The sequence below is a fragment of the Bombyx mandarina genome, chromosome 13 (assembly GCF_030267445.1).
Source record: "Bombyx mandarina strain Sakado chromosome 13, ASM3026744v2".
Taxonomy (NCBI): Eukaryota; Metazoa; Arthropoda; class Insecta; order Lepidoptera; family Bombycidae; genus Bombyx; species Bombyx mandarina.
In genome coordinates this window covers 9,408,296-9,552,474 of record NC_143220.1, presented here as the reverse complement: position 1 = coordinate 9,552,474, position 144,179 = coordinate 9,408,296, and the positions used below count along the sequence as shown (strand labels likewise).

The 144,179-nt window shown below is 40.9% G+C and overlaps 5 protein-coding genes across 13 annotated transcripts; 2 read left to right on the top strand and 3 right to left on the bottom strand.

The window, feature by feature from the left end:
• Positions 1-15,886: 15,886 nt before the first annotated feature.
• On the bottom strand, positions 15,887-22,892 carry LOC114244021 (trypsin-2). Its single transcript, XM_028175702.2, has 5 exons — positions 22,816-22,892; positions 19,505-19,739; positions 18,561-18,810; positions 17,787-17,936; positions 15,887-16,170 (listed from the first exon to the last, which is right to left on the bottom strand). The coding sequence occupies exons 1-5, from the start codon at positions 22,859-22,861 to the stop codon at positions 16,012-16,014; spliced, it is 840 nt and encodes a 279-aa protein (XP_028031503.2). The 5' UTR covers positions 22,862-22,892; the 3' UTR covers positions 15,887-16,011.
• A 2,793-nt stretch (positions 22,893-25,685) lies between these two features.
• LOC114244018 (trypsin-1) lies at positions 25,686-37,127 on the bottom strand. 2 transcript variants are annotated; one of them, XM_028175697.2, is made up of 5 exons: positions 32,674-32,976; positions 32,088-32,295; positions 30,336-30,585; positions 27,000-27,149; positions 25,686-25,942 (listed from the first exon to the last, which is right to left on the bottom strand). In XM_028175697.2, the coding sequence occupies exons 1-5, from the start codon at positions 32,732-32,734 to the stop codon at positions 25,790-25,792; spliced, it is 822 nt and encodes a 273-aa protein (XP_028031498.2). In that variant the 5' UTR covers positions 32,735-32,976; the 3' UTR covers positions 25,686-25,789. The 2 variants fall into 2 exon arrangements, with proteins under 2 accessions (XP_028031498.2, XP_028031499.2); XM_028175698.2 differs by lacking the exon at positions 32,674-32,976 and adding an exon at positions 36,927-37,127 and having other exon boundaries at positions 25,687-25,942.
• Positions 37,128-61,857: 24,730 nt separating this feature from the next.
• Positions 61,858-112,712, top strand: LOC114243997 (sensory neuron membrane protein 2). 8 transcript variants are annotated; one of them, XM_089732197.1, is made up of 12 exons: positions 61,858-61,956; positions 68,273-68,526; positions 83,067-83,224; positions 88,595-88,739; positions 99,345-99,513; positions 104,438-104,530; positions 106,135-106,226; positions 107,284-107,501; positions 108,016-108,141; positions 109,629-109,815; positions 110,205-110,330; positions 112,481-112,712. In XM_089732197.1, exons 2-12 carry the CDS (start codon positions 68,413-68,415, stop codon positions 112,706-112,708), a joined length of 1,656 nt encoding a protein of 551 aa, XP_089588323.1. In that variant the 5' UTR covers positions 61,858-61,956; positions 68,273-68,412; the 3' UTR covers positions 112,709-112,712. The 8 variants fall into 8 exon arrangements, with proteins under 8 accessions (XP_089588323.1, XP_028031474.2, XP_089588327.1 ...); XM_028175673.2 differs by having other exon boundaries at positions 61,860-61,956; positions 104,438-104,461; XM_028175671.2 differs by having other exon boundaries at positions 61,865-61,956; positions 68,290-68,526.
• Positions 112,713-116,586: 3,874 nt separating this feature from the next.
• LOC114244050 (periodic tryptophan protein 2 homolog) lies at positions 116,587-137,630 on the bottom strand. The gene is made up of 17 exons (XM_089732195.1): positions 137,435-137,630; positions 136,911-137,023; positions 135,840-135,934; positions 135,325-135,453; positions 133,955-134,385; positions 133,078-133,261; positions 130,651-130,818; positions 128,647-128,899; positions 127,057-127,204; positions 126,175-126,366; positions 125,543-125,688; positions 124,497-124,644; positions 123,967-124,110; positions 123,149-123,258; positions 122,633-122,781; positions 121,739-121,946; positions 116,587-116,719 (listed from the first exon to the last, which is right to left on the bottom strand). The coding sequence occupies exons 1-17, from the start codon at positions 137,450-137,452 to the stop codon at positions 116,602-116,604; spliced, it is 2,754 nt and encodes a 917-aa protein (XP_089588321.1). The 5' UTR covers positions 137,453-137,630; the 3' UTR covers positions 116,587-116,601.
• Positions 137,631-139,353: 1,723 nt separating this feature from the next.
• VATPc (vacuolar H+ ATP synthase 16 kDa proteolipid subunit) lies at positions 139,354-143,844 on the top strand. The gene is made up of 3 exons (XM_028175687.2): positions 139,354-139,895; positions 141,413-141,602; positions 142,830-143,844. The coding sequence occupies exons 1-3, from the start codon at positions 139,823-139,825 to the stop codon at positions 143,032-143,034; spliced, it is 468 nt and encodes a 155-aa protein (XP_028031488.1). The 5' UTR covers positions 139,354-139,822; the 3' UTR covers positions 143,035-143,844.
• The last annotated feature ends 335 nt before the right edge of the window (positions 143,845-144,179 follow it).

The window sequence follows — 144,179 nt, the reverse complement described above, 5'->3', positions numbered from 1 at the left end:
GTCGTTCACTCAGATTGGTTGCGGCTTTTGAGAGACTTCTACATCTTTCTCTATTTGTGGTGGTACGTGTACACTCAGTAAGGGAACACTTCGTAGATAACTTAACCAAGTCTGTCCACCTTGTGGACATTCTCGCTCACGACTCGGTCGTGCGCGGACGTGCTTTCCGATCCGTGGCCCGCTTGCGAGCTGCGTCTCTGAACTCACAGCTGTGCTCGACAGTGTAGTGACCGTGAATACATCGTGCTTACAATTCGGTAGTGCGGACGTTCCGATCCGTTGGTTGCTTGCGATCTGCGTATCGGAGTCCATTTTTGTGCGCTAAAGTGTTGTAACCGCGAACCCACCCTTTACCAACTGTCTTTTTCAAGACAAAACCAATCGGCACTCACAGGCTAGCGATTTCCTAACCCTTCCCAAAACAACAGTCTTTTTCAAGACTAGACCCCCGCTCGCGATTCTGCCTGCTGTAGCACTATACAGCCCGAGCGGGTTCCTTTCCCTTTCCCCGCCGATTGCCGTTTTCACGGCATAGGCATTCCCCCCCCCCTGCTCCTTGCTGTCCTGCAGCACAGGGGGGTTACAAATCCTATCCGGGGCCTCGCCTTTCGGCGAGTTCAACAAAAGTCCCGGGGCCGCCCCCCCGGGCAAGAAGACCGAAGAATGGAAGAAGATAGTGCTAGGGATATTGTCGGGTTCCTCCGGGATAGGTACCCGTCAATTAGGGCCGAGTACCTAGCTTATAGGGCTTCCCGTGGCAATCCCTCCCCCCCGCGTCCGTCGCCGCGTATTTCAACCGTGCCTCGGAGGCACGCCGCGCGCCCCCCGCCGCCGCGTTAAGTTCGAGCGCTCGTTCCGACGACGCGACTCACGAAGCGCCTAGCGCTACCCCCACCCCCGCGCCCGCGTCGTTTACGTCATCGCGCGCTTCGTTCGTCGCGACCTCGATCGTTTCGAGTTCAGGCTCTGATACCGAATCGGAGATGGATTTCGAATCCGCGTCAAGCCCTCAGCCTGGAACTTCGGATGGGTTCCAAACCGTAACGCGCGGCAAAAAGCGTTCTCGCGCCGTGGAGTCCCGGAGCTCCACGACGAAACAGACTAAATCTGCGACCGCCTCCCGCCCGCAGGTAGTCGTGACACCGGAGTCGGACTCCGCGCGCCGCGTAACCCTACCGCCGCGTCCCAAGCCCGCGCCCGCTCCCAAAGTAGCTGCCCCGCCCCCGCTGATACTTCAAGAGAAGACAGCGTGGAATCGCGTGTCCCAGGCCCTTCAGGCAAATAAAATTAACTACACCCATGCGCGTAACGTCGCGCATGGGATTCAGATCAAGGTCGCAACGCCGGGCGACCATAGGGCCCTCTCAGCATACCTCCGAAAGGAGAACATAGGTTTCCACACCTATGCTCTTCAGGAGGACCGCGAGCTCCGCGTAGTAATACGCGGAGTCCCTAAGGAGCTCGAAATAGACTACATTAAGGAGGACCTGATCGCTCAGTCACTCCCTATAGTTAGTGTGCATCGGATGCACAGTGGGCGGGGCAAGCAGCCCTACAACATGATACTCGTCGCGTTGGAGCCAACCCCGGAGGCCAAAAAGAAAATCTCATGCCTCTCGAAAGTTTGCGGCTTATCCGGGGTCTCCATCGAAGCCCCCCATAAACGTGGCACTCCCGGGCAGTGCTACAGATGCCAGCTATATGGCCACTCGGCGCGTAATTGCCACGCGCGTCCCCGCTGCGTGAAGTGCCTCGGCGATCACGCTACGTTAGATTGCGTTAGAGATAGGGAAACCGCGACCGAACCCCCAAGTTGTGTCCTATGCCTTAAGCAAGGGCAACCCGCGAACTACCGTGGATGTCCTAGGGCTCCGCGCAAGCGTTCAACCCTCCCAGCTCCGCGAACCGTCGGCCCAAAGACTTCGGCACCCTCAGTGCCGAAACCTGCCTTCGTGCCGGCTGCAGTTCCCACGGTTTCAGCGTGGAAAAAGCCGCTGCCGTATACGAAGGCGGGAACGCAAACCGCACCCCCGCCCCCGCTCGCGACACGCCCCGCGCCCCAGCCCCTGCTCGCACCTCGCCCCGCGCCCGCGTTCCGTCCCCCGCAACCCTCTGCCGCCAACGACTTCGCGCTCGTGCGCGACTTCGTCACCGCGGTGAACTTCGACCGTCTACGATCGTTCGCTGACGCTATCCGTAGGTCGGTAACCCCCGAACAGCGGCTCGCGGCCGCCTTCGATCACATGGACGTTTACGAGTCCGTGTCGCGTACGTTATAAAATCTTTACCGGTAATCAATGGCGCAAAAAGGTAGAGAAAAACCGTATTCCCTTACGTTAGCATTCTACAATGCTAACGGACTCGCGCGGCAACGCGATCAAATTTTCGAATTCCTCCGCGACAATCTTATAGATATCTTGTTAGTGCAGGAGACCTGTCTGAAGCCCTCGCGTCGCGACCCGAAAGTCGCGAACTACGTCATGGTTAGGAATGACAGACTCACCGCCTCCAAAGGCGGGACTGCCATTTACTATAGACGGGCCCTGCACGTTGTCCCTCTCGATACTCCCTCGCTCTTACATATCGAGGCGTCAGTGTGCCGTATCTCGCTGACGGGACACCAGCCGATCGTCATCGCATCCGTCTATCTCCCCCCGGACAAGCCCCTCCTGAGCAGTGACATCGAGTCACTGTTCGGCATGGGAGACTCCGTCATCCTGGCAGGCGATTTAAATTGCCACCACACTAGGTGGAACTACCATCGTACAAACGTTAACGGTAGGCGTCTCGACGCGTTTATAGACGACCTCACCTTTGAAATAGTCGGTCCCCCAACTCCAACATGTTATCCGTATAACATCGCGCTCCGTCCGAGCACTATAGACCTGGCATTGCTTAGGAACGTAACTCTGCGCTTGCGTTCCATCGAAACAATGTCAGAGCTCGACTCAGACCACCGACCTGTCGTTATGCAGCTCGGTCGCCCTCACAACCCAGTCACTGTTACGAGGACCATGGTGGATTGGAATAAGCTGAGCACGTGCCTAGCCGACGCCGCTCCGCCAATCCTCCCTTGCGGCCCGGATTCGAATCCATCCCCCGAGGACACCGTCGAATCCATAAACATCATTACCGATCACATCTCTTCCACGATCATTAGATCTTCAAAAGAAGTCGATGTGGAGGACAGCTTCCACCGCATCAGACTGCCCCCCGATCTTAGAAATCTCTTAAGAGTTAGGAACGCGGCAATCCGGGCCTACGATCGTCTTCCCACGCATTCAAACCGGATTCAGATGCGTCGTCTACAACGCGAAGTCCACTCCCGCTTAAGCGACGCGCGTAACGATAATTGGCATAGTTATCTAGAACAACTCGCGCCCTCCCACCAAGCATACTGGCGACTAGCTAGGACTCTCAAATCCGAAACTACCGCTACTATGCCTCCCCTCATACGCCCTTCAGGCCAACCACCGGCATTCGATGACGATGACAAGGCTGAGCTGCTGGCCGATGCACTGCAAGAGCAGTGCACCACCAGCACTCAACACGCGGACCCCGAACACACCGAGTTAGTCGACAGGGAGGTCGAGCGCAGAGCTTCCCTGCCGCCCTCGGACGCGTTACCCCCCATTACCACTGACGAAGTTAGAGACGCGATCCACAACCTCCAACCTAGGAAGGCACCCGGCTCCGACGGCATCCACAACCGCGCGCTAAAACTCTTGCCAGTCCAACTGATAGCAATGTTGGCTACAATTTTAAATGCCGCTATGACGCACTGCATCTTTCCCGCGGTGTGGAAAGAAGCGGACGTTATCGGTATACATAAGCCGGGCAAACCGACAAACGAAACTTCTAGTTACCGACCGATTAGTCTCCTCTCGACGATAGGAAAAATTTACGAACGGCTCCTTAGGAAACGCCTCTGGGATTTTGTTACCGCGAACAAAATTCTCATAGACGAACAGTTCGGATTCCGCTCTAAACACTCGTGCATACAACAAGTGCACCGCCTCACGGAGCACATTCTGATAGGACTAAATAGGCGTAAACAAATCCCGACCGGCGCCCTCTTCTTCGACATCGCGAAGGCGTTCGACAAAGTCTGGCACAACGGTTTAATTTACAAACTGTACAACATGGGAGTGCCAGACAGACTCGTGCTCGTCATACGAGACTTCTTGTCGAACCGTTCTTTTCGATATCGAGTAGAGGGAACTCGTTCTCGTCCCCGTCAACTGACCGCCGGAGTCCCGCAAGGCTCCGCGCTCTCCCCGTTATTATTTAGTTTGTATATCAATGATATACCCCGGTCTCCGGAGACCCATCTAGCGCTCTTCGCCGATGACACGGCTATCTACTACTCGTGTAGGAAGATGTCGCTGCTTCATCGGCGACTCCAGATCGCAGTAGCCACCATGGGACAGTGGTTCCGGAAGTGGCGAATTGACATCAACCCCACGAAAAGCGCAGCGGTGCTCTTCAAAAGGGGTCGCCCTCCGAACATCACTTCGAGCATCCCACTCCGTAGTAGGCGCGCAAACACCTCCGCCGTTAGTCCCATCACTCTCTTTGGCCAGCCCATACCGTGGGTCTCGAAGGTCAAATATCTAGGCGTCACCCTCGACAGAGGGATGACATTCCGTCCCCATATAAAAACGGTACGCGACCGCGCCGCGTTTATTCTAGGACGACTCTATCCAATGCTCTGTAGTCGAAGCAAACTGTCCCTCCGTAATAAGGTAACTCTCTACAAAACTTGTATACGCCCCGTCATGACGTATGCAAGCGTAGTGTTCGCTCACGCAGCCCGCACCCACTTGAAATCCCTTCAGGTCATTCAATCACGATTCTGCAGGATAGCCGTCGGAGCGCCTTGGTTCCTTAGGAATGTGGATCTCCACGATGACCTGGAGCTCGACTCATTTAGTAAGTATCTACAGTCGGCATCGCTGCGCCATTTTGAGAAGGCGGCACGACATGAGAACCCTCTCATCGTAGCCGCTGGAAATTACATACCCGACCCAGTAGACCGAATGGTAAACCGTCGACGTCGCCCAAAGCACGTCATTACGGATCCTCCTGATCCATTAACGGTGCTTTTAGGCACCACAAGCACCGGTCACCGTCCTCGTCGAACCCGTCGCTTGCGACGAAGGGCTCGACGAGCGAACTAACCCATAGACACAGCCCACTGAGTTTCTCGCCGGATCTTCTCAGTGGGTCGCGTTTCCAATCCGGTGGTAGATTCTGCGAAGCACTGCTCTTGCTAGGGTCAGTGTTAGCAACTCTCCGGTTGAGCCCCGCGAGCTCACCTACTAACGTTAGGGTGAAGCTGAAATAGCCTCTCAAGGCTATCAGCATAGGTAGGGAGAAAAAAAAAAAAAACCTTGTGGATGATCGGCCGCGAGAGCGTTGAACGAATATATATGACGGAGGAGAAATGAAATCTCCGTAATATTTTTAAAAAGTGTGACGTCAGCATTGCTGCAGCAACATTCAATTTCTCACAGAGTAATTAGTTGATGATCAGATGATCCGATTATCACATTCAATCATTATTATTTCTAAAATAAGTAGGTAAATAGTCATATTTGCGCCGACATATATTATAATTTAAGCTATGCCTTTTTTGTTAAAATATTTTTATATAGAATAATGATAAACAAATTAAGAAACATTGGAATTTTTTGATTCAATTAAATGAGCCATAACAAAACGTATGTATATGAAAAACGCGTACTGTATCTCCTTAAAAAAACATAAATTGTAAAATTTTATCCTTGGTCGTTTTCCAATGCAACTCCGAGCAGTTGAAGTAATTAAAAAAATACGAGACGTAGTTGAGCTATCAAAAGCTCATTACCATGAAAATGTTTGCGTAATCGGATATTAGAAATAATTTGTATAATCCACGTATGTAATATCGGGGACGCGTTATCTAATACAAAAAATACGCACATAAATCACTTCTGTGCGCAAGTACAATCAGGCATAGAATTTATTAGTCATAATATTGATTTTTGTAATAATAGTTATATAATAGAAAACTCAAAGCTCGTTTTATCGCCGTCATGACCAAGCGACAAAATGAAAAAGCTAGACGGTATTATTAGATTGGATTCGAAACAGTATATTTCCTGTTTTTGTTAAGATCGTATGTACATAATGAAAATTACATTTACGAGAACACAGAATCGTGGGAAACGCTATGTTTACAAACATTTGTTTTACGATACCATTATTGGAGTTTACTCCTTTAGAATCGATTTACATATATAGGCCCGGGGTATGAAAATTATGGGGACCAAAATCGTACTAGCATGTCACACGAAATGCGTTATGCGCCTGATTGGCTCCTGATTGCGTGATGCGTGCGCGCGCCAATCAAAATCGTACTAGCATGTCACACGAAATGCGTTATGCGCCTGATTGGCTCCTGATTGCGTGATGCGTGCGCGCGCCAATCAAAATCGTACTAGCATGTCACACGAAATGCGTTATGCGCCTGATTGGCTCCTGATTGCGTGATGCGTGCGCGCGCCAATCAAAATCGTACTAGCATGTCACACGAAATGCGTTATGCGCCTGATTGGCTCCTGATTGCGTGATGCGTGCGCGCGCCAATCAAAATCGTACTAGCATGTCACACGAAATGCGTTATGCGCCTGATTGGCTCCTGATTGCGTGATGCGTGCGCGCGCCAATCAGGAGCCAACGCGCGGCCGCGTTATCGCAGGTGACGCCGGGCTGCTGCGCCGGCAGTCCGCCACAAAGCCTCGTACTGATCGCGCGTTTCTCTCATTATTGTATTTTCATATATTTGTTAGTCGTTTGTTTTGTGTCTCGTTAATTTGTTAATAATCTGTAGTGTATCGTGTTGTCGTAATATAGAACTATTTCTCGTATTGTTTCGTTTAATTTTTTATATCCAGTAAACTCCGGTCGTGCGTCGGAGCGGACACACACACTTTTTTATTATTATTATTTTTATTACTTGGATGGGTGGACGAGCTCACAGCCCATCTGGTGTTAAGTGGTTACTGGAGCACATAGACATCTACATCTACAACGTAAATGCGCCACCAACCTTGAGATATAAGTTCTAAGGTGTCAAGTATAATTACCCTACAAACCGAAACGCATTAATGCTTCACGGCAGAAATAGGAAGAGTGGTGGTACCTACCCGTGCGGACTCACAAGAGATCCTACCACCAATAATAACAACTATCAACTAACAATAATTAACAACATAACTTATTGAATAGAGGACTTTTTTTGAGATAGAAATAGTGTGGCTGGTCCAGAGAAGGTTTGCTAAGCCTGAGCTACCTGAGCGCCCCCGCTGGAAGCCAAACAGGATTTTTCGGAGAGTTCGACAATTACAGTAATCTCTGGTTTGGATAATGCTACCAGTAGCCTCCAACAGTACTGATTAAACAAAGGCATCCAACCTAAAATATTTTTAAAAACGGTTATTTTAAATCATACGAATTTACGACGCACCAGGGTTATTATTTGCTTTTATCCCATGATTTTCAAGCGAAGTAAATTGTCCCTTCGTAATAAGGTGACACTCTACAAAACTTGCAATCGCCCCCTCATGACGTATGCAAGTGTAGTGTTCGCTCACGCGGCCCGCACTACCTTAAAACCCCTCAAGTCATTCAATCCCGTTTTTACAGGATAGCCGTCGGAGCACCGTGGTTCCTAAGGAATGTAGATGTCTATGATGACCTGGAGCTTGACTCAATCAGTAAGCATATACAGTCGGCATCATTGCGCCAATTTGAGAAGGCCGCATGACAAGAAAAGCCTTTTGTCGTGGCCGCCGGAAATTACCTACCCGATCCTGTGGACCGAATGGTAAACAGTCGACGTAGCCGTAAACACGTAATTGTGGATCCTCCCGATCCATCAAGGGTGCTTTTAGGTACCTCAAGCACCGGCCTCCGTCCTCGGAGCACCCGTCGCTTGTGACAAAAGGCTCGACGAGTAAATTAACCCATAGACATAGCCCATTGAGTTAGATAGGGAAAAAATGACGCTGCTTACCTTGAGACAGGTGTGCTTAGTACGAGTATTTTAACATTCTTGGTAGGATAAAAGCTAACTCAAATTTGTATGGAGTTGGAACGTTTGCCTACATTTGCCGGTAGGGGCACTGTTCCATTTGAATAAAACTTTAGTTAACTTTTACGCTATCGATAACGATCAAATACTCGCACTAAGCACAATGAAGTCAAAGTCCATTGCGTTGTACGCCAGCCAATCGGAGCACGTGATGGCTTCGCAGCAGAAATAAACGAGTTCCATCTGCTTACCTAAAAAGTAAAGGTACTCAAAAACCTTTCTACACAAATGTACTCGCACTACGCTCAATTATATGAAATACTTTTTGTGTTCGAACGAAACAGGAAACTTTATACGTGTGACTGCTTCGAAATCTGTGATCTGAAAAATTAGTAATAACTTCCTTATGTGATTACCGGGGCCTAGACACATAACGTAACGAAACATAAGGGACTTTTTATCATTCGGAAACTATGTGTAATGTCCATAGAAATGTATTTTTTATTTATTTATATAAAAATTGGACGCCTACGATGGGCAGGACATGTGGTTCGAATGAAGAAGACCAGTTTTTTTTTTTTTTTTATTGCTTAGATGGATGGACAAGCTCACAGCCCACCTGGTGTTAAGTGGCTACTGGAGCCCATAGACATCTACAACGTAAATGCGCCACCCGCCTCGAGATATAAGTTCTAAGGTCTCAGTATAGTTACAACGGCTACCCCACCCTTCGAACCGAAACGCATTACTGCTTCACGGCGGAAATAGGCGGGGTGGTGGTACCTACCCGTGCGGACTCACAAGAGGTCCTACCACCAGTGACCAATGCCAAGACAACTGCTCTTTAGCAAACCAGAGGGCCGCAAAAGTCGTGGCAGACCCAAACTCCGAAGGTTAGACGGCGTAGAGCACGACCTCAAAGTTATCGGTGTCAGGAACTGGAAGGAGAAATCCCTAAACAAAGTAGTCTGGAGAGACATACTGGAACAAACTAAGGCTAACCTTATGCTGTAAGGCCTAAGACAATGATAGAAATGTAAAATATATTTTGCAACCTAAACAACCATCGACGTGGTCTCATCATCTTATTATTATTATAAATTAAGCTTTTTTTTTTTTTTTTGGTCAGGAGGAAATCGCCGGACTTCCGCCCTTTTCTGGGGATACTGGGCGGGGTATGTCAGAGTCGAACTGACTAAAACCTCCTGTCGCTCAACAACCAACGTCCAAACCTCGCATGAGACAGAACTCATGACAAGGCAAAGGGGGGAAAGTGAAGCGTTTAGTGCGGAGCACATCTCTCCCATCACCCTCCCCCTCGGGACGCCGGACTGGCGGTCGTCGGCGCCACGACCACCAGCCCTCTCGGTCGGCAGACTGTCCGAAGCCCGCCTAGATGGCGCCGGTTAGAGTGGGTTACCCTACGGAATACCCCGCTGGGCCAGAACCAGCGTGGGTCGAGGATAGCCGGCCTTCCATCACCCGGATGCTCTTGCGTAAAACGCGTGCAGAGCAGCTTGCACGTCGTCTTCTTAGGCCCCCCTCGCCGGTCCCCAGACCGACATGTGAGGGGGACCCGAAACACTTAGAGGGCCAGGGCTTGGGCGAGATCCGCCTCCCTGGCCCCCGCTCGACGGCGGCGGGATTGTGCGTCTCTCACGCGCCCCGCCGCCTCCTTCTGCGAGATGGTGCACTCGCAGAAGTCGAGCATCTCCTTCCACGACTCGTCGTCGCCGAGCATCGATGCCACAACACTCGGCAACGACAAGTCGGTTCCTATTTTTGCGACGAGGACACGGCGCCACCCCTCCCATGCGGGGCAGGCGACGAGCGTATGCTCTGCCGTGTCCAAGTCGCAACCACAATGGTGGCACTCTGCCGTCGGCTCGGCTGTGATCCGGTGCAGGAACTCACCGAAACAACCATGCCCAGTGAGCACCTGCGTGAGCCGGAAAGTGAGGCGTCCTCTGTCACGATTCACCCAATCCACAAGGACCGGGCGAACACAAGGACCGGGCGAATAAATTAAGCTACTATAATCACAACACACAATAAAGAGAAACAATAAAATTTGCCTAGAATTCAGTGCCGACAATTTCAAACTTTGGCAAACACTACCACTGTCTTTTAATTGACGAAGAAAACAATGAACTAATTTGAGAATGAAACTTATAGTTGATTAAGATTGATGAACTATGAAAAAATAATTTCACTAAACTATCAACTGCGCTGTGAAAGTCATTTAAAGTATGCACTCCACCTATCGGGCGGACGATAGTAGTCCTCGTATAATTAATGTTGTTCGATCTGAACCCAGCCCCCTCGTAGCAGTCTAGGGCTCCGGAAACCAGCACGAGGTGCCCGTCGAACACGTGCCAGGATCCGCGGCACCATATTTATTTTCTTAATAGATCAACATTTTCTTAACAGGCTTATCATTCACGGGAACCGATGACCTCGTCGAATCACGCCGCATCACTATTGCCGTTGTAACTATACTGAGACCTTAGAACTTATATCTCGAGGTGGGTGGCGCATTTACGTTGTAGATGTCTATGGGCTCCAGTAACCACTTAACACCAGGTGGGCTGTGAGCTCGTCCACCCATCGAAGCAATAAAAAAAAAAAAACTTAGGAAGGATGGGTAAGGAAAATTATAGCTGGCGAGACCGTAGCGAATCCGACCGCATGTATAAATCATATATCCGTCCGTGAAGCAGAAGAAGTGACAGATGTCAAGTAGCGTAGGCACCGTAATTTTTTTTTTGGCCAGTTAAATTGCGACCTGTGTTGCCGTGGTTAAAACTCAAAAAACCACAAATTGGTTTCTAACAAATGTCTTTTGATTAATAATATCTTAATTTAATGATTTTATCTTTTGTACCTTTTTTTTTTTGTTTTTTTTTTTTTTTTTTTTTTTTTTTTTTTGTATTCAATATGTCATATGTCAATGATATTACGTTTAATTATTATTTTATTAAATGAAATAGCCAATCCACCCAGTAATGAAGGTCATTTTAAAATAAAGATGATTTGCCATTAAAACTACCTAATTATTTAAATAGAAACGTGCAATTTTGAGATAATCATCAGAGTGTGCTTAAATTTTGTGAAGTCATGGTAATAGAGACAAAGTACAATGCGTCGACTGAATACATGTTGAATAAACATGAACATTTTATTATTTTTTATATATTCATTGTACTTATCTATACTAATATTATAAAGAGGAAAGACTTGTTTGTTTGTTTGTATTGAATAGGCTCCGAAACTACGGAACCGACTTAAAAAATTCTTTAACTGTTTGGAAGCTACACTATTCCCGAGTGATATGCGCTATAATTTATTTTTAAAAAATCAGGGATCCTTATTAAAACTCCAATAATGTAACCCAACTATTGATGATAGAATAAAATAATATACTATGATTTTGTAGAACACACTATTATTTACAAAAAGTGTCCCGAAAGCATATGTCTAACTATTGTAGTTTTGCCGCAATAAGTGTTCTTTTATTTAAAAAAATAAAACAACGTCAAATATCGTTGAAATTTCTGTTAAAGACCCGAGTGGAGCCGGAGCGGGCCGCTAGTAATCTACATAGACAAAATGATAGAGATCTCTAAAGATCATCATGCGCGCATCTGTCTAGATATCTCTGTTTACTGAGTTTGACACGAACAACAGCTGCTGATTTCGAGCGACCATTTTGAAAAGAGCACCTTACATCCAAGTCATGGCTTAATCGCTCTTTCGTGACTCTTCTAAACTTGGGATAGCTCAAACTCCGAAGGAGATTTTGACATAATTCGCGAAGCAATTGCTCTTGAGTTGTTAGGTCTCCTTCGGAGGCGCTCGGGAAGCTGTTAGCAAATGACACCCCTCCTGGCTGAGCCTTTACTCGCCCACCTGTCCTGGTGAAACTGGAAAGGCCTCAGGGTCACCAGTAATCCTTCAATAGAAAATAAAAAATTTGACTGTACGAGTTGATAGTCAACGACCGCTTAAACTTTCGATTTTAGTTTAAATCATGATTGATATTACGGGCTTTAGTTTCTCAATTCATATAAATTTCGCTCGTTTTTATTGCCTTCTGAAATTGACGAATACGCCGGGTGTCCTCGGTCAGCCAAGAGAACGAACCCAGACCTGCTCAAAAGATTCTCCGCACCGATCTCTGATATCTTGGTTTAGCAAATGTTAGGTTTTACGTTAAGTTTTAGATGGATTGCTTGTCTACAGCAATATAAAAGGATTTTGTTTGGTCCACGCTAACGTGTTTCGCAATTCTCATTATAGTACGGTTGGACGAAACGCAGATCTAAACGATTAAGAATCTATTCAGATGAATTACGTGCAAAGTAACTAAAAACTCAAGTCACGATGAATATAAGATCAGAAATGAAGGTTCAGAACGAAAACATCCTCTGCGCTGTTGTAATTAATTTAAACTATAGCTCTGTCATCTTCCGGCTGTAACAAATTGAATGTTGTGTTTTCATTAAGTGGTTGTATTTTTATTGACTATTAGATGTCTGTGAATGATTTAATAAAAAACAATAGAAAATTCTAGAAATCCAAATAGATATACTAGTATTATGAGTAATCTCATCAGCTCGCCGATCTTATAATGAAGATATGAATATGAATGATGTCTTGTTTGATGGCACAGTGCGATCGTTAATTGATAGATAGTAATAATAAAGAGAGAGAGAGAGAATTTTTCAAGAATATATGTTTGTTAAGATTGTAACGTTTAAGTCAACTTCCAACTTATTTTTAATGCGTAGATTTTCTCAAAGATCCTAGTCACCGTACAATTTTCTCAGAACGTTTCCTAAATATACACCTCAACTACCAATTTCAATTTACCGGCACGTCCCACATCCGAGTGCTTGACATTGCTGATTGAAATTCATCAATTCTATATTTCTATTTGGCTCACATTTGATTAAAAAACCACAACTGAATGGGTCAGACAACCGCTTTATATTGCGTAGAGGGCGAGCTCGTTTGCAGCTTACGCTTATCAATACGGGATGAAATTTGCACATATTATTATGCGTTAGGAAGTTTTATTTAAAAAAACAAAATGTGTGCAATTCACACGTGGTAGAAGTGAAACCTTCCAAAATTAAAATACAATTATCCTAAACGTCTTAAGTATATGTAAAATTTTGTCATTAGTAAATAATTGTAAGGTAGCGCCCTCTGTGAATTGATATTTTAATTTCACGTATAATCCTAATATAAAATTCACTACAAGAGCTTTCATACACACGTTAGTATTAAAAATCTCACAGATGGCGCTGTATTAAATAGTATGTATATTTTTGTCTCATTCTTTGCTGGCTTCATCCTACACATTTTTGTATTTGTGTCTCTTACCTGTCGTTTTTTCCGTTGCATCCGGTTTGAAATCACAACGATTCTAAAGAAGTTTTCACTTCAAAAACAAACGAACAGACTTTTCCTTTTTATTTCATTTCTTTTCTACGGTACTAAAAAAAATTAGGCAGATTCGAACTCATTTTAACCCCAATGAATTTTCTATGTTATAATGACAAGCTACAGTTTGGTCCTCGTCGAACTCTTCGTCGTCATGGACGAGCTAATTAGCCCATAGACACAGCCATAGAAGCACTGCTCTTACTAGGTTTACTATTAGCAAATTCTCTCAGGTTGAGCCCGTGAGCTTACCTATCCGCCCTGACGGAGCTGAACTAGCTTCTTAGCTACCGAAAAATAGGTAGGGAAAAAAGGTTTGAAGTGAAAAGTTGCCAGTGCTATCGACAGAGCCTCTCAATAGTAGCCAGTGGGTACTAATAGATTAGCATTCGAAAAAGAGAACTAGCTGGTGTCAAACCCGCTGCATCTTGAATGAAAGGCACACGATACTCTCAGCTTTATATTTCCAAACTCTATCTCAGTGGGGATCTGATATTCATAAGTACTTTTCACAATTGGTTTGACAATACCAGATGCGGTTCCACTGTATTTATTGGTCTGATTGCGATGCGTAAATGTTGGTACGTTTTATTTTTTTAGTAACTAATCAAGAAATTCCAAGAAAAATAATTTATCAGTTCCGCTGTTTAAATAAAGTAATAATCATTCTAATGTTAGCTTTCTATTATTATAATTTTCCCTGAATTTGCCAAGGAGCATAGATCAAAGGCTTATTTACATTAAAGAACATTAAATTTCCCTTGGGTCGGTCCTCATTTATTCATATACTGCGTAAATACATTTTCAAGATATTTTTGGATAAATGACATCGTGACATTACGTAGTGTCTGTAGCTTCCTAGCGATTTACCTTTTTTTTTTTTAACGCTGGGGAATCCATTTACGAAGGGTCGAGGGGGGTAACGGACCGGGTTATATCGGACTCCGGCGCCTCCTGAGAGGAAGAAGGGGAGAAGAGAAGGGCCGAGGTCCTTCACCTCCCCCAATTTCTCACAGGAGACTACGCCTTGAAAAAGGCGCGCGAAGCACTTGCCCCGCAGAACGACTACCGACTAAACCCCATCGAGCTCCACCACACCGACTACACGAAACTTACGGTACCGCGGTGCGCGCCGAAAGTCTCGCCTTAGGCGGTACCCGTACTAATGTTAAGACGGGATTTCATCCCCGGGAAAATCCCGTAGAACCTCGTCTCCGGCGACACACCGTGAGCGGCGCACAAGAGCCACATTGCACCGCTTCACCACCGGACCAACAGTCGAGTGCCGGGCGCCCCCGCACCCGGCACTCGATGGTCCTTACGAGGGCTGAGCGGCGGCCTCTCGCACGCGCCGTCCACCCCGCCTTCTACGCTGAGGAGCCGAAGAGGGATCCCATTCCCTTTCGCGCTCCTCAGCCTCACGAAGCGCCATGACCAAGTCACAGAACCCAGCCATGGCCTCCCACGAACTCCGGTCCTCTACCATACGGGCGACGATAGCCCTCAAAGAGAGGTCCTGCCCCAACACCGCGACGAGGTTTCGCCGCGGGTGCTCCCACCGTGGGCACGCTTCTAGCGCGTGCTGAGCGTCATCGTTCGGGTGCCCGCACTGGTGGCAGCCCGGATGTGGCTCCCTTCCGCAGACTCTCCACAGATACCTCCCGAAGCATCCATGCCCCGAAAAGACCTTGGCGAGGCGAAAGGAGAGCTCACCGTGTCGCCGGTCCGACCATCCCTCCAGCACAGGCACCAGTGCCTCGAGCGTGCGCTGACGAGTGGCCGAAGTTCGGCCGAGCTCCTCCAGCAAGCGCTCTCTCCATTTGGCATACGCCAGACCACGCGCAGTACGCCTCCATCGATCGACAACCGACGGGCCGGGTGTCTGTTCCCGAGTCGAGGACTGTGTTCTCTGTCGGTATGTCACGGCCAAGATTTCGGCCTCGAGGTCCCACGGTAAGGATCCAGCGAGGACACAGGCCACATCCTGAGAGATGGTACGGTACCCCCTGATGACCCTCACCGCGAGCGCCCGCTGAGCTCTGAGCAGCAGAGCCGCGTTTCGCGCGGTAAGTGCGGGCGACCACACGGGAGCACCGTACAGGGCCATGCTGCGCACCACCCCCAGGTACAGTCGCCGGATACCGGCACTGCATCCACCGGTGTTGGGAAGAAGACGGGTCAGCGCACCCGCCGTCCCTAGCGATTTACCTGCAAATCATATGTAGTGCTATTTACGTGCATTACGAAACAAGAAACCTGATGAAAACTATGTTTTAACTTAGATTTTTCTAAGCTCCTTAGAATCAGTGTGAATGTTTACTTTTAGTTACAAATAGTAAATTAAAAACGACCTTAGGGAATTTGAAAATTAAAAAAGGACACGAGGCCATTGAGCATGAACTAAATTTATGTTATTATTTAAATAAAATTTCGACATCACATAAAATCACTAGACAAAAGTTAAACTAATTGAAAATCTTAATTAATCACTGCAATAAGTCCGTTGTTTCTTTAATAAAATTCCAATTGGCCGGCGAATACGTGGCAGCAAATACACTTGGTGACAAAGGCTGACCGCATCCTCTTCCGAAGGACACTATCCCCATGACCGTCCCATTCTGTACAGCTGCCCCTCCGGAATCACCCTGGAAATGTTTTTGTTTTGTTTTTAAAGTAGCAGATAAAAGGAACATACGGCATTATAGTGGCAATGGTTTCTTTCTTTTTTCTTTTTTTTTCCTTGTAGGTTTTTTTTTATTGCTTAGATGGATGGACGAGCTCACAGCTCACCTGGTGTTAAATGGTTACTGGAGCCCATAGACATCTACAACGTAAATGCACCACCCACCTCGAGATATAAGTTCTAAGATCTCAATATAGTTACAACGGCTACCCCACCCATCGAACCGAAACGCATTACTGCTTCACGGCGGAAATAGACGATGAGCACACGGCCCACCTGATGGTGAGTGGTTACCGTCGCCCATGGACTTCAGCAATGCCAGGGGCAGAGCCAAGCCGCTGCCTACCTCTTAATACTGTACGATATTAACATTGTTTTAAAAAAATATCTGATATTTGATTTTTGCCAATTAAGACTTCGTGTAAGCTATGCCCCAGAGGCGACGCGTCGTCTGAGCGCCGCCAAACTGATCTAACAATCAACTGTATACAAATCGAATTTGTCTACACTAACAAAACAAAACTCATCAAAGATCACTATAGAATATATATTTAGTATCAATACATAAAATACTTTTTTGGACAAACATGTGGCGTGAGAATGAAGCATATACTTATTAATGGTACGTAAATAATATTATATTTACATTTAATAACCAATTTTTCTAATGAAATACGCACATAACAAATATTCATGATTGACTTCCGCGGAGAAGGAATGGTGTAATAAAAATCAAACCCGCAAAATTATAATTTGTATAATATAATTACAGTTGGTAGGACCTCTTGTGGGTCCGCAAGGGTATGCACCGCCACCCTGCCTATTTCAGCCGTGAAGCAGCAATGCGTTTCGGTTTGAAGAGCGGGGCAGCTTTTGTACTGTTAAAACTGAAACCTTACAACTCATGTCTGAAGGTGGGTGGCGGCATACGTTGTAGATGACCATGGGCTCTGGTAACCACTTAACACCAGGTGGACTGTGAGCTCGTCCACCCATCAACACAATAAAAAAAAGACATGAGGTTTAAGTCTCAATTAAATACTATGACGGCTAGCACACCTGTCAAACCAATTCCTACTTACCCGTGCGGGCCTTTATTACCCTCTACTACCACTAAACGAACGGCCCTCTTTCAAGGTACAAAGTAATTTTCCGTAATAAGCTACTGGAGCAGCATGTGATATCAGCTCTTTATCAGACTTCAAAATCTTTTGACTTTTTTTATTGATTTTTTTTATGCTTAGATGGATTGACGAGCTCACAGCGCACGTGGTGTTAAGTGGTTACTGGAGCCCATAGACATCTACAACGTAAATGCGCCACCCACCTTGAGATATAAGTTCTAAGGTCTCAGTATAGTTACAACGGCTGCCCCACCCTTCAATCCGAAACACATTACTGCTTCACGGCAGAAATAGGCAGGATGGTGGTACCTACCCGCGCGGACTCACAAGAGGTCCTAACACCAGTAACTTCGAAATCTTTAGACTCGGTTGCCTTAAACAAAGTTGTTGCTGTCCAAATCAGAACCGCTGTTGAACTGCTTCAAATAATCAGTTTAGTTTAGCAAAAACTTACTTGGCAAGTTCCTTTTCCACCCAAAAAGAAATTTCCCGCACACCACATGTTATCAGTGAGGTACCAATAATAGCTCAGTTTGCATTTTGAGTGCGACACCACGTCCAGAGTCACATTCATCAATCGGTCTGGTATCGTTGGAGCACCTTGCTGGTAACAAAAGTTATTTCAAAGCAAGGAACCACTTTCAAAGATACAATAAAATTAATAGGTCGATTGTCATTTCGAATACTTCATTGTCTACATCCGAGATACACTGTCTACATCCAAGATACACTGTCTACATCGAACATTACCGAATGCATTTCATCCATGAACATTTTATATTTTACAAACTCATCCATGGCACATTTCGCAATCTTCTTTTATCTTTTTATTCCATCTGTATTTAAATTTAATATTCTCATAATACGCAATTCGTACGTATACGCAACGAGGCCGCACTATTCATTCGTTCGTCGTGGTTTTAATCAAATTTTCCTACCCTATTTCATTTTCACATTTATATTTGTTGATTTAAAACGCTAACGGCAAACCCGTTGGGATAGTACCGTTGAAATCGTAATTATGTACATCAAATAGAAAAATAGAAATAAATGTTTTACTATTTTGATGTATATTTGATGTATAGATCTATTATAATTTAAATAATAGCTTCGGTAATAACCCTTAAGATGATCGGCCATCACGATTGCGCCTTGGCGAGCTACATCCATAAAGGGACTGTAATTGGCTTTATCAACTTAAATATTAAATAGAGAAAATTATATTTACCACTGTCCTCCCCCAACCACTGACTACGATTTCAGAATTCGGCTCCAACTTCGCCCCCAGAGCTGGCAGTGCTACCGGCTGCATTGTCTCTCCAAATTCCATGGGTTTCACTGTTTTCATGACAGCAACGTCTTTGTCGAAAGCAGGGTCATCGTATTCTGGATGACTAGCTACTAAAGCTATTGGTATTATGGTGCCATTTTTCCGGAAGGTGCTACCAGCCCGGAGCACCACTGTTGTAGGGTCGACACTGAAAGTACAACACAACATTTTGGCTTAAGTATTCAGGAAAGTCGTTGTTAGAATTGGTGATTAAGAAGGGAAACTAACTACCAGGATAACTTACCGAATGATTCAGATGAAATTTTTGAAAAATTGAAAGAAAATATTGAAAAATTTGAAATTTAACTAAAAAATGAAAATTAAATAATAGTTTAAAAAATAAAAATAAAAAACGCTTTTATAGAAAATCCAACTAAAAAATAGAATTTTTTTTTTAATAAATTTGAATTAAAAATATTGTAAGAAGAAATGATTTTATTGTAAAAAAAAGCGTGGGGTGCACGGTATCAATAGTAAGATATTAATATTTATGATAATATCCTGAAAACTTATTCAAATTTATTAAAATTTAGTTGGATTTTCTATTAAAGCGTATTTTTTTTGCTTTTTTTTAAACTATTATTTTTCTTATTTCTCATTAACATGAGACCTTTATGCCTATTTTTAGACCTTTATACCCTTTAGAAACTAACTGCTTTCTTCACGCTTTAGCCTTTCACATGTTTAACAGCTCGATAAAGATTACAGAAGCAAATAGACCTAATATTACTTTTAGCAATGACTAGTGGGCCGTCTCGAACAAAGTAAACACATTTTTAACAAGATTTAAAACAAGAGTACTCGTAAATATATTAAAATTTCATATGAATAACGTTACTTACTTTTGAGCGCAATGTGCGGCGGTCATAATCCAATCTTGACTTAAGATTATGCCACCACAAAAATACGAGTTGTTGACAATGAATGACACTTGATAAGGATGGTCCTCAATAGTAGTTTCATGTCCACCCACAATCCTACTATCTACAGAATCTACGAGTAATGATTCGTCTTCATCTAATTCCTCGTTCAAAACAAGTCTGGACAAATCGAAGGTTCCGATCTTGACGGCACTGGCTGTAATTTATAATATTATGGTAATATCAATATGTTCATTGTAATATGAGGTCAATTGACCAATCCAAAACTTTAGTGGAGCGCGTTGACAATCATAATGGTATTTCACTCGGCCTGTAGAGGCCGCGATTTAATACCCATTTTTACCCAAGATTGTCTTGTGGCTAATTTGATTTGATAACGCACTGAAATAAAGTTGTTTTTGGATCGGAGGCGCGAGGAGTTACCAGATCTAGCGTGCTCACTGATTTGGTGAACAAAGAAAAGGCTAGGACTTGCAATGACTTTTGTAAATGAATAAATAATCAGAATATTTTTAACAAGCTATCTTTTTACTGGTGGTAGGACCTCGTGTGAGTCCGCGCGGGTCGGTACCACCGCCCTGCCTATTTCTGCCGTGAAGCAGTAATGCGTTTCTGTTTGAAGGGTGGGGCAGCCGTTCTAACTATACTGAGACCTTAGAACTTATATCTCAAGGTGGGTGGCCCATTTACGTCGAAGATGTCTATGGACTCCAGTAACCACTTAACACCAAGTGGGCTTTCAGCTCGTCCACTCATCTAAGCAAAAAAAACAACATAATAAACATCTGACTGATATTTATGCGATTTTCTTCTAACTACCACGTTGCTAAGATTACATACACACACATGAGCGCCCACTCACATTACACACATGTGATAGCTCTTTAAGAAATACTTCATGTTTTTTTTTTTTATTGCCTTTGTAGGCAGACGAGCATACGGCCCACCTGATGGTAAGTGGTCACCGTCGCTCATGGACGTCAGCAATGCCAGGGGCAGAGCCAAGCCGCTGCCTACCATAATTTTTAATTTATGTCGTCACTTTACTATCGGGATTATCTTTCGACTATACCTAGTATTTGGAATTTAGCGCGGTAATATACAAAACAGCTCTTAACTGTAGTATTTTCTTTGATTGCCATAATTAAAACTAAGTAGTTAAAACGTTAACAGTAAAAGTTTATTGTTTCATTTCGCGTTTATTATTGTCATTACTGTCAGAACTGACGTCTGACTCGGTAGTACAGTAGTCAGCGGACCTGACAGGACCCGAGGGACGTGGGTTCGATTCCCATATCGGGCAAACCGGTTTTTTTGCTCATTGTTTAGGTGCTCATTATCTATGTATATATTTAAACACATATAAATATGTTTATCAGTCTCTGTTACACAGAAAAAACCTAAATTGGGGCCCCATGCGTGTTTTGTTCCTAGTTAGTTATTTAGTAATTAGGTATTATTTAATATTTTATATCCGAATTTTCTAATACTTTATCTTAGTCACGCTGTCGCTTTATTTGTACAATAGCTCTTAACTAATACAATTATAGTGTTCCAATTTTAAGGTACTAATTTGTGGCTAAAGAGATATTTTTCAAGCAAATTTTTTTATCAGTGGATCGACTGTCGATATACTGCGGTTAGAAATTTATTTACATGAAAATATATCAATTGAAAATATCTTTGACGCCGTTCAAGTTTTTTTTTTTATTGCCCTAGCAAGCAGACGAGCATACGGCCCACCTGATGGTAAGTGGCTACCGTCGCTCATGGACGTCAGCAATGCCAGGGGCAGAGCCAAGCCGCTACCTACCTTACAAGTTTCTCCTATTCTTTGATATCTACCGCAATATATACATCAAAATTTCATTTGCACTACTGCACATTGTTTTTTTCTTTTTTTATTGCTTAGATGGGTGGACGAGCTCACAGCCCACCTGGTGTTAAGTGGTTACTGGAGCCCATAGACATCTACAACGTAAATGCGCCACACATCTTGAGATATAAGTTCTAAGGTCGCACGTATAGTTACAACTAGGCTTGTTCTTGCTCGGACACTGAACGGAGCGATCCGTACTAGGACAATTTGTCAGATGTCCTAATTCAGTCTTTTAGTACATTTAGTACAGTTTAGTACACTGAACGAATAAGAATCATATTTTTATTTTCGTCATACTTCGCAGGCTTAGAACTGTCATTCTATTCAATATTTTAGTACATTTAGTACAGTTTAGTACACTGAACGAATAGTGAATTATATTTTGATTTTCCTTCATAGTTCATACTTTGCAGGTTTAGGACTGTCATTCTAATCTATACCCGTTTATTTTTTTCATTAAGTTATTTAGACATTAAAATATCTGTGATTTTTTTTTCTTAATGCATTATATAAGATATCGAAATTTTATAGATATTTGTCGGGTTATTTTAGAATCAGAATGGCGTATTTAAAAATCAAAATAATTACAATCATTTAATTTTCAGATAGATCATGCTTTTTTTATTTTTATTTTTTATATTTATATAAAATTTTGTAATATGATAGTTTTTAAGACTTATTTTTTTTAAATCTAATAATCGTTTCTGTTCTATAAATAGTTTTTTTTTTTTTTAAATGTTTGTTTGTACTAAAATATTACGTAGGTAGTGTACTAGATTAATGTTTAACATTTTAGTTCATTTCATTCCGGTGTCAAATTTACTGATGAAAATATACTCTAAACTAATGTAAATAAAGTTAATTATGATTTAATTTTACTAGCTTGGAAATCGAGTCCTAAAAACATATTTGAAAAAAAATTGTTAAAAAATAAAGACAATTTCGCAAAATGTTTATACAAAATTAAAAATTAACATAATCAGTAAATATATAAACATAAAGTTCAGAATTGCTTGATGAATCAGAATTATCAGAGATCAAATTTGGCAAATGAATATTATCATGCGTCTCACTCTTTCATGCACCGATACCATACCATATCGTTGCCGCTCATTCGGTCAAAATCAGTCGCGCTCGCGTTCCGTGTTTCACGTACGACAGAGTACTAAATGAACGATGTCTTAAAAAGGAAAAGGAATAGTTCGTTCCGTTCAGTGTCGGGAATTAATTCCTTTTAGTACATGTACTACACAAGCCTAGTTACAACGGCTGCCCCACCCTTCAAACCGAAACGCATTACTGCTTCACGGCAGACATAGGCAGGGCGGTGGTATATACCCGTGCGGACTCACAATTGCTATGCCTATTTTAAAAAAATATGTATAAAACTTACCACTAGTCATAACTAGTAACACTATGATAATATTCAATGTAATCATGTTTCTTAGCGCGTTTGACAGAGACGTAACGTTTCACAGGCCTATATATTGACAATTGTCATTGAATTTTAGCACCCATATAACGTTGGCATGCTCATTTGCAGAATAACTAGAGATAAGAAGAAATTATGTAAATTATTGCCATTCGTTCTTGTCACCGATGTGATTACAAGTCTCCTTTATTCCTCAATGTCATACCGCAAAGGATACATTTCTGCAAACGCCGCTAAAGTCTCCTGTGACCAATTATCCTTTAGGTATTGCATAGAAGCTTATGGATTTTTATTATATACGTGATTACTGACGGCAGCAGGGCTGGTGAGACCACTTTCTTTAGTTCTGCCACATTAGTTAGTGGAACAACGTTAAAGATGTCTATGGGCTCCCGTAACCACTTAACACCAGGTGGGCTGTGAGCTCGTAAAACCATTTATGCAATAAATAAAAAATACAACTTAATCGGGACTCGGACCTCATGTCGCAAAATGGCTATTAATGTTTTGGAGTTTATGGGCTCCGAAAACCAGTTAACACCAAGTGGACTGTTAATTCTGTTATGTTGAGTTTGTCGGCCAACCTATGAAGATCTCTATATTCTCATCAAGTGCTGCGCCTATTCTACGGCAGAACGTTCCACGAAGAATGGGTTTTCATAGTAAAAATTACAGCTGCAAAATTAGCATCTACATCTGTGTTTGATTAGTATCAATAGAATATGCTTTAATTTGAGTCTGCGTGTGTAAGAACAACCAATTATAATAATAGTATTATAATACTGTTTTTTAATAATAGTATAATTTTTTTCAAATATGTTTTTAGGACTCGATTTCCAAGCTAGTAAAATTAAATCATAATTAACTTTATTTACATTAGTTTAGAGTATATTATAATAGTATTATAATACTATTATTCTGTACAATCAAAAATATTAGAATGTTCCTCTGTTAAGCCATTCATAATTAAAACAGAAAATTGTTTTTACGATATCACGAAAACGATAGCTGGTAACTCGATTGCCCTTTTAACGAATAATTAAAAAAAAAGCACATATGTCTTTTTAAATCATTTCAAAGAAAATAACGGGCACTTTTAACAAATGTTAACAGCTTTTTATCAAAGCTCAACTTTTCTAGACAGCAATAAAGCAGCCTAATTACAAATAAAATTTCACATTAAATTATGTTTGCACTTTAGCTAATGTATCGTGTACTTTAACACGGATTTATATAAATTATTTTCAAGTTTAGAAATATGTTTAATAGTTTCAAAATTCGTTTCATTCAAACACAAGCTCTGTTGAAGACTAAAACTAAATTTATAAACCGAAATATATGACATAGTAACTTTGAAACACATGTGTATTCATTAATACAAAGTTGATTGTCTCTCTAGGTATTTTTTTTTTTTTTATTGCTTAGATGGATGGACGAGCTCACAGCCCACCTGGTGTTAAGTGGTTACTGGAGCCCATAGACATCTACAACGTAAATTCGCCACCCACCTCGAGATATAAGTTCTAAGGTCTCAGTATAGTTACAACGGCTACCCCACCCTTCGAACCGAAACGCATTACTGCTTCACGGCGGAAATAGGCGGGGTGGTGGTACCTACCCGTGTGGACTCCCAAGAGGTGTCCTACCACCAGAGAAATATAGCACCTTATAATATAGCACCTGGGTGCTAAGCGGTTACCGGAGCCCATAGACATCTATCACGTAAATGACGCCACCCACCTTGAGATATAAGTTCTAAGGTCTCAGTAGACAACGGCTGCCCCACCCTTCAAACTGAAACGAATAACTGCCTTGCAGCTGAAATAGGCAGGATGGTGGTACCTACCCGTGCCAACTCACAAGAAGTTCTACCACCAGTAAGACCTATTTCAAATGAATCGCAAAGAATTTTCCATGAAAATTTAAAATCGCCAGTTTTTCTTTTTTCGTTTTCTTCCAGACCTTTGCCCCCTGCATGGTTCACCTTTTCTTTCTTTAGGCTATTCAGAGCATTGCAGCTAAGATACAGAATTTCCCACTACTCTCTCCCATTTTTCCTCCCTGTTCGCTGGTCTAAGAGGCTATTCCAGCTGTGCCCGGACAGGTTAGTGAGCTCACGGGCTCAACCTGAGCTTGCTGCAGCTTGCAGCTGAGCAGCCTGAATTTGTTAGCACTAGCCCTAGCAAGAGCAATGCTTCGTAAAACTTACCACCAGTCATGACGAAACGTATGCATGTTTTGCCTCTCTCCTAAGGATATCTTTTATCTATCATACAGCCTTCGGTATAAACCGCAGCCGTTATACACTTAACATTGCGACTTCCACCTCAGGTATTAAGGTAGCCGCATTCACATCGTGATATAAGCGGTCTCCGGGAATCACTTAACACCAGATGGGCCGTTAGCTGATTGGAATGAAATCATCGTTCATGGAATTAAAAATGTAAAAAAGTATATTAATTTCCCGCAACTATAATACAAGAAAAAAATTATAGCTTGGTGCTATTTGAATGTGGTTCGTCTACTTTACGAACTTTTAAAAAAAAAAAAAACTTTGAATAAAATATATTGACATTTTGTAAATTAGGCTTTGAATAAAATATACTACATCATTAAAAATAATTTTAATAATAAACACGTTCAATTCGATGTACTTAACGATACAACTCTTACATTGCGTATTTTGTATATCCTACTCTAATATTATTGAAACCCCTGCACAAACAAAAAAATACTACGACAAAAAAAACCTATTTATAGCTCAAAGGCTGAGTGAATCGTCAGCAAAACAAACAAAAAAACATTGGATTTATTTTAAACAAAGGTTTAAGGTTAAAGATATGACGGCTTTCCGTCAATTAAACTAAGATATCTAAAATACTAGAAACACTACATTAAAGAACAGTGTGCAAAAATTTTATAAATTTAACCACTATTAAAGATCTGTGTGTTCTTTAATGAAGTTCCTGATGGGAGGTGCGGCAATATTGGCGAACACACTTGGAGCGAAAGACTGGCCACAACCACGTCCAAAAGACACGATGCCAACTGCCATACCGTCTTGAATTGCTGATCCTCCAGAATCGCCCTGGAAAGAGATGACAAGGATTTTGTGATAAACTCTTCTAACGAAGTAAGGTCTTGACATACTAGACTTTCCATCTAAGACTCAAAGGCAAACTAATCGTTATTACGACACTCAAGGAGTACAGTCAAGTCAAGAAAGAAGTACGTCAAATCAAGTCAGTCAACATTGCTGAGAAATCTCTTAATCTATACTAATATATAAATCTACAGTAGTTTTTACGGATGTTCCGTTATAACTACTGAACCATGCATCCGATTGACTTGAAACTTGGTATCCATGTATAAAACTTAATGGATAGGCTAATATTCAAATGAGTGTTGGACTCCCTAATAATAATGACAATAAATAATAATGTTAATTTTAAATTCCCAGCGAAGCGGGCGAGTACGGCTAGTATAATACTATATTAACATTTTGTAAAGAAATTTCACAGTGCTCAATAAAGAAAATGAAAGTGAGATCAATCGGTGATATTGATGATATTTAGGAGCAGCCGTGACCGCTTACAATGAAGACACGTCTGCGTATGAAGCTAATGAAAGAAGGCAGGTTTATTTTGAATACTATAGTGCGTTGAGAAAAGGTGGTACGTGTAAAAAACAATACAATAAATAATTGGATGTGTGTGACGGTGCAACATGTTTTCTCCTTCCATACTCTTCTATCATATACCATTTCTTCGCTCACTCCCCTCTTACCCATATCGTCTTTCACGCAATTCATCCATTTCTTCTTAAGTCTACCTCTTCCTCTATATCCTTCCACATTCATAGTTAACATTCTCTTACCAACCTCATTTTCATTTCGTCTCATCACATGTCCATACCATCCCAAACGCGCACTTCTCAGCTTCTGTGTCACAGGTGCCACTTTCAGACTTCCTCTAACATATTAATTCCGTATTCTATCCATTCTCGTTACTCCACACATCCATCGCCACATTCGCATCTCTGCTGCATGCAATCGCAAAATCTAATATAATTAATTATTTACGAAAATTCTAAACTAAAATGAATAAGAAAAGAAATAAAGAAGAAATGAAGAAGAGTAAACGGACCTGGCAAGTTCCCTGACCACCCAAGAAGAAGTTCCCGCCGCACCACATGTTCCTCGTGAGGACTGAAAAGTACGACAGGAAACACTCCGGATACGACACGACTGGTATACGCACGTCCATCAGTCTTTCGGGAATCGAAGCGGCTCCTTGCTGGAATGCAACAAAAACATTTTTAAACTACATGTAGATAACGAAAAAAACAAAAAAAGACGTGTGGCACTCGGAGACTGCCACGGTAAAGCTATTGCATAGCATTTTTTATCATATCAACTTATGCAATTATAAAGCTTTCAATAAATCTGCTACATTGTGATTATTCCATTTTGACCGCGCACTCACTAGAGGGCGCTACATGGGATAGAGACACGCCTTTGGATGCTAGTTCTAACTCTCATTCGCCCAGAATCAACGGTTTAGCTAGTTTATTTTTAATGCCACTCAAATCACTGAATGAGTAGTAGGAGTAGTAATAAAATTCTTCGACTAAGCGATAGAAAATGGCACGCCCAACGCATTGTAATGTGATAGAATTTTCTATTTTACAATTCTGTTTGTCGCCGATAGATGGCGCTTGACGCAAAAGCTGAATCGCGCTATTTTACCCACGAAATTATATCACATATTTTGATAGTACATAAATCGGAGTTTAGACTTCTTATTTTAAACACTACACAAGCGCAACATGTGAATGTATTGAACGCGAGCTACATACTACTACATAGTACGTGTAGTGAGGGGTGGAAGGTTTTTTTCGTTACGGAATTTCACGATTCCGCTCTCAAGCCGCGCTCAAGATCCGCGATACAATCTATGCATAAGCTTTAAAAAAACCGAAACAGAAACCTATAGGTACGTCGTCAAATCAGCTTTTAGTATTGATTTGTTAACCAAATATTATCATTAGTAGTCAAGAGTATGTAAAGTAGAAAACATTTGCCTATCCTATCGTTTGAATGCTGAGGAAGACTAGAAATTTACATACCTACTGCTGTTTAACTATAAAGCCTACATGAATACAAATTCGCAATTTAAATATCCTAAATATCTTATTCAATGACAGGCAAGCGCGAAGAGCTTAGTACAATCTGTGTCTACATATTTAAAGCAATAAGTAGAGCTAGTTAAAGTATATAATAGTACAGGTATTCTTCAGTGAAAATATCACATCACCGAATCTGCGCTAAATCGAATTGGGGCCACTAAAATACAATTTATTGGCAATTCAATATCATCAATTGTTTTAAAATGTAGGATTGTTGTGAGCGTTTTCGAATACTCATGTCGCAGAATTACGTACACGCGTTATGGAGTATTGTGTTAATCGTAGTTATAATATATAAAAATATAATGATATTTTATTATCCATATATAAAATTATGAACGCAAAAGTTGATTTGTTAAGTTTTCACGTCTAAGCTGTGCAACGGATTATCATGAATTTTTGAGGGCGGGGTATGTGGGTTATGTGTGTGTTGAACCTCACTAAAAACTCCTGCCGCTCACAACCGGCGCCCTACCCCGGACCGGGCCGGAACCTAGTCGGGGCTATTGAAACGGCGAGACAGGGTTTACGCAGAGCATATTACATCCATCCCGCCGTCCCTCAGACGCCAGACCGGCGGCTGCCAGCGACACGACCGCCGGTTCCCTCGGTTGACGGGCCAAAAGCCCTCGTTGGTTGGAGGCCCGGTGGCACCTCGTCGTAGGCTCAGCTCCTATCCAGTGCAAGTACTTCCCGAAGCATCCGTGCCCAGTCAGCACATGCACCAAATGGAAGATGAGGCCACGATTCACCCAATCATCAAAGACCGGGTAAACCGCCTCGACAGTCCGTAGACCCCACGTGGGGTTGGCCAACGGGCTCGACCACAATTCGAGCACGGACCGCCGAGAATGGGCCTTCCGCGCCCGCAACTCACTATTAGGGAGACGCGCCACTCCCAAAGCGAAGTAGATGATCGTCTTGGAAAACAACTAAGCCTCTGACATAAATAAATTGTAATATCATGACGGGAACAGAAAAAAGGGAATTGTAGTAACTCGGAAAAAAATTGTGCATTAAGAAGTCCTATCATTAAAATGTGCAAAGGTAAAATACGGTTTACCCATGATGCTCAGAACACGTATGCATTAAGACCTAATGGAATTACATACAACACTACTCAAAAGCAATGTCCTAAAATAAACCCTGCTCTGAGTCAAAATTAATAGACAAAATCAAACTAAACGCGAACAAAGCCGCATGCCAAAGCTGGTATTATTAGATTTATTATATACTAGGCGGCTCGTAAATTCTAGCTTTTACGACTTCATATACAGTCAACCACTTTTAATGTTAGATAATAATCGGAGAACAACTAAGATACTTATAGGTCGAAGTTTTTATATTTTATAACACTTGATATCTGTACGAACTTATAATCCACTTGATAATAAGTGGTTACAGGAGCCTACATACATCCTACAAACATACTCACAACGTGAGTATCACTACCCACTTTAAGACACGACGTCCAAGTATTTAATGTATTGTACCTAGTCAGGTCATAAATTCTGTCACATGTTTAATGTAAAATAATTGAAACAAGTTTATTCATTATGTAACCATTCATCCATCAACCAGTCATCTACACTAGAGTCTTCATTGTATCGTTTGATGGTACAATAAACGAATCTTTTGGTTATATTCAAATTTTTCAGTATGTTAAAAATTTGAATTGGCGCGTAACCGCAACGATGCAACGCAATAACTGCAAAACGGTCTTCTTTAAGCGTCCACTCCATATTTAAAAATGAGTAAAATTCTAAAAGTATACATTTTTATTTTCATGAACAATTCGAAATTCGAATTCAATAAACTTTTTTGTGGCCAGCATTCTAAAAGAAAAGTTTTTACTGTGTGACAATACTTATGACCTGACTAGTTATAAAGGGCTACCGACCGTTTTTTTTATTGCTTAGATGTGTGGACAAGCTCACAGCTCACCTGGTGTTAAGTGGTTACTGGAGCCCATAGACATCTACAACGGTTCGCAGGTACTGTTCGGTTTCTACAAACACAAGCCTATACATGTATATAGGTTTAAAAGGAGATTCCGTACCCGGTTTGTGACTTATGGTAGCCAGCGGCTTGGCTCTGCCCCTGGCATTACTGACATCCATGAGCGACGGTAACCACTTACCACCAGGTGGGCCGCATGATCGTCTGCCTACACAATCAATAAAAAAACCACTCATAACTTTAAAGACAATAAATAAAATTTGGCATACTGGAATGTAATTGAAACTTTCGCGGCATCAAAATAACTTTCCACTGGTAAACAGGGTTGAAATTACCTCAGTACGTCCCCAGCCGCTGACCGATACCTCCGTTCCACCTCTCATTGCTCTATCCATTGAAGGTAGTCCTATAGGTTGCATTGTGTCACTAAATTGTATAGGTTCTTTGGTCTTCATAACAGCGACATCCTTGTCGAACGCAGGGTTGTCATACTCTGGATGCGCTATCACTTTTTCAATGGGAATGATAGTACCATTCTTCCGCCATGAACTTCCACCTCTTAAGACCACTGTCGAGGGGTCGACGCTGAAAAATATGAACATACAGAAGTTTAATAATTGTTAAGCTATTGCATAGCTTTTATCGCGGACTTTGAGCGCGGCGACCGAATCAAGAAATTCCGTAACGAAAATTAAACCTAACACCCCCACTGCGCCTGCCATGTAGCTCGCGTTCAACGCATTCACACGTTGCGCTTGTCTAGTGTTTGTGCATAAGCGGGTGGCGTGACGTTGCACTGCATGCGCATCATGAAGAGTCTGTCCATCTCTCTCTCGCGCGGTCTAGCTTATGAGTGTGAAGGGGACACTTAATGTTTTGCTTTTGTTAATGTTTATAAATATAGCGTAGTCTTATTTTATTATTCTTTTAATATTAAATTATTATTGTCTAATTATAATTGCATAAGTTGATAAAAAATCCTATCAAATAGCTTTACCGCGGCAGTCCCCGAGTGCCATTAGTTTTTTTTTTTGTATACAGAGAAGAAGACAGAGCGAAGTGGAGGAGTAAAGTAAGGAAAGCTGACCCCACCACCGTGTGGGTTAGATAATAACATAATTAATAGTTGGAAAGAGAGAGAGTTTTTGCTTGTAAAGATCAACATGTCCCATTACGATTCAGACATGGATAGTTAATGAACTGAACATGAAACACATTCTAAGACAGACATACCCACGCTTTTTTAAGTTTTTATTTAAGACTAGTTTGCAACCTTATATTCTAAGCCGTAAAGTAAGAAATAAAATATAAAATGTAGCTTCCACTGATCTGCAAAAATAAATCTGATCTAATCTGTTATAACTTAATGTAAAGTGATTTTTTTTTGCCCTTATAGGCAGACTAGCATACGGCCCACCTGATGGTGAGTGGTTACCGTCGCCCATGGACTTCAGCAATGCCAGGGTCAGAGCCAAGCCGCTGCCTATCAATTGAGTTATACTTTCTAATCCTGCGCTGAATTTAAATGTGTATAAATTATTATAATGTAATTAATATAGCCCCGATTTAATTAATATAACACCCTTATAGGACGGTACTCTTATAACGCATTTTCATATTACGCGATTTCAGGCCCCCGTATAGCGCGGATATTCTTCCACATACCGCAGGGTATTCACACGTTGTATTATTTCTGTACTGTGAAATTTATGATTTTTACAGTTCATAATTAATTTCGAGTACCTTTGCACATTGTGTCAGTTGTGTTGTTATAAAATTAAATTAAATTAATTTATTAAATTTGTGTTCCTAGTTTTTTATGTGAAAAAACATTGGTTATCTTGTATTACATTTGTACTAACGCGCTATATGGGGTCACACAAGCGCGTTATGCGACAATACTCTTACAACGCGTTTCGTATAACGCGAAACCAATCTACCGCGTTATATAGGGGATTACTGTATATAGTGTATACACGTCCTAGGATGCTTTAGATTTAATATTAGAGGTAGATAGTGCAGCAATTCCAGGACCTTTTTTTTCTAAGTAGAACTACTGCCGGTTTTGTTAAGAATAAGGATCTTACTTCTGAGAGCAATGGGCTGCAGTCAATATCCAGTTCTCGCTGATGATCGAGCCGCCGCAAAAATACGTATTGTTCACCACAAACGATACTTGATGGGGGTAATCATGGATGAAGGCCTCCTGTCCCCCCACGATTCTATCATCGTTTACCATGGGCTCCTTGAGGAACTCTTCCAAAGTTGGGAAATTGGAGAAATCTAGACCGTACGCTGCAAGAATTAACGTTTTATTTAATTAAAATAATTTAAGGTACCGAGGAAAATATTGCTTTAACTTCGAGTGAACATGTAATGCTACTATTTAGTAATAGTATTGTAACTAGTAATAATAAAATCAAACAAAACCCAATACTAATCATACACGGTTAGTAATACAATTAATTATCGAATACTACTAATCATACAGTTTTAAAAAAACAATTTCCTTAATGGTTTTTTTAGAAAAGAACTACAGATTTTTTTTTAAAAAAATTTTCAAACAAATCTGAACTTAACAGCTTCGAAACATTATTTATAGCACTTCCAACTGAAATTCTCTTTATCTTGCAAATTCTATCTAAAACAGTATCTAAAAAATACCAAACTCACCAAGTTGTGAATATAGTAGAGTTAATCCAAAGAAAGTCACGAAATGCTCAGAAGACTCCATTTTAATTGACACCACCGAAACTCAATACGCATCAATAGAGAAACTCACACATATATACTTAGAGCTATCGGATATATTCTAAACACCCACATGCGGCTAATTGAAATGCTTTGTTATAAACGATACAGAACTAACTGGCGCTGGTGGGAATATTCTGGTATACTACTCGCAAGCAAAGATTTATTTGAAAATAAAAATACTTAATATTTTTTTAGAATAAGACTTCTTTCTATGTTAAGCTCTGGATCATGCGCAGTGCACAACTGAGTGAATCCTTTTGGAAGCGAAACATGTATTCAGTCGAATCCTGAGTCGATTGATTTGCAACGTTTTAATTTTAATTTTGGTACCCTGATTTTTATGTCGATCAAGAAAATATACAATAGACTTGAACTTACCATAGGTCTCTGACAATGATTTTAATTTGTATTTATTGAACACGATAAATTGTCAGAATACTCTGAGCTGCACCAGTAAAGATATTTTAAGAAGGACCTAAAATACAACGTCCTCCATTACATTAACGATTCCTTGTATTCTAAAACACGAATAAGACCTTTCATCTCAAAGAGTCCCTAATATTCATTTTATGATAGGTATTAAGTCTAATATACACTTAACAATAGGTAGACTATAAACTCGTCTATTCATCTTACACAAAACACTAGTGAAATAAATCCCATAATAAACTCGCTTGTTTTCCTCAAAGACATTCGTAACAAGTCAATCACGACTTTCTCTTCACTACTGATGAATCACGCCAAACTGATTGATATGTGTGACGTTGAGCGTTTTCTGTTTGTAACTTAGCTTTACTTGAATAATAATCAAAATAGAATCCATGTGATGGTGGCACACCTACAACATTTCTTTGCGATTATCGGGGACTATTATGAATTTATTTTTATTTTTAATTGCTTACATGGGTGTACGAGCTCACAGCCCACCTCGTGTAAGTGGTTACTGGAGCCCATAGACATCTACAACGTAAATGCACCACCCACCTTGAGATATAAGTTCTAGGGTCTCAAGCATTACAACAGCTGCCCCACCCTTCAAACCAAAACGCATTACTGCTTCACGGCAGAAATAGACAGGGTGGTGATACCTACCCGCGCGGACCTACCACCGCAAATTTTTTTTAATCTTGAACCATGAAGTTGTACTCTCAATCATTGAAGTACTGACGACAGTTCTACCGTTCAAATCGGAAAACGGAGATTTTTTTGTACTCGAAGTAGGCATGATTTCACAATACAAGCAACCACCAGGAAATAACCAAGGTCCAAGTCCGCCTATTTCTGTCCTGAAGCAGTAATGCGTTTCGGTTTGAAGGGTGGGGCAGCCGTTGTAACTATACTGAGACCTTAGAACTTATATCTCAAGGTGGGTGGTGCATTTACGTTGTAGATGTCTATGGGCTCCAGTAACCACTTACACGAGGTGGGCTGTGAGCTCGTCCACCCATCTAAGCAATAAAAAAAAATGGTTTTCCCTCGGCATTCTTGAACACGAGGTGAACTTAACCAAATTTTACTAATTCGATGCGGTTAAAGTGTATTCCTCGTCCAAGGGACAAAAGGGATATAAGGATATCGTCACATTCTAAGTCTTATTGTCAGGTGACGCAATTTACTTTGAAGTGACCTCGTTTTTTATCTCTATCCACTTTTAACTCTAACCCTGCCTAAAGATCTGTTGGCTTATGTATCCTTCATTTTAATACATCTATATATATAAAAATGAAACCCGTTTTCCGTTGTCACGACATAACATGAAAACGGCTTGACCGATTTGGCTAATTTTGGTCTTGAATTATTTGTGGAAGTCCAGAGAAGGTTTAAAGGGTATAAAAATATGAAAATTCTCGGAATTAAATAAAAATAACAATTTTGTTTTCCCTTTGACGTGTCCCCCGTCGGACGGATTCCTTTTGTTTGTTTTAAGTTTATTCTATATAAAAGTTTAGGTCTTTTATTTATCGATTGAGGCACTACGAAGTCTGCCGGGTCAGCTAGTTTAATAAATAAATGAATACTGATACAAAGTACATGGCAATTCAAACGAAGTAAAACAATGCAAATAACTAAGTTTCTAATATATGCCTCTCAATTCGAAGTACAGGCTGATTTGTAAATTTATTTTCACGTTAGCGAATTGGTTTTTTGTATATCTGTCTGCATTATTTATTTATTTATTCGATCCAAGATCTTTACATTTTCTTTGGATCCATTTTATTTATTCGATTTTTACGGGTCTTTAATAATGGATATTGTTTTTTGAGATGGAGAACATTTTAAGGGCTTAACTAATTTTGCTACGAAAAACAGGCTAATGCTTTATTTTAAAATACAATTTAGAAAACTGTTATGTTACGTCGAGTAACGTAAAAATATAAACACTTAAAGGGGACGTAAGGGACGAAAAAATTATAGCTCTCATTGTGCGCAGACCCTGCCCTACCCAACCTACGACAAATCATTTCCAACCAATGTTTTAAACATGCCGACATACCACCACGTCTACTTTTTGTCTACACGCCAACTTTTACTTATGTACTTAGTGGTCCCCTGGTAGTCGAAATTCGACTATAATTAATTGAAATTATAAGTTTTAGAAATTATAAGTAATTATGATTCCAGGTATTGTCAAAGACTACTACTTACTATATTTCTGTAATTAAGATTTCGCCAAGACAAACATTTCGGCTTTAGACAAACATTGTTAATCTATTTTCAATTTGAGCACAGAAAAAGAAAAAAATGACAATAAACAAATAGTATGCATGCGTGTGTATGTCAAATACATGGTAGTGTGTGTAACGTTTTTATTAAATGATTTAATGTATTTTTTATGCATAATTTGAAAAATTATTAACATTCTGCGCTCCTTCTCTATATTCGCTATAAGTGTGGGAAGTTTCACACACTTAACTGCCTCCGTCCGCGCAATTTTCGTAAAAAGGGGTACAAAGTTTTTGCTTTACGTATTTATATATAGATAATAAAATTTTAAAATAGTTTTATTTATAAAAAAAATTGCGAACATAACCAAATCCAGTAGAACATTTTGAAAAAATTATAATTTGCGTAATTACTGGCTGTAGGACCTCTTGTGAGTCCGCGCGGGGAGGTACCACCACCCCCTCCTGGCTGAGCCTTTGCTCGCCCACCTGTCCTGGTGAAACTGGAAAGGCCTCCGGGCCACCAGTAAATATTCTATCATAAAAAAAAAAAAAAAAAAACCACCACCCTGCCTATTTCTTCCGTAAAGCAGTAATGCGTTTCGGTTTGAAGGGTGGGGCAGCCGTTGTAACTATACTGAGACCTTAGAACTTATATCTCAAGGTGGGTGGCGCATTTACGTTGTAGATGTCTATGGGCTCCAGTAACCACTTAACACCAGGTGGGCTGTGAGCTCGTCCATCCCACAAAGCGATAAAGGCAAGACTCCCGAAATACTGGAAAGAAGCAATCCGACTATTCCAGTGCTCAAATTCAGCTAGCGTGTACCAATTTTCCAAGTACCAATTTCTTCTTCATTACGAAACAGCGAACACGAATCACAGCTCTAACTGCGAAGGCATAGCAACGTATTTTAAGATAAAACCCGCAATATTTATGAATTTTCGTACTTACCAGTAAATTTTCAGGCATATTTTAAGCCCTGCAAAGCTATGTACCACCACCGTTCATTTTTGACACGCAGCAGTTATGCGTTTTAAGGGTCCACGCAGCCGTTACGTAATACAATTGAAACTTCATCCTCATGGCTCAAGGGAGTGATAGCATTCAATAGATGAATATTATTCGCTAACACAAATCTAACCAGCCCAAACTAGAGTGTTTACTTAGGGGTTCCGTTACTCATAATTCAGTTTCATCATAGGACGTGGATAGACATGCATAGATAGATAAGACAGCCTAATTGTCGTTAAGTAGTTAGCGGAGCTTTTAGACGCCGCGACGACAATGTTTGTCCATCTAGAAATAAGTGGTTAAAGTTTATTATATTTGATGGCGGCTGTATCTCTCTTCAAACTGGAAGGCGTACCGCTTCGTGGCAGAAAGTTGGTGACACCCACTGGTGTATGCTCTCTCTCGCAGCGAGAGATTTACCCCAACCCTCACCATAAAGACGGGTCATATGTTGCCTGAATCCAGTAATATGACGAAATTTGTGAGAGGCCTACCCGCGCTACATCTTAGTACGCGTGCACCCCTCGACAACCACAGCTGCCTTCTGTTCTACGAGAAATGTACCCTGCTCACTGCCACTTCAATCTCCCAACGTATGCCTGTTATCTTGATCCTCATGCGAATCTTCTCATTCTTAATTTGATCTCGCAAAAAAACTGTGTACATAGTCCTCTCCATTACTCTTTTCATGCTCAAAATACCAAATACCACTAGTTCGCTCACATGGTACACGGTGGGATTTTGCAATTATTAATTTTAACTGTTTCACCTTCGAAGTTAAGCCAGTGTCTTCAAAACCTGTTTTACATAATTAAATATAATGATTATAATTTGTTTCAAAAAAATAAAACATTTTTCTCACGGAATACGGAAACATCTAGATTTGTATGAGCATTTAAAATATGTTAATCAACCACAAAAAAATTGGAACTACCTCTCAATACGTAATAATATAAAATTTTCATAGTCAAATTTATCACTATCATCAAATCATTTCATAATAAAAAAATCAACATTTATTTATTCTTGATATTATTATTTCCAGTAACGCGGTATCATACATGTGTGCACAGCTTCTCGGCTTTTTTTTTTTTGCTTAGATGGGTGGACGATCTCACAGCCCACTTGGTGTCAAGTGGTTATGGGAGCCCATAGACATCTACAACGTAAACGCGCCAACCACCTTGAGATATAAGTTCTAAGGTCTCAGTATAGTTAGACGGCTGCCCCACTCTTCAAACCGAAACGCATTACTATTTCACGGCAAAAATAGGCGGGGTGGTGGGAACGAAGTCGTCGCGGCCTAACGGATAAGACGTCCGATGCATTCGTGTTGAGCGATGCGCCGGTGTTCGAATCTCAGGCGGGTACCAATTTTTCTAATGAAATACGTACTCAACAAATGTTCACGATTTACTTCCACGGTGAAGGAATAACATCGTGTAATAAAAATGAAACTCGCAAAATTATAATTTGCGTAATTACTGGTGGTAGGACCTCTTGTGAGTCCGCGCGGTCGGGTACCACCACCCTGCCTATTTCTGCCGTGAAGCAGTAATGCGTTTTGGTTTGAAGGGTGGGGCAGCCGTTGTAACTATACTTGAGACCTTAGAACTTATATCTCAAGGTGGGTGACGCATTTACGTCGTAAATGTCTATGGGCTCCAGTAACCACTTAACACCAGGTGGGCTGTGAGCTCGTCCACTCATCTACCCGTGCGCACTCGCAAGAGGTCCTACCACAAGTAATTACGCAAATTATAATTTTCATTCTGTTGCAATTTTTTTGTGGCCACAACAACAGATGATTGTGTAAATTGTAAAAAAATTCAAATAGGATGCCAAATTATTCTGAATCTACTGAAATCTGAATACTATTAAGACCGACAGAGACTAAATCGAATTTCGAACGAGCGTTTCGATTTATTTTACAATTTCAGAAACAAATTGAAACAACAATGAATACCTAAATACTGTAACATTATCATAATTAATTGTCACACGAAAGAAAAGATAATGTTTTTATGTTGATTATGTTTATTTATTAAAACCGAAAAGTATTTTTAATATTACAAAGCATTATGTTAATAAGATCGTGCATTCAGTAAAATTACTAGACTTTTGATCCTTTCCAAAAATAACTTTCTCTCATATCTCTAACACGGCTTTGGAAGCGGCTTCGCGTTAAAATTTGGAAATATATTTCTTCTGTGCGTATGTTTGTCACTGAAGTCCTCCCTATAAAGAAATCCGATTGCAAAACTCGAGAGATGATTACAAATACATTTTCGAATAATTACGATGTACTAATGTTCTTTGCACAGCACGCAATGTAACACAATTTAAAATCACTTAAGTTAACTTTGCGTTACATTGCGGATCTAAATAATATATGTCGGCGCAAATATGACTATTTACCTACCTATTATAAAAATAATAATGATTCAATGTGATAATCGGATAATCTGGTCATCAACTAATCACTCTGTGTTTGTTAAGATGAGAAATTGATCTAAAAACAGTCCTGTCAAAACTTGTAAACACGCTGACGTGTACCAAGCCCTATAAATACGGCCGTGCTGTCTGGCGCTAAACATTCTCGCTCACGACTCGGTCGTGCGCGGACGTGCTTTCCGATCCGTGGCCCGCTTGCGAGCTGCGTCTCTGAACTCACAGTTGTGCTCGACAGTGTAGTGACCGTGAATACATCGTGCGTACAATTCAGTAGTGCGGACGTGCCGATCCGTTGGTCGCTTGCGATCTGCGTATCGAGGTCCATTTTTGTGCGCTAAAGTTTTGTAACCGCGAACCCACCCTTACCAACTGCCTTTTTCAAGGCAAAACCAATCGCTACGTTCAGCTTCCTGTGGCACTCACAGGCTAGCGATTTCCTAACCCTTCCCAAAAACAACAGTCTTTTTCAAGACTAGACCCCCGCTCGCGATTCTGCCTGCTGTAGCACTATACAGCCCGAGCGGGTTCCTTTCCTTTTCCCCGCCGATTGCCGTTTTCACGGCATAGGCATTCCCCCCCCCCTGCTCCTTGCTGTCCTGCAGCACAGGGGGGTTACAAATCCTATCCGGGCCTCGCCTTTCGGCGAGTTCAACAAAAGTCCCGGGGCCGCCCCCCCCGGGCAAGAAGCAAGAAGAAACATGGAAGAAAGTGCAAGTGTTTGTGACAGTGATCTTGTCGGGTTCCTCCGGGATAGGTACCCGACAATTAGGGCCGAATATTTAGCATTTAGGGCCTCTCGTGGCAATCCCTCCCCCCCCCGCGTCCGTCGCCGCGTTTCTCAACCGTGCCTCGGAGGCACGCCGCGCGCCCCCCGCCGCCGCGTCAAGTTCGAGCGCACGTTCCCACGATGCGGCTCACGTAGCGCCTAACGCTACCCCCACCCCCGCGCCCGCGTCGATTACGTCATCGCTCGTATCGTCCGTCGCGACCTCCGTAGTCTCAAGTTCAGGCTCCGATACGGAATCGGAGATGGACTTTGAATCCGCGTCCAGCCCTCAGCCCGGAACCTCGGATGGTTTCCAAACAGTAACACGTGGAAAGAAGCGTACTCGCGCCGTGGAGTCCCGGAACTCCACGACAAAACAGACGAAATCCGCGTCCGCCTCTCGACCGAAAGTAGTAGTTACACCGGAGTCGGACTCCGCGCGCCGCGTAACCCCACCGCCGCGTCCCAAGCCCGCGCCCGCTCCCAAAGTAGCTGCCCCGCCCCCGCTGATACTTCAAGAGAAGACAGCGTGGAATCGCGTGTCCCAGGCCCTTCAGGCAAACAAAATTAACTACACCCATGCGCGTAACGTCGCGCATGGGATTCAGATCAAGGTCGCAACGCCGGGCGACCATAGGGCCCTCTCAGCATACCTCCGAAAGGAGAACATAGGTTTCCACACCTATGCTCTTCAGGAGGACCGCGAGCTCCGCGTAGTAATACGCGGAGTCCCTAAGGAGCTAGAAATAGACTACATTAAGGAGGATCTGACCGCTCAGGCCCTCCCGATAGTTAGTGTGCACCGGATGCACAGCGGGCGGGGCAAACAGCCCTATAATATGATACTCGTGGCGTTAGAACCCACCCCGGAGGCCAAAAAGAAGATCGCATGTCTCACGACAATTTGCGGCCTATCCGGGATCTCGATCGAAGCCCCCCACAAGCGTGGCACTCCCGGGCAGTGCTACAGGTGCCAACTCTATGGCCACTCGGCGCGTAATTGCCACGCGCGCCCCCGCTGCGTGAAATGCCTCGGCGATCACGCTACGTTAGATTGCGTTAGAGATAGGGAAACCGCGACCGAACCTCCCAGCTGTGTCCTATGCCTTAAGCAAGGGCACCCCGCGAACTACCGTGGATGTCCTAGGGCTCCGCGCAAGCGTTCAACCCTCCCAGCTCCGCGAACCGTCGGCCCAAAGACTTCGGCACCCTCAGTGCCGAAACCTGCCTTCGTGCCGGCTGCAGTTCCCACGGTTTCAGCGTGGAAAAAGCCGCTGCCGTATACGAAGGCGGGAACGCAAACCGCACCCCCGCCCCCGCTCGCGACACGCCCCGCGCCCCAGCCCCTGCTCGCACCTCGCCCCGCGCCCGCGTTCCGCCCCCCGCAACCCTCTGCCGTCAACGACTTCGCGCTCGTGCGCGACTTCGTCACCGCTGTTAACTTCGACCGTCTGCGATCGTTCGCAGACGCGATACGTAGGTCGGTAACCCCCGAACAGAGACTCGCGGCCGCGTTCGATCACATGGACGTATACGAGTCCGTGTCCCGCACTTTATAAAAATCTTTACCGGTAATCAATGGCGCAAAAAGGTAGAGAAAAACCGTATTCCCTTACGTTAGCATTCTACAATGCTAACGGACTCGCGCGGCAACGCGATCAAATTTTCGAATTCCTCCGCGATAATCTTGTAGATATTCTACTAGTGCAGGAAACCTGTCTGAAGCCCTCGCGTCGCGACCCGAAAGTCGCGAATTACGTCATGGTTAGGAATGACAGACTCACCGCCTCCAAAGGCGGGACTGCCATTTACTATAGGCGGGCCCTGCACGTTGTCCCTCTCGATACTCCCTCGCTCTCACATATCGAGGCGTCAGTGTGCCGTATCTCGCTGACGGGACACCAGCCGATCGTCATCGCATCCGTTTATCTCCCCCCGGACAAGCCCCTTCTGAGCAGTGACATCGAGTCACTGTTCGGCATGGGAGACTCCGTCATCCTGGCAGGCGATTTAAATTGCCACCACACTAGGTGGAACTGCCATCGTACTAACGTTAACGGTAGGCGTCTCGAAGCGTTTATAGACGACCTCACCTTTGAAATAGTCGGTCCCCCAACTCCAACATGTTATCCGTATAACATCGCGCTCCGTCCGAGCACTATAGACCTGGCATTGCTTAGGAACGTAACTCTGCGCTTGCGTTCCATCGAAGCAATGTCAGAGCTCGACTCAGACCACCGACCTGTCGTTATGCAGCTCGGTCGCCCCCACAACCCAGTCACTGTTACGAGGACCATGGTGGATTGGAATAAGCTGGGCACGTGCCTAGCCGACACCGCTCCGCCAATCCTCCCTTACGGCCCGGATTCGAATCTATCCCCCGAGGACACCGTCGAATCCATAAACATCATTACCGATCACATATCTTCCGCGATTATTAGATCTTCTAAAGAAGTCGATGTGGAGGACAGCTTCCACCGCATCAGACTGTCCCCCGATCTTAGGAATCTCTTAAGAGTTAGGAACGCGGCAATCCGGGCCTACGATCGTCTTCCCACGCATTCAAACCGGATTCGGATGCGTCGTCTACAACGCGAAGTCCACTCCCGCTTAAGCGACGCGCGTAACGATAATTGGCATAGTTATTTAGAACAACTCGCGCCCTCCCACCAAGCATACTGGCGACTAGCTAGGACTCTCAAATCCGAAACTACCGCTACTATGCCTCCCCTCGTACGCCCTTCAGGCCAACCACCGGCATTCGATGACGATGACAAGGCTGAGCTGCTGGCCGATGCACTGCAAGAGCAGTGCACCACCAGCACTCAACACGCGGACCCCGAACACACCGAGTTAGTCGACAGGGAGGTCGAGCGCAGAGCTTCCCTGCCGCCCTCGGACGCGTTACCCCCCATTACCACTGACGAAGTTAGAGACGCGATCCACAACCTACAACCTAGGAAGGCACCCGGCTCCGACGGCATCCACAACCGCGCGCTAAAATTTTTGCCAGTCCAACTGATAGCAATGTTGGCTACAATTTTAAATGCCGCTATGACGCACTGCATCTTTCCCGCGGTGTGGAAAGAAGCGGACGTTATCGGTATACATAAGCCGGGCAAACCGACAAACGAAACTTCTAGTTACCGTCCGATTAGTCTCCTCTCGACGATAGGAAAAATTTACGAACGGCTCCTTAGGAAACGCCTCTGGGATTTTGTTACCGCGAACAAAATTCTCATTGACGAACAGTTCGGATTCCGCTCAAAACACTCGTGCGTACAACAAGTGCACCGCCTCACGGAGCACATTCTGATAGGACTAAATAGGCGTAAACAAATCCCGACCGGCGCCCTCTTCTTCGACATCGCGAAGGCGTTCGACAAAGTCTGGCACAACGGTTTAATTTATAAACTGTACAACATGGGAGTGCCAGACAGACTCGTGCTCATCATACGAGACTTCTTGTCGAACCGTTCGTTTCGATATCGAGTAGAGGGAACTCGTTCTCGTCCCCGTCAACTGACCGCCGGAGTCCCGCAAGGCTCCGCGCTCTCCCCGTTATTATTTAGTTTGTATATCAATGATATACCCTGGTCTCCGGAGACCCATCTAGCGCTCTTCGCCGATGACACGGCTATCTACTACTCGTGTAGGAAGATGTCGCTGCTTCATCGGCGACTCCAGATCGCAGTAGCCACCCTGGGACAGTGGTTCCGGAAGTGGCGAATAGACATCAACCCCACGAAAAGCGCAGCGGTGCTCTTCAAAAGGGGTCGCCCTCCGAACATCACTTCGAGCATCCCACTCCGTAGTAGGCGCGCAAACACCTCCGCCGTTAGTCCCATCACTCTCTTTGGCCAGCCCATTCCGTGGGTCTCGAAGGTCAAATATCTAGGCGTCACCCTCGACAGAGGGATGACATTCCGTCCCCATATAAAAACGGTACGCGACCGCGCCGCGTTTATTCTAGGACGACTCTATCCAATGCTTTGTAGTCGAAGCAAACTGTCCCTCCGTAATAAGGTAACTCTCTACAAAACTTGTATACGCCCCGTCATGACGTATGCAAGCGTAGTGTTCGCTCACGCAGCCCGCACCAACTTGAAATCCCTTCAGGTTATTCAATCACGATTCTGCAGGATAGCCGTCGGAGCGCCTTGGTTCCTTAGGAATGTGGATCTCCACGACGACCTGGAGCTCGACTCCCTTAGTAAGTATCTACAGTCGGCATCGCTGCGCCATTTTGAGAAGGCGGCACGACATGAGAACCCTCTCATCGTAGCCGCTGGAAATTACATACCCGACCCAGTAGACCGAATGGTAAACCGTCGACGTCGCCCAAAGCACGTCATTACGGATCCTCCTGATCCATTAACGGTGCTTTTAGGCACCACAAGCACCGGTCACCGTCCTCGTCGAACCCGTCGCTTGCGACGAAGGGTTCGACGAGTGAACTAACCCATAGACACAGCCCACTGAGTTTCTCGCCGGATCTTCTCAGTGGGTCGCGTTTCCGATCCGGTGGTAGATTCTGCGAAGCACTGCTCTTGCTAGGGTCAGTGTTAGCAACTCTCCGGTTGAGCCCCGCGAGCTCACCTACTAACGTTAGGGCGAAGCTGAAATAGCCTCTCAAGGCTATCAGCATAGGTAGGGAAAAAAAAAAAAAAAAAAAAAAGGCGCTAATTCATTCTCGCTCACGACTCGGTCGTGCGCGGACGTGCTTTCCGATCCGTGGCCCGCTTGCGAGCTGCGTCTCTGAACTCACAGTTGTGCTCGACAGTGTAGTGACCGTGAATACATCGTGCGTACAATTCGGTAGTGCGGACGTGCCGATCCGTTGGTCGCTTGCGATTTGCGTCTCGGAGTCCATTTTTGTGCGCTAAAGTTTTGTAACCGCGAACCCACCCTTACCAACTGCCTTTTTCAAGGCAAAACCAATCGCTACGTTCAGGCTTCCTGTGGCACTCACAGGCTAGCGATTTCCTAACCCTTCCCAAAACAACAGTCTTTTTCAAGACTAGACCCCCGCTCGCGATTCTGCCTGCTGTAGCACTATACAGCCCGAGCGGGTTCCTTTCCTTTTCCCCGCCGATTGCCGTTTTCACGGCATAGGCATTCCCCCCCCCTGCTCCTTGCTGTCCTGCAGCACAGGGGGGTTACAAATCCTATCCGGGGCCTCGCCTTTCGGCGAGTTCAACAAAAGTCCCGGGGCCGCCCCCCCCGGGCAAGAAGACCGAAAAATGGAAGAAGATTGTGCTAGTGATATTGTCGGGTTCCTCCGGGATAGGTACCCGTCAATTAGGGCCGAGTACCTAGAGTTTAGGGCCGCCCGTGGCAATCCCTCCCCCCCCGCGTCCGTCGCCGCGTACTTCAAACGTGCCTCGGAGGCACGCCGCGCGCCCCCCGCCGCCGCGTCAAGTTCGAGCGCACGTTCCGACGTAGCGACTCACGAAGCGCCTAACGCTACCCCCACCCCCGCGCCCGCGTCGACTACGTCATCGCGCGTTTCGTCCGTCGCGACCTCGATCGTTTCGAGTTCAGGCTCCGATACCGAATCGGAGATGGATTTCGAATCCGCGTCAAGCCCTCAGCCTGGAACTTCGGATGGGTTCCAAACCGTAACGCGCGGTAAAAAGCGTACTCGCGCCGTGGAGTCCCGGAGCTCCACGACGAAGCAGACTAAATCCGCGACCGCCTCCCGCCCGCAGGTAGTCGTGACACCGGAGTCGGACTCCGCTCGCCGTGTAACCCCACCGCAGCGTCCCAAACCCGCGCCCGCTCCTAAAGTAGCTGCCCCGCCCCCGCTGATTCTCCAGGAAAAAACTGCGTGGAACCGCGTTTCCCAGGCCCTTCAGGCAAATAAAATTAATTATACCCATGCGCGTAACGTCGCGCATGGGATTCAGATAAAGGTCGCAACGCCGGGCGACCATAGGGCCCTCTCTTCATACCTCCGAAAGGAGAACATAGGTTTTCACACCTATGCTCTTCAGGAGGACCGCGAGCTCCGCGTAGTAATACGCGGAGTCCCAAAAGAGCTAGATATCGAGTACATTAAGGAGGATCTGACCGCTCAGTCCCTCCCGCTAGTTAGTGTGCACCGGATGCACAGTGGGCGGGGCAAACAGCCCTACAACATGATTCTAGTAGCGCTAGAACCCACCCCGGAGGCCAAAAAGAAGATCGCATGTCTCACGACAATTTGCGGCCTATCCGGGATCTCAATTGAAGCCCCCCATAGACGTGGCACTCCCGGGCAGTGCTACAGATGCCAGCTTTACGGCCACTCGGCTCGTAATTGCCACGCGCGCCCCCGCTGCGTAAAGTGCCTCGGCGACCACGCCACACTAGATTGCTCGCGTGTTAGGGAAACCGCGACCGAACCTCCAAGCTGTGTCCTATGCCTTAAGCAAGGGCACCCCGCGAACTACCGTGGATGTCCTAGGGCTCCGCGAAAACGTCCGACCCACCCAGCCCCCCGAACCGTCGGCCCAAAGACTTCGGCGCCTTCAGTGCCGAAACCCGCCTTCGTGCCGGCTGCAGTTCCCACGGTGTCGGCGTGGAAAAAACCGCTGCCGTATACGAAGGCGGGAACGGAAACCGCACCCCCGCCCCCGCTCGTGACACGCCCCGCGCCCCAGCCCCTGCTCGCACCTCGCCCCGCGCCCGCGTTCCGTCCCCCGCAACCCTCTGCCGTCAACGACTTCGCGCTCGTGCGTGACTTCGTCACCGCAGTCAACTTCGACCGTCTGCGATCGTTCGCAGACGCGATACGTAGGTCGGTAACCCCCGAACAGCGGCTCGCGGCCGCTTTCGATCACATGGACGTCTACGAGTCCGTGTCGCGTACGTTATAAAATCTTTACCGATAATCAATGGCGCAAAAAGGTAGAGAAAAACCGTATTCCCTTACGTTAGCATTCTATAATGCTAACGGACTCGCGCGGCAACGCGATCAAATTTTTGAATTCCTCCGCGATAATCTTGTAGATATTCTATTAGTGCAGGAAACCTGTCTGAAGCCCTCGCGTCGCGACCCGAAAGTCGCGAACTACGTCATGGTTAGGAATGACAGACTCACCGCCTCCAAAGGCGGGACTGCCATTTACTATAGACGGGCCCTGCACGTTGTCCCTCTCGATACTCCCTCGCTCTTACATATCGAGGCGTCAGTGTGCCGTATCTCGCTGACGGGACACCAGCCGATCGTCATCGCATCCGTTTATCTCCCCCCGGACAAGCCCCTTCTGAGCAGTGACATCGAGTCACTGTTCGGCATGGGAGACTCTGTCATCCTGGCAGGCGATCTAAATTGCCACCACACTAGGTGGAACTGCCATCGTACAAACGTCAACGGTAGGCGTCTCGACGCGTTTATAGACGACCTCACCTTTGAAATAGTCGGTCCCCCAACTCCAACATGTTATCCGTATAACATCGCGCTCCGTCCGAGCACTATAGACCTGGCATTGCTTAGGAACGTAACTCTGCGCTTGCGTTCCATCGAAGCAATGTCAGAGCTCGACTCAGACCACCGACCTGTCGTTATGCAGCTCGGTCGCCCTCACAACCCAGTCACTGTTACGAGGACCATGGTGGATTGGAATAAGCTGGGCACGTGCCTAGCCGACGCCGCTCCGCCAATCCTCCCTTGCGGCCCGGATTCGAATCCATCCCCCGAGGACACCGTCGAATCCATAAACATCATTACCGATCACATCTCTTCCGCGATCATTAGATCTTCAAAAGAAGTCGATGTGGAGGACAGCTTCCACCGCATCAGACTGTCCCCCGATCTTAGGAATCTCTTAAGAGTTAGGAACGCGGCAATCCGGGCCTACGATCATCTTCCCACGCATTCAAACCGGATTCGGATGCGTCGTCTACAACGCGAAGTCCACTCCCGCTTAAGCGACGCGCGTAACGATAATTGGCATAGTTATCTAGAACAACTCGCGCCCTCCCACCAAGCATACTGGCGACTAGCTAGGACTCTCAAATCCGAAACTACCGCTACTATGCCTCCCCTCATACGCCCTTCAGGCCAACCACCGGCATTCGATGACGATGACAAGGCTGAGCTGCTGGCCGATGCACTGCAAGAGCAGTGCACCACCAGCACTCAACACGCGGACCCCGAACACACGAAGTTAGTCGACAGGGAGGTCGAGCGCAGAGCTTCCCTGCCGCCCTCGGACGCGTTACCCCCCATTACCACTGACGAAGTTAGAGACGCGATCCACAACCTCCAACCTAGGAAGGCACCCGGCTCCGACGGCATCCACAACCGCGCGCTAAAATTTTTGCCAGTCCAACTGATAGCAATGTTGGCTACAATTTTAAATGCCGCTATGACGCACTGCATCTTTCCCGCGGTGTGGAAAGAAGCGGACGTTATCGGTATACATAAGCCGGGCAAACCGACAAACGAAACTTCTAGTTACCGTCCGATTAGTCTCCTCTCGACGATAGGAAAAATTTACGAACGGCTCCTTAGGAAACGCCTCTGGGATTTTGTTACCGCGAACAAAATTCTCATTGACGAACAGTTCGGATTCCGCTCTAAACACTCGTGCGTACAACAAGTGCACCGCCTCACGGAGCACATTCTGATAGGACTAAATAGGCGTAAACAAATCCCGACCGGCGCCCTCTTCTTCGACATCGCGAAGGCGTTCGACAAAGTCTGGCACAACGGTTTAATTTATAAACTGTACAACATGGGAGTGCCAGACAGACTCGTGCTCATCATACGAGACTTCTTGTCGAACCGTTCGTTTCGATATCGAGTAGAGGGAACTCGTTCTCGTCCCCGTCAACTGACCGCCGGAGTCCCGCAAGGCTCCGCGCTCTCCCCGTTATTATTTAGTTTGTATATCAATGATATACCCCGGTCTCCGGAGACCCATCTAGCGCTCTTCGCCGATGACACGGCTATCTACTACTCGTGTAGGAAGATGTCGCTGCTTCATCGGCGACTCCAGATCGCAGTAGCCACCATGGGACAGTGGTTCCGGAAGTGGCGAATAGACATCAACCCCACGAAAAGCGCAGCGGTGCTCTTCAAAAGGGGTCGCCCTCCGAACATCACTTCGAGCATCCCACTCCGTAGTAGGCGCGCAAACACCTCCGCCGTTAGTCCCATCACTCTCTTTGGCCAGCCCATTCCGTGGGTCTCGAAGTTCAAATATCTAGGCGTCACCCTCGACAGAGGGATGACATTCCGTCCCCATATAAAAACGGTACGCGACCGCGCCGCGTTTATTCTAGGACGACTCTATCCAATGCTTTGTAGTCGAAGCAAACTCTCCCTCCGCAATAAGGTAACTCTCTACAAAACTTGTATACGCCCCGTCATGACGTATGCAAGCGTAGTGTTCGCTCACGCAGCCCGCACCAACTTGAAATCCCTTCAGGTTATTCAATCACGATTCTGCAGGATAGCCGTCGGAGCGCCTTGGTTCCTTAGGAATGTGGATCTCCACGACGACCTGGAGCTCGACTCTTTTAGTAAGTATCTACAGTCGGCATCGCTGCGCCATTTTGAGAAGGCGGCACGACATGAGAATCTCATCGTAGCCGCTGGAAATTACATACCCGACCCAGTAGACCGAATGGGAAACCGTCGACGTCGCCCAAAGCACGTCATTACGGATCCTCCTGATCCATTAACGGTGCTTTTAGGCACCACAAGCACCGGTCACCGTCCTCGTCGAACCCGTCGCTTGCGACGAAGGGCTCGACGAGCGAACTAACCCATAGACACAGCCCACTGAGTTTCTCGCCGGATCTTCTCAGTGGGTCGCGTTTCCGATCCGGTGGTAGATTCTGCGAAGCACTGCTCTTGCTAGGGTCAGTGTTAGCAACTCTCCGGTTGAGCCCCGCGAGCTCACCTACTAACGTTAGGGTGAAGCTGAAATAGCCTCTCAAGGCTATCAGCATAGGTAGGGAAAAAAAAAAAAAAAAAAAAAAGGCGCTAATTCATTCGTGTCCGAGCCGTAGTACAGTACTGATCTCTCTGAACGTTGTCACGCTTCTCGTGAAATATACGCAGTTATTGTGAAGTTCTGGTGAAGTTTTGTTTCGGAAGCCCAAACATGAGTCATCGTCAATAAAGCAATGCTGACGTCACACTTTTTAAAATCCTTCCATCTGTATCTCCCTCGACATCAGAAGTGAAGGATCAGGACTCTACTCTCACTGGCGTGACGTGTTTGAATATGTTCGAAGTACAGCGGAAAAACATGATGCAGATGAGAATACCAGTAACGGTATCTGAGATCACGGGTTAGAAATTCTTCGGGAACAGACAGATTCCGATCCATGTGCTTGGTGCACTACGGTTGATATGTACCTCGATGAACGTCTACTGGATGGTGCACGGCTCATTGTAGTCTTCAGTGGGGCCCTGAAAGGCGGTGCCTTATCATGATTGTCGCGGATTTCATACGTAAGTGTCACATGGAGGCATTTGCGACTTATTTCTCGCTCGTTATGCAAAATTCTTGCTGCGACGCTTATCAATTTAAGCAATGGTAAGCCACAAAAGCGTGAATGCAGCATACGCAAGTCGTGTAATAGCGTCTGCTACCTCGATGGAAGATCTGAGCCACGAAGAAACTTTATCACATGGCATTTACTAGCGGAAATACGACACGTAACAAGCTGTTGCAAGAAATTAAGGCAAGTGCAAGTCTCAAGTGGAAGTTCGATCGCAATAATGGATCTGTCATGATGGCAAGCAAGCAAGCAAGTTTTCGTGGGGAAGAAAATTGACACGTTTGAAGTCGTCGTGACCTGTAAGATGAGGCGTCCGGTGCGTTCATGTCTGACGATGCGGCGGTGTTCGGATCCCGCAGGCGGATGCCAGCTTTTCCGGTGAAGTGTGTGCTTGTGCGTGCTTGACAAGTGTTCGTGGTTGACTTCCGCAGTGTGGGAGTAACATCGTGTAGTAGATGTGGAACCCGCAAAATTATAATTTGCGTGGTGGCTGGTGGTAAGATGTCTTGTGAGTCTGCACAGGTAGCCGGAGGTGAGACTTCCGCGGTCGCAGCCCACCCAGTCTGCGAGAACCGGGCAGATCGCCTCGACGGTACGGAGGCCGGCCGACGGGTCCACCAAACGACGAGACCACGCCTCCAGCACGGACTGCCGAGTCTGGAGCCCCCGCGTTCCGGCTGCACTTGCGCTAGGGCGCGCCGCCTCGTAGGAGACTGTGAGGTATCCTTGAATGACTTTGACCGCGATCGCGCGCTGCCGCCGTCGCAGCGCGGCGACGTTCTAGTGGGTAAGGACGTGGCACCAGACGGGTGATCCGTATAGTGCCATCGACCGCACGGGTACCGTCACCCTGCCTATTTCTGCCGTGAAGCAGTGGTGTATTTCGGTTTGAATGGTGGGGCAGCGGTTGTAGCTATGCTGAGACCTTGGAACTTGTATCTCGGGGTGGATGACGCGTTTGCGTTGTGGATATATGTGGGTCCAATAACTACATAGCACCAGGTGAGCTATGAGCTCGTTCATAGTCCACCCATCTAAGCAAAAACATTGCCACGAGTTGCCGCCGAGGCAAATTGATGGCGCGATGTCATCGACGGCCGCGAGCAACGCAGCAGCAGAGCGACGTGCCGGTAGCTGCGTAACATCGGGTGTTTTGGTAAATGAGAAAAATCTGGTGAGTCGTTTTACTTTTATTTGGAATCTGGTGCCGAATGTTCTCTTGTCGAGAAATCTATTAGTAGTAGTTTCATAATTCAGGAATTTTATGCGATGGTTCTCATAAAGGGTCTGTTGTTTTGACCAAAACTGTACGGAACAAATCCTTTGCGATGATTTATTGCTTAACCATTTTAATGTCATGTACTACCCGATAGTTGTTTTAATCGGTTCAGTGAAATTGAGCATTCAGCGAAATAAGCACTTAAATCTAGTGTGTCCTTATTCGAAGCCCACACTTGCGTTATTGCTGACCAAGCTCGCAATTAGCTCATGGAATTGTTCTTGACAAGAAGTGCTAGAAGCACATATTTTTTAAATTGTTCTATCCAACGTATAAAAAGGGTGAGCCCTCTTGAGCTTTTAATAATTCGCGTGCCATACCCCCAAAAGCTTTTTACTTTAAATGATACTGAAAACAAGATTGACCTTGACGAGACCAGAGAGCAACCGGTTCCCCTCGTACTAATGGACAGGTAGAGCGCGTTATGAGTGTCCTAAAAGCAATGTTAACAGCGGTAGACTAGCGATACCAGATCGTGGCAAGATGTTGTAGGTGAGGTTCAGCTAGCTATTAATTGCACGATGAGTCGTGTAACGAAAGCATCGCCACTCGAGCTTTTAATCGGTAAGGTTGCAAGACCGTCGTTGATGTGTAGCGATTTAGACTGAAATTGATATTGACGAAATTCGCGAGATAGCGTATGAGAACAAAAGATTATGATAAGGCGCGATTTGATAAAACAAAGGCGAAAATTTAAAATTTTCCGGTAAGCGTACGTACAAATATGCACACGATAGGTTGAGGAGGATATCAGTAGGTCATGTACCAGTCGAAGTTGATTTTGACAATGATCCTATTGAAGATGAGTGAGCCTAAGTTGTGCTGGAAACTCTAGTAAGACTCTATCGGCCGTATTGTGTTCGACCGTACTAGTAGCTATTACGTAGTCGTAGCCCGGTAGAAATCGATGTCTCTTGAGGCAACTCAAGTAGTCCGTGGGTGCGCGGTGCACGTTTGGCTCTGACGGAGGTCGGGGTCTGTAAATACCATCGTGTGTAGTCAGCGGGTGATGCACACGGGCGATTCACGCTGTGGATGCGCATCATGAGGGCAATTGCGATTGCTGGTCGGCGGGAGAGCCGTGGCGATAGAGGCTTATGTGAAGTTTCGATAATTTAATTATGCTTAATTAAATGGTTGAATGAATAAACTACGGTGGTACAAGGCTCTGATCATCCTCTGCTCTTTAATTTGCTCTAGTAGTTTATTGTGATCAATTATTTCTGTATACTTGAAAATTTTCTAAGCTTTTACTATGTGTGTGTGCTTAATTCATCAAAATCAATCCCTAAATACGATTTTGTTGAAACTAGTGATTTAGAAGATGTAGGATCAAATGACCACGATACAACTGACATGTAGATGTAGGATCAAAAGACCACGATACAACTAACTGATTAAAGTAAGGATTTTTGTTGTCCTATTTTGTGTGATTAGTAAAGAACAGTATTCGGTGTCATTTATAAAACTGGTAATTGAACACATCACCTAAATCGAGCGATGTGTTTTATGTTGAAGTTGGGTGCCGGATGGAGGTCCCACTTATTTGCGTCGCTCGATGGAGGTGTCAAGGTTATCGTCACTTGATATAGGTGGCATGAGTTACTCTCACTAGATGGAGTTGATTGTAACGACAGTTTGTGATTGATACTGAATATTACTTAGTTTTGTAATGACTCGGGTTTCTAATGCTTATTGAGCATTAATGAAATTTTTCAGTTGTATAGTGTGTCGCTAATAATTGGGTAATTAAATTATCTACTCACACAGGTTAAAGATCTTGTTGAAAGCTAACGTTATGGTTTGTAATGAAAGAATCCCAATCCTCAATCGTGAATGAATCAGGATTGGCCGAGACGAAACCTGTTTGATATTACAGAAGGTTATTTTCCTAGCAGGAGCGTCACACAGGGACGTGTGACATGTCAGAATGGCCGTGTCGTGATTAACGACTTTTAGTAATATTAAGACGTTGTTTTGACTATTATTTTAAATGATGAAATGCTGTTTTGATAAATATCACAAAATGTAGGGTAGACTCCGTAACGCCACAGTATAAAATGGCGGTACGTCAGAGTCGTGGCGTTCCGTGTCAGACAGTCATCCAGTCCGTATCAGACGGTCCGTCCGTCAGAGTCAATGAGTCTCTGGCAGTCAGTCAGTCTGTTGGTATGTGGCACGAAACTATCGGTTTACCCTGTCATTGTGAAAGTTGTGTGTGTTGAGTTTCAATAATTATTATTCAAAAAGTTTCATTGACTAAACTGAGTTCAATCGAACACGAGTGATAACGGAAACTACCGCTTAACCATCCCCGCCGCGCGCCGATTTATATTTCTTACTGCTATCCTGATAGTTACTTAAAATGTTTACCAATTTATGAGAAAGTCAGTATCAACATCAGCAGTAAGATCCAGCCGTTGGCCTTTGTCTTTGTTGACGGGTCGACCATCATTAAAAGTAAGCCTGTACATTACCCCTATCCTATTTTCCTTCCTTGAACCAATTTCAGAGCCCCTGTGGACCACGGTCATAATACATAAGGCCTAGGCCACAGCATCGTCCTACCTACATCCTTTAGAGCCCCTGTGGACCACGGCGTACGAGACCGCTCAGCACCACAGCATCATTCCCATGTGAGCTCTTCATTACGCTATTTATTTTCAGAGCCTCTGTGGACCACGGTCATAAATATAAGGCCCAGGCCACAGCATCGACCTTCCCAATCCTTTAGAGCCCCTGTGGACCACGGCGTACGAGACCGCTCAGCACCACAGCATCATTCCCATGTGAGCTCTTCATTACGCTATTTATTTTCAGAGCCTCTGTGGACCACGGTCATAAATATAAGGCCCAGGCCACAGCATCGACCTTCCCAATCCTTTAGAGCCCCTGTGGACCACGGCGTACGAGACCGCTCAGCACCACAGCATCAAACCCTCATAAGCCTAAACAAAAGGCAAGAAAAAAAAAAAAAAAACATTACTTTTCAGAGCCTCTGGCGACCACGGTCAAAATGATTGACTATGACTGACTAACTTTGACCGACTTAGGCCTAGGCCCCAGCATCGTCCTAGTTCCCACTTCCATTAGAGCCCCTGTGGACCACGGCGTTCGAGACCGCTCAGCGCCACAGCATCAATCCTATCTACGAGAAATCAAATCGTGCAATTATGCGTGGAGCATTTGTATCGATATATCACGAGTACATAAATCGTGCGAGTAAGCGTGGAGCATTACAAGCACTTCAATATCATCGCTCACCTTCCATGTACAGCATTCCTATACTTATAACAATTTTGTATAAAGCTTCTCAATCTTTATTCTGTACTACATAAGTACCACAGTGTACGCCCACTACTTAATTACCACAGTGTACGCCAAAACAACATCCTTATCCGGACACCTTAAATAAATCTACGAGAACCTCCGAGAAACCTACGATCAAATCGCATTAATAGTCTCAAACCTACATAGTTACAAGTAACGCAAGTAGTATAACAGATGCGCTACTCAGAGAAACTTTTTATTCCTGCAGGTCAATGAGAATCAAAGAAAAACCTACGAGAATCAACGAGGCTGGTGCAGAGCGCGCACCGCCTGTCAGTATGGCCGTGTCGGCGCAAATATGACTATTTACCTACCTATTATAAAAATAATAATGATTCAATGTGATAATCGGATAATCTGGTCATCAACTAATCACTCTGTGTTTGTTAAGATGAGAAATTGATCTAAAAACAGTCCTGTCAAAACTTGTAAACACGCTGACGTGTACCAAGCCCTATAAATACGGCCGTGCTGTCTGGCGCTAATTCCACTTCGATAAAGGTCACCACTTCGATAAAGCGGCACGACACGAGAACCCTCTCATCGTGGCCGCCGGTAACTACATTCCCGATCCTGCGGACAGAATGGAAAGCAGTCGACGTCGCCCAAAACACGTCATCTCGGATCCTCCCGATCCACTAACGGTGCTTTTAGGTACTTCAAGCACCGGTCACCGTTCTCGTCGAACCCGTCGCTTGCGACGAAGGGCTCGACGAGTAAATTAACTCTCAGACACAGCCCACTGAGTTTCTCGCCGGATCTTCTCAGTGGGTCGCGTTTCCGATCCGGTGGTAGATTCTGCGAAGCACGGCTCTTGCTAGGGTTCGTGTTAGCAACATCGTCAGGTTTGAGCCCCGTGAGCTCACCTACTAAAGTTAGGGTTACGCTGACATAGCCTCTCAAGGCTATCAGCTTAGGTAGGAAAAAAAAAAAAAAAAAAAGGCGCTAATTCATTCGTGTCCGAGCCGTAGTACAGTACTGATCTCTCTGAACGTTGTCACGCTTCTCGTGAAATATACGCAGTTATTGTGAAGTTCTGGTGAAGTTTTGTTTCGGAAGCCCAAACATGAGTCATCGTCAATAAAGCAATAACCGTTACACTTTTTAAAATCCTTCCATCTGTATCTCCCTCGACATATATTTATGCTCAAAAATGTGAGCTAATTTTCAGGTTAGACTTATAGTTTATCCACGTTATGGCTTCGATGATTTCGTGAAACCCTGCATAAATAACGTCAGGAACAGCAGCACAGTTAAGCCACCTGACACGTGTCAGGGACGTATAAGTCGATTGCTGTGAAATTTTCAGGTCAATTCCTTCCTATCTTATGTGTTCCCGTTAATAAATATTAACTAGCCGTACTCGCCCGCTTCACTGGGAATTAAAAAATTAACTTTATTATTTATTGTCATTATTATTAGGGAGTCCGAAACTCATATAAATATTAGCCTATCCATTAAGTAAGTAGGTTCAGTAGTTATAACGGAACATCCGTAAAAACCACTGTAGATTTATATATTACTATAGATGAGTCGTCTATTATCAAAGGTGGCAATCTGTGCATTTGGACAAAAATTTTTTATTGATATGTCAATACAAATTGATTTGAATATAATCGTCTCCTTCAAAGAATACGGTTCAAAACCTGCATTAAATAAAGGTTAATAGTTAACCTGTTATTTATCTAAGATGTCGTTCCGAAGAGTTTTGTGACTGCCAATGGAATACAAAGTCAATAATTCGTTTTTCTGATTTACCAATCATTGTCCAAAAGTCAGATTGCCGGCTTTGATAATAGTCGACTCAGATATGGTTTCAATTTTCAAACATTTAATTACAATCATTAAGCTCATACACGTTCTAGTATTATTAATGTTACAGGTACTACTGAACTTATGACCAAATTTATGACCAATCAATAAATTTCATACAATAAAATAAACAAAATACGTACAATTGACAAATTTGATGTTATTTTTGTCTAAGAAACAGGACTAGCGAAACTTTGTTTGTAAGGAAAATGTTGAATTTCTTTCCACGGTATTTATACTAATACCAGAATACCGGATAGCAGATGGTGTTCAAGATCACAGAAAATAAACATTCGCCAGGCGATAACTGAAGACAGATGAACCTCAACGATAACTATTTATAATTTCTTTTAATAAATTCTGCCTTTTTAAAACTTAAGGCAGTGATGTGTTCAATTTGAAGGGTGTAACTGAAATAATCGAGCACAAAGTAGACTTTGATCTCATGTTTCAAATTGTGTGGGGACATTCACGTTGTGATATCTATGAGTTCCGGTAACTTTTAATATTTATTTGTATGTATTTATCTTTCACATGTGTATATGTGTAAGTCTAAATTTTTATGTAAGTTTATTAAGATATAGCACCGTCCATGCTAGTTTGCTTATTCCTTTCCCTGCAAGGTTGCCTGGAAGAGATCGCTTTCAGCGATAAGGCCGCCAATTTATGTCACCGTCTATTATTTGTGTTATGTGCTTACTCTGCACATGTTGTGTCAAATAAAGAGTTATATTATTATTATTACTACTTAATTACTACTTAATGGTTGTGCGGGGCAGTCGTGAAGTCCGCACCATTTCGCGCTCTATTCTCAAGGGATATTCCATTTTGAGCCGTAGTCCGACATAGCTCTGTCCGATTCCCCATTGGCCGATCACCGTATAATGGATATCTTACTTTAAAAAAAAAGCTACCCTGCTATATAGTTCGTGTTTTCCACTTGAAGAGTAGGGACGTTAACATTGCGCCATTTGTATAGGCTTCGGTAATCACGTAACATTAAAAAAACCATGAGTTCCAAAGCTTCATCTAAGTCAATAAATAAAAAATAACTGACAATCGTCCGTGGAACTAGCTTAAAAAAAACCTACACTTTTTTAGCTTCATTCTATTTCAAATTAGAAGCACATTCTAAAAGCCGAACTCCGCAATCAATTAATTTTCGATTCTCCGTTTCAGAGAGTTCTTTCTCGTCAAAATTAGATTTCGTAAGAGGCTCTCTTTACAGCCCGAGATTAGGTCAGAGACAGACTTAATCAATAAATAAATATTAGGTTACTAAATCAAACAATAAAGGGTGTATAAAAGATAATTAAAAAAGGAGACTTCAAATTTTGATTTTTTTGTTAATTTATACAGTTTATAGTGTTCTCCAACTGTGGAAATTGTTTTTAGTGAACAGATTGTTTAGATGTGGGATTATCGAAGCCACCTTCAGAAAGATACAAGTAATCATCATTTCTATGCATCACAGTCATCTCCCATTTTAAGGTCTAATTTCGATTATTCATCAATTAATTAGGTGCCCTCAAATCAGAGATATCTTCTCGCCCAGCGTACTGCGATCACCAACCGACATTCTGGTTGTGAAGGTATTGTAAGCCCGCGGATATATTCCATCAATTACCATTCTATTCTGTAACTTCGACAACTCGACGTCTTCAAGCCTTATATTTTAAAGTTAAAGAACATAATTAGGTAAGAGTACCACTAATTCAATGAAAAAAATTTATGTAACTGATAAATAAGCTACTGGTGGTAGGATATCCTGTAAGTCCACCGTCAGCTCATCATCATCATCATTCTCCTACCCTTCTCCCAGTCACCTGGGTTCGGCGCAACATATTATCTCCTTCAATACTCCTCTATGATATAACATTTCTTCACTTACTCCCTTCTTACACATAATAATATCGTCTTTCACGCAATCCATTCATTTCTTCTTAGGTCTACCTCTTCCTCTTTAACCTTCCACATTCACGGTTAACACTCTCTTACCAACCTCATTTTCATTTCGTCTCATCACATGTCCATACCATCCCAAACGCGCACTTCTCAACTTTTCTGTCACAGGTCCCACTTTCAGACTTCCTCTAACATATTCATTCCGTATTCTATCCATTCTCGTTACTCCACACATCCATCGCAACATTCACATCTCGGCTGCATGCAATCGCATTTCATCCGTCATTTTAGTGGTCCAACAAGAGAGAGAGAGAGAGAGAGTATTCTTTATTGTACACCAAAAAACAAATAAACAGTGCGATACATTAAACACAAAAAAGTACAATTGGCGGTCAACAAGCTGATCCATACACGACGGCAGGCCTTATTAAGGTCTTATATATCTTCCCTTTTAGGGGATGAGAAATGTTTAAGTACGCGTGGTGCCAGCTCGTCCAACCATATAAGCTGTTATAAATAATAAATAAAAAACCACCTTTCTTTTTGTATCGACTCACTCCTGCCTCATTGCATTTGGAGCTTCAGTCCGTGTAGTGAAGTTTTCCCTAAGGCCGGTCTTTTGCCTGGTGCAAGAGTGCAAGACGTCTCGTTCTTCTCTTGTACTAAAATAAACATACACCTAACACATAAGGCATTAAGCAGTAATGTGTTGATTAAAGTTTGAAGGGTAGCGCAGCAGCTGTTCTGTTAAAAAAAATGAAACTTAGAACTCGCGTCTGAACATGGGTGGTTGTATTTACGTTGATGGTGGGCTCCAGTGACCATTTCAGACCTACCTATCAGTTCTACCACCAGTATTAAATAGTTCGATCACTTCGATCACGACACTTGTTATGATATTATCGTTGCCGCCGCTGACTACTCCCCGATTCCTGCTAACGGTGGAGCCAGTTACCGTAGACGCCCTGGACACTTATTTACGGATCCAACAGTTCCGTTAGCTTTACCTTTAGACGCCTTCAGCTCTAACACTAGGAGCAGGCTTATGGACCCCGGAGGTGCAACCTAACTCGTTCATCAACCCGAGAAAATCCTCGCCGGATCTTCCTAGGGGGTCGCGACTCTGATCCATTAGTAGATTCATTCGCGAAGCAGCTGCCCTCGAGATGTTAGGTCTTCTCAGGAGACACTCGGGCAGCCGTTACCATATCCCATCACTCTTGGATGAGTCTTTGCTTTTCCCCTGTCTTGGAACTAGAAAGATTCCAGGCCACCACTAATCCTTCCTCTAAAAAAAGGTTGTTCTAATGACTTAAAATGAAATACAATACATTACTCTTTGCATACACCATTAAAATTAAACAAAACGATATTAAATCGATCAAGATAATGAAAATTGTAACGTATCAAATAATTTATGATGTCATCTAAATATGGATATGTATATATTTTTTAATTTTCCTAAACATACGTTTGAGTGGGGGAGATTATCCGTTCAAATACATAGATAAACTCGAATCGTTATTTTAAATCGTTTTTATAAACGTGAGCCAAGTGGGCGTATTTAGAACGTTTTCTTTTGGAAAATGCGATTTAAATTAGACACAAAAACCTTATCTACTCTATGGCGTCGTGCACCTTTTGCAGATGACGTGTCAACGAACTTCACCTTGGAACGTGAGGTTATGGTCTCAATTGCATTTCATGACGGCTGTCTCACGCTGCGAACCGGGATGCATGATTAGTGATAATTAACTAGTGGTAACTACCTGAGTGAATATGAAATATGCTTTACCAACAATAAAATAGACGATACTAACAAAGAGTGTCTGGCTGTTAATCAGACGATACAGGAATGCGAATGAGACCCTCTAGATTTCTAGACTTTCGCTACTGATTTCATATCATCTTAAATATTTTGTTTTATTTATTTTTTTATTGTTAAGACGGATGGACGTGCTCACGGCCCACCTGGTATTAAGTGGTTACCGGAGTCCATAGACATCTACAACGTAAATACCGTCAACCACTTTGAGACATGAGTTCTAAGGTCTCAAATCAAACCAAAACGAATTACTGCTTCACGGCAGGAACAGGCGGGCTGGTGGTACCTTTTTTCTATTGCTTAGGTGGGTGGACGAGCTCACAGCCCACCTGGTGTTAAGTGGTTACTGGAGCCCATGGACATCTACAACGTAAATGCGCCACCCACCTTGAGATATAAGTTCTAAGATCTCAGTATAGTTACAACGGCTGCTCCACCCTTCAAACCGAAACGCATTACTGCTTCACGGCAGAAACAGGCGGGCTGGTAGTACCTACCCGTGCTTGACTCAAAAGAGGTCCTGCCAACAGTAAGTAAGATACATACATGTATCTTTTTGCCTATATACCAATCGCCTAACACCAATCTTAAGGACTGCTGATGAGCAATTGCAAGTCCGCACGAGTGGCTACAACTCTAGATGCTTCTTTCTCGAAAATATTTTTTTAAGGCCGAAACATATATTTTATAACTCAAGGTTGTTTTTTTTTTACACGTCGTAATCGTCTCGCTATTGTAGTAAAATTTACTCTGGTTTTAGTTAAAGGCATCAAAAAAGTAGTAGATACTTCAAAAACCATTTAAAGCGCCTGAAAGATATGAGATCGAGATATTTAGACGCGCGGTGTATTCGCGTCGAGGGATTTGTTCGCGATAGCACCGGTGTAAAAAACCTGCAAACAGGTCCAAATTTCTTTTTCTATTATCAAGTTCGCATCTAATGCATACGAAATCGCAATGAACGAGAAATTTCATCCAACACAAAATAAAACTTACGATATTTTTCGACAAATTTCGGCTACAACTCGTGAGACTGTTTTTTTTTTCATATAAAAATATGTTAAACTGTTTTCACACCCTTTCATCATACACACGTTTTACCTCACACATGTTACCATCCGGCTTTGGAATGAGCTCCCCTCTACTATGATACCCGAGTGCGATGAAATTTCATTCCGACTTGCAACCTAACTTACCTTCCTAACCTTCTTAGTGGCTCAGGATTCCCATCCGGTAGTAGATTCATTCGCGAAGCAGTAGCTCTTGAGCTGTTAGGTCTCCCTCGGAGGCAGCTGTTAGCAAATCCCACCCCTCCTGGCTGAGCGTTTGCTCGCCCACCTGTCCTGGTGAAACTGGAAGGGTCTCCAGGCCGACAGGCAGCAGTTTGGCTCTGCCACGTCCATGATCGACGGTAACCACTCACCATCGGATGGGCCTTATGCTCGTCTATCTACAAGGGCAATAAATAATAAAAACCTGAATATGCCTCTGTAGTGTAATCACCATATGTGCAATTATGTGTGACAATAGCGTGACGGCAAAACTATGCTCAGTTTGGTATCGCAAGCCTTTTAGTGCGGTTACTTACCGATATTTCTGAAGCGGTTATTCAGTAAAATCCTTTGAAGTGTTCGCTTGAGTGAGAATATAGTACGACCATATACATACATGTAGTATCACCTACGAATCATACTTAATACAATAAACAAACACTGTCATATATAGTTACTTTATGTTTGCCTATATCGTATAAAGGATCATCTAGAGCAGTCTTTCTCAAAGTGGGCGATAACGCCCCCTTGGGGGCGTTTGAAACCTAGAGGGGGGCGTTAAGGGGCCCAGGAAAAAACGGGGGGCGTTGATGTGGGTTAGGGGGGCGCTGTAAAATTTGTAATTTCATTTACATTAAAACTCACCTACTACACAATAACGAATAATTAGTTTATATTTCTACCCAGTATGGTTATAAAAACTTAAAATAGTTAACATAGATTTCGTAGGATAGCCCACACACCGTACGCAATCAAGTTGTAGCAAGTTTCTGCGGAACATGATCGATGATAGTTAAAAAATTAGAGCAATTTTACCTTAATTACATTGCACCAGAAATTACTTTAAACATTAGAAAAAAAACTACCATGCAGAGTTTTAAAATATTACACATACGTAAACTAACACAAATTGAGGTTTTCTTTACTTTCTTCCAGGTTTAGGTTATTCGTAGTTTAATAAGTTATTATTGTTAGTTCGTTTTTAATTATCTTATGATGAGAATCTTATATTAATGAGAAAGATATTCAACAAAAATAGTTTTATTCTAATAAATTAGCATAGTAATAGTACAGTGAACTTGCAATTTATTTTGGTAATTCTGAATTTAAACAAACATATTGATGAGAAGAATTCACTTTTACTTTGCAAATTTGTAAATACACGCTCTGTAGCAATGTACGGGCATATAATAATATGAAGAAACAATAATAGCATCTACAAATACATATGTACTACGTGGTACTACTACATTTTCTAAAATTAATATTTATTAATTAAATTAATGAAATTGTGGTTTTAAAGTTTTAGGGGTGTATAAAAAATGGGGGGCGCTGAAAAATAATTGATTTTCAAAGGGGGCGGTAAAAGAAATAAGTTTGATAATCACTGATCTAGAGCATAGATTCCGGTATCTTTAAGCTTCTATTACGATAAAGTTTTTGGAAGTCTAAACCGATAAAGGCCTAGCTGCAATCGAAATTCCAAGATTGTCTGTCAAATTCTACATCATGCGATTTGTTTTTCCTTTGAAATTGTACTTAAAAAACAGTCGTGCCAACAACATAAAAATCGTTACTCGGTAGAATCAGTTAGGTACCTATCTGTCATGGTGTTCCGAACATTATCATGTTTGATTCGACTGCTTTAAAATCATTTAAAACATAATATTAAATGTATCCTTCCAAGTATCTGTACGAACCAGTACGTAACCAAACAGTATTTAAAAGTGTTCAATATCACTCCGAAAATATCGTTGTGATACTTTAAACAGTAGACACACTTGATCAAACATTCAACACGTTAAACAAATTATATAAATATTTTAATTTCTAAGCGTCTAGCTTAATCGGCAACTAATATTATAAAGAGGAAAGATTTGTTTGTTTGTTTGGATTGAATAGGCTCCGAAACTACTGAACCGATTTGAAAGATTCTTTCATTGTTTGGAAGCTACACTATTCCTGAATGACATAGGCTATATTCTTTTTTGAAAAAATTAGGGATCCTTACTAAAACTCCAATAACGTAACACAAGGTGTAAAAAAATTACATAAAATATTCTTGGTACCGCGTGCCCTGCGAAAACAATTGATGATAGAATCAAATAATATACTTCGACTTTGTAGAACACATTATTATTTACAAAAGTGTCCCGACAGCATATGTCTAAACTATTATAGTTATGCCACACTAAGGGTTCTTTTATTTTAAAAAATAAAACAACGTCAAACATCGTTGAAATTTTTGTTAAAGACCCGAGCGGAGCCGGAGCGGGCTGCTAGTCGGCAATAAAATAAGGCACGCATACTTTTAGTTTTGTTTTAATATAACGAAAATTTTCACCTTAATCCAAAACTGAGGCAGTCAGCCACCGTAGTTTTAACAGAAGGCAACAATTTATTCCAATTCGAAGAGCTAAACACTCATTTTCCAATGCACTTGACTTCGACCTCACGTATCGTTGTGGATTTTTCGAATTTTTAAGGGCTCTTATTTACTTAACACGAGATTGCGGTCGTGAATAGTGCAGGAGTGAGCAACCTTTTTAATCAATGGGCCAATTTAAGTTTTTTTTTGACGGGCCCCACTCTTACTAATAATAATTTACGAAACTTTATTTATAACTAGCTTTTGCCCGCGACTTCGTCCGCGTGGAATAATTACCTTGGCACAACGCTAAACTTTACCCGCCTCTTCATTTACGTAGACAGTGAAAATATTGTTGAATAATAGAATTTTAAGGAGCTATTTACGATACCAAAATCACGTTTTTTAACCGACTTAACAAGAGAGGAGAGGATCAGTAGTTCCTCAGATTAGCGCGTTCAAACAAACAAACTCTTCAGCTTTATAATATTAGTATAGATAAATATTAGAATGAAAAAGTATAAAACTAAAAAAAGTTAAGATTTCATATACAAATTTTAATGGGAGATAAAAATAAACGAGAAAGGAACAGAAACGAGAAAATCGATAAAATAAATTAAATTTTAGAAATACTTGGCGGGCCGCGTGTTGCTCATCTTTGATCTAGTGCAATAAAAACAAAATAGACTCCTTACATATTTATTAAAATACTAGCGACCCGCCCTCGCTTCGCTTCGGAAACATTAAAACACACATGAAACCAAAAAAAAAAATAAAGAAAAATAAAAAAAAGTAGCCTATGTTCATCAGGGACAATGTCGGCTTCTAATGGAAAAAGAATTTTTCAAATCGGTCCAGTAGTTTCGGAGCCTATTCGAAACAAACAAACAAACAAATCTTTCCTCTTTATAATATTAGTATAGACTAAAACCATCGTGATTGAAACATACTACATATTTATGTTTTTTTTTATTACTAAGATGGGTGGACGAGTCCACAGATAACCTGGTGTTAAGTGGAGCCCATAGACATCTACAAAGTACCACCCACCTTGATATATAAGTTCTAAGGTCTCATACATAGGTCTCATACAGATTTAACAGATTTACTTCTACAATACAAATCCCACGTTCGTTTATAGCATTGGCCAGTGCAAGGCATTAATTACATTACAATTTCCTCAACTTATCGACCTTGTGATCGGCTTTTTTGTTCAAAGCCACATTATATTCATAATTGAAATCGCAAGCTATGAAATAAATTCGCACGTCCGCTTCTAAACAATGAGAAATCATTAAAAGTTTTCTTGAAGAGAATTTTGTTTCATAACACCAATAATTAATGGTGAAAACGAAATTAAATACGTATTATGAATAAAACAGCGGACAGATTTTAATGATGTAAAATACATTACATTTTTAGAATCAATTATTTCTTTTGGCTATGGTTAAGATTGAACCGGTGTGTTTGTTTTAAATAAGCGATAATCTCAAAAGCAAACAATCAATGGTACAAATAAATTTGAATTTTAAAACAAAATCGAGTCGAAAGTCCATGTTGAATTTGAAAAATTAAAAAAATAATCATATTAAATTGATCAATTGGGTGATTTGAAATTTACTGTGACATTAGTTTCGTCAGCGCCAAAACTGAATAAGACACTTATTATCCTAAGCTCAGGGGTGAGCGACCTTGTTAATCAATGGACCAATTTAAATATAAATTTTTTTTGGCGGACCACTCATAGATTATCTCTAATTAATAATTTACGAAACTTTATTTATAATAAATATTAGAAAAAAAAATGAAACTAAAAAAAAAGGAAATATTTCATATACAAATTTCAATGCAAGATCAAAACAAACAAGAAAAGAACAGAAAAACGAATTGATGGGAGAAAGTCGATAAAATAAATTGAATTTTATAAATGATTGGTGGGCCCTCGTGTGTTGCTCATCCTTGGATCATTTAGGGCCTAAACAATTTAATGGAGTTATGCGATAGTGACCGAGTCCAAATTATGTAGAGAGACCGCCACGATATAAGATCAATGAGTTGTCAAAAAAATCAAACCCACAATTTTTTTATTTGCATAAATTAAGCCCATATCGATATCTGTCCTGCCCTCCCCTACAAATCGGTTCGCCTAACCGCTTCTCAACGTGTTCTAGTGAATGTATCATACATTCATCCTCTTTCAACATTTTAGACTGACGCAGTTAATGGATGGGATCACTGCATGCTCAGCTTAATAAGGCAATGAAACTATTAAGCTGAGCATGCAGTGCTCCCATCCACTAACTTGCATAGTTACTGGTGGTAGGACCTCTTGTGAGTCCGCACGGGTAGGTACCACCACCCTGCCTATTTCTGCCATGAAGCAGTAATGCGTTTCGGTTTGAAGGGTGGGGTAGCCGTTGTAACTATACTGAGACCTTAGAACTTAAATCTCAAGGTGGGTGGCGCATTTACGTTGTAGATGTTTATGGGCTCCAGTAACCACTTAACACCAGGTGGGCTGTGAGCTCGACCATCCATTTAAGGAATAAAAAAAATGTAAGAGGTAGTAAAAGAAGTTCGTTAGAAAAATAAACTAAGATAATCAGTATTAATTATTTGATGGTCCAGTAGTTAGGGCTGACTGACGCGCCGAAGGAGGTTCGAATCCCAAATCGGGCAAAAATTTGTGTGATGATCAGGTTTGTTTGCCCTTTGTCTGAGTGTTTATCTATACTAATATTATAAAGAGGAAAGATTTTTTTGTTTGTTTGTATTGAATAGGCTCCGAAACTACTGAACCGATTTGAAAAATTCTTTCATTGTTTGGAAGCTACACTATTCCCGAGTGACGTAGGCTATAATCTTTTTTGAAAAAAATTAGGGATCCTTACTAAAACTCCAATAATGTAACCCAATAAGCCGCAATAAGTGTTCTTTTATTTTAAAAAATAAATCAACGTCAAATATCATTGAAATTTTTGTTAAACACCCGAGTGGAGTCGGAGCGGGCCGCTTGTTATCTATATATTCATTTAAAAAACGTATTTAAGTATGTATGTATGTCAGTCTCTGGTGTCTATAACACAGGGAACCCTAAATTAGGGCCGAATGGCCTGCGTGATTTGTTCCCGTGTGTTTATGTATTACTAGCTGACCCGGCAAACATTGTTTTTCCATATATAAGATTTCTAGGGAATTTCTAGTGTAGAAAAAAAAACTAACTTATTGTAAGTGTGTAAGGATGTGGTAAATGAGTGAAAGAGGTATGTAGTGCTGTGAACGATGAGGGAATATATAATAAAAATAACAAAACCTCATTCAACCACACAATACCTCATTATAACAAAAAAAATGTCCAAATAAAAAAATATATGTTAGGGATGGACAACCCTAATCACTTAGGGGGATGAAAAATAGATAGTAGCCGATTCTCAGGCTTACTGAATATGCATAAAAAATTTCATGAGAATTGGTCAAGCGGTTTCGGAGGAGTATGGGAACGAACATTGTGACACGAGAATTTTATATATTAGATTATTATGAACTAGTTAGTGGTCCCGCGGTAGTCGAAATTCGACTAAAATGAATTGAAATTATAAGTTTGAACATTACTATGGTTCTATTGTCAAAGACTATTAAACTTTTATAATCACAGAGTTCGCCAAGACTACACTATAGGCAAATAATATTAAAGATAAACAATATTATCCTATTCTCAATTTGACCACAGACTTTAAGCAATAACAAAAGTTTGACCGCAAAAATCCGTGTTTTTTTATTGATTTAATGTATTATAAATGCATAATTAAAAAAAATATTAGCATTCTGCACTCTTTCTCCATATTCTCTATAAGAGTAGGAAATATCATACTCCTCCGTCCGCGCAATTTTCGTAAAAAGGGGTACAAAGTTTTTGCTTCACGTATTAATATATAGATTATTTATTGACTACTAACATAAGAGTAATTCTATTTGTACTCTTGTATCATTATTTTCATATCTATTTTTTATATCTCAGTTAAATCCAAGATATTATGTGGTACCGGTTAAGACAGTCACAAAAACATTTAGATGTCGTATTACTACTATTAAAAGGAAAAAAAACATCGGGCTTAAAGGATCAACAGGTTTTTGTCAACCAACTCTATTGTGTTACTAAAAACATATGAGAAAAGCTGTTGCGAGCGTATAACAAATAATTAATCGCCAACACGCGATCAGCTATGGCGGTTCTGTGTGTCTTGACATAGCCTTGCCATTATTACTGTTAAATAATTTGTTCATTTTAATTAATTCATAGTTGATTTAAATTATTATTTTTTCCAAGAATTTAATTTTCCGTAGTTTCATTATTGTGTTAGTGGCTGTGTTGTTTTTTTTTTCAATAAATATAACCGTTTAGTTTCCAAGTAATATTTTTTCATTGAAGTCGAATTTGTGTTGTGCTAACAATAAAAGCAGAAAACAATGCTGGCTAAATATACAAAGACAATATTTTCGGTCTCCGTTGCATTTCTCGTCGTGTCCATCGTTTTGGCTACATGGGGCTTCCCGAAAATCATCAGAAAACAGATCCAGAAGGTAAGCCTTTCAAATTTAAAATCACACTTCTTTAGATAGTTAGACAGCCTTATATTCGCTGGAACATCGGAATGTTCTGGTCGACTGGCGCTTCGTTTGCTAGGATACTTTTATCTTAGCCACAGCTCTTATACTATTGAAATGTATTACATGTTTTTAATATACGTTGTAAGTTACGGCTTACTTCGCATACACATTTTGTACTAAATTCAAGCAAGAAGACTGCACGAAATCTCGCTATTGTCGGCTATTTCTGATCGTTCATCCTCTACTAACATTGGCATCAGCAAAATTAGATAAATATTATTAAGAGATGATAATTTATAAAAACAGACGTTTGTTAGGGATAATAATCATTGGTACGGCCGAACACACGCTTACACATTGCCCCGCATGGCTGGGGCAACGCCGGGTCCTCGTCTCGCCAATAGGTTCTGACTTGTCGCTGCTGACGGCTGTGGGTACGATGCTCAGCAGCAACTATGAGTCCTGGAAGGCAATGCTCGACTTCTGCAAATCCACCATCTCGCAGAAGGAGGTGGCGAGCGAGAGAGGCGGAGCTCGTCTCTCTCCGCACCTATCCGTAACAGTCTCCTTCGGAGGCGCTCGGGCAGTTGTTAGCAAATCCCACCCCTCCTGGCTGAGCCTTTGCTCGCCCACCTGTCCTGGTGAAGCTGGAAAGGCCTTCGAGCCATCAGTAATCTTTCAATCATAAAAAAAACCTATTCATCGCACTACCTTCGCTCTAGCGTCTGTGTAAGAACAACCGATTGGCGGTGTACCGCGTTCCGACCTGGTAGGCTGGTTCTAGTCCAGCAGGGTTCAGAACACCAGCGGCACCACCCGAGGCAGCCTGTCAGACTGCCGTACTGAGAAGACCGACGTAGAGTCTTCGACTATCGTCTCGACGACCCGTCGGTCGGGCGTCCTAGGGGTGGCTCCGCGAGTCTGGTTGTACCGTGGGAACCCCATTACTCTGACCGCGTTCTGACCCCGGCCGGAGGTCGGACGTCAGGGGAGTCATTTTGTGACCTAAAACATCCTTGGGCCCGCGGTCTGCTCCGAACATCCGCAGACCGTCAAATCCCACATACCCCGCGCGCTCCCTAGGCCCGGACACTTCGTAAGAGGTTCAGACCCCATGTCTGTAATAATAATAACAAACATTTATCCCAACCATAAATTACAAAACAATTAATCAAAAGAACAGAAAACATAACTATTCTGTATTCTCTGTATTCAAAAGATACACTTTTACGTATTCACATAATAGCTAACAAATAAAGACCGAAAAAATATAAATTCACATAATTTACTGCAGTTTTGCCAACGTATATACTATGTAGTATACGTGTTGTCTATATCTGAATAGTGCGTACACTATTTCGTACGTCATGATAATCGCCTTATCATTGCCGCCGCTGACTACTCCCCGAATCCTGATCACGCAGGAGCCAGTAACCGTCGACGCCCTAGACACGTCCTTACGGATCCATCAGATCCAATCACCTTTGCATTAGACGCCTTCAGCTCTAACACTAGGAGCAGGCTTAGGGGCCTCGGTAACCGTACTCGTCCAACTCGACAAAGAGTTCGCCGTGCAACCTAACCCATGAATCAGCTCGCTGAGTTTCTCGCCGGATCTTCTCAGCGGGTCGCGATTCCGATCCGGTAGTAGATTCATTCGCGAAGCAGCTACTCTTGAGCTGTCAGGTCTCCTTCGGAGGCGCTCGGGTAGCTGTTAGCAAATCCCACCCCTCCTGGCTGAGACTTTGCTCGCCCACCTGTCTTGGTGAAACTGGAAAGGCCTCAGGGCCACCAGTAATCCTTCAATCACAAAAAAAAAAAAAACTATTTCGTATTGATGTCCTCGGGTTAGAGAGAGATGGCAATAGGAACGAGACAAAGGAACGAGCATAATTAAAACTACTTTTACGGTTAATGACAATAAAAACGAAGAGACTAAATCGTAAAAGTCGCTTTAATTATATGTATACGATTCGCGAAAACCGAAGATAAGAAAAGAAAAAAACCTTTGTTTTTTAGTACAATTCATATCGTAATATTACGGACTTATAGTTCGCTTGCGGACTAACAAAAATAATAAATACCCTCTTAGGTAAATAAATATAAGATAGAATTCGTAAGTAATGCTTATAAATAATATTTATTAAGATTATATCTGAGTAAAAAAAAGCCTACTTGTGTATTTGTATAATATTCTTTGTTTATTGTCTTTTCTTTTCTATACGTACCTATTTGTAATTTAATTTTCACTTAAATGTGTATCTGAATGTATGGATTATTATTATCTGATAAATACATGAATTATTATTATATTATGATTACTTTCAATCAATACAATGCATTTAAGTCTATTCCATAACGGATTTACTTATTCGATATTTTATTTCAAATTTTATAAATAGCTTTGGTTCATTTCAAGTTAAAACTTTAAGTAGAAAATTAAGAAATAAATATCTCTTTTTTACTACATTCTATGTACTCATATACTCAGATTGTGAAATTCAAGAGGACCACGCTATATTGGAGCTACAAACCTTTTTCGTTTCACTTAAAACTCTTTATGAAAAACTTTTTGTCCGATAACTCAAAGATATATATTTTAACATTATACAAAATAACGTGTGTTGTATGTATGAAAATATCCCATTTAGTAAAAATATAGTATATAGTAAAAAAGACTAAAACACAGGAATTGTGAAATCTTTTTGACGAGGTATATTTTGTTCTAATGTACTATAATTTGTGGATCACCCGATTGTTAATACTAAAAGAGTTTTGAAGAGTTAGTTAAAAAGTGGTTGAAATATCAAGCCTAAAATATCGTTTTTAGTTTTGCGCTGTTTTCTGGTGGTAGGACGACCTGTGAATTCGCATCCTTTTCCGCAGCCTTTTCCTGCCGTGAAGCAGTAATACGTTTCGGGTTGAAGTGTAGGGCAGCCGTTGTAACTGAGACTTTAGAACTCATATCTTAAGGTTCATGACGGCATTTACGTTATCGGTGTCTATGGGCTCCAGTGCCTCCGGTAACCACTTAACACCAAGTAAGCCACGGGCTCGTCCACCCATATAAGGAAAAAATTAAAAAAGATTTGAAGATTAGAAGAATCATTATAAACACTATTATTAAAAAAAATCATACCACGATTAATTTTAATGAGTTCTCTATAGTTTGACGCTGTTCCGAGCGCCATGATCACGGGTAGACACAAAAAAATCTCTAGCATGTATACCATAAAAAATATTATATTAATTTAATTAAGACTTCTCACTTCTGCGCGTTTGTAAAGAACATAATGTAGCCTTTCCGATCCTACGGACCAAATGGTAAACAGTCGACGTCGCCCAAAACATGTCCTTTCGGATCCTCCTGATCCACTAATGCTGCTTTTAGATACCCCAAGCACTGGTCATCGTTCTCGTCGAACCCATCGCTTGCGACGAAGGGCTCGACGAGTAAATTAACCCGCAGACATCTTCTCCCGGATCTTCTCAGTGGGTTGCGTTTCCGATCCGGTGGTAAATTCTCCGATGAATGCTCTTGCTAGGTTTAGTGTTAGCAACGTCGTCAGGTTGAGCCCCGTGAGCTCACCTACTTGTTAGGGCTACGCTGAAATAACCTCTCAAGGCCATCAGCTTAGGCAGAAAAAAAATGCAGCCCATGTTCCCTTGACGCGTAAGTACATTAGCAGCCCATCTACAAAAATGAAACAAGCTGTATTAACACGTTAACAGCGTTATTTGGCTTAAAAAGCCCCACACGTTACTATTCCCTGATGCCGCAGTGAAAACCTGTCTTCGCTCAATGTGTAAAGCCACAGTGTCCACATTTCTATAGGTATGGGTATATTCGAAAACGGTTTTTTTCGAGCCCTATCAGCTCTTATACCGCAAACAAGTCCAATCTTGCCTTGGAAAGACCTTATACGCACTGGCTAAAAATCCCTCGCATAGTCTCACAGTCAACGACAACAACAACTCGACAAGTAGTTGATAGGGAACTATTTATTTCAGGGAAAACATGACGTGCCTAGCACGCGAATATACTACTATGAGAAAACCTGTTTCTCGACATTTTAGGCAATTAAAATGAACGGTGAATTCGAGGAACTTGTTTTAAACCAGTTTCAAATTTACATATCTATTCCTATTAAATTGATAATTCTATAAAACAATTCTAAAATGACAACAATGACTAGTGAATATATTTTATTAAGAACTAGCTGACCCGGCAGACTTTGTACTGCCTCAATCGATAAATTTAATAAAAGACTGACGGGGGACACATCAAAGGAAAAACAAAATTGTTATTTTTATTTAATTCCGAGCATTTTCATATTTATCTAACTTTGGGTGTACCTCAGGGTTCCATTTTGGGTCCTTTTTTATTTCTAATATATATAAACGATTTACCTAGTTTTATTGAGTCCCGACACGAGGTCGTATTATTCGCAGATGATACATCTTTATTATTTAAAATTAAACGACAATTACAAGTCCATAACGAAGTGAATGATGCGATTTCGTGTGTGGTTCATTGGTTCCGTATCAATAACCTAATATTATTGATTAGTAAGAAAACTAAATGTATTAAATTTATTTTAAAATGTATTAAACCATCTTTAAATGTGAGACAAGTGGATAGTGATGTAATTGTTTCTGAGGAATCATTGGAGCTTGTTGAGTCAACCGTATTTCTTGGTATAACAGTGGACTCCAAACTGCAGTGGGGACCTCATATTCATAAATTGGCGAGTAAGCTCAGCTCTGCAGCATACGCAGTAAAAAAAATTGGAATGTTAACAAACGCGGACACGGCTCGTTTAGTTTACTTTAGTTACTTCCACAGTGTCATGTCCTATGGCATTTTGCTATGGGGCAATGCGGCCGATGTAGAAATGATATTTATTCTGCAGAAAAGAGCTATACGTGCTATTTATAACATGCATTCAAGGGAATCCCTGAGGGAGAAATTTAAAGAAATTAAAGTTCTCACTATGCCATCCTAGTACATTTTTGAAAATTTGATGTATGTTCGTAAACATATTGAGGAGTTTCCTAAACAGTCGGACATACCTAATAGAAATACTAGGAACAAACACAAGCTTGTTGTGCCGATGAGTAAGTTACATAAGATACGAAATTCATTCGGGTGTTTGTCTGTGCGCCTGTACAACAAAATCCCACAAGATGTTCAGAACCTACATATACATAGGTTTAAGAAAACTATTAAAGAACATCTGTGCAATAAAGCTTACTATAAAATCAATAATTATCTAGAAGATTGCACAAAGTGGGAATGAGTTGCTCGCTCCAGGCATTTCAATATTGTAGTAATTGTTACGTTATAATGCACATTGTAAAAATTCATATTTTAAAAAAAATCTAATATTAAAAAATAAATAAATAATAATTTCATATGTAAAAAAAAAGACATGCCCGCTGAGTTTCTTGCCAATTCTTCTCAGGACGGAGGCTAGTTCTTGTGAATTGGCGGTAGTTCTTTTGACGTTCAACAAGTATGTACTTTCATTTATGTTGAATAAAATTTTTTTGATTTGATTTGATTTGATTTTAAACCTTTTCTGGACTTCCACAAATAATTCAAGACCAAGATTAGCCAAATCGATTCAGCCGTTCTCGAGTTTTAGCGAGACTAACGAACAGCAATTCATTCTCATATATAGAGATAAAAATAATAAAAATGAATTAATCAATTCTAATTATAAACACGTTTACTATAAGTATCCTATGCCTTACATAACAGTGAAGTCTCTTTTCAATAGTTTTTTTACAGGCAAGTCTAAAGTCTAATATCGTGTAGAAAAAAAATCCGTGTGTTCAAGTGGGCCGTGAGCTCGTACACAAATCGTAGCAATAAAAAATTAATAAAAACTAAATATATTTTCTATTTCGAACAAATAATACAATAAATAATATACACGTTGATGTTATTTATAAAATATGCGGTTGGAGCATACGTAAAAGCAGAATACGCAATAATAAAACTATATCAATGCAGTACACCACGAACTAGTAACTAACCGAATTATACTAACAAACTGCTCACGAGTACTCACGGTCGACGACCTGACTGTTGATAGTAAAGTGGCGTTTAAGACCAGACCTTTCCAGTAATCAATTAAAAACAAAACTCTATATAGTGATAATATGTTTTAGACATGGTTATAAAACCGTGGAAAAACCAACGCTACAAAACGCTCATGTACAACTGTACAAACTCGACACATAAGAACAAGGTCGTTGAATACAAGTCGCCGACTGAGTACGGCTTATGGATTTTTAGCTTCATTTATTTCAATTCCATTGTTAGTTTTACCAAGCCCAAGTGCCTATTCATCAGAAAACAAATAAGGTCTTGTAGCACGAACTGATTTAAAGTAATCATATTGTGTCGAGGAAGAGCACGCGAAAGTTTATTGAGTACTAGATTTAATAATAAATAAATATTTACTAACAATCACACCACGTTAACTGGTCCCGTCCTAAGTTCGTAAAGAACTTTTGTTACAGGTACCAGATAACGGAAATAAATGTAAGATTACTGGTGGTAGGACCTCCTGTGAGTCCGCGCGGGTAGGTACCACCACGCTGCCTATTTCTGCCGTGAAGCAGTAATGCGTTTCGGATTGAAAGGTGGGGCAGCCGTTGTACTTGAGATCTTAGAACTTATATCTCAAGATGGGTAGCGCATTTACGTTGTAGATGTCTATGGGCTCCAGTAACCACTTAACACCTGGTGTTGCTTAACAACAGGTGGGCTGTGAGCTCGTCCACCCATATAAGCAATAAAAAAAGATTTTCATTATACACATACATATATTTAATATACATCCATAACCGTGGAAAAGATATTTTATATTTATCATACAAATATCTTCCCTTGGCGGGATTCGAACCCGCGACCCCCTTGTGTAGTGACCATATCACTTACCACTACACCAGACGGCCGTTTAATGAACAAACTTGTTGTTTTCCTTGCTACTTATTGGCTAGTAGTCTAAGAGGCCATTCCAGCTACGCGCGGACGGGCAGGTTAGCTCACGGGCTCAACATAAGAGAATTTACTAGCTTCGCAGAGTCTACCACCGGATTAGCATCGCGACCCACTAAGAAAATCCTGCGAGAAACTCAATGGGTTGAAAGAACACCATGAATTGATGTAGCCCGCAAGATTAATTTTCATAATTATTGGCGATGAAACTTTTTGTACATTGCCCCTTTGTAGTTCATTTAAGCTGCGATAGTACCTATATATTCTATTTCGATTAACCATTATTACAAAGGAGTAAAAATACATTTTGATTGAATGCAAACAATAAAGTAATTTAATAAGCCCGGTGGTGATTGGATAAATATTTGGAGGAACGAATATTACTAATTTTAATTTTAATAATTAACTAGCTTTTGCCCACGACTTCGTCTGCGTGAAATAGTTCACAAATAATGCTTTATTTTAGAACAAATTTGGTTAGCATAAAAAGCCTTATAGTGAGCCAACCTTGACATATAGACATATGCTGTTGCGGACTTTTTTTTAGATCTTTTAAAGGGGAACGATTCTGTCACACATTATTTTAGCAAAACTTTAACCGTTTCTGCAGCGCATGCAGCGGAAGCTCTCAAAAGGGAAAAATAACCGCGATTTTGAAACATTATTTATTGGTTTTTGTTTTGGTTTTAGCGTGATTTTATATAGCCTATAATAGCCTTACTCGATAAATGGGCTATCTAAAACTGAAAGAATTACTCAAATCAGACCAGTAGTTCCTGAGATTAGCGCGTTGAAATAAACAAACTCTTCAGCTTTATAATATTAATTAAATAGTATAGATTATCGAAATTTAAATTTAATTCGTATTCTTCTTCGCAGTGTAAAAGAATGCGAATTTTGTTTTGTTGTCTTGTCTCTAAATGCTGCGAAACGATTTCATGTAATACGATTTTAAATGTCGATACACAATCGAAGCTTGACATTCACTAGTCAATGTTGGCAGTTGCATTTTTTTAATTGTCTGCTCTATTAACTATTGCCAGATAAGTCGTTCTTTTTTGGGGCAGGGCGCCGTTCAATCAAAAAAATATCGGGAATGGATAATTGGTTTATGATTCCAAACTCATTTTTTTGTAGTTCTTAGATTGTTACAGCTCTTACTGGTGGTAGGACCTCTTATGAGTCCGCACGGGTAGGTACTACCACCCTGCCTATTTCTGCCGTGAAGCAATAATGCGTTTCGGTTTGAAGGGTAGGGCACCCGTTCTAACTATACTGAGACCTCAGAACTTATATCTCAAGGTGGGTTGCGTATTTACGTTGTAGATGTCTATGGACTCCAGTAACCACTTAACACCAGGTGGGCTGTGAGCACGACCACCCAACTAAGCAATTAAAAAAAAAAAAAAAACATTTTTATTTATTTTTGCGTGGCGTGTTGCAGCTTCACAGTGGCGCTTTCCAGTTGAATCGAAACGAAAAAACCGCGCCGAATTCAATCAAATATCACAGTCATGTTAACTGTTTTCTTTCACTGTTGCGGTGTTGTGCTCTTGAAATAAGAGCCTGAAAGTAAAACGATAAAAAAGAATATTATTTGAACATTAAGCGGCATTTAAGAGAACAAAATCGCAAAAAGTCCAGAAAAAGTGTGGAAATAAAATTCTTGAATTTTGCACCACGATAATGCGCTTCCGCACAATGCCATCGTTGCAAACGAATTTTTGACCAAATACTCACAAAATACCAGATGTGGCTTTAACAGACTTCTTTCTGTTTCCTAAACACAAATTAACAATTCGTGACATACGTTTTCATTCAATAGAAGACATAAAAGAGAATTCGCGACGAGAACTGAACCCAATTCCGGAAAAGGCGCTTAAAATGTTTTGATGATTGGATTATTCATTAGCGTGGGTGTTTCGTTTCTGAAGCAGCCATACTTTAAAGGTTATAAAATAAATTTTGATGAATTACCAATATTTTGTGTACGATTCATTTCCTCCCAGTACTGTAATGACAGAGTACAATATGAAGTTTCTGCGCATAGGGGCACGTGGGGTACGTGGGTCTAGATTATCCCCAGGTAATGGGGCCGGAAAAGGTGCCCACGGATGAAAATGTCGGATAAGCCGTGATCGTACCCATCTAAGCCCATAAAAATCATCACTCACATAGTGAGTGATACAACATAAAGACAAAGTTGGTAGCATATGGAACTATTTCTCAGAGTACTCGCCATGCTCTCACCATTTGTTATACTGGTGCGAGTAACGCCATCTGTCATGAAATAGCACAAACGGATATCAACACAAATGGTATTATCCGGAACGTTCGAGACGCGTAACGCCATCTATAATCAAATAGCGAAAACAGATATAGAAACGACCACTTCTATCGGAAGTGTTCTTAAAGTAAAAGCATTGTATCTCTACAACTCTCTGTCTTAAAAGGCTAACAGGTTCTCTGTCTAAAAAGGGCTGATCTCTCACCCCTGCCTTTTTAGACAAAGAACACCCGGGCAGAGGAGGTTGTTCCCAGGGCCCGATCCACGCCCCCATAAGGGGACGAGAGGACCCGACAGTATGAAAGCAGTTCGTAAACAGTTCTACTCTCGGCTTACTCACTTAATTTTATTAAGATCTCCTGAAAACTCTTTACAAACGTTAAGAAACATTAAATCACATCTAAGTTAATTAACAAGTAATAAAACTACAATTGTTCTTGAGGAAAGACTTTGTCATTAGTGCGAAGGTTCTTTAGTTACGCGATTGCATAAATAATAACTTATTACTCGAATTAATAAGCACTTCATGTAAATAGACGTTACGAGGATTCTAAAAACCTCATTGTAGAATCGTGTTTCATTGTTTCTAAATATGTAAGCAGTGACGTGATTCAATATTTATATCCCGTGGCTCCTTCCATGGATTCTTGTTTCTTGCCCTAGATGAGCAGACAAGCTCACAGGCCATCTGGGGTAGCAGAAGACTGTTCAGATCACGTCGGGGTCACCAGGTTCAGTTTGGAGGTTTAACGACGGAGGGATGATCTTCCACCGAGCGGGTTATATTTCTCGGTAGACCGACGGTCCGAATGCTGTTGTTCGGAACTAGAATATATGCAAGGTTATCGAAAATGTCGTAAGCGCGATTCAGGCATCTGTCAAATATCTTATGCTGTATAGTTATAATGGCTACCCACCACAATCACCATAGGTATCATAATTTTTTTGAGAGAAAGGATTATTGGTGGCCCTGAGACCTTTCCAGTTTCACCAGGACAGGTGGGTGCACACAGGCTCGACCAACAGGGATGGGATTTGTTTTGTCAATAGCCACCCGAGCACCTCCGGAGAAAACATAACAACTCAAAGGCAGCTGCTTCGCCAATGAATCTACTACCGGATCTGAATCGCAACTTTTTGGGAAGGTCCGGCGAAGAAATGGGTGATGTGTGGTTAGGTTCGACGAGTACGGTAACCAGGGTCCCTAAGTCTACTCCTAGGGCTACAGCTGAAGGCGTCTAAGGTTAATGAATCTGATGGATCCGTAAGGACGTGTCTAGAGTAACTGGCTCCGGGGTGAGCAGGAGTCTGGAGGGTAATCAGCGGCGGAAACGATAAGACGATTGATAATCACCAGATATCATAATTTGATTTGTATTCAACCACCCTGTGGTGGCCTACTTGATGTTCAGTGGTGATTATCGCGCCTGGGTTATTAAAGCCAGAGACAGCCAAACCAATTCCTACTGCTCAGGACTGTTTTGAAAACATATTTCAAGGAGATTTTCAGCGCTTCCAAAACTTTGAGAGACACTGAACGTACATTTACTTATTTCAACCGCAGCTTCGTCCGCATGGAATACACATTCACATAATATTTGCCTAGCGATAAATATGTAAGTGAATTGAAATATTTATTTTTAACAAAGCACCGTCATAATTCGCCAATTTTAACCAAAATATTTCCAATTCTGAGCACAAATTTCGTCGACCTATAAGTTAGTAAAATCAGTAACAAATTGATTGAGTGACTTAGAGCAAATAAGCTAATAGTTTAAGCTAATAAGATTAAAATTTCAATACTTAGGACTAGCGTTCGCTCGATAATCAAAATTCAACCGTAACCACTCAAGTTCTTTCTTCTTCGTCGCTTTCTTCATTGCTGAAGGTCGTGTCCCTGAAACTCGACCGTTGCCTGTCTCGTGAGCTGTTTCCATCTCGTCCGGTCCTCAGCTGCTCGAATGGCGGTTGCGACTGGCAACCCAGTTAGAGCGGTTACTTGATCACACCAACGGCTAGGTAATCAAGTTCAAGATTGAATTTTATATTTCTACCAACCCCCAATGTCATGACCCAGACAACAATAATCGGTCGCTACTTGTCAAGAAATATAAACCGTTTATAAGAAAGCCCGCTCGCTCGAATTTGAGTGTTTACACTCCCTTAAGCAAAATCCCTTGGGACTACAACAAAGTCCACGGCAGTGTGGTCTTCATCAATGTTCGCTGGAAGCTACTCTATTGCGATAAATTAATTGCAAGTCATGAAATAGATGTATTTTTGATACACTTTTATTAGCTTCAGACGTACGGATGCAAGTTTGTAACGGAATCTTTGAACATGATTTTGACCCCCTTCAAACGTCGGATTAACTCGAAATTATATGGTATTAATTGTATACTTATTAAGGACCGATGACAATACAATATTTAAAAAAAAATGAATATAATAATAATAAAAATAATTGAAATTCAACTAAAAAATGAAAAAAAAAAATTGTTTAAAAAAACTAATAAAATACGCTTTTATAGAAAATCCAACTAAAAAATAGAAAATAAATTTTAATAAATTTGAATTCTAAATAGTGTAAGAAAAAATGATTTTATTGTAAAAAAGCGTGGGGTGCTTTTCAGGATATTATCAAAATAACCCTTCTACTCATATCTGTTCATAAAATATTTATAACTACTGATAACATGCACCCCACGCTTTTTTTATTGTTGTTTTAATATTAAATTATTATTTTCGATTTATAATTATAAGTTGATAAAAAATGCTATGCAATAGCTTTACCGCGGCAGTCTCCGAGTGCCACACGCCTTTTTTTTTTTAAGGAAGTATAACTTGGCCTTGATGCCTTTCCAGTTTCACCAGGACAGATGGACGAGCAAGGGCTCAGCCAGGAGGGGTGGGATTTGCTAACAGCTTCGCGAATGCATCCAAACGAAACCTAAAAACTCAAAAGTTCTTCGCGAATGAGTCCACTACCGGATCGGAATCGCAACCCGCTGAGAAGATCCGGCGAGAAAGTCAGCGGGTTGATATTTAAGTTAGGAGTGTGGCACGATAAAAGAAACCTTCTATGGCGTGGCGAGAACAACTACCAAGTTTTATCACAATCGGATAATGGTTTAGAAATGCACGAGACAAACAAATATTTATTTTAAGTATATACAGGATTAGATACTAAACGATTATGGCCTCTTTGTTATAACGGCAAAGAAGATTACATTATCTGTTATTATATTCTTCTAATCATAGGGCAAAACTGTATTAACAATTTTTTTATTGTTAACAATAAAACACGTTCATAAAATTTTAAAAATCGGTAAACACACAGAGGAGTCAATGGTACTGTACCGTTTTTTCTTCGCCTATTTAAATATTGAAACTCTTCACCAACAGGTTGATGCCATAAAGGTCTGTTACGTATATTTGAATATGCTGATCCTCATTCCAAAATGTAACGCAGTCTTATCAGCTTAAAACACGCAGTCCCACACATTATCTCCTAGAATATGAGTGGTCTTTATTATTCTTAACGAATATTAATGACGTCCTTAGGGAAATGTATGCGAGAGACGTTTGGAGTTCGTTAAGTGTTTTACTCCTTTTTGAATGTGCCGGACGAAGGGAAACATTAGTTGGATTTAGACTTCAATTTTCCTGTTCGAAAACTTTGGGAATACTACACGGTAGGGGTCCATTAGGCAAACCTTTCGACAGTTCATTTTTTATGTCGTCCCCAACTTGTTATACTCGCGATTTTGTATGCGAAAACACGTATCGTTCACATGACTGCCCTTTAGATATTTTTTGGGAATAGTCCACGACTTACTTTTCCACCTATACAATCGTTGAAGGGTGAAATTCTGATGAATAAATAATAAAATATTAATAAATAAAACAAAAAGGAACCAGTTTTATTTTTTCTGGTTTGAGTTATTTAAATAAAATCGTCTGTTTCATCAGTGTACATTTATATAGTATACAAAAGCGTGAACGTGCTTGACCGTACCTAGTTTTATATAGTATATAAATAAAGTGCCTCCATATGCCATTAAAAATAGTTTATGAGTATAGGCAAAACGTATCTATATATTATATATATCTTTTTTTTTTATTTGCTTCGGATTTTGCATCCACATTACATTCATTAATAGTAAAATTTCATATAGAAAGAAAAACAATAACTACAATTTGGAAACAAAAAAAATAATAATAACAATAATAAAACAAAAAATAATTTTAATCTATTTTTGTTTATTTGTTTGTATTGAATAGGCTCCGAAACTACTGAACCGATTTGAAAAATTCTTTCACTGTTTGGAAGCTACACTATTCCCGAGTGACATAAGCTATAATATTTTTTGCAAAAAATGAGGGATCCTTACTAAAACTCCAAAAATGTAACTCAAGGTGTAAAAAAATTACCTAAAATATTATTTACTGCGTGCGCTACGAAAACTATTGATGATAGAATAAAATAATGTACTACGACTTTGTAGAACACATTAATATAAGTATTTACAAAAAGTGTCGCGACAGCATATTTCTAACTATTGTGGTTATGTCGCAATAAGTGTTCCTTTATTTAAAAAAATAAAACAACGTCGTTGAAATATTTGTTAAAGATCCGAGCGGAGCCGGAGCGCGCCGCTGTATATAATATAAGTGTAAAATAATTGTTTTACCTTAGATGTATCATGCAGAAATTCATCTAGTGACGCTTGTTATATAATATAGAAAATAATCAATTAAAAATTTACATTCAACCATCGACTGATTATGTACTCTGTATAACGTAGAATAACGTAGAATGAATTAGAGAAGGAAAAAAATAGAGAAGGTAGGAAATAGGCAATTTCTCTAACATAACTGAAAGTGAAAAAGAAGATAAATAGAAGATGTTGTAAACGGTTCCCCAAGCCCTAGGTCTATTGAGCCTTGAACATTCAAGGACGTGTGAGTGAAATGCTATTCGTATAAGATGTTTTCTAATTGACAATAATTCCGGATTGATATACACTTTTTTTTTTCACTTTAAAATTTCCATCTCTCAAAAGAAAATTCTTATTTAGGGCAATACCCAAATACGTGCCGGAGATAGAACGAACCTACCACTATTGTTATTAGCGTAGTCTCTTATAGACTTAGATTAGATTACTTAATCATGATGCAGCAGTGATAAATCATTTACGATTTTCCTTTCAGAATGTTCAGATATCAAACACATCGAAGATGTACGATAAATGGGTGAAGCTCCCGATGCCTTTGGACTTCAAAATCTACGTTTTCAATGTGACCAACCGCGACGCTATTAATCAAGGAGAAAAACCGAATCTAAAGGAAATAGGACCTTATGTGTACAAGTAAGAATTAATTTTTTTTGTATCGTTTATATGAATGTGATTTTATTTACAAGGAACTATGTAGAATTACCTCATTATATTTTATGGGTTTTTGGAACGAAGTTCCTTATGTGACGATGCGGACGGGTACTCTAACCGGGAAAAAACGTCCGTAACGTAAGATTTTTTCTATGTAGTTTGTTATCAACAGATGTCGCTGCTCGTAAATTCAACAATTCCTGAATCGCGGTCATGAGATCTTACACAATTGATAGACGTTCTCGTATTTCTCTTGCTAAATAATATTTACCTGGCGCAAGGGACACCGTGATCGTACAGGTGATTCCCCCAGAGCGAGGTTGCTCCATTGTACTGCGGAGTGGTTGACCTTTGCGATTATTTTTATTTTTAGCAATAAAGAAAACATGATAAAATATGTATACCCGAATAATTATTTTCTTTACACCTCGAATAGAACTTAAAATTATTATTTTTATAATAACGTTTTTTTTTTATTATTCTAAATGGGCGAACTATCTATGAGTTTCAAGTGATACTGGATACCTTTTTTATGATTGATGCATTACTGGTGGCCCGGAGGCCTTACCAGTTTCACCAGGACAGGTGGGCGAATAAAGGAGAGTTGGGATTTGCTAACAGCTGCCCGGAGTGCGAGTGAAAAATGCTAGGAATTCCCTGGACAGCTCGTCGCACCAACGTGTCGATCCTCCAAGAACTCCAGATAAAGACGAGGCTTTCCACCATCTGCCTTCGTAGAGTTCTGGATTACTTTGGCCACATTGCAAGAAAGGATAACGGCTGCTTTGAAGAAGCTAATGGTGACTGGCAAAGTGGATGGAAGAAGAACACGAGGTGGAGGCCCGACACGTTGGACTGACCAAAGCGCACAACCCTCAACACCACACTTCACGTTATACATATATAGTACAGATTAGCAAAACACAAGCTTAAGAAGTAACGCACTTACTCGAATATCTTGTATGAAGTTCAATGTTCGACAAAAGGGTAATTGGTTCTTAGAGAACTACTAACGCTTCAGGCATCATTACACTTCCGACTTCATAATGAAACAAGTTAGCCAACCAACAAATATGCTGACAGTTAGCGGTAACGTGTGGTAGATGTGTAATTTACAAAGGCACGCATCACATTACTATGTCACTGGTAATCGGAGTTAAATAATATGTTGTGTAAAAAATCATTGTTAAAAACTACATGCTATACGAATTGCAAAGATAATGATTACATGTTTGTACTTCGCAATAGAGTTGTAATCGGCTTGGCTAAGGGCTTAGGTTTAACCAATATTAAAATGAATATTTCCGTGGATTACTGGACTGCTTTCCGATGTATCTATACTAATATTATAAAGAGGATAGATTTGTTTGTTTGTTTGTATTGAATAGGCTCCGAAACTACTGAACCGATTTGAAAAATTCTTTCACCGTTTGGAAGCTTCCCGAGTGTAATAGGCTATATTCTTTTTTTTAAATTAGGGATCCTTACTACGAGGGCGGCACTGAAAATTTCGGGAATTAACGAAGTGACACAACATTACTATTTAAAAAGGTATTTATTGCTTTCCGAAGTATTCTCCGCGAAATTTGACACATTTTTCCATACGATGGAACCCATCATTGAAGCAACCATTCCATTCGGAAGTTGGGGTCTCCAAAATGGCCGTTTTGTAGGCGTCCACAGCTTCTTCAGGTGATGAAAATCTCTGTCCACGCAATTTATTCTTTATTTTAGGGAAAGTATAGAAATCATTAGGGCTTAGGTCAGGGCTGTACGGCGGATGGTCTAATAATTCTATGTTTTCTTGCTCTAAAAACTCTTTTGTTCTGTGCGCGGTGTGAGAACTCGCATTGTCGTGATGGAGGATGATGCGGCGGTTGCAGTTCTCTTTACGGAGTTCAGAAACGATCTGGGGCAAACAAATGCTAGCATACCATTCTGCATTAACCGTTCTTTGTCCCTCAAGAGGAATAGTCGTAACATGGCCGGTTTTGGAGACAAACGTGGCCACCATTTTTTTTGCAACACTCCGTGAACGAACAATTTTTGTTGGCTTTAACTCATTTTCGAACACCCAAACTCGTGACTGGTTTTTTGTTTCGGGTTCGTACGCGTATATCCAGGATTCGTCGCGATACAATGTTGTATACAGCATTTGAGGATCCTGCGTGGAATCTTTCGAGAGTTCTGACGCACCAAGTAACGCGAGCCGCTTTTTGCTCTTCACAGAGCGAATGCGGTATCCATCGGGAAAACAACTTTTTTACACCTAATTGTTCATGCAAGATTATTTGTATTTGACTCATACCAATGTCTAAAGTTGCCTGAATTTCGCGGTATGTCACATGTCGATCTTCCTCAATCAGCTTACGCACAGCATCAACGTTTTCTTGGGTGACTGCAGTTTTTGGACGACCTTGACGGGGATCATCACTGAGCTTGACACGTCCACGTTGAAACTCAGCAAACCAGCGATAAATTGCGGTTTTGGATGGGGCTTCATCACCAAATGCAGTAATCATCCGGTCAACACACTGTTTTTGTGTTAAACCACTTCGAAAGTCATAATAAATCATCGCTCTTGAATTTTCTCGAGTCAATTCCATTTTCTCAACGACTAAACAAGTTTGACAAAACCTCGTGACAAGACCGAGAATCTTTTTTTAAATAAATAAATGGTATTCGATTTTTAAAACCAAGGAGTTTTCAATTAAAAATATTTTAATATGACAGGAACAGTGGAAATATTCCATTCCCGATACTTTTAGTGCAGCCTAGTAAAACTCCAATAATGTAACGCAATGTAACGCAAAATTACCTAAAATATTCTTTACATCGCGTGCCCTGCGAAAACTATTGATGATAGAATAAAATAATGTACTACGACTTTGTAGAACACATTACTATTTACAAAAAGTGTCGCTACAGTATCTGTCTAACTATTATAGTTATGCCGCAATAAGTGTTATTTTATATAAAAAAAACAACGCCAAATATCGTTGAAATTTTTGTTAAAGACCCGAGCGGAGCCGGAGCGTACCGCTTGTATTCAATATATTCAATATAATGAAAGTGTCTATAAGTAGATTAAGGGTTGTTATTGTAATCTTCGGAGGCACACCACAGCCTTACTGCGCGGTCGAGGTCTCAAAAGCTGCTGTCCTACCCTTCAATGCATTACAGCTTCGCTACAGAAATATAAGATAATGAAAGTATTTTATGGGTGATCAAATAATTTCAGAACGTTCCGGTAGTATGTATACACGATTTAAGTTATTTGAATGCGTATAAGACATACATACAATTATCTATATCATTACAATTGAAGACATGAGTGGATAAAAGGGATATGATACAATTTGTTAATTTTGAGGAAACGGGAACAAACTTTTGTTACTTGTACTTTTTCTTCGTACATAACTCCTTCATCACATGCTATTTCTAAAAATAGGCTTTAAGTCCGAAGTTTTAAGATCTAATATAGTTTATAGGCACATAACACCTTTATTCAATGTAAAAACTCAAAAATCTTAAAAATGGTACTTAACCCCTTCATCCACTTATGTCTTCAATTATCTATATATCTGAGCTGAACCATCAGTTTAATCATCCAGTTAAGATTTAATTAGTCATTCCATGCGTTTAGAAGTTCAGTGACACTTACGAATTACGAACATTTGGGTCGGTTTCAATTTTGCGACCAAAAAAGTAACGATTTCATGAATTTAAACTTTCTCTGATTTTCCATTTTTTTGTATTTAGGCATGTTCTGAATAAAAAGTGCTTCGTCACAATCAAGTCAATCACTCATTTATTGATAATATTTTATAGTATTCATTTCTATTTTTCATTTTACACATTTGATGACGCCAACACGGATGACAATGTAAATAGGAACTTTTTTTAAAAGCTTAGAAATCGTACTTCTTTTATTTTTAACTAGTGGACCCGGCGAACTTTGTTCCGCCACACGGTTTGTTTCAAACACATCAACCGGTCAACTTCAAAATTCTACTATAATAAACCATAGACTACATTACGTTTAGCTGTCAGTTGCGTTTTGTTATTCCATATCAGTTGCGTTTTGTTATACCACGTTTTATGTTACGTCCCATGGGAACGTGATAAAAATCGTATCCTATGTCCTTCTCCTGGTTCTTAGCTACCTCTTCACCAATTTTCAGCCAAATCAGTTCAGCCGTTCTTGAGTTATAAATAGTGTAACTAACACGACTTTCTTTTATATATATAGATAATGTTCTAATATCCAATTAGTTTTCCTTCATTATTGTATTATATACTGATTAATTAAAATTGCCGAATTTCAACACGCATTACTGGAAAAATAGCAAACATGTTAGAATTTGAATTTCTAACCAGTGATACGAATGAGATTTGGGGTAATTTTTAATGTATAGCTCCTAATTTAACAGTGTTAACGAATATGTAGTTATATGACCACGTGCCTGTTGTCATGACAACAAATTTACTGTACTTATAATTACGGTAACATTAAGATTACGAGAGTTAAATCAAATAACTCGCTTTTGGCCCGAAATTTGAAAATGACCCAATCACGAATATAAAGATAAATCGATGGACGTCGTATTTAACTCCCACATTTAATATCTCGACGAAGCAAAATAATAAATGCAACCGTTCCTTCAATACATTTATGAGATGTCTACTAAAAAGGAACCTCTTTTGAGAGAGATCGGAGGCCATAAAGTTGCGACAATAGATGGCAACTTGATGTCTACAAATATTTTACGGCCGCGCTTGTATTTTATTGATTCTTCCGCTGAAGTAATAAAATAACGTATCTCCGGTACTCTTTATTTTCACAGAAAGGAAAGATTGATAATAGGGAACTACAAATAAGGAATATTTTTTTCTACGGTTTTCTTTTCGAGCCTTATATTATTATGTACTTTTTTTTTATTGCTTAGTTGGATGGACGAGCTCACAGCTCACCTGATGTTAAGTGGTTACTGGAGCCCATAGACATCTAAAACGTAAATGCCGCCACCCACCTTGAGATATAAGTTCTAAGGTCTTCACAGCGGAAATAGGCGGGGTGGTGGTACCTACCCGTGCGGACTCCCAAGAGGTCCTACCACCAGGGTTATAAATCTTTCTATAAAAAAAAAACCTTATGGAATATTTTTTCTACGGTTTTTTTTTCGAACCATATATTATTATGTACTTCACTAAAATAACTGTTACGATTTAATCTCGTGTTTTTTATATGTCATTCCATTACTTTCGACGCTTCGAAAACATTACAGCAAGTAAGCCATAAATGTAATGTAATGTAATTTCACATAATAATGTGACAATTTTATTTTTCAGACAGTACAGGGAGAAAATTATATTGGGTTACGGCGATAACGATACTATTAAATATAATCTAAAGAAAACATTCGTGTTCGATCCTGTAGCTTCGGGCGACCTGAGGGAAGACGACGAACTCACTGTCATCAATTTCTCTTACATGGTATGTGTTTTTTTTGCGTTTATTGATAATGAATTACTTAGTTATCGAAAGGGTACCAGCGCCCTGCCCATGTTTGCCGCAAGGCAATCAATCATACGTTCGGATTTGAAGAGTGGGAATATCATTTTACTGTTACGCACTAGGGTTAGGTATAAATAAAAGTTCCACCAAAAGAACACTCACAGTACACTTTAACCATTCCGATAGAGGCACTCGTCACGTGCGGACGTGCTCATCGACCACTCGATCGCCCGGTCTTTGTTCGCCCGGCTTTTGTTAGCCCGGCCATTGTTCGCGCGGCCTGTGTTCGTGGTACATCTGCCGACTAAGTGCTCTTTCTGGAAGTTTTTATTTGTTTTGTTTCCTTTTGTTGTTTCTGTGTTCGTGGTACATCTGCCGACAAACTGTTTTCCTGGAAGTGTTTAATTGGTCTGTTTCTTTTTGTTATTTCCGTTTTGTTGTGTTTTTTCTTTGTCCTGTAGTAATCGTGCCGCATCGCCACCTGTGTTCAATAGAACCGCTCAGGTCCGAGAAGTTGGGGCCTCGCCGCAAGGCGAGTGTTTTCAAGACCCGGGGCCGCCCCACCTGGGCACTCAGCGATCATGGACGCTGTATTCGCGGAATTCCTCCGACTTCGCCACCCACAGCTCGCCTCAGAGTTTCTGGCCTTCAAGGCCGATCACACCGCGAGCCCTCTCGTGGACTCCGCCGAGCTCGCTGCTCCTGCGTCGCCTGTACCTGCGTGCAAAGCTTCTGCATCGAGTACCGCAGCCTCCGTCGTGCCTGCCGTTCCCGCGTCGCCTATACTGGCGAGTAAAACTGCTGCGTCGTCCGCCGTGGCCACCGTTCCAGCAGCGCGATCATCCGCAGCCTCCGTCGTGCCCTCCAAAACACCTGCTCGTAGGTCACCTGCGCCCGCCTCCTCGTCCTCCGACTCTGACTCGGAGATGGAGGTCGACCTCGCTCCCGCCTCATCGACGGATGGATTCAAACTGGTACAAAAGGATAAGAAGCGTGCCGCGGAGTCTCGAGCTCCCGCGGCCGCTAAAATTAGCAAAGCCGCGAACGCGTCGCGCCCCCGCCCTCAGACTCCCGTTGCGCCTCCAGCCCGTGCCACTCCGTCGCCGCGTCCGGTGGCACAAAATAAAACCCAGACCCCTCCCCCGGTAATCCTCCAAGAGAAGGCAGCTTGGGATCGAGTTTCCCTGGCCCTTAAGGCCAAAAATATCAACTTCACGAATGCCCGTAACCTCGCGAACGGCATTCAAATTAAGGTTCGAACACCCGACGACCATAGGGCCCTCTCTTCTTACCTCCGTAAGGAGCGTATAAGTTTCCACACGTATACGCTCCAGGAGGAGCGCGAACTCCGTGCCGTCATACGTGGCATCCCTAAGAGTTGGATGCCGAACTAGTCAAGGCCGACCTTCTCGAACAAGGCCTACCGGTTAACTCCGTACACCGCATGCACACAGGTCGCGGAAGGGAGCCATATAACATGGTTCTCGTCGCCCTCCAGCCTACCCCCGAGCGTAAGCAAATATTCAACATCCGAACGGTCTGTAGCCTTTCCGGAATCGCCGTCGAAACCCCACACAAGAAAGGCACACCTAGCCAGTGCCATAACTGCCAATTATACGGGCATTCTTCCCGTAACTGTCACGCGCGCCCCCGATGCGTCAAGTGTTTAGGAGACCACGCCACGGCCCTCTGCACTCGCGATCAAAAAACCGCGACGGAACCGCCTAGCTGCGTCCTGTGTCGTACACAGGGTCACCCCGCAAATTACCGCGGATGCCCCCGAGCCCCGAAAATAAATCGCCGCGTCGCCCGCCAAAACCGCCTCCGAGCTTCCGGCCCAGACATCAAAGCCTCGGCACCCTCTGTGTCGCAGGCTAAGCCAGCGTTCGTTCCGGCGCCGGTGCCCAGTGTCTCGGCTTGGGCGAAACCGCTGCCGTACACGAACACGGTTACAACTCCCTCCTCCGCGATTCGTCCCACCCCCGCAACTCGTCCCTCTCCCGTGACTTGCCCTCCGACCGCGTCCGACAATCTCGCTTTAGCGATCGACTTCTTTCAGTCGATCAACTTTGAGCGCGTTAACGCTTTGGGCGACGCCATTCGCGCTGCCTCCACTGCACAACACTTTATCGCCGTTGTGCAAGAATACGCTGACGTATACGAGTCATTAAATACGTACGTCCTCCCCTCACTCCGCCGGTAATCAATGGCGTATATAAGTAGAATAAAGCCCCTATCCGTAACGATAGGATTTTTTAACGGTCTCGCAAATCAACGTGATCAGGTTTCTGACTTTTTGCGTGACCATCAAATTGATATCTTTTTAGTGCAGGAGACCCTACTTAAGCCCGCGCGCCGTGACCCTAAAATCGCGAACTATAACATGGTCAGGAACGACAGGCTCTCTGCTCGTGGTGGTGGTACCGTCATTTACTATAGAAGAGCCCTGCATTGCGTCCCGCTCGATCCTCCCGCGCTCGCTAATATCGAAGCATCAGTGTGCCGAATCTCACTGACGGGACACGCGCCGATCTTATCGCGTCCGTTTATCTTCCACCGGATAAGATCGTTCTAAGCAGTGATATCGAGGCGCTGCTCGGCATGGGGAGCTCTGTCATTCTGGCGGGCGACCTAAATTGTAAACACATCAGGTGGAACTCACACACCACAACCCCGAATGGCAGGCGGCTTGACGCGTTAGTCGATGATCTCGCCTTCGATATCGTCGCTCCGCTAACACCGACTCACTACCCGCTAAATATCGCGCATCGCCCGGATATACTCGACATAGCGTTATTAAAAAACGTAACTCTGAGCTTACACTCGATCGAAGTAGTTTCAGAGTTAGATTCAGACCACCGTCCCGTCGTTATGAAGCTCGGTCGCGCTCCCGACTCCGGTCCCGTCACGAGGACTGTGGTGGATTGGCACACGCTGGGCATCAGCCTGGCTGAATCTGATCCACCATCCCTCCCGCTTAACCCGGACTCTACCCCGTCTCCTCAGGATACCGCTGAAGCCATAGACATCTTAACGTCACACATCACCTCAACATTAGATAGATCATCGAAACAAGTTGTAGCGGAGGACTTCCTTCACCGCTTCAAATTGTCCGATGATATTAGGGAACTCCTTAGAGCTAAGAACGCCTCGATACGCGCCTACGACAGGTATCCTACCGCGGAAAATCGTATTCGAATGCGTGCCCTACAACGCGACGTAAAGTCTCGCATCGCCGAAGTCCGAGATGCCAGATGGTCTGATTTCTTAGAAGGACTCGCGCCCTCCCAAAGGTCTTACTACCGCTTAGCTCGTACTCTCAAATCGGATACGGTAGTAACTATGCCCCCCCTCGTAGGCCCCTCAGGCCGACTCGCGGCGTTTGATGATGACGAAAAAGCAGAGCTGCTGGCCGATACATTGCAAACCCAGTGCACGCCCAGCACTCAATCCGTGGACCCTGTTCATGTAGAATTAGTAGACAGTGAGGTAGAACGCAGAGTCTCCTTGCCACCCTCGGATGCGTTACCACCCGTCACCCCGATGGAAGTTAAAGACTTGATCAAAGACCTACGTCCTCGCAAGGCTCCCGGTTCCGACGGTATATCCAACCGCGTTATTAAACTTCTACCCGTCCAACTCATCGTGATGTTGTATCTTTCCCGCGGTGTGGAAAGAAGCGGACGTTATCGGCATACATAAACCCGGTAAACCAAAAAATCATCCGACGAGCTACCGCCCGATTAGCCTCCTCATGTCTCTAGGCAAACTGTATGAGCGTCTGCTCTACAAACGCCTCAGAGACTTCGTCTCATCCAAGGGCATTCTCATCGATGAACAATTCGGATTCCGTACAAATCACTCATGCGTTCAACAGGTGCACCGCCTCACGGAGCATATTCTTGTGGGGCTTAATCGACCAAAACCGTTATACACGGGAGCTCTCTTCTTCGACGTCGCAAAAGCGTTCGACAAAGTCTGGCACAATGGTTTGATTTTCAAACTATTCAACATGGGCGTGCCGGATAGTCTCGTGCTCATCATACGGGACTTCTTGTCGAACCGCTCTTTTCGATATCGAGTCGAGGGAACCCGCTCCTCCCCACGACCTCTCACAGCTGGAGTCCCGCAAGGCTCTGTCCTCTCACCCCTCCTATTTAGCTTATTCGTTAACGATATTCCCCGGTCGCCGCCGACCCATTTAGCTTTATTCGCCGACGACACGACTGTTTACTATTCCAGTAGAAACAAGTCCCTAATCGCGAAGAAGCTTCAGAGCGCAGCCCTAGCCCTAGGACAGTGGTTCCGAAAATGGCGCATAGACATCAACCCAGCGAAAAGTACTGCGGTGCTATTTCAGAGGGGAAGCTCCACACGGATTTCCTCCCGTATTAGGAGGAGGAATCTCACACCCCCGATTACTCTCTTTAGTCAATCCATACCCTGGGCCAGGAAGGTCAAGTACCTGGGCGTTACCCTGGATGCATCGATGACATTCCGCCCGCATATAAAATCAGTCCGTGACCGTGCCGCGTTTATTCTCGGTAGACTCTACCCCATGATCTGTAAGCGGAGTAAAATGTTCCTTCGGAACAAGGTGACACTTTACAAAACTTGCATAAGGCCCGTCATGACTTACGCGAGTGTGGTGTTCGCTCACGCGGCCCGCACACACATAGACACCCTCCAATCCCTACAATCCCGCTTTTGCAGGTTAGCTGTCGGGGCTCCGTGGTTCGTGAGGAACGTTGACCTACACGACGACCTGGGCCTCGAATCAATTCGGAAATACATGAAGTCAGCGTCGGAACGATACTTCGATAAGGCTATGCGTCATGATAATCGCCTTATCGTAGCCGCCGCTGACTACTCCCCGAATCCTGATCATGCAGGAGCCAGTCACCGTCGACACCCTAGACACGTCCTTACGGATCCATCAGATCCAATAACCTTTGCACTAGACGCCTTCAGCTCTAGGAGCAGGCTTAGGGACCTCGGTAACCGTACTCGTCGAACTCGACAAAGAGTTCGCCGTGCAACCTAACCCATGAATCAGCTCGCTGAGTTTCTCGCTGGATCTTCTCAGCGGGTCGCGATTCCGATCCGGTAGTAGATTCATTCGCGAAGCAGCTACTCTTGAGTTGTTAGGTCTCCTTCGGAGGCGCTCGGGCAGCTGTTAGCAAATCCCACCCCTCCTGGCTGAGTCTTTGCTCGCCCACCTGTCCTGGTGAAACTGGAAAGGCCTCCGGGCCACCAGTAATCCTTCAATCTTAAAAAAAAAAAAAAAAGTACACTTTAAAAATTTTAATTCATCTCTTCCACTTCGCTTCAGTTGATTCGTTCACTGTTTCGCTTCGATTGGTTCCGATTACTAACTGACTTCGTGCCATCTCTGCAGCTCTTTTATAGTTGATACGACATCCCTAGATTTATCGAGAACATTCCTCACAAGTCGAGTATTTTCGATATGCATTTCCGCTATTTGACAATAGATGGCGTAACACTTCTCGAACGTTCTAGATTTTACTATTCCCTTTGATATTCGTTTCGGCTATTCGGCAGTAGACGGCATTACTCTTACCGGCGTTACATTACAAGACAATAGAGCTTCTGACCTCTCAAGGCGTCTCAAGGTTGGCTTCAAACATGTTTGTATTGTCTGCGGACTCCAGTAACCACTTAACACAGGCAGGCTATGAGTTCGTCTAACCAAGTAATGCTACCTCACGGACTGCATACTTAAAATGAGATAAAGCAATTGATTTTTGTTTTTGATTTTGACGATTGATTGAAATTTGATTTTTTTGCCACGTATCATCCGGCTATGGAATGAGCTCCCCTCTACGGTGTTTCCCGAGCGCTATGACATGTCCTTCTTCAAACGAGGCTTGTGGAGAGTATTAAGCGGTAGGCAGCGGCTTGGCTCTGCCCCTGGCATTGCTGAAGTCCGTGGGCGACGGTAACCACTCACCATCAGGTGGGCCGTATACTCGTGTGCATACAAGGGCAATAAAAAAAATTAAAAATATATATATATTTATGTTCCCCTTTCGCAGGGCCCTAAGAGAATAAACATCCCTTTACTCATATAACAGTCTTACAAATAATCTCTGTTTAATCGCCAGTTTTTTTTTTCAATTATTAAAGTAATCTGAAAATGTTTTATCGTTATTATTTTCTTAATATTATCTATACACGCGAGCGCTCCCGGCTTCAAACACCTAAAAAATTAGACTTCAATTTACGTTGGTGGCACTTACTAACGAAATATTATGGTTTCTTGTTATATCGTCGACTCCCGCCATCATAACGAGAAATACCGGTTATGTCCGATGAGGCTTATCATAGTTTGAAAAAAAAAAATATGCTTAACACCATTAAGTTTTTGCGTAACTCTTAAACGAGCGGACGGACAAAAAACTAACTCACGCTTCTCACTGGTGGTAGAACGTCTTGTGAGTCCGCGCGGGTAGGTACCACCACCCTGCCTATTTCTGCCGTAAAACAGTAATGCGTTTCGGTTTGAAGGGTGGGGCAGGCGTTGTAACTATACTTGAGACCTTCGAACTTATATCTCAAGGTGGATGGCGCATTTATGTTGTAGATGTCTATGGGCTCCAGTAACCACTTAACACCATGTGGGCTGTGAGCTCGTCCATCCGTCTAAGCAATAAAAAAAAACCGGTGTCAGACACTTTACCTTAAAGTTATTAGAACAAATATACTCATAAGTATTTAAATTTATTTTTCTTGCGCCCTTTATTCACTAACAAAGAAATTTGATTAGATTAACAGTTGATTTTACTTTTGATACACCTTTTCGGTAGCTCGTAAATAACATTAAATTCACCTATAAATCATCGTATTGTCGTCGACACAGCTGTTCACTGTCAAACTCAAAATATGTTAGCTCACCATCGATTCCGAGTCCTCAGAAAAACCGGCCAAACAAATTCTATTCTAACCTTGTTTCTCTCATGTATCTCTTTTAAATTCTTACTCTGTAAAACTTTACAATAGCATCACCCGCATTGTGTAATATCTCACGCTTAAGTTTTGTATGATCCTGTTGATGATTTCTTCACAAAAGTCGTCGTGGCCTAAAGGATAAGACTCCCAGGGTCTTTGAATCGAACAATCCGACTCGGCCGGTTTTCAAATACTTAGATAAATTATCAGCCGCCTTAGGTTGCCTGTCAAAATCATTTATGCAATCTTATTGGATAATATTTCTCCGTTTCTCCGCTCCACTGCCTCGCTCCGCTCCGGTGGACAGGCAGCCTAAGGCGGCAGATAATTTTTCAAAGAAAATACGTACTTAGAGCACTTTGAATAACAAAATGTTTTAAGCAATATTCGTAAATTGAGCAAGGTTGAGACTATTGGCAGTTGATACTACCATTCTGTCTGTTTCTACCGCGAAGCAGTCGTGCGTGATGATCTCTGAAGAGCGATACAGACCTTACGCAATACAGTTGAAATCTTCACGTCACTACTCGAGATTTTACTGGTGGTAGGACCTCTTGTGAGTCCGTGCGGGTGGGTACCACCACCCTGCCTATTTCTACCGTGAAGCAGTAATGCGTTTCGGTTTGAAGGGCGGGGCAGCCGTTGTAACTATACTTGAGACCTTAGAACTTATATCTCAAGGTGGGTGGCGCATTTACGTTGTGGATGTCTATTGGCTCCAGTAACCACTTAACACCAGGTGGGCTGTGAGCTCGTCCAGCCAACTAAGCAATAAAAAAAAAAGATTGCGGACGACATCCAAGTTGTTACCGCACCTTAACCCACTAGGTGGGGTCGGCACAGCTAATTATTCTCTTCCATTCTCTTCTATCATCTCAACGCTCACTCCTCTCTCTCTCATATCGTCATTCACGCACTCCATCCATGTCTTCTTCGGCCGACTTCTTCCCCCTCTACCTTGCACTACCACCATACAAGCTGTAAAAAAACTGTTACATAATTTATGCAATCGAGCCACGGGGAATTCCCGGGCTCATTCAGGATATCAATTTATTATTAAAATTTAACACGAAAAAATGAACAAAACAAACAATTTCAGTGTTTTACTTCACTCATACATTATCTAAAAACATTACGTTCAGAGAAACATGAAAGATTTCTGGCTACAGACTTCGTTTAATAATATTATTTATTTTGTTAGGACTGCGTACATATAGCTCTTCCGTGTGTTTCAGAGATCAGCAAATGTGTTATAATAGAGTAGGTACGCGCTAGATAATTGCTTGTTCGAACATCAAAAAACGATTACCGAGCTATAATTATTTTAATAAATCAAAGATGTGGGTTTTTTGCGAAGAATTTTCGTAAAACAAACAATAACGTTTCTGAGTTTTCAAATTTAAATCAATTAACGACTCATAAAATGAAACATGCAAAATCAATACCATTAAGATTTAATCGATTAAAATCAATTAAAATGATTGATTTAATCTATTATTGAATAAATAGATGACTTGCCAATGGTGTGGTCGACTCCGGGAACTTTTTTTTTCCTTTTTTTTTATTGCCTTTGTGGGCAGACGAGCACAGGGCCCTCTCGATGATAAGCGGTCACAGGTCGCTCATGGACGTCAGCAATGTCAGGGGCAGTGCCAAGCCGCTGCCTACATTAAAACTTACATTTAAACCTGGTGGACCATGAGTTGGACCGTACCCTTCTATGAAAGTTGATACAAACAATTAGCAATTTTATTCTTCTAGTTTATTTTTTGCTTTGGCCTACTTAGTGTTAAATGGTCAGAGCCCATAAGCATCCAATGTGAATTACTCCGGTCATCGTTCTCGTCGACTTCAACCCGTCGCTTGCGACGAAGGGCTCGACGAGTAAATTAACCCACAGACACAGCCCACTGAGTTTTTCGCCGAATCTTCTCAATGGGTCCCATTTCCGATCCGGTAGTAGGTTCTGCGGAGTACTGCTAGGGTTAGTGTCAGCAACGTCGTCAGGATTGAGCCCCGTGAGCGCCTACTTGTTAGCGTTGCACTGAAGGCCTCTCAAGGTCATCAGCTTAGGTAGGAAAAAAAAAGTGAATTACAGCACTTGACTTGAAACATGTATTAGAAGTTTATTATATAATATTATTACCATTTATACTATATAGTACACCGTGCTTATAGCCGCCATTGCGATGTATCCAACACCACCGTCATAAAAAACTACTTTTTCAGTTTTAATCTTGGCTAAATCATTTTCATTATATTCTTTATGACGTCGTCTCAACGTCTCAGCCATGTTTTTCCCAATTAAGCGGTATTAAAAAATAAGATAATCCAATAAATAAATTATCGTGATGTAAAAATTAAATCACTTTTTGTTCACCGTTATAAAAACCATGGAAGAACAATAAATAATATAATGACTAATGTAATAATGAATTTCGTAACACCATAAACATTAGTAATGCTTATATTCTGACAGCTCATAATAAATATTAAATTCTCGCGCTAAAACTTCGAACGTAATCGATTTTAATTGCGCTAAAAAAAATTCTTAAAAAAACAAAACAAAAACTCAAGCATCGTTTTAGAAGATATTTATTGGCAATTCACTATAAGAATATGGAGAAATAATCACATGCTGTTGATTTTATAAAAATGTATTGGATTTTATAATTTCAGTGACCTTGAGCCAACCTCGAACTAATGCCAACACAAAGACAACATACAAAACATTTAACGCGTTGGTTATTGTAATATTAAAAATATATTTTGTTTTATTCAAGAAAAATGTTCTTCTATTCCTAGCAGTTACCTTATTGACAAGGCTATTCTAGGTTAGGTTACGAACCTAACATAATCGCGTGCGGCTCTGCTTCGATATCGCCTGAGCATCATGGAAACAAAATCAATTATATAATGAAGAATTAAAACCCTTTATGATCGAGATAATAAAGATAATAAAGGTACAGGCAACTTTTTACTGGTGGTAGGACCTCCTGTGAGTCCGCACGGGTAAGTACTACCGCCCTGCCTATTTCTGCCGTGAAGCAGAAATGCGTTTCGGTTTGAAGGGTGGGGCAGCCGTTGTAACTATACGGAGACCTTAGAACTTATATCTCAAGGTGGGTGGCGCAATTACGTTGTAGATGTCTATGGGCTCCAGTAGCCACTTAACGAATAGTCTATCTATATATATATATATATATATATATATATATATAATAAATGAATTGCTGTTCGTTAGTCTCGCTAAAACTCGAGAACGGCGGGACCGATTTGGTTAATTTTGGTCTTGAATTATTTGTAGAAGTCCACAGAAGGTTTAAAAGGTAGATAAATATGAAAATGCTCAGAATAAAATATAAATAAAAATTTTGTTTTCCCTTTGATGTGTCCCCTGTCGGACGGATTCCTTTTGTTTCTTTAAGTTTATTTTATACAAAAGTTTAGGTATTTTATTTATCGATTGAGGCACTGCGAAGTCTACCAGGTCAGCTAATAATAAATATATTTCACAATGATAATAACTAAGAACGGGAATCCAACTACACTGCAAAATCGAGCCACGAGGCAAACAAACAGCCGGTAAATATTGAAGGATGCATTGTTTTTCAGGCTGCGATTATATCAGTCCAAGAAATGATGCCAGCTGCTGTCGGAATGATCAACAGAGCATTAGAACAATTTTTCACCAACCTCACCGACCCGTTCCAGACCGTCAAAGTGAAAGATCTCTTCTTCGATGGCTTATTTCTGAACTGCGAAGGAGATAATACAGCTTTAGGTACGTACATATTTGATTTTTGAATGGAATTCTGTCTATGGCGATATTGGTAGTTAAATAAGACAATAGAGAGCTCTTCCAAGACTCTGCTGAACACAATACGTTCTGTTTTATTTAATGATAGTTAGCAAAATAAACGATGAGCTAACCATTTTAATTTTTTACTAATATGCTATCATCACCACGACTAATTGAGATAATGTTCTAAATGTTGCTTAAAATGGGGAAGGAAAGTAGAAGTTTTACTCTAATTATAGTTTAAACGGTAGGCAGCGGCTTGGCTCTGCCCCTGGCATTGCTGAAGTCCATGGGCGACGGTAACCACTCACCATCAGGTGGGCCGTATGTCGTATGTGCATGCAAGGGCAATAAAAAATAAATAAATAAAACTTGCATCAGAAAATTATGTCAGTATATAAAATTCCGATAAAGTTGTTAGCGACATCAGCGAGTAAATTCCTGGTAAGAATGACCTTGCGTTGGACAAAGAGTTCTCACGCTGTAGGACTGCATTTTCTGGACATTATGGGAATGCTTTCCGATAGTTAATAGTGCGGTGATAAAAATATCAATAATGAGATCATTAAGATCTTTATAGCACTAAATTCAGTAAGATCGCTTAAAATCCCGTACGCTCAGGGATTCCAATCTATCAGTAAGATCCGGACTATCCACACTACGAAGTCAAACGGAATAATATATCTAAGTAAAATCTCTAGGTATCTACTCCAAACTAAGGATTTTCAAGCGAGCAGCTGTCTTTGCTCGGTAGACCGAAATTCCGAATAGTACTATTAATTAAGAATTTGCATGCTATATGCAAAATTTCTAGTGAACAGTCGATGGCTCAATTCTGATGATTCGTACCTATTACTTCTATTTTGATAATTTAAAAATACACGAGTAGTAAATCGGTAATAATATTTTACCTTTCATGTATTTCCCGTACTAACGCCCCTCGAATTATCAATCACAGATTCTTAATATACCCTAATAGTTTCCACATAGTCGTTAAAAAGCGTTGGATTACGTGAAAGACGATATGTATAAGAGGGGAGTGATCGAAGAAATGGTTTGTGATAGAGGAGTATGGAAGGAGAAAACATGTGGTGCCGACCCCAGGTGACTGGGAGAAGGGCAGGAGAATGATGATGATGATAGTCGTTGAAAGAGCGATGCCGCTCACCGCAACACTGCTCTTGCTAAGGCAACAAGCTTTTCAAGTTAGCAAAGTCTCTCAGACTGAACGCCGTGAGCTCTCCCACCAGACAGGGTGAAGCCAGGATAACGTCGAGGCTACTGGCGATTAGGAACGTAGTTAAGTAAAAAGACGCCACTTTAATCACCTCTGCATGGAGAGACGTTGTTTGGCTCAGTCAAATATTGACACTTATTGTTTTTTGCAAGTTTTCTGATTCTAAATCTGTTACTTGAAACAAAGGTTTTCGCATAAGCCGGTTTCATTTTATACCATTTCTTCTGCTAAGTAAGTCACGATTTCGGTCTTACCTTTGGCCAGTGTGACGTTCTTGGAAATTACTTGCTTGCTTTGTATTATCAGGCGAGCGTTTTGAATTTCAAATGTTTACAGTATTTTTTTAAACGAGACACCATTTACAACGTTTTCTTAATGGTGCATGCGGCCTCAATAAATTCATAATTATATTTAATGATAGTTATTTTAGACCATTAAACTAAATTTGTTAAGCACATACGTTTTGGATAGAATTAAAAAGTCATCTGAAATATGAAATGAATAAAATTCAAGAAATGTTACATTTAGTTGAAGCGGTAAAGTAAATGGAAGAAGGTTCGTCTCTCAGTCGAGGAAATTGCTTGTACGAATAACACAAATATTTACCTTAACACACTTATATAGGATTGTGTACTTTCAAGGAATTAGAAATTAATTCGCGAGAACGGATATGAGGCACATTATATTCCGAAATTCTATAATTTCCATTAAAGCTTTCGAATATGGCTTTCAATTTAACTAGTATTTCAGAAAACCCGAAATTATTCCCTGGTCCAGTTGAGTTCATTGGTATGTGACATCGTTCTCGTCGAATCCGTCGCTTACGACGAAGGGCTCGACGAGTAAATTAACCCTCAGACACAGCCCACTGAGTTTCTCGCCGGATCTTCTCATTGGGTCGCGTTTCCGATCGGGTGGTAGATTCTGCGAAGCACGGCTCTTGCTAAGGTTCGTGTTAGCAACGTCGTCAGGTTCGAGCCCCGTGAGCTCACCTACTAGTTAAGGTTACGCTGATATAGCCTCTCAAGGCTCTCAGCTTAGGTAGGAAAAAAAAATGATATGTGAAATCTCGAATCAGAAAACGCACTGTCACGCTTACTATAGCAGACATATCCGGTGCCCGGGTCGAGTCGTTGACCACGATAATAAGTATCCCATCTGCTTTCTGTAATACGGAATATAAACCGTCTTAGAATTAAATTTCATCCCATTCCGATCAGCCATTTTCTAGTAGGTAATTTTATTACTAATCTATATATTAATACGTGAAGTAAAAATTTTGTATCCCTTTTTACGAAAATTGCGCGGACGGAGGAGTATGAAATTTTCCACACTTATAGAGAACGTAGAGGAGGAGTGCAGAATATTAATATTTTTTTTTTATTATGCATACAAAAAAAACATTAAATAAAAAATAAAAATAAAACATTACACACACTACCATGTATTTAACATACACAACATGCATACTATTCGTTTATTGTCAAATTTTTCTTATTGTTTATAGTCTTGGTCACGTTGAGAATAGATTAAATATTGTTGGTCTTTATTTGTCTAAAGTGTAGCCTTGGCGAAATCTGTGATTATAAAAGTATAATAATTAACTTTGACAATATAATCATAATAGTGTACAAACTTATAATTTCAATTAATTATTGTCTAATTTCGGCTATGTACCGGCGGACTACTAGTATTTTTAAGTGCGGTCACATGAGACGATCCGTCCTTTAGTAATTACCGCATTACCATTATACATAATAATATATTCACGGTTTCTTTATTCGCGACATATTTACGAAACTTATAATATATCAAGGGAATAAAAAGAGCTTTTACTAAATTTGCCTAATTGAGTGTGACACGTGCACGAACCTTGTGAGACGAAATGAATAGGTATTCAATTCCCTGAAATTATCTTCAGCATTTCTTAATTAGGCTTATTGAAGCGTCATTTTATATGATCGTATCGATATTATAAGATACTCAATTGACTCAATATATCACACAAACGGAACTAAAATAAATTGTTAACTGTTCCATAATAATATTCCTGATCACCGAAAACTACGCATACAGATGTCAAAGAATTTTTTTTACAATAAATCCCTTATTTATATACTTCCCTTCATTTGAATCTCATCGAGCTGTTTTTAATATAACAGTCAGTCACAAAAAAATCCCTACATAAAATAAATAGCAATGTCAATAGGATAACTTTCGTCAGTTTCATCCTATGTTCATTATTGAAAATTGTTCCGCCCCTTATTCGCTTTATTGAATTTTTTTTAATTCTTAACAGTACCCAGAGGTGCGAGCACGAATGACTATCGAAAAAGAATTCGTATTTTTTTTTTCCTACTTAAGCTGATGGTCTAGAGCCTAGAGAGACCATATCAGCGTAACCTTAACTAGTAGGTGAGCTCACGGGGCTCAAACCTGACGATGTTGCTAATACGTACCCTAGCAAGAGCCGTGCTTCGCAGAATCTACCACCGGATCGGAAGCACGACCCACTGGGAAAATCCAGCGAGAAACTCAGTGGTTTGTGTCTATGGGTTAATTTACTCGCCGAGCCCTTCGTCGCAAGCGACGGGTTCGACGAGAACGATGACCGGTGCTTAGGGAACCTAAAAGGAATTCGTATCGCTATCGAGAAAGAATATATAGGATTTAAACAATTCCCCTACCGTCCGTAAAAATAATTAATTTCAGCGGCACGAATAAACTTACTTACTTTCGTTTCGTTACTGGTGGTAGGACCTCTTGTGAGTCCGCGCGGTTGGGTACCACCACCCTGCCTAATTCAGTGAAGCAGTAATGCGTTTCGGTTTGAAGGGTGGGGCAGCCGTTGTAACTATACTTGAGACCTTCGAACTTATATCTCAAGGTGGGTGGCGCATTTACGTTGTGCATATCTATGGGCTCCAGTAACCACTTAACACCAGGTGGGCTGTGAGCTCATCGTCACGTTTTCGAAACTCGAAACCTTACTCATAATCAAGAGCACGAAAATTAGTTTGACATACGGTAACGTAAATCTAGAAGGCTGGCTATCGAGTTCCACCATCTAATGTAATGATCCGTTTTCGTATCGAGGACTCGATACGTTTACATTACGAATTCGATAGATATTCGTGCTTGACGTACAGGAAATGGTGCGTACAAAAGGAATTTTGTCTTCTCGTCGAATGCAGAATATTTTTATTGATAAAAACAATAAATATAATACATAATCGTATACCTTTAAACGAGAAATTCTTGTATATAATATATAATCTGAATCTCGGAAACGGCTCCAACGGTTTTCATAAAATTTAGTATACAGAGGATTTCGGGGGCGATAAATCAATCTAGCTACTATTTATTTTCAGAAAATGTTGTTTTATTCGTGTTTTCAATAATCAACACTTCCCGACATCTATTGGCGAATAATAATACAATTTTTCTTAATTGAGGGCAACTAACCGCTTTAAAGACACAACAAGATGGCGTTATCAAAAAAAAAACGAACAAAGCTCGGTCATCATCTAGTAACGATAAACTAAGAAACAGCATTTCAAGCTTCCAACTCGCTGGTACTGGTGGGATGCGTGTAAATATGCTTCCATAGAGGCTTTATTCCCTTTCTTGTTAATTGGCATAAAACTTTAGATTCTTCTATACTTTCAGATGTACCAGAGCTGTTTCTTATGGGTATGACTTTGCCTTTTCAGTTTGTCACGAAAAACGTACGCAAATACAACCGGAGTGTGCCATTGAAATGTTGAGTGTTTTTTAACATTATCCATGTTATTACCACAAGGCATCGCTTATTAAATTGGCGTCCCAAACGCTCCAAGAATGCGATCGTCAATATTAACCTATCATGAACGAATCAAAGCAAGTTTATCTTGTGAATTTGCTTCATAGCCCGGACCGCGTCGAAAATGTCGCAAATTGAATTTTCATGGCTCCCTCCATTTCTACGATTTTGAAACTTCGACTAACTAATTAACAATTAAATGAAATGAAATGCTTTAGTATCGATATTCATAGTTTTATATTTAACTACACACATTAAACAATATTTTCTTTTTGTATCTAACAATATATACATACATATGTATATATAATATATTGTCCAGTTTGAATTTTGATTTTCTTCTTCAACCCGTATCCACCCAATGCTGAGTGTAGGTCTCCTTGAATGCACACCATTCTCTTCGATCTCTTGCCTTTGTCATCCAATCCCTACTAACTAATTTGACCAGGTCATTGGTCCACCTCGTTGGCTGTCTGCCCACGTTACGACGTCTAGTACGAGGTCTCCACTCCAGTACTTTGGTGCCCCACCGATTGTCAGTGCGACGGCATATGTAGCCGGCCCACTTCCACTTTTTCCGAGCAATCACTTTGGCTATGTCAGTCAAACCAGTTCTTCTGCGGATTTCGGTATTGCGCATTTTATCCCGTAGAGAAACGCTTAACATAGCCCGTTCCATGGCTCTTTGCGTGACCTGCATTTTGGTCATAATTTGCTTTGTGAGCGTCCATGTCTCGGCCCCATACACTATCACAAGAAGAACACATTGCTCGAATATCCGACGCTTCAATTTCATAGGTATATTCCCCTTTAGTATGTCAGCCAGCTTACTGAAAGCAGCCCATCCTAGATGTGTGCAGCGCTTTATCCCTCGTTCCTGGCTGGTTCTATCGAGACTGATGTTCTGTCCTAGGTAAACATACTCCTCCACCCTCTCTATTTTTTGGCGTCTAACTCGAATGTTTTTTTTATTTATTGCTTAGATGGATGGACGAGCTCACAGCCCACCTGGTGTTAAGTGGTTACTGGAGCCCAAAGACATCTACAACGTAAATGCGCCACCCATCTTGAGATATAAGTTCTAAGGTCTCAGGTATAGTTACACCACATATAGTATCACTACAGCACATCATTTTGGTTTTGGAGATGTTCATTTTAAGGCCAATACGAATTTTGATTCGGGTCTGTCAAATCCGAGTTTAGGACGGAATCGAGTGGACCCTACATTAGGTAAAAAAAATATAACTGTACTTGCGCTTTGGATCATCAATTCGCATAACCATAATATTACGAAGAAAAAACATCGTTCATATAATCTCGATGAACATTTGAAGTAGTCAAAATTATTATTTATGTTTGTAATCAGGAGATTTGAACTATATAAAAAGTTATCGTAAAAAGATTAACGCTTTTAATATGAGATGCAAATCATTTATTATATTTTATAGTGACTAAGCCACACACACATACCTTAATGGGCGTTTTTAAGTGTTTGTTATTATTATTATATTTAATACAACTTATGTAAAATTAACGTTATCAATAAATAATTATTTCATTCCAGGGTTAATCTGCGGCAAGATTCGTTCGGAAAAGCCTCCAACGATGAGAATATCGAAAAGCGCCAATGGATTTTATTTCTCCATGTTCTCTCATGTAAGACTTGAATCATTCAGTTTCTAATGTTTCCTAATTCCTATAATAACAAAACTAGATGATGACCGAACTTTGCTCGTTTTTTTTTTTTTTTTGATAACGCCATCTTGTTGTGTCTTTAAAGCGGTTAGTTGCCCTCAATTAAGAAAAATAGTATTATTATTCGCCAATAGATGTCGGGAAGAGTTGATTATTGAAAACACGAATAAAACATCATTTTCTGAAAATAAATCATAGCTAGATCGATTTATTGCCCCCGAAATCCCCTGTATACTAAATTTTATAAAAACCGCTGGAGCCGTTTCCGAGATTCAGATTGTATATATATATACAAGAATTGCTTGTTCAAAGGTATAAGATAACATATGATTTTAATTAATGCAAATATACAATTGAAGGTCTTGTGGTAATTAATGGTCGCCGGAGCACACAGTAGCGATGTATGCCATCACTGCATCAGTACCGCTATCCCGATTCCGATCCGGTAGTAGATTCCTTCGCGAAGCAATTGCTCTTGAGTTGTTAGGTCTCCTTCGGCAGTTGTTAGCTAATCCCACCCCTCCTGACTGAAGCATTGCTCGCCCACCTGTCCTGGTGAAACTGTAAAGGCCTCCGGGCCACCAGTAATCTTCCACTCATCAAAAAAATAAAACAAAAAAAATAAAAAACCGCTATCTACTCTGATATGAGATATTAACTTGAACACTCCCCTATGCTTATACGAGTATAAATTGGAAATGACAGGATTGTGGTACTGGTGGTAGGACGTCTTGTAAGTCCGCACGGGTAGGTACCACCATCCTGCCTATTTCTGCCGTGAAGCAGTAATGCGTTTCGGTTTGAAGGAGCAGCCGTTGTAACTATACTGAGACCTTAGAACTCATATCTCAAAGTGGGTGGCAGCATTTACGTTGTAGGTGTCTATGGGCTCCGGTAACCACCTTAACACCAGGTGGGCCGTGAGCTGGTCCACCCATCTAAGCAATAAAAAAATTGTGCAAGCTTACAACATGCTCTGACACTACCATAATGCATTGATCTTTTTTTGAAATTACAGATGAACCGTACAGTCTCTGGGCCATACGAGATGGTTCGTGGTACTGAGAATCTATCGGACTTAGGGCATGTTATTTCATACCAAGGAAAGCGGATAATGTCAGCGTGGGACGACCAATACTGCGGTCAGCTGAATGGTACAGACTCGACTATTTTCCCGCCACTCGAAGATGGGAACATTCCGGAGAAACTTTATACGTTTGAACCGGACATATGCAGGTAATTGGCGTTGCTACTGGTTTTGCGTTTTTACTGGTGGTAAGACGTATTGTGAGTTCGCACGGGTAGGTACCACCGCCCCGCCTATTGCCGTGATGCAGTAATGCGTTTCGGTTTGAAGGGCGGGGCAGCCGTTGTAATTATACTGAGACCTTAGAACTTATGTCTCAAGGTGGGTGGCGCATTTACGTTGTAGATGTCTATGGGCTCCAGTAACCACTTAACACCAGGTGGGCTGTGAGTACGTCCACCCATCTAAGAAAAAAAAAATAAGAAAATTCGTTCATTTTGTCATAATTATGATTTCTATTTGTTTTATCGAACCTTAAAATCTTATTGTACCTGATCAGGTGATCAACGAAATTTCTGTAACTACCCTAATACGTGTAGTTACAATAAAACAAAAATGACCCAAAACTACAAAATCAACAAACTACAATATGTATTTAACATAAACTAAGATTCAAATAAAATTTCAGATAAGTTCTCAAGAATCCAATAACCGTTCTTACAGATCGCTGTTCGCAAGTCTTGTAGGGAAAGATACCCTTTTCAACATCAGCACTTATTATTACGAAATATCTGACATGACTCTGGGTTCGAAGAGCGCTAATCCTGACAACAAATGTTTCTGTAAAAGGTACGTGAATTATTTTTCGAGGATGGAGCATTTTCGTGACTGTTATTGCTGGCGGTTCGTCGCCCAAAACCCAATCACCTGTGTACACGAGCGGGTCCGAACGGCATTGGGCATTAAATATTTAAGATAGATTTAAGATTTTAATATTTAAGATTAAAGATATTTCCTATACTAATATTATAAAGAGGAAAGATTTGTTTGTTCGTTTGTATTGAATATGCTCCGAAATTACTGAACCGATTTGAAAAATTATTTTACTGTTTGGAAGCTACACTATTCCCGAGTGACATACATAATCTTTTTTGAAAAAAAATAGGATCCTTACTAAAACTCCAATTATGTAACCCAAGGTGTAAAAAAAATACCTAAAATATTCTTTACATTGCGTGCCCTGCGAAAACTATTGATGATAGAATAAAATAATATACTACGACTTTGTAGAACACATTATTATCGACAAAAAGTGTCCCGACGACAGCATATTATTATGTTTAACTATTGTAGTTATGCCGCAATAAGTGTTATTTTATTTTAAAAAATAAAACAACGTCTAATATCGTTGAAATCTTTGTTAAAAACCCGAGCGAAGCCGGAGCGGGCCGCTACTATTAAATAAGTTGACTTACTCATTGATCATCTAAATACTAAGTTAGCCTGAACTAGGCTTAAGTGAATCGGCCTTAGTTTGCTTAAGGTATCCAAGTTGAGCAAAATCAACGTATTTCCCGATGAAGTTACTATGTCTTCGATCAACTATAATTCGAGCCCTTGGGCCTTCTGTGTGCTTAGTGCAAGTTTTTTTAACGTAAAAGTTAACTCAAGTTTGTATGGTGTAGGAACAGCGCCCCTAGAGGCAATCGTTCCAACTCCATACAAATTTGAGGTTTTTTTTTTACTTATATGGGTGGACGAGCTCACAGCCCACCTGGTGTTAAGTGGTTACTGGAGCCCATAGACATCTACCGCGTTTATGCGCCACCCACCTTGAGATATAAGTTTTAATGTCTCAGTATAGTTACAACGGCTGTCCCACCCTTCAAACCGAAACGCATTACTGCTTCACGGTAGAAGTAGGCAGGGTGGTGGTACCTACCCGCGCGGACTCACAAGAGGTCCTACCACCAGTAATAACTTTTACGTTAACTTTTACGCTATCAAGAACGTTAAAAAACTCTCACTAAGCACACTGGTATCAGTGTTAATTGCGTGAAAGCTGCATATCGACGCTTGAAAGGCAAACGTGACTAAGCGACAATGCGTGAACTTTACAGTAGACTAATTTAAAGTTGAAATACCTGAAAAAAATTATATTTTAACAAATCTAACTATAGGATTGAAATAATTTCAATAGACCTAGAAATATATTTTTTTTGCGCATCGAATATGGTTATTGCCTATCATTTATGTATAAAGCAGTTATTGTCGTTTAGTCACGTTTGCCTTTCAAGCGTCGATATACACCTGCGTATGTCATGAATGTTTTTCAGAAACTGGAGCGTGAAGCACGACGGATGTCTCCTCATGGGCGTGCTGAACTTAGCGCCTTGCCAAGGAGCTCCTGCCATTGCTTCCTTACCGCATTTCTACTTGGGCTCTGACGAACTAGCTGACTTTTTCGGTGACGGAATTAAGCCTGACAAAGAGAAGCATAACACTTATGTTCACCTAGATCCAGTAGGTTCTTTGAAACTTCTAGAATTTTCTCTATCTCCGAGAACAATTTCATCATGATCTCGTTTCTCGAAGGTTTTTCGTCCTGCACGATACTCATGTCAACGATATTACAACCAGCACATTTTTATTAGGCATGTCCAAAAGCAGTTCTATAGTTTTAGCATACTATGTACCAATTACCTTTTTTCAAAGTAGTTCGTGTCTAGAAGTACTGTCGTTTAGTGCGGTAGGGCCCTAATAGATCCTTGGACCCGCTGTCAGCTCCCAACATCTGCAGATCAAGACCCAAATACCCCGCGCGAGGGGGTTCGGCCACAGCTCGAACAAAAAAAAAATTAATACAGAATTGTCCGTGTGCTTAAAGAATTAATATCTTGTATTATCAACAGATAACTGGAGTAGTAATAAAAGGTGTGAAACGTCTTCAGTTCAACATAGAACTTCGCAATGTACCATCGGTGCCACAGCTCAAAGAAGTACCCTCAGGGCTGTTTCCTTTGCTCTGGATTGAAGAGGTATGACCATCTTCCTAAAGTACGGAACTACTTATATTTTACGAGGCCAAGGGATTCAGTTTGACACAAAAATAATACCAGTATTTTTAAGCCTCAAAGCACTCTGGATGAATGAATGCTCTTGATGGTGTTAGGGCGTTTTGTTAGCCCGCACCAGGAAGGTACCACAATTCTGCCTATTTCTGCTGAGAAGCGATTCGATATAAAGGTTGGGGTATAAAACTGAGACTTAAAATTCGCGTCTCAAGAAGGGAGGCCGCATTTAAGTTGTGGACGTCTATGGGCTCATATAACCATTTACATCCTGTGAGTCGAGTGCTCGTCCATCCATTTAAACGTAATATTGCTACTATGATAATCGACTCTTTTCTAAACATGAACAAAAAAGTAGAATAAACAATAATGTAAATTTTCCTTGGGTCTTTGAAGGTCTACTGTACGTAACACAGATGAACAGGCGCACTCGCCATTTGGTATTTAGTGGTTGCAGAAGGCAGTAGACAAAATGAATGACACAACCCACCTTGAGACTTGAGGAGTCTGATCCAATTCTATAGAAAATCGCAAATTACAATTTTTATGGATTCAATTTTCATTACAAGATGTTATTCCTTCCTCGTGGAAGTTATTCGTGAAGATTATAGTTATCGTGACGTATATTATTAGAAACGTACGTTATTAGTTATTATTATTATATTATTATACTATTATATTAGTAGTAGCCCCGATAATCTACAAATTAAAGAGCGGACGGTTAGCGTGGCATGGACATGTGATGCGTAGAGAGAAGATGCATGTGACTAGGAGATGTATTACGGAAATGGTAGTGCAAGGTAGAGGGGGAAGAGGTCGACCGAAGAAGACATGGATGGAGTGTGTGAATGACGATATGAGAGAGAGAGGAATGAGTGTTGATATGACGGCTGATAGAGGAAAATGGAAGAGAAAAATTAGCTGTGCCGACCCCACCTAGTGGGATTAGGTTGAGAAAAATAAGAAGATATTATTTGAAACGAACATTGACATCACTTAATACGAGTACACCGGGAATATAGTTCTTTAGATCATGCCCACTTTAAGCTTTAACAGTGGCTTCCTTGCCTCAACGTGCAGTTTGCAAACGGAGCTGTTTTAAGTATAATTAAAACGTTACGTTTATTAAAATTTTCTCCTGTGTAACGCATAGGGAAGATACACGTAGACGAGAAGTAAAAGGATCTTTAACAAAACACTGACACAGTCTTTTTTTTTCCTACCTGAGCTGATGGCCTTGAGAGGCTATTTCAGCGGAACCTTAACTAGTAGGTGAGCCCACGGGGCTCAAACCTGACGACGTTACTAACACGAACCCTAGCAAGAGTCGTGCTTCACAGAATCTACCACGGATCGGAAACGCGACCCACTGAGAAGATCCGGCGAGAAACTCAGTGGGCTGTGTCTGAGGGTGACGCCGTCGTATTCTAATCAGACATATTAATTACTATTAAGGCTAGACTAACGAAGCGAATGATTTTACTCTGCCTTCTAAGTTACTATGAACTTAAAAGGGCCGGCATCTCTATAAATAACTCCGCTAGATTTATTCATTGACGCAGGTCCGACGAGTAAATGATTTACCAACGACCCGATGTTAGGTACGCGATTAACGAAATTGACTCTAAGATTTGAATTCGAAGGCTCTTTCGCATTCAAATAGCTGTTACATCATTCAACCGAATCCGAAATCTACTACAACTGATCCGGCATAACTATTCAGTATCCTTCCGAATTGGATCTCATTTGTTTTTATTCGTTTTAACTGAGAGGCAACAGTTTAAATACGCTAGCCGTGTCACTATTAATGGTCGACGAGTAAATTAACTCATAGACACAGCTCACTGAGTTTCTCGCCGGATCTTCTCAGTGGGTCGCGTTTCCTATCCGGTGGTACATTCTGCGAAGCACTGCTCTTGCTAAGGCCAGTGTTATTAAGACCTCCAGTTTGAGCCCCGAGAGCCTACACGCTAGGGTAACGCTGATGTAGCTTCTCAAGTCTATCAGCATAGGTAGGATAAAAAATAATAATATTAATGGTTAATAAGCTGCCAAACGTGAGCATTTGTGAGCTCCGAAGCGTTAGGTGCCCGTACAATTTGCTATTCTATTTACAGGGAGCGGAAATACCAGAGTGGTTACGCAAAGAAATAATGGACTCCCACACGATGCTGTGGTACGTGGATGCTGCTCGTTGGCTCGTGCTGGCTGTGGCTGTGGTGGCGGTACTGGTGTCGGCTGCGCTCGTGGCAAGATCAGCAGCTCTCCTACCGTGGCCTCGCAACAGCAACTCAGTCAGTTTTATATTAGGAAACGGTGTTAATACAAGTAAAGTACATTCGTAGATTATACGTTGTTTTATTCATTTAGGATATGATAAAGGAAATAAATATTTGAAACGCCTTATTGATTATGATCAGCACAAAAAAAAACATGCTACAAAGAAAAAATATGTGTGGTGTCGTGGGACATAGGATAGGAACGAAGTTCCTTATTATAAAAATATTAATTTTATGTTCTATTCAAGGTATAAAGAAAATAAAACTGGAGGTTTCGCAACAACCCACGGTCATTTGGTAACGTGCGAACTTATTGTGGTACACTTCATTCACGGTTGTTTGCATAAGAGTTTGTATATTGCGAAAACGAACACTCTGAGATCGTGGTCAATGAATGATAAAAAAATATGTTATTTTTTGTACGTTATTACAAAGTAAGTAAAGTCGTACACTGTGTGCATTACTAATTTGTACGTTAATACAAAGCTAAGTCGTTCACTGTGTGCATTACCAATAAAAATCTTACGTTACGGACGTTTTTCCCGGTGAGGGTACCCCTCCGCATCGTCCCATAAGGAACTTCGTTCCAAAAATACATGTACGTAGGTATTATACATATTTAGGGCATTTTCGGGACAAAGAGTATTTATATTTAGTTTTAGTAAATCATCATCATCATTATCCTGCCCTTCTCCCAGTTACCTGGGGTCGGCGCAACATGTTTTCTCCTTCCATACTCTTCTATCATATACCATTCCTTCGCTCACTCCCCTCTTACCCATATCGTCTTTCACGCAATCCATCCATTTCTTCTTAGGTCTACCTCTTCCTCTATATCCTTCCACATTCATAGTTAACATTTTCTTACCAACCTTTAGTAAATATTCTCTCTTTATTTTAAGGAGCTTGCTAAATACAGTTTTGGTCTCTGTAACATCTTTAAGCTCGTGTATATAGTTACGTATAATACATAAATAATACTAAGATTAACTAAATTAAAAATAAGATTAGTAAAAGATAAGGTTTTGGATTGATTCAGTGGAAAGAGTGCAGTGGAAAGAGTTGGAGGAGGCCTTTGTCGAAAGGCACACCGAGACGAGATACATTTTGTAGTAGAAGTGTAGATTTTACTGATATATTTTGTTTTCATATATTATATTGTTTTTTTATTTTTTTAATCCACTTGATTATTTTTAGCTTAAAATGTAAAATTTTAGGGAAATAAAGACATTATCATTATTATTATTATATCTATGTCGTCTAATCACCAGTCCATAGCAAGTGAGTCATTGGGCATCTATTTGTCTTTACCACTGAAAAGAAAACTCATATTATTCACCTGTTAAAATCATGGATCGCGTTGTTGAAGGCCAATAACAGACTATCTTTGATGTCTTGTCATTTTTATCAACGTTAGACATTCTTATCTCGGTTCAAAGATTTGATTAGACTTCCATGTAATCTGTGCTATCGTTTTTATAGTCAAAAATATCAACAATATTGGTACACCGTATTACAGGTTTAGAATAATAAAATTTTACTAGGTGAATAATCATTTGAAATATGTAGTAAAAACATGTAGTATTGAAATAACATATTATGTAGATTGCTAGCTATGACGTTTATTATTTTGATTTTATTATTTCGTATATTCCCAAAGACGAAACATTTCAGTACCTTTTTCTTTTCTGTTTGTTTATTAGCTATTAACGGGCGAGTGCTGACGATAAAAGTATTGGGAACCAACTTATTGTCCAATCTTTACAAGATCCTCGTGAAGGTTATGGGGCGACGTGTGGGACAAAGTCACGCATTTCGCTACCAGTACTCCAGCGCAGCGCGGGACAGCAGTTCTGCGCAACTGCCACTATACGGACCTACAGTTCCACTTAATTCTAGGACAGCCAGTTAGCGGTGTATCGTGATTCCGACTTAGCGAGCAGGTTTTGGTCCAGTGGGGTCCCCCGGAATACCAACGACACTATTTGGGGCAGTCTAACGCCTGGGCTGGGAGTCTAGTTATAGTTTTGTCTGAGGTAGCCCGCCGCTATCTTGCCCAGGTTCCACCTCAGGTAGGAATCGAGCATTGGGCGAGTGTGCTAGGGAGCTATGCAGTGGGTTTTTTACTTTTTTTTAATTGAATTTTTGGTTTTTCAGAAAGCCACTGGTGGTAGGACCTCTTGTGAGTCGGCGCGGGTGGGTACCATCACCACATGTAAAATGAAAATCGAAAGTGGTTACTGGAGCCCATAAACATCTGTCATAGGCGCACAAATTAGACCGCTTCTTAAGCCTTTGACCTCCAGTAATAATTCACTGGGCTACCCTATTAAGCCATTAATCCATCCAATCATTTATCTTCAATTCAAACCTGCAAGTTCACTTCTACTTGATGTTATCACTAGATAACATCATATTCTCTGGATAACATAAAGTAATTGACGTAACACTGAAGACAGGTCTCTCTCAATAAATCACCAATGAGATTAAATTGCGCGTGATAAGAACTCGGTAAAAATAGACGAAAGATCAATCAATCAGCTGATTTTGACTGAATCTAAGAGGTCTAAGTAAATTGGTAACACGCCTCAACACGGTCCTGCGGCATAGTGTGGTAGACCTCTGCTTCTTACACGGTACTTCATAAATTTAGAAAAATATTAATAGATAATTATCAATCTAAGAAAGGGCACAAAAAAGGTTAACTTTGTGGAAACTTCCATAAATGTATTCATTATGCATAACAAATTCGGTCATTTTTTTTCAACAAAACAAAAATATTGGAATTGCAAAATAAATGAAGAGCTTTGTTTGTTCATACTTAAAGATCGCGAAGAAGCTGGAAACTCGGCTGAACACCCCGGACTAGGGTGTTGGCCGAATTGGTCATTGAATTACCATAAAAACTAAAAAAAAACTGTTCAATTATTGGCCTTTCAAGGAAGGCTTCTACAATAGACTACTATCAACTTCGATAGGTAGCGTCAGTCAAGTCATCAGTCAAGCCTTATTAATGGTTTTTTATAATAATAATAACAAGAAAGAAAGAAAGAAATCATTTATTCGCCAAGCATAATGAAAATGAGTTATTACATAAGTTAAAAGCAGCGTGTCTGCTTTATCATTATTTGATATGCAAAATTTTGTGCAGTGCAAGATATTATAATATTATCTAATTTACCATTCATTCATCCAAAATTCAACTAATAATTAAAAATTCCATTTATTTTCAATGTCGTCCCTAAGAAAATCATTTATGTGATAATAATTTCCACTATTAAGATTATCTTTTAGTTTTTTCTTAAAATGAAAATCGTCGAAAAACAAACCTTAATTCCAAACATAAATTAGGTACAAATAATAAAACAAACCAATTTAATTACTGGTGGTAGGACCTCTTGTGAGTCCGTACGGGTAGGTACCACCACCCTGCTTATTTCTGCCGTGAAGCAGTAATGCGTTTCGGTTTGATGGGTGGGGCAGCCGTTGTAACGATACTGAGACCTTAGAACTCATATCTCAAGGTGGACAGCGGCATTTACGTTGTAGATGTCTATGGGCTTCAGTAACCACTTTAACTCCAGGTGAGCTGAGCTCGTCCACCCTATAAGCAATAAAAAAAAATTAGGAAAAATAACGAGGCTTGGAAAGGGTTACCGATTCAGCAATGCCTAATAGTAATGAAACTTTTATCACCTTTTATTCTATACTAGCGACCCGCCCTCGCTTCGGAAACTGTAATTTATTATAGATTTCTCCACTATTTAATGAATGTTATTATACATATAAACGTTCCTCTTCAATCACTCTATCTATTAAAAGAACCGCATCAAAATCCGTTGTGTAGTTTTAAAGATTTAAGCATACATAAGGATATAGGGACAGAGAAAGCGACTTTGTTTTATACTATGTAGTGATGGGAAAAGTAAGATAAACAATAATCATGACAATAACAGATTTTATTCAGAATCAGAAGACGTTGGCCCGTCAGTGTCCATGGGCTCCACTTCTTCTCGTTTTAAGACCACATCTCCGACGGTCTTTATGCACCTTATCGTATATTTGTTGAAATCACATCTGAAACAAGTTTGATAACATAAATAATTAAATGTCTCACTGAAAACATTCGATTATCTTTACGCAATCGATGACAATCGGTTTTTGTGGAAGGTTTTTTGTTTTGTGGAGTCGGCACGCGTAGGTACCGCCACCCTATCTATTTCTGTCGTGAACCAGTAATGCGTTTCGGTTTGAAGGGTGGGGCAGCCGTTGTAACTATACGGAGACCTTAGGACTCATATCTCAAGGTGGCTGGCGGCATTTACGTTGTAGATGTGGGGTCCGGAAATGATATTATTACCAAATTTAACGAAATCGTCGTGCCTTAAAAGATAAGACCCCCGCTGCATTCGTATCGAACGATGCGATTGTGCCGGTGTTCAAATCTCGCAGGCGGGTACCTTATAATCTAATAAAAAACTTACTGAAGAAATGTCCACGAATGACCTCTAAGATGAAGGAATAACGTATAATGTTTGCGTAATTACCATACTAATTGAGACACGCACCTCAATTCGTTGGATGGCGATATTGGTCTTTTTATACTATAGGCTCCGGTAACCTCTTATCACTAGATCGGCCGTGAGCTCGTTTACCCGTCTAGACAACAACAAGAAAAAAATTGAAAATAATCTTTAGTTAAAAAAAAGTAAGAAGATTAATAAAAAAAAAAACTTTGAGAACCTCTGACAGGGGACATCACGGCCGGAGCGTGACGAAATGTGATAACGTCTCCGAAGGCCATCAGTCACTTATTTGTATGAACCATTTACACGCACGATAATACGATACGGCATATCACAAGTTTTGTGCAAACGACTTTTTATCGCGTCATCGGTGTCGTTATGTCGTAACGGCTTTTGCCTTGACGATATATTTTATGTATAGCGCTATTGAGGCGCTGTACGAAACAATTAAAACACTGTATACGGCACACGACGTTTTCGACGATTACATCTACTTCGACAAAGCGGCGCGACACGAAAACCCTCTTATCTTGACAGCCGCTAATTACTTTAAATAGACCGCGACGGAGCAACACAAAGCCACCGTCGCCCTAAACATGTCTTTGTCTGATCCCCCGGATTGACTCTCGGTGCTTTTAAGATTTCATTCATCGTAACTGACGAACCAACCCATAGACACAGCCCACTGAGTTTCTCGCCGGATCTTCTCAGTGGGTCGCGATTCCGATCCAGTGGTAGATTCTGCGAAGCACTGCTCTTACTAGGGCTAGTGTTGGCAAATTCTCTCAGGTTGAGCCCGTGAGCTCACCTACCCACCCGAACGAGCTGGAATAGCCTCTTACGCTACCAGCAAATAGGTAGAAAAAAAAATCGTTGACAAAAAACGTCACCTATGGAAAAAAATAGTACAAACGACATGACGTCTCGTGTGCAGCGCGTATCGTGTCGGTCGTTATAAAACGCTTCTAATTTTTATGTCAAGTTTTTAAATTTCATTTTAGAAACACATAACGTAGTATCTAATGTATATGCAAAGAAAAACATTGAAAATGCGTTTTATTTATTTATTTATAAAGCAATGAAATTGTATAAAAGGGTGCGTGTACTTATGTACGCGCGTAAGAAGTTATACTTTATTTTTATTAAATTTATTCCAATTTTTTATTTAAATTTTAATCAATTTGAAAAAAAATCGATTAAACAACATCCTCAAACACGCATATCGGACATCCCTTTTCTTGACATCGTATAAATTAGGTAATTCTCGGTACGGTTCGGAAAGTTCACCTGCGGCTATATTCAGACTCGCCAAGTTATGTCGGTCGTATTGTAATGAGCGATTTAGTGGGCAACTTCATTTCTGTTAATTTTGTGTCACGGTGCGCACGCATCCTAAAATTTCACTCTCACCAATTTTTCATAACGCGCCTAAAGAAGTATAACTTCAAAAAGCCAGGAAATCAATAGACCAAAACAAAATGAAACAGCCCATCGATTACACTAACAATGTAACCGTGAGCAAACTAATGTGAAAAACACTTGACCTTACAATACACAGTATCATCGGTAAAAGAGTAGTTCAGTGTGCTTAATGCGAGTTTTTTAACGTTCTCGATAGCGTAAAAGTCAACTCAAATTTGTATGCAGTTGGAACCAACACATCGGTATTCAAAGCAAAGCAACTCCTCAAAAACTCATTTTGAACCCCTGTTCAAGAAGGACACGTCCTTCATATGAATACCCTATAAAATATACAATGGGAATTCGAACGACATAGTAAAAATTACCGCTGGCATTAAGTACATGAAACTCTTTTTTTTTTTCATATTCTATTTATATTCGTCACTCGATGCACATATCCGATTCTTTCTTTCCACACAAAATGTATATGCAATAACAACGACCTTGATCGTGTAACCGACTTGTGATTCTGTTAGCAGATACACTGTGTACGTCACGTGACACGCGTACTGATGGCACACGTGACAACCCTGATTAGCGAGATCACGTCAAATCTATCATAATTTTAAAAATACGATAATGGAACGTTCACGAATTAGATTAATGTTCTAAGCGACGGCTGATATTTCCGAAACGGTGGAATATTGTAAAAAAAAAAAGAAGATCTGACATCTTATTTCTAGGTATCTATATATTAATACGTTAAGGAAAAACTTTGTATCCCTTTTTACGAAAATTGCGCGGACGGAGCTGTATGAAATTTCCCACACTTGGAGGGAAGGAGTGTTTAATGCTAATTTTTTTTTTAAATTACGCATAAAAATTCATTAAATCAATACAAAAAACATGACATACTACCATGTATTATATTATCACACACATATATTTTATACTTTTTCGTTTATTGTTAAAGTCTGTGGTCAAATTGAGAATAGATTAATATTGTTTGTCTTTAACATTATTTGTCTATATAGTGTAGCCTTGACGAAATCTGTGATCAGAAGTATAATAGTAGTATTTGACAACAGAAGCATAACAATATTCAAACTTATAATTTCAAATAATTATGGTCGGATTTCGACTATTGCAAGACCACTAGTATTATAAAAAAGGAACCTTGACTTTAATCGTTGATAATTTGTTGTTCTATATCTGACTTGTTGTTGCTTGACATTGTATTAACATTTCTTCTTTTCTTCTTTTCGATATGACATGACATTTTTATTAATATTTCAACAAATAGTACTATTTTTTATTATTATTATTATTATTGTATTCCATTTTCGAGCCGATGAATTGCCAATGCTATGTACGCCATTATTGTCACATGCATCAAGCCATAAATTAAATAGTTTAAGTTTCTTTTCAATGTTAGATGTTTGTGATGTGGCAGTACTTTTTTAAATAAATAAATAAATTATAAATGATTCAAACAGTTATTGTAATATAAGCGTGCTCTCAATGTTCGAATGCTGTGGAAGCAGCTGAAGATTAGTTAAGTCGAGAAGTTTGTACGTGGATAGGAAGACGAGTTCACGATCAACATAGTGGGAACAGGTACCTTAGCCGATGGACATTGCACGTGTATACCTCGGGCCGTGTGTTCGATACATCGCGGCAGAAATAGGCACGACTGTGGCTTTTACCCGGGCGGACCCGCAGCGCTTACTACCAGCAGTAAAAGTTTCGGCGTATAACATACTACTGTCTACTAACACGCTACAAGGGAGCATATCTACTGGTGTGCACGCGAACACATCGTGTCCGGCAAACAATGCTCCCTGAACGTGAGGATCCTCCCTCCCTCGAGTCCAGCTCGCAAGGGCCCGTGGACAGCCCTACACGAACGCCAACATCAATACTGAGGTCGAATCTCCTATGGTCCAGTACACATGACGGTGATACTGATAGTCAAGATGGTGCGGTATATATCGGGGTAAACAGTAGATAGGAGGGAATCGGGACGCTTTCCAATTCCAACACAAATTTTCAGCGGTTTTCCTTAGGGTAAAACCAATAAAATTGATATTAAAATGGTTCCGGAGGTTTAAATTTTCATATACGATGTATTATATTATATATTAGACATAGTTAATTGAAAAATATACACGAAAACTTAAAAAAGCTAACTTGACCTGATTCACTTTGGCTTTTGGGGTGAATCGGGTCACGTACGGAGACTATATAGTTTTTCGATAGGGCTGGCACTGTTTAGTCGTCAGATAGGTACTTACCTTTAGGTAATTAACTTTTCAATATCATTAATCAGTTACAAAACTATTATGACTAAATTAAACTATTTAATATTCTTAAACGCTAAATAAAAGTACTTTTCAAATTTAACAAATTTAAATCTCACAAAAGCATTGTGAATACCCGCATTTATGGACTCCGGCGCCTCCAGATTAAAGGGAGAAGAGTAAGGCCGGGGCCTCCTCTTCTTCCAATTCCTGCCGAGAGACTACGCCTTGAGAAAGGCGCGCGAGGCACTGCACAGAGTCAGCCACGCAAGAGCTACCCCGCACAACCGACTACCGACTAAGCCCCATCGAGCCCCACCACTCCGACTCCACGAAATCAAAAAAACTCCACAAAAAAATGCCTATTCTACCCCTAGTCCCTATTCAATTTGAAATCGTCGCAGCCTAAAGGATAAGACGTCCGGTGCATTCGTATGTAGCGATGCACCGGTGTTCGAATCCCGCAGGCGGATACCAATTTTTTCTAATGAAATACGTACTTAACAAATGTTCACAATTGACTTCCACGGTGAAGGAATAACATTGTGTAATAAAAATCAAACCCGCAAAATTATAATTTGCGTAATCACTGGTGGTAGAACCTCTTGTGAGTCCGCGCGGGTAGGTACCACCACCCCACCTATTTCTGCCGTGAAGCAGTAATGCGTTTCGGTTTGAAGGGTGGGCCAGCCGTTGTAACAATACTTGAGACCTTAGAACTTATATCTCAAGGTGGGTGGCGCTTTTACATTGTAGATGTCTATGGGCTCCAGTAACCACTTAACATCAGGTGGGCTGTGAGCTCGACCATCCATCTAAGCAATAAAAAAAAATTAAAAAAGAAATTCACCCCAATCTACGGTACTTACATTTTACTCAACTGCGAGTATTTGACGGTCAGCACTTTCTCTATAGCGAGCAGCGCGCTCGGCGGGAACTTGTGTCTCCCCGTCGACACGAGCGCCGTGGTCCAGTGCAGCAGCTGCTCCACGTGCCTGCTGTCCTCGAGGAGGCGCGCGATCGTGCTCAGCAGCCGGTCGCCGTAGTCTTCGTCTAGACTCGATACCGTTAGGGATACTGCGGACAAGAGATTGCGTGTTCGTATCGTTCTCACGGCAACAAACAACTAACGCCATCTAGTAGGCAAACTAGGAAACTATCGGACGAGCGTGCGGGCGCGGGGCGGGACGGAGGGCGGCGCAGGGGACCGGGGGGACGAGGGGACGGGCAACCTATACAAAACACGTTATGATTCGAAGCGAACAGAAATCGAGGACTACAGTACGCTATAGTGGTATGAAGCTAGTACTGGTGAGTACGAAAAGTGGAATCGTTCTAAATTAAAATAAGCTACAATCTAAATATATCGTTCATTTTATGTTATCAGATTCGAGTACCATTACATGCATGAAACATGGCAAATACATAAATAAATGAGTAATAAAGTTAAATTACATTGCGTCCCTAAAAACTATTTTAGAGGCATCAATTTTGTATGTAATAGATAAAAATTTGACTTTAAACTCGATTTGGGTAATTCGAAGCTAAAAATATTATTTGTACAAAAGTTTTTAAAATTTTAAATCATTTTTCGTGACGTCATCAGACACGTCATACGTGGTGCGCTCTCTGCCTAACACGATATTGTAAACACCAACATTTCCCTTAACTCCGAATCCAATCTTCATATTATTCCCGCTTTATACTTCCGTTTGTTTGAGCCAATGAAAACATTTCTAAGCTCGTAAATTTCTCGCACTCACTGTCTTTAGTGGGCACGGATTCAAGGCACTCCTGTATGAGCGCTTGCTCCGCCAGCTGTAGGGCGCCGGTGAGGGCGGAGCCCCAGGCGCCGTCTCGGAGGGACTGCCTCACCGCGGCCGGCGTCGACGTCACCTCCAGTCGATACGGCCTGGGAACAACGGGCTTGTGATGACCATGGACAACCGAGGGCTGCTCCGACCGGCAGCAACCACGCACTTTAATCATATCGAGAGTCGAAAGGCTTTTTTTATTGCTTTTGATGGGTGGACGAGCTCACAGCCTACCTGGTGTTGAGCGGTTACTGGAGCCCATAGACATCAATAACTTAAATGCGCCACCTACCTTGGGATATAAGTTCTAAGGTCTCAAGTATAGTAACAGTTAGATTTTCAAGTTAATCTAACGTCTCACATTCGACGAGAATTACATTCGAAGATTGAAAGCGTGTTAAAAAAGAAGAGAAACAAAAGTGCATTGGCAAATAAGATCTTGTTAGATTTTTTTTATGGGTATACCTGAAAGTACCGTCGAGGCCAGCGTTCTGGCTGTACAGCATCAGGCCCTCCGTGGCGGCCACCGCGAAGCTCTCCCCGGTCGGCGAGAACCGGACGCAGTACACGCGGACCTGGAACCGGACCAAATGAAACCCAACTACCCCTCACTTTACTCCCACCAACTAACTACTTAACCTAAACGAGATACTATCGGTGGTAGATCGTCTTGTGAGTCCGCGCGGGTAGGTACCACCGCCCTGCCTATTTCTGTCGTGAACCAGTAACGCCTTTCGGTTTGAATGGCGGGGCAGCCGTTGTAATTATAGTGTATAGAACTTATATCTCATAGTGAGTGGCAACATTTACGTTGTAGATGTCTATGGACTCCAGTAACCACTTAACACCACTTGGGCTGTGAGCTAGTCCACCGATCTAAGCAATAAAAAAAGATCCCATGGAACCGACGATACAATGGAGAATACTTCAATACTCTCTGTTTTGTGCATTTGAACATTCTGTATCCGCATTTTCCCGTCACGCCCCCACCGGGACAGAACTCATGGTACATGCGCATCAGCTACATACAGATCAGAACTGACTGTACATTGTCCCCGTACGTAACCCGATTTACACCAAAAGCCAAAATGAATCAGGTCAAGTTAGTTTTTTTAAGTTTTTGTGTATATTTTTCAATGAACTACGTCTAATAATTGCATCTTATATGAAAATTTTAGCTTCCGGAACCGTTTTAATCAATTTTATTGGTAATACCCTAAGAAAAACCGCTGAAAATTTGTGTTGGAATTGGAAAAAGTCCGGAACCCGTCAATATACTGTACCTCAGGTTTGACGTTCCTATCGGCCATGTCCCCGGTCTTGACGCCCGGCAATCGGATGTTGACGTTTCCTCCTTCCAGATCCTCCCTTTCTTCCAGTAGCGCCATGTTCCCGAACTCCGTGAGGTTGCGGCGATTCACAAAATCCTGGATGCGACAAAACACTATTCATATTAAATAACGAAAACGTAAAATATTAAGTCATCTCTGCATTTTTTTCTACCGATGCTCATAACCTTGAGAGGCTATTTCAGCTGCACCCTAATATGTAGGGGAGCTCACAGAGCTCAAACCTGACGATGTTGCTAGCACTGGCCCTAGCAAGAGCCGTGCGTCGCAGAATCTACCACCGGATCGGAAACGCGACCCACTGAGAAGATCCGGCGAGTAAGCTCAGTGGGCTATGTCTGTGGGTCAATTTACTACGAACTACTAAGAACAATGACCGGTTCACTCCTCGACGTATAATAGTAATTTAGTTTTCTTTCGCCCTATAAAAAGTAGCGTCAGTAGCAAAGTAATAGGTAACTCACATTAACAGCATCCAAAGATCTATTTTCCGTAACGACAAACTTCTTGATGAGTACGGAATCCTTCACGCTATAAAGACAAACGTTTTTCGAGTTGCCGCCTCCCAGTATGCAGGTACCGTCAGCAGAATAGCATATTGTTGTGAACGCTCTGAAAGTAGAAACAAGTTTTATGTAATTTGGGAAACGTTTAAGTCTAAAAAAGTACCAATTTTTTTATTATTATTTATAATGTAATATTTACATTGGCGGCCTTAAAACCCAAGGCTTCTCTACTATAGTAGAATTATTTTGTCCGTGCAGTTTGGGTCATAAAATATCGGAGCGGTGAAGCGAGTATTTCGCTCTCTCTCTTCCACTCACGAGCCTTATGGACGGGCATAGTGATGCGCATTATTGTTGTCGATAAGCGTTATCGATAGTGTATTTAGTTTTGTCATTTTGTGGTCAGTTTGTGGGTTAGTGATAAAAATGAAAGAAAAAATCACTAATCGAACACTTACATAACATATCGCCGCAGCAGGTTAACGGGAACGGCAGAAATTAACACTTTGTAACTTTTCGGGATCTATTCTTATTTCAGTGAAAAATTTTAACATTGTTGATAACAACACGTGCAAATATTATTTTCAATAAATTCTACCGTTTTAATACAAAACAAAGGAGTGTGTCACTAAAGAAATTCAGAGAACGAATGCATAAAAATACATTTCTCTTCAACATAATGTACTATAATTTACAGTTAAGTACAAATGACTCATAACATAACAATGTCTCACCACCTTTCGTATACCACCCCGCCGCCGTGTACCTGCCTTCGATGATTCATTCGTTTTTATCGATAATGGCGTTGCGCCCGCACAACATGCTCACCGCCCTAGCCGGGCTCTGTTTTATGACCCAAACTGCACGGACAAAATAATTCTACTATAGTCAACCAAAGGTAGGGCAGAGTAAATAATTGTAGGTGCATTGAAATATAAATCTGTTTTTGCAATCATTTAAGGATTCATGATGATCAAAACATATCCAACAAGCATGAGTCTCACTTGGTTTTCAAGAGTGTCTGCGGCGTGACCAGGTCGGTGTCTGCTCTCCCGGAGCCCAGGTCGGGCCGGCCCTCCACGCTGCCGGTCTGCTCGCACGTGCTCGACTCGAAGAACGTTATGTTGCCGTCCAGGGTCGACACCGCGATCTGCACAAAATTAATACACGTTACATTCGACTGACAACCCTCCGCAATCTATATATTAATACGTGAAGCAAAAACTTTGTATCCCTTTTTAAGAAAATTGCGCGGACGGAGGAGTATGAAATTTTCCACACTTATAGAGAATATACAGAAGAAGTATATATAGCACAATGCTAAAATTTTTTTTAAATAATGCATAAAAGATACACTAAATCAATAAAGAGAACATTACACACACTACATACCGTGTATTGGACGCAAACACGCATGCATACTATTTATTGTCAAACTTTTGTTCTTGACGTCTGTTGTCAAATTGAGAATAGAATAGTGTTTTGTCTTTGTTAATATTTTTTATAGTGTAGTCTTGGCGAAATTTGTGATTATAGAAGTATAAAATACAAATACTACTGCGGGACCTCTAGTTATTATTATTATTAGACATCACTGTTTCGTCAAACGTTGTTATAAGTCAGCGGCCAGACCCACCTCTTCCCCGTCGGGTCTGAAGGCGACTTGCAGCGCGTCAGAGTTGAGTCGGATCGGCTCGCACTGGACCTCCCGGTCGATGCAGTCCCACAGGCGGACCGTCCCGTCCCAGCTGGCGGAGGCCAGGCGCGTGCTGGCCAGCGTCGGGCTGAACGCGAGACTCGACACCGGCGCCTCGTGACCTCCTAGAACCTGATTTTTTATACACTTTTATTAGCTTCAGACGTATGTATGTACGTTTGTAACGGAATCATTGAACATGATTTTGCCCCCCTTAAAAACGTCGGATTAACTCGAAATTTGGTAATCTTATTAAGGACCGATGACAATTTAATATTTAAAAAAAAAATTGAAATTCAACTAAAAAATTAAAAATAAATAATAGTTCAGAAAAAAGTAACAAAATACGCTTTTATAGAAAACCCAACTTAAAAATAAATAAAAAAATTCAATAAGTTAAAAATAGTTATTAATTTAATTTTTTAAAAGAAAAAATTTTTTTATTGTAAAAAAGCGTGGAATGCTTTTCAGGATATTATCAAAATAACCTTTCTACTCATATCTGCTCATAAAATATTTATAACTACTGATACCGTGCAATTTATTAAAATTTATTTTCTATTTTTTAGTTGGATTTTCTATAAAAGGGTATTTTGTTAGTTTTTTTAAACTATTATTTATTATAAACGAAACTTTATTTGTGACGCACTCATTACTTATGAGCAAGAAAACCACTTATGAGGTCTATTAAAGCAAGTCGACTACACGAAATACTTACTAATGACGTCATTCAATACGATGCCGTGTTTGAGAACAAACATAACGTTTACGGGTCAACACATCATGTTATTAGTCAGTCACAGTTTCCTCCAACTACATTACCTCGAGTAACTTCCCGAACTTGATCGACCAAACGAATATTTCGAAGACGTCCTGACCGCCGGCCGCACAGAACTCTCCGCTGGAGTCCAGCGCCACACAGCTGAACTGCACCAGGCTGGGTGACGTCAGCGTACGGAAGTTACGGTATCTGAAACAACAATCATCATCATCATCGCGATTCATGAGGTCGATGTCTCAATTGAAGTTTGTTCGCGACGTGATTCGCACCACAACGCAATGAAAGAAACCCTGTATTTTAGTACTTTATTTATTAGGTAAATTTTTCAGTTGCCGACATTAAAACGACATATCGTCGCCGACATTTACGATATCGGAACCTATAAATGTCACACGACACCTTAAGACATGAGATTGCAATATTGTATCGTACGTACGTTTCTAAATAGAATTATGTAAGATTGTAGCATTTACTATCCCTATGGTGTTTAAATACTTCTTGTAAAACGCACATCGCAAGGTACCATAAGAATTTAGAAAAGAGAAGAGACGCAGTAGCATTCTCATTTCAGACAAAGATTCTATGAATCCACAAACAAAAATTGAAATCGTATAAAATTAATCTGGTAAAAAAACGTTCAAACATAACTGTCGAGTTCCAGTGGTAACAACAAATATGATTAAAACAGAATGGGTGGATTTGTCTGCTCCTAGCATCCTACCCGCATCCTTTCCGTGACTGACTAACTTCACCTTCACCCAAGTCGTGGTAACAACCCGTCAAATAACCGCGTGCGTAAAATAACGGTCAATAAAAATATGGAGAAGTAAGAAACACTATCTCAGAGTATTAAAAAGTGTCCGCTGAAAGAGAGCCAATAAGAACAACGCCATAAACTATTAAAGTAGGATACTAAATTACGAAAGAAAGAAACACTTAATACGTAAAAAGTAATAAAATTAAATAATTGAGATTTTATATTACTTTTTACCTACACAAATCACGAAAAATATTAAATTGTTCAACCCAGCACAATTCACTCTGTTTAAAAGCTGCTATATTCATATAATTTCCACTTCCTATAGTAGCGCTATTTCTAAGTGAGTCTTCCAACAATAACTTGCCGTTTACATGTGTACACTTTTTCAACTTGTCCCATATACATTTTTTTAAAGAATTTTATGACCTGGTAACTAAGAGCTTTAAGTCATGTCTTATTTTAATTTATATTCTTATTTTTATGAAAAATGATAATATGGAATGAAATGAAATTAAAGGAATTTGAAAATTAATCAACTGGGATGAAATTAAATGAAATGAGATGAGACGATATGGGATGAAATATAATCTCAGTAAAATGGTGGTCATTTACTGAGATTTTTTCAGTGGACTTTTTGGAGGATCCCGAGAAGTTACGTCCAGCAGCTTGGTTTCATTTTCCCACACTTGTTCACTTTCACAGATATTAAACAGTTAATAAACCACCGTTATTACACATTTAAACCTGAAGAAACACTAAATAGACAAAATAAAACAAATCACACAACTTCACTCCTCGCGTTCCCGCCAAAAAGTCCTCCCCTATACAAGATGGGGCTCCTTGCATCTACCCGCCATAACGTAAAACTAACCTGGTCAAGTCGTAGCATCGGACAGTGCCATCTAGCGACGACGACACGAAGAACTTCTTGTTGGCGCTGCACGTGACGCCGCTCACGGTCGCCTTGTGCTCGTGGAAGGTCACGAAGCAGAAGCCGTTCGTCGTGTTCCAGACCTTCACTTTACCGTCGAAGCCCCCGGTCACGACGTGCAGCCCGTCCGGCGAGTACGCCAGGCACGTCATGTCCAGCGAGTGGCCCTGCTGCTTCATCACGTATTGCTCGCCTGTGGAGTCATCGACGAGCCAAGTCACGTAAAAACATCTGGTCCCAAACCAGAACTCTCTGTACTACGGGAACCTCTATACATATGTACGTTTACATATACATACGTTTGCAGTCGTCGTGGCGTCGGCGTCCGGTGCATTCGTGTTGAGCGATGCACCGGTGTTCGAATCCCAGGCGGGTACCAATTTTTCTAATGAAATACGTGCTCAACAAATATTCACGATTGACTTCCACGGTGAAGGAATAACATCGTGTTATCAAAATCAAACCCGCAAAATTATAATTTGAGTAATTACTGGTGGTAGGACCTCTTGTGAGTCTGCGCAGGTAAGTACCACCACCCTGCCTATTTCTGTCGTGAAGCAGTAATGCGTTTCGGTTTGGTTCGAAGGATGGGGGGCAGCCCTTGTAACTATACTTGAGACCTTAGAACTTATATCTCAAGGTGGGTGGCGCATTTTACGTTGTAGATGTCTATGGGCTCCAGTAACCACTTAGCAGCAGGTGGGCTGTGAGCTCGTTCACCCATCTAAGCAATAAAATATATATTATATTATATACACATATAGTAGAAAACGCAGAGGAAGGAGGAATATTTAGAGGAAGAGGTAGACCTAAGAAAAATTGGATGGATTGCTTGAAGGACGATATGTGTAAGAGAAGAGTGAGCAAAGAAATGGAATGTGATAGAGGAGTATGGAAGGGGAAACATGTTGCGCCCCCAGGTGACTGGGAGAAGGGCAGGAGAATGATGATGATATTAGACAGCCAAACGAAAAGCAAACACATTTGTTCTGACACAAGAATGTTTGCTCGATAGCGGGAATCGAACCCACGACCCTCGGGGCGGCAGTTAGGGGCGCTAATACTGCACCACCGAGTCAGTCAAATTAAAATTACAGATAACTCTTCTATAACACGGTGAATATGTTTCTACAAAGACCCGTGTTGTGCAAAACCGCGTGTTATGAAACTAGAAGCCAGTACAAAAATGAGAATAATTTTTTACCAATTACGCATAACAAAATAAGCAGTAAATTTTGCGATTATTCCCATTTATTGTGTCTTCATAGTGAGTTAAATAAAAAAAATAGTATTAATTATGTCTACGATTCGCGAATAAATCGAAGACAATATTACATCATACGTTAAGCGAAAACTTTGTACCCCTTTTTACGAAAATTGCGCGGACGGAGAAGTATGAAATCTCCCACACTTATTATGCAATAATAATACATTAAATCAATAAACAAAACATTACACACACTACCATGTATTTGACAGACATACATATACTCTTTGTTTATTGTCAAACTTTTGTTATTGCTTAGTCTGTGGTCAAAATAAGATTAAGTTAATATTGTTAATCTTTAGTATTATTTGTCTATGGTGTGGTTTTGGCGAAATCTCTAACTAGAACTATAATAATGTTCAAACTTATAATTTAAATTAATTATAGTCGAATTTCGACTACTCCGGGACCACTAGTTTGTATCAAATAAATGACCGAACGTTCATTGATGTTGGCTTCAAACAACAACATATTCACATATAACTTACCTACACTTGTCTGTCTGTAGCTAATACTAGTCCACATCAAGTCACAGATCGGTCCGCAGCGTGCCTCGCCTCGACTAGGATCAAAATGAGATGATGATCCCCCTCGACCGGGTATCCGTAAATGGATTCCCAGCGTTAAAAAAAAAAATAAAAAAAAAAAAAAAAAAAGGATCAAAATGAGGAACTTACTTTGCCATTCCCAGACCAGCAGCTGACCGATGTTGGGACAGGCGAAAGCGATCCAGTCCCCGGGAGGCGACACGCTGATGCTGCTGATGCGGTGCTCCGATATGCTGAGCGTGTGGATCAGATTCACGTCCGGCATCTCGTGCAAGAAGAACAGACCGCTCGAGAAACCTAAAGCGAAATCACGTAGTGTTTTTATTTATTTATTACCTAGATGGATGGACGACCTCACGGCCCACCTGGTGTTGAGTGGTTACTGGAGCCCATAGACATCTACAACGCAAATGCGCCACCCACCTTGAGATATAAGTTCTAAGATCTCAGTATGGTTACAACTAGGAGTGGGTAATATCGGTTTTGCCGCGTATCGAATCGTATCTATATATCGAGTATCAATATCGGATATTGAATCTATATATTGATGGATGCTAGTAGGTTTTCTCGATTCATGATATTTGAGATTTGAAACGATACGCTGATATAATATCGTAGTAGATATAGATTTAAGTCAACGTTATACGCTTGGTTTTCTGATATCAATTTATAATATGATTTTAAAGTAATAAAAAGAACATGAAAATAAAAATAAGCTTTTACCAGGCTTAGGACTGGCTACATTATTTTCAGTTTTTAGTATTTTGTGTCTTAATTTAAAATTACAAAATATACCAAAAGAGTGTAGATTTCAAAAGTTTAATACAAACACAAGAAATAAACTCAATTATTTGGATTCAACTAAAAATAGAAAAATGTGTACTTTAAAAATCAAACACAAAATACTTTTAAGTATTTATAAACACTTGTCCAAAAATTCTAGTTCAAGGTCAAAGCGCGTGAAATTAAATTCAACGGTGCAAAAAGGCTATACTGCATTCAAATTAGGGTCGAAAGTTGAAACTTCTTTCCTAAATTGTATCCTGCTGATACGCTAAGAATAATCTACAGACATATGGACTTAAATATAAGGTTTACAATTGTATGGATAATGCCTCTTTCTGTTTCATACATCACATGATATCCCTATCGTGCGCTCACTCACTCTGGCCGATTCGATACGAACCAAAGGAATATTGCTGATATTCACGAATCGGTACGATATGCCGATGCGCATCACATCGAGCAATATCGTGTATTGGCTGATATCGATATATAGATTTCGTGCGGGGCGATATCGGATTCAACGATATTGCTGCGATATATAGATATTGAGTCTATATACGATTTATATCACCCACTCCTAGTTACAACGACAGCCCCACCCTTCAAACCGATTGTTAGGGGGCGTCCATTAATTACGTGAGGCGTTTTTCTAGATATGTCTTCTTCGGTCGACCTTTTCCCCCTGTACCTTGCACTACCATTTCCATAAATTCCCTAGTCACATTCATCTTCTCTCTATGAATAATATAAATAACTGAATATAAATATGATATTTTTTTATTTATTGCCCTTGTAGACGAGCATATGGCCCGCCTGATGGTGAGTGGTTACCGTCGCTCATGGGCATCAGCAACGCGAGGGTCACAGCCAAGTGGCTGCCTCCCAAGAGCATTAGTAACGCAAGACAACCCTAAAATGAGTCACGAATATGACCGAAGTACTCGAAGTAGCGAAGGCAGAGTGTGGACAGTCTTGTCTTAATCTTCAGTTGTCCAGTCACCGTTCCCGTCGAACCCGTCGCTTGCGACCAAGGGCTCGGCGAGTAAACTAACCCATAGACACAGCCCACTAAGGTTATTGCCAGATCTTCTCAGTGGGTCGCGTTTCCGATCCGGTGGTAGATTCTGCGAAGCACTGCTCTTGCTATGACTAGTGTTAGCAACGTCGTCAGGTTTGAACACCGAGAGCTCACCTAGTTGTTAAGTTACGGTGACATAGCCTCTCATGGCTATCAGCTTAGGTAGGAAAATAGATGTGTTCTGTCGTGGGACACCGGATAGGAACGAAGTTCCTTATTGTAAAAATATTAATTTAAGTTCTATTCGAGGTATAAAGAAAATAAAACTGGAGGTTTTGCAACAACCCACGGTATTCGGTAACGTGCTAACTTATTGTGGTACACTTCATTCACGGTTGTTTGCATAAATGTTAGTGTATTAAGCAAACGAACGCTCTGAGATCGTGGCCAATGAATGATAAAAAAATATGTTATTTTTTGTACGTTATTACAAAGTTAAGTCGTACACTGTGTGCATTACTAATTTGTACGTTATTACAAAGTTAAGTCATTACTAATAAAAATCTTACGTTACAGACTTTTTTTCCCGGTTAGGGTACCCCTCCGCATCGTCCCATAAGGAACTTCGTTCCAATAAAATGCTTCAGTTGTTCTAAGATAAGCACGTTAGTTCTCTTGGCTGTCCAAGGCATCCGGAGCATTCCTCCAGCACCACATTTCAAAACTATCAAGGGAATCGTGTCTCCACTCACCGGTCACTAGCAGCTTGTTTTCCTTGTGATACTGAACGGCCGTGAGCTTGACCTTCCGATCGGCGTTGCGTATCGCATCGCCGATGTAGTGCCTCCCCAGTTTTTTGTACATCAATCTCTTATCGTTCTCTTCAGAGTTAACCTTCGAATTGTTCTGTTCTTGTTCCGCGTCTCTGTCGCTGTCCTGATTGAGATATAAAACTGATCATTTATTTTGTTTCTAGTACCTAGAACTGTGCGCTAAGTGCGAGTTTTTTAACGTCCTCGATAGCGTAAAAGTTAACTCTTGTAACGTTTGCCTACGTTTGCCGCTAGGGGCGCTGTTCCAACTGCATACAAATTTGAGTTAACTTTTACGCTAACGAGAACGTTAAAGTACTCGCACTAAGCACACTGACACCGAGATTAACAAACATTGAATAAACTTGAAACAACTTAGTGTTAATTTTATTTAAATCATTTGGCTGCGCAATTAATTACAGCACATATAAATATCGCACACATAAAAGGACAAAAATAAAATAGTGTAGGACATCTTATGAATACTGAATGCACTGTACTGAGACATTAGAAATCATGTCTCAAGGTGGGTGGCGGATTTACGTTATTGACGTGTATGTGCTCCGGTAACCACTTAATACCAGGTGGCCCGTGAGACAGTTTCGTCCGTAAGAAAACACTACTTTTTTTTTGTTGGACAATGGTTTGGAATGAAATTTAGTAACATCTATATTTTTTCTTAAAAATGCCTACATTTTTCTGTTTACAAGAAAAAAATTTATAAACAAAACGTAATACATAAAGCGAATCTAAATCTTGATAAAATTTCAACTATCGATTGAGCGAGCACTACTAAAACACAAACATTCAAACTTACATATTCCTTTTCTTTTTCAATATCATCTTTTGCGTCAAATTCTTCCTCTAGATTACCCTCGTTCTGCAGTCTCACTCGTTTCTTCCGCGACGTGTCATCCTGCTTCACTGCAAGCTCATCTGCATCTATACTGGCCTCCCACAAGCACAACTGACCGTTCCTACTGACCGTTATCAGATCTAAGCTTTTCCTCTCGAAGAAGACACCGATAATTTTATCTGTGTGTCCGCTGAGCGAATACATAGTTATGTTCTCTAAGTATTCGACGGTGTGAATCTTCGTTGTCGTGTCTTTCGATCCGACCGCCAGGAGTCTCGAGCAGGACGACCAGTCCAGACACGTCACTTCGTCTAGGGCTTTCTTGAAGACACGTTTCATGATGAAGGGCCGATATTCGCCGGTGAAATGTACCGGTGCTGTCATCACGAATACTGAAATTTAATGTAATTCTTTTTTTACCTAAGCTGATAGCATTGAGAGGCTATTTCAGCGTAACCTTAGCTAGTAGGTGAGCCCACGGGGCTCAAACCGGAGTGATGCTAACACTGACCCTAGCAAGAGCAGTGCTTCGCAGAATCTACCACCGGATCGGAAACGCGACCCACTGAGAAGATCCGGCGAGAAACTCAGTGGGCTTGTATATGGGTAATTCTTCTAAACATTCAGGTTCGTTATTAAATTTCTTTGGATCACAATAAAACTTTGAAGTATTCAAAACATGGAAAATACTGGCCGCGAAATTGAGTTTACACATAGTTTTTTTTTTTTATAATTATTTAGATTTGTTGAACTTTCTGTGTATTTCTGTGTGACACTTCTCTTCTTCTTAACCTCTTCACAATAGCTTGGCTTGACTTGAGATAATCAAAATTTAGTATTTATTACAGTATTGTGAACTATACCTAATTATATTATATTCACAAATAACTTTTTCTATCAGACTATTTCACTATTTTTAGAGTGTTTTTCATTTGTCTAAGTTCGACTAAGAAGCATTGGTAAAGTAAAGAAGTTTATTAAAAAGGAAACAAAAAATATGATGATATTAGTTAGGAAACTACTTTTATAATAAATTAGCGACCCGCCTTTACTTCGCTTCGAAACATTAAATTTTATAATTGATAGCCTAGTCCCGCGATGTTACCGCGGGTGACGCCGTTTGGAAAACACAGATCTGTTAAAACCACATGTAGATCATCTATGGCACCTTAATGGTGCTTTCACGAAAACATTCCTTAAATAACAAAATTAAAGTTCTAAAGCAATCAGATAAAGAACAAGACCAAAAATCATGTGCAAAAACTGATAGATAAAGACAAAGTTACATTGAAGCTCGAATTGACTCAACATATCGAAACAAATCAACGTACCTGTATTATCGCAGCACACGGCAAAGTATTTTCCATCAGGACTAAACTTGACTGCATTCACTTGCTGCTTGAACTTATACTTGTGTAAAACCACAGAAGTTGTAAGACTTATAATTTGTGCTTCACCCTCTAGAGACAAATAAAATATTTTTCTAATCAACAATATTTTGTAGTACAAAGTTAAATTGTGTAACTATGTAATGGACAAAGCCAGGAACAAGATAGAGATTTTTTTTGTGAGAATCTAACGAATTCTTTCCAGAGGAAAATGGTGGTGCTTGGGACATCAGCTTTTTAGTATGGCAATGGTGGCTAATCATAAAACTAAGATACTTATTATGAAACAAAATGAAAAAAACCTATAGGAATTTCCAGTTTGAATATGTCGTGGCCTAAAACATGTGACTCCCGGTATACTTTTTTCATTAAATAAATAATGCAGAAAAAGATACATGAAAAAAGTTCTATGCCTAAAACTGTTTCATTATATAAGTAAACAAAGTTAATGTACTTACTTTCCGTAACAGCCAACAATGTCATTCCATTTGGTGCAATATCAACAGCTGTATAATTGTAGTGACTTTCAAACGATAGAGTGTTACTTTTATTCCTGTGATAAAATTGTAAACAGAATTACTATACAACTTTATTATTTATTATTGTGTGGACACTAAAACGACACATTTCTGCCAATCATAATCAACTGCATGATATGGCTCTGAAGTAATACTAATACTAATAAATTATTATCATGAAGAAAACAATCATTGAATCGACTTGGGATAAATATTTGCACTAAATGTAGTGTTGGCTCAATCAAATGCAATCAGTGACCCGACAACTTCATTCCACTGGTAACACTAGTTATTTATTATGTTAAAGTTGTTATTTAAAAAAACTGCTCTGTGATGTCTTGCTGTCCCAATGAGTTTTCAATAAGACATGAATGCTTTACAGCAGAAATGATAAAAATGTATTTTTCCTATTATCAATAATTCATGTTAAAGGTATGGAAAGTGTGTGTGGATAGTCTAAGCCTCTAATGCCAGCATAATGTAATGCTAAAATATTTGTAAATAATACTTCAATAATTAACAAAGAACTATCAATAATACTCAATCATAGAGCAATATCTTTTTATTATAATTTTGGTAGCAAACTAGTCTTAATTGTCAAAATATTGAAATCTCCAAAAACATAATATCTAAAGCAGTGCATGATATCCAGATTGGTCTTGTATATTCTCATATTATGCACCACTCTATGCATATAGCCAATTTTACTTTGATAATAATTAATTAGCCTTAATGAAATGACAATAATAAATATATGGTCTTGACTGATAATAATTAATTAGCCTTAATGAAATGACAATAATAAATATATTGTCTTGACTGATATTTTTGGAGCTTTCTATTTGTGCTAACGTTCAGTACATTATACTGCAACAAATCTGCTCATAGTCCAGGAGACTGGACAGATCATTAAATAAAATAATCCAGTTAAATGATCTCAAAACTTAATTTACATTCAGTTTCAGTATTTTTTGTTTGTATTCAATTTTGTATACAATAAAGAATACTTACTGTTTCAAATTATATATGGTTATTCTGTTACCAACTGGACTGATAACGCAATTTCCATCTTTACTGAAGAGCACATCACCTTTACGGTAAACTGTTCCGAGTAAGTTTTGAAACTGTAATAATAAACATTATAATAAACATTCTACTCTCATAAACTCACAAGGGCCCAAGCTTTGATAATACTAATGTTATTAATGTCAGGTATATTGATACATACTACCCGAGTTGGTTGGGGTATCTAGTTTGAATGTGAGTGTAGACTCAGACTAGAAACCCCACAGCTTTAAATTATGATACAGTACTCATGGCTACTAATAATTCAACAATAAATAAGGTTATGTTGTAAAGTTAGGAAAATATTTAAACTCATTAATACGTATTCTAGTTTAGTACCGCAATTTCGTGCCATATATACAGTGGACTATTCTAACTGGATATAATGGTCCTTTATAATGAATGTATTCATTCAATAATTAGTATTTCTTTTAAAATAAAACACATTGATATATTAATGACATTTATACCTTATAATTAAACTTCATGGTGACTAAAGTGCTTCGTAACTATGTAATAATTCTATTGAATTTGCTCTTAATATTTGAAACAACTGCTTAAAGAATCACACCATATTCATCGTGAAATTGTGTTCGATTCATAAATAAACTTAGAACCACAATGTGAATCTATTTGTTTTTACATTTCCTGTCACTGATAGATAGCTGTCAATGCTGTCATTGCTGCTATTGATTGGTCTATTAGATGGGCAAAGGAAACTTTGCCGATATAGATGAATTTTATAAGATAATTACTAAAGCCTTGAACGTCGTATCAAACGTGAAATGAACTGATTTAAAAATATTAAATGAGATGATATGAGACAACACTAAGATTTGTATTATTTTAGCGAAGTCAATAATGAAAAGCATATTTAATTTCATATTTTATAAACACCCTTTTTAAGCCCAATTCATCAGCCCGCTGACCTTCAAGCCTTCTCTTCTCAACGGCCTGTAATTCCTATGTGTTATGAGATACTTTCGGGAAGTAGCTACCTGGTAGACCTCAGATGCACTCTGGCAGCTCTTATCAAGCTCTATTCCTATTGAGTGAGTCTGAGTTCACCCACTCCGAGTCAGAGTTTGAAGTTGTCGTGGCCTAAAGGACAAGACGCTCGGTGCGTTCGTATCTAGCGTTGTAACGGTTTTCGAATCCTGCAGGCGGGTACCAATTTCTCTAATGAAATACGTACGTGGCAAATGCTCACGATTGACTTCCACGGTGAAGGAATAACATCGTGTAATAAAAATGAAACCCTCAAAATTATAATTTGCGTAATTACTGGTGGTAGGACCTCTGGTGAATCCGCACTGGTAGGTACCACCACCCTGCTTAATTCTGCCGTGAAGCAGTAATGCGTTTCGGTTTGAAGGGTGGGGCAGCCGTTATAACTATAGTGAGACCTTAGAAGTTATATCTCAAGGTCGGTGGCGCATTTACGTCGTAGATGTCTAGGGGCTCCAGTAACCACATATCACCAGATGTTTTTTTTTATTCCTTAGATGGACGGACGAGCGTTAGCGTTAGCTTAACAAAATAAATCATAATAATATAGTAAAAATCGTTTATAGCACAGGCAGGCTGGAGCTCAGCGGTACACTTAATTTAGAAGTAACGGACAACTTTGTTTACCTGGGCTCCAACATCAGCAACAATGTCTCTTTTGAACCGGATATTCTCAGACGGATTGGGATGGCAAAAGGTGCCATGTCTCAGCTGGACAAAATATGGAAGGATAAAAATATATCTATGAACACCAAGAGCTACCTAGTCCGCACACTATTGTTTTCAATTTTCATATTCGGAGCAGAGACATGGACCATTAAGAAAGCTGACCGCAATCGGATTGATGCCTTCGAAATGTGGTGCTAGAGGAGGATGTTGGGTATTCCCTGGACCGCACGCCGCACCAATGTATCCATCCTAGCTCAGCTCAAGATCCGGACTAGACTCTCCACCATTTGCCTGCGAGGGATTCTTGAATTCTTTGGCCACATTGCAAGGAAAGAGAGTGACAACTTGGAAAAATTGGTGGTCACTAGAAAAGTTGAGGGCAAGCGACCAAGAGGCAGGAACCCGACCCGTTGGACGGACTAGATTCGTGCAGCCCTTGATACAACAGTGCACGATGCTCTGCACTCAGCTGCAGATAGGAACAGATGGCGGTGCATTATAAAAAAACAAACTGTTTCAAGGCCATGACCACAATCCTCAGTAATGAGGAAACCGACGCAAGGAGGAGGAGGAATATAGTAAAATAACCCATAAAAAAACTTGGTGAAGCTAAAAAGGACTCAGGGTCTAAAGCAATCCGTCTAACCGAAACAAGACAATTTTTAAAACCTTTTGCATCAACAGCTAATTTTAAGCATGGCAATCCTACTGATGAGTCAATACAAGTTTTTCTAATGTTTGAAAATATTCTTTAGCCTATTTGGGAATCTATTGTATTTGTAGCAGTTTAAAAAAAGGAATACATTTTTCAAATTATAAAAAGTTTAATTTAAGTACTTATAAAAATATTATTTTTTTAAAAAGTATTGGAAAAATCAATTAGTTCATGCGCAGATGAAAAGTGCTGGCCAGCGATCCCCATCAATGATCGACGTCAGAACGCTGCGAAAATCTCAGCTCGGGATTGGTTGCGCATATCGGAAATTACGTAGCTACGCCAATCAGAACTTAGGTCATATCGAGCACTGCCTTCAACATTCATCGTCATATGACCCATTCTGTTGAGTCTGCAAAGCTTGGGCCATATTTGTCTGTGCAAAAGTAGTTTCGTGGAGTGAGTGTGTGCAGATAGTCATCACAGTTTTTGGGACCTGTAAATACTCCCACATTTAACAAACAAAATGGCTGAAAATAATCCAATCTACGGACCCTTCTTTGGAGTTATGGGGGCGGCGTCTGCTATCATCTTCAGCGGTACGTATTCTGTCTGGACCATTATCGTCGAAATGGCTGTCTTGATTCAATATCGATTTCCCGAAACAGGGAGAATAAATTGGTAATTTTAGTGGAATTTGGGTCTTGTAAACAATGAAATCCACCATGATCACGTTGAATAACGAGAATCTAGTTATTTTAAGAGTAACTAATTATAGTAGCCGCACCTTGAAGAATTCATACCAATATAACTAACTACATCTGCATTATGTATCTGAGGTCTTATAGTTGTTAAATATATTGAAATTGGGGTGAAAGGCATTTTGAACGGGTTGTTTTTCCTGTATCTGATTCATTGTCATGTGATAGATAAGCTTTCCGTTATAATGTTGGTATTACTGAAATAACGCGTGAGATTGAGACGTTCAAAATGCCAAGATTTATAATGTCAATGGCTTAATGCGGTTGAATGGGGCTCTAAAATTTAATATTAATTTGCATTGATGAACTATACATATCCTTACGTATGACATACACACGCCCGTGTCACTACAAAGCACACACAATATATGGGAGTTTTAAATAAATGAATGCTATTTGACACATTCCATAAAGTATCCTTAAAATTGTTAACTTTTACTAATAATCGTTTTTATTGTCACATGACATTACATTACTTGTATCATGTGACTTGATCATCAGATGGGCAGTCATGCCTAACTTAACTGTCTATGGTATTACCTAACTTAAAACATCAGGGCTAATATCTCAATCAGTGTTTAGAACAAGTACCATTAATAATATAGGGGATGGAAATGTGTGTCATTGATCACATTGAGGAAGAAACTGAGCATTTTCTTGAATTCAAATTAAGCCTTTAGTTAGATACTTTATAATGGTTATCAAACTAATTCAGGTAGTTTATTTGAATGTCAAATTAAAGAAAATTAAGGAATCTCCAGTAGGAAACTACTATAGCAAATTAATAAATTATCTAAGCAGGCAGAAAATTATGGAGATGCTAATTTTCCATTAGAACTTAAGTTTTGCTGGACTAGTAAGAAATTTGAATAACCTAGTCATAAAATTATACTAGTATCTATTTCTTGGTACACTCAATTGTTAAGCAACCATTCCATACAACTAATTTCCACTTCATTGTCCAGCTCGTTTTATGTCACATACAATGTAAAATGGTACATGACATAAGTTTGTGCTTCACTGGTTTTGTGACTGTTTTACAAATGTGAATGAAATAAAAAGAATGATTCATCATCCTTAATAGTCTGATATTTCTGGAGGAATAAGCATTAGAATTAGGGTTTGTAGTATATTAGTGAATATTTATTAAGGGTATATGTGGTATTATCATTTTAGTAATTTGGATATCAATTTATTAAAAAATACATGGAGCTCTCAAATCTTATAATAAAAAACTGGTCTTAGTTATATAGGAAATGTTTTTCACTAAAAATCTCAACTCTGTCAACATCTAGAACATTTTGTACAAAAACTGTTCAATCAGCAGACTGATAAATTATTTTATAAATTTTCAGCCTTGGGAGCTGCCTATGGAACTGCCAAGTCAGGAACTGGTATTGCCGCCATGTCGGTGATGAGGCCTGAGCTGATCATGAAGTCGATCATTCCTGTTGTCATGGCGGGTATTATTGCCATCTATGGTCTGGTCGTGGCTGTCCTAATTGCTGGTGCCCTCCAGGAGCCAGCCAACTACCCCCTTTACAAGTTAGTATCTGGTTGAGAAGTTAAATATAGGTTATTATATCAAAAGATGGTTATGTAATGTAGGGTAGAGGATGCATGTGACATGTAATTGATAAAAATACTTATTTGGGTTAAGTTAATATTGGATATGTACTTGTCTACACACAGTAGTATATTTAAATTTCATTTTCCTTCACATTAACATTAAAAGAATCAAACCATATCTATCAATATGATTTATGATGAAGTGTACCAGATAAGTGACATAAGTGCCTAAATGAACAATTTTCTCCAAAAGCATGGTCATCATCTGATCATAATCATGTTATTTTGCTAAAAAAGAAGTAGGAAATTCAGAAAGTTCCTACAACACCTAGCTCGCTCCTTTTTTAAGTATGCATATTTATTCTTGGTACATTTCTCTTATTATAGCTTATTTAAATTTGAATCTTTTGATTTTTCGACTGACTTCACACTCAAGATTCTCATTTTAAAATTAATTATAAAAATTGTGGCCTCTTTTGTTGTTTTATGTTATTTTTGCGGGGGCAGATTGAAACTTATGTTCTGAATTGATAACCTCCTTTTTGGTTAGTAGTCTTAAAACAGCATTTACTAAAATGTGTTTGCTAATGATCATAAAGTAACCATATTAAAAAAAACAATTTAGTTTTTTAATTTAAAAGGCTCTCATTAACAGTAGTTACCTAACAACAAAAAAGAATCTCTTTTTAAACAGGAGAAACTGTGTTGTTTTTTATATTTGTCTATTTATACATGTATGTTTTTTTTTATTGTTTAGATGGGCTCACAGCCCACCTGGTGTTAAGTGGTTACTGGAGCCCATAGACAACCACAATTTTGCATCTTTGATTGTAATAAATTTAAATGTTAAATTTTTATAATTAAAGACTATTTCCACACATTAAGCTCAGTATTCTTCTTCTTTCTGGTCGTTCCCTCAATGCTGAGGATCGTGACTGTATGTCAATCTTCTCCACTCGGTATACTTATACTATAAATATGTGAATTAAAATCATATTGTTAAATACTGAATATTTCTAGAAGTAATTGTAGTTAAAATGAAGTGAAAATCCAAATGTTGGAAATGTTTTGAAGTATTCAAATGAGGATACTGATGAAATGTGAATTGTAATTTATGCTTATTATGTTTACAAGTGAAATTATTGGTTAAATATTCAAAAACTGTCTTAGAGTTACTATAAATGAAAAATTATCATTTTTCAGAGGGTTCATCCACTTGGGTGCTGGTTTGGCTGTAGGATTCTCTGGTCTAGCTGCCGGTTTCGCCATAGGCATCGTGGGAGATGCAGGCGTGCGTGGTACTGCTCAGCAGCCTAGGTTATTCGTCGGAATGATTCTTATTCTTATTTTCGCTGAAGTATTGGGTCTTTACGGACTTATCGTCGCCATCTACCTGTACACAAAATAAACGCCCTGAACACACACCACTCCCGTCGCCCGTGCTCCGAGCCTCTATGCTCATTATCTGAGTCTGAAGACGCGCACAGGGACGGTCGTCGCCGGTAGCGGGTCCACCTTGCATAGGGTTTCGGAGCACCCTTCCACTCTTGTATATTACATTTGTTCCCTGCTCGTTTTCACATAATCTCCAGACCGGTGCAGCCTTGTTGCTGCGGCTGCTCCGCATCTAGAGACGTGAATCTGTATATTTTTACTAAAAACTTTTTGTAAAAACGATCAAACCTCAATCATGGTTTTATTGAACATGAATGCTACCGTGCGATGACCCCCCAGTATTTGATTAATTTATTACACATTGTTTTATTTTCGGTGACAGGAGAGAACATTTCTTTTGCGATTTCTATCGACATATCAGTTTTATTTGCGCGTCACATCCTCCGCAACATCCGAAGATATCAATTTAGATTATTTTAGCAATAAGGCGAAACTAATGTACAGTTAGAAGTAGAAAATTAAGTCCAAACGAGTTATTTTAATATAATTTATGAAACCGTTGAACCCCCAGGGTACAGTGTACCGGTCTCTTGCGGAGTTAAGGTGAAACCTGGCTTTGAAAAGTATTATGTGCTATCTAGCTTTCAGTGTTCTAGTGGATGTATGTATCCTAATTATACTGTTGTGAGCCTGTATTAAAATGTTATCATATCTCTCTCAAGTGACTGTTGACAATTACAAGAGCGAGTCACAAACATTGTATTGCCAGGAATCAGTAAATAAACATGGTTTGTACATTCCATATTATTTTGTTTCTACTTGATTATGTGTTTTATTTTCCTTTTTATTTTCGAAGGCTTTGCTTTCACCACATTAAAATATATTATTCTGCGCTGTTGTAGTTAAATTAACCTATAATAATAATAATATACTATTTGATCTTATACCTATATGAAATATTTCAAGTAAAATATTTATTCTGTATATGTACCTAATAGTCAATGTTTGAATGATATAAATTGGTGAGTAAAAATACATGTAGGTAAAAATTGTATTTTAATTTAGGTTTCATGTTAGAGAATGTTATAATCTTTGGTGTTATTGAATGAATTGTGTTAATAAAATATTTTGAAAATAATTAATGTAAAAATCTGAATT

Excerpts from the sequence above, each read along its gene's own strand:
- LOC114243997 (XM_089732197.1), top strand. The coding sequence starts at position 68,413 with ATGCTGGCTAAATATACAAAGACAATATTTTCGGTCTCCGTTGCATTT. Across the intron at positions 107,502-108,015 it reads TTTGAACCGGACATATGCAG|ATCGCTGTTCGCAAGTCTTG; the intron begins GTAATTGGCGTT and ends CCGTTCTTACAG. Across the intron at positions 109,816-110,204 it reads CTTATGTTCACCTAGATCCA|ATAACTGGAGTAGTAATAAA; the intron begins GTAGGTTCTTTG and ends TATTATCAACAG.
- LOC114244050 (XM_089732195.1), bottom strand. Across the intron at positions 135,935-136,910 it reads ACCATATATAATTTGAAACA|GAATAAAAGTAACACTCTAT; the intron begins GTAAGTATTCTT and ends ATTTTATCACAG. Across the intron at positions 134,386-135,324 it reads CGTGTGCTGCGATAATACAG|TATTCGTGATGACAGCACCG; the intron begins GTACGTTGATTT and ends ATTAAATTTCAG.
- VATPc (XM_028175687.2), top strand. The coding sequence starts at position 139,823 with ATGGCTGAAAATAATCCAATCTACGGACCCTTCTTTGGAGTTATGGGG. Across the intron at positions 139,896-141,412 it reads GTCTGCTATCATCTTCAGCG|CCTTGGGAGCTGCCTATGGA; the intron begins GTACGTATTCTG and ends ATAAATTTTCAG. Across the intron at positions 141,603-142,829 it reads GCCAACTACCCCCTTTACAA|AGGGTTCATCCACTTGGGTG; the intron begins GTTAGTATCTGG and ends ATCATTTTTCAG.
- LOC114244021 (XM_028175702.2), bottom strand. The coding sequence starts at position 22,861 with ATGATTACATTGAATATTATCATAGTGTTACTAGTTATGACTAGTG. Across the intron at positions 17,937-18,560 it reads GTGGTTGGGGGAGGACAGTG|CAAGGTGCTCCAACGATACC; the intron begins GTAAATATAATT and ends TTTTGTTACCAG. Across the intron at positions 16,171-17,786 it reads GTGGAAAAGGAACTTGCCAA|GGTGATTCCGGAGGGGCAGC; the intron begins GTAAGTTTTTGC and ends AAACATTTCCAG.
- LOC114244018 (XM_028175697.2), bottom strand. The coding sequence starts at position 32,734 with ATGGAGTCTTCTGAGCATTTCGTGACTTTCTTTGGATTAACTCTACTA. Across the intron at positions 32,296-32,673 it reads TCTACTATATTCACAACTTG|CGTACGGTCTAGATTTCTCC; the intron begins GTGAGTTTGGTA and ends TAATTCTTGCAG. Across the intron at positions 30,586-32,087 it reads GCAGCCCATTGCTCTCAGAA|CGTCGACCCCTCGACAGTGG; the intron begins GTAAGATCCTTA and ends CATATTTTTCAG.